The sequence below is a fragment of the Myripristis murdjan genome, chromosome 3, assembly GCF_902150065.1.
Source record: "Myripristis murdjan chromosome 3, fMyrMur1.1, whole genome shotgun sequence".
Classification (NCBI taxonomy): Eukaryota; Metazoa; Chordata; class Actinopteri; order Holocentriformes; family Holocentridae; genus Myripristis; species Myripristis murdjan.
The window spans coordinates 32,029,548-32,166,992 of NC_043982.1; the positions used below are offsets into that span (position 1 = coordinate 32,029,548).

At 42.9% G+C, this 137,445-nt stretch overlaps 2 protein-coding genes across 3 annotated transcripts; one reads left to right on the top strand and one right to left on the bottom strand.

Moving 5' to 3' along the window:
• Nucleotides 1-47,840: 47,840 nt before the first annotated feature.
• On the top strand, nucleotides 47,841-108,603 carry nav2a (neuron navigator 2a). Of its 2 annotated transcripts, XM_030080669.1 has the most exons (33): nucleotides 47,841-47,894; nucleotides 48,582-49,863; nucleotides 51,555-51,661; nucleotides 51,754-51,862; nucleotides 53,015-53,440; nucleotides 59,192-59,314; nucleotides 74,141-74,270; nucleotides 76,979-77,297; nucleotides 78,457-79,174; nucleotides 81,675-81,894; nucleotides 82,810-83,093; nucleotides 84,800-84,844; nucleotides 85,408-85,568; nucleotides 85,891-86,073; nucleotides 88,966-89,018; nucleotides 91,733-91,756; nucleotides 92,165-92,239; nucleotides 94,920-95,003; nucleotides 95,143-95,266; nucleotides 95,635-95,822; nucleotides 97,940-98,112; nucleotides 99,121-99,274; nucleotides 99,744-99,930; nucleotides 100,718-100,818; nucleotides 100,937-101,032; nucleotides 101,638-101,815; nucleotides 102,631-102,866; nucleotides 103,368-103,519; nucleotides 104,148-104,219; nucleotides 104,351-104,547; nucleotides 104,643-104,761; nucleotides 105,080-105,280; nucleotides 105,600-108,603. In XM_030080669.1, the coding sequence occupies exons 2-33, from the start codon at nucleotides 48,596-48,598 to the stop codon at nucleotides 105,723-105,725; spliced, it is 6,633 nt and encodes a 2,210-aa protein (XP_029936529.1). In that variant the 5' UTR covers nucleotides 47,841-47,894; nucleotides 48,582-48,595; the 3' UTR covers nucleotides 105,726-108,603. The 2 variants fall into 2 exon arrangements, with proteins under 2 accessions (XP_029936529.1, XP_029936538.1); XM_030080678.1 differs by lacking the exon at nucleotides 84,800-84,844.
• A 550-nt stretch (nucleotides 108,604-109,153) lies between these two features.
• dbx1a (developing brain homeobox 1a) lies at nucleotides 109,154-112,040 on the bottom strand. The gene is made up of 4 exons (XM_030080690.1): nucleotides 111,671-112,040; nucleotides 111,451-111,552; nucleotides 109,577-109,779; nucleotides 109,154-109,447 (listed from the first exon to the last, which is right to left on the bottom strand). The coding sequence occupies exons 1-4, from the start codon at nucleotides 112,035-112,037 to the stop codon at nucleotides 109,154-109,156; spliced, it is 966 nt and encodes a 321-aa protein (XP_029936550.1). The 5' UTR covers nucleotides 112,038-112,040.
• Nucleotides 112,041-137,445: the final 25,405 nt, after the last annotated feature.

Sequence of the window (137,445 nt, forward strand, 5' to 3'; positions counted from 1 at the left end):
CAGGATCCAGAGGAGAGAGGAGCTTAGCTGAGACTGATATTAAACCAGCAACATCTTAATTATTACCATGGGATGGTGGATGCATAGACAGAGCTCCATTGATCCAAGGTTTTTTTTATTATTATTATTTTTAAAGATGTGCAACGCCTTGAGATTATAATGATCCTAATTTGAATTTTTCAAATTAAATGTAATTTAATTCAAGGAATTTGCTTAAAGGCATACTCTCAATTACTCAATTACAAGCTTAATAGCATTTCATTTATCATAGTTAAAGGCTGTATTTTTATACTATAACTCAATTTATATTAGCATGTAAAGTTAGACAGAGAAACTAGAACTGTTCTGTCATGTTGCACTATCTGCAAACACTGAAAGACACGACCAGTTCCTGCTTATTGGAAAATTGCTTTGTCTTTTCTAAGGTATATTTTCTTCATCAGTTACAGATATCATGATGTATCAAAGCTGATTATCTTATATATAATACATTGCATATCGCAGAATCGCTTGTATCATGATTCCATCATTATCAGAGTCAGAATCAAAAATACTTTATTGACCCCTGAGGGGAAATTGGAAACATATATAGCAGCCCAGTAGATAATTTTATTTCATAGTACATTTAGTTTGGATCTCACCCCCAATGTGTAATGATGGTTTGTCAAAGTTATGAAGAAAAAAGTTACCTCCAGAAACTTTAAATGTTGTTTCAGAGCATTTTCCACCTTTAGTAGAATAACATTCTGGAGGAAAAACTGAACACTTTGAACTTGTTGGTCTGAAAAGGGTCAAAATTAAACATGCAGAATATCAGCTATCAGCAACTATAGGTACCAGTATCAACATTAATCTTCAAAAAACCCACATAAGTGAAGCCCTCAAACCCTAAAATAGACCCCCTGCCCTCCCACCCACCCCAACAAAAGTGTTGTGTGAAAGGCCATAGACTTTAATGGCTTCTGTGCCCAGCCTGTGTCTCCAGAAGACCCAGCCCAGCAGGTGAGAGTGAAAGGCAATGCACTGCCAACCCCCTACCCAACACACATACACACACACACACACACACACACACACACACACACACGCACACACAGTAGAGGACAGATTGAGTGAGGGCTCTGGGTGACCATATTGCTTTTTTGCTTTTACCATGACAAAGGACACAGAGAGAGAGGCCACACTTACACATATGTCTCCTCAGGAGGCACTGCAAGTTAAAGCCAGATTTAATGGACACTCTTGTGATTCATTGTTGGAGACACCATTGTTCAAACGAATAGTCAAGATTTTAACAGACTGCAGTAGTTTTGATGAAGAGTATGAGGAGCACAGGATAAAAGGGCATGTCTTGTTGGTTGAGTGAGTATACCTCTTTTAGTAAGCAAGTACTTTATTTATTTTAAATAAAACATTTCTTTCTGTCAACATCTTGTAACTCCAATTGTGGTGATTTTTGTGTTTTAACTACAGTTGAAGTATCATGTTTCTTCTACGGATGGAAGAAGTTCTCTAATTAGGATCCTTTCAGAACCTTTGGGATAATTTAAGAATTTGCGCTGTCCTCAAGTAGACAACAAGGCTGTTTTTTGTTCATCCCTGAATAGCTGACGTTTTGAAGATACAAGGTTTTCTCCCACAGGACCATATGTGTGTTAGCATCAGACAACAGGAAGCTTATGCTGCTGTTGATAAAGGCGACAACAGACCTCTGTATGTGTCCTCTCTCACAGGAAGAGATGTCCCACAGATTGATCAGGCTTGACTGTAATGGCCCGGCTGTGTCAGCTGTCATACCAGCAGACACTTCACACACCGCAGCAACATACTGTGAGATACTGCAATAGCACCAGGCCTGCGCTCTGTGGTGTTTATCTCAAAATGGAGAAAGCCAGACCATTTCACCATAAAAAGATAGGGCTGCTACTGTAGGGGAGGTTAGTGTTAGATCTGAGGGTATCCACATTAATATTTTGTTTTCAAACGCATTTCTTTTTCTACGTTTGCGCCTAGCATCCACACTGCTCTGGCATATTTGTACCACTAAAACGGAGACTTTTAGATATGCAGCTGACAGCGTATTAAGGTTGACTAGTGGTGTGGGCAGGCACGTACAGAGGCATTTTAATATGATGATGCAGACCAAGCATTGACAAGTCAAAACATTATAGCTAGGCCTACATAACCTTTGTGATTTCATCCTTCTTATGTGGGTACTCCTTTCTCATCGCAATGGATGATGCTCTCGTCTCCTCAATTGGCGCACGCGCTGAGTTACACCATCTGATGTTTAGAAACTGTGCAATTCCCCCACTTTTGCTTTTGCTGCATAGTTTATTGTCCCTGTAAGCTCTCACACTGGTGAATCCACATTAGCTTTGAGTTTTGCCGGTTAGCCACGAATATGCATCTAATAGACGGCTTGTATCTCCTGTGTTTCTCCATAAACTTGGTCTTAAGCTTAGTGCCAGGTTTGCATCCCCTGTATCTCCCAGCGTTACATACAAAGCCCTCCATAACTTGGCTACCTCCCATCTCTCTAACCTCCTTCACCGCCATACCCCTCCCTGCAGCCTCCGCTCAGCTGATGCATGCCTCCTGGCCCCTCCCCCCAGTGCCAAGCGCCGACCCGTGTTGACTGGGTCTTTGCCATCGCTGCCCCCGACTCTCTGGAATTCCCTGCTCAAACCCATCAGAGACTCCAACACGCTCTCCTCCTTCAAGGCATCCTTGAAAACCCACCTTTTCAAAATAGCTTTCAACATCTGACACTCTCCCTCCATGCCTCTGACTGCCTTTTTCAATTGTGTTTTTGAGTACTAAGAAAAGCGCAACACAAATAAAAATTTGTATTAATATTAGTAATATTATTATTATTATTACCTGATAATCTGCTTCCTGTTTACACCAGTGCACATATGCCTAGTGTATGTGAGTGTGATATGCATTTTCAGGCTTATTTGTGTGGACAGAGATTTTTTTTCCTGATTAAAACATTCCCGGGATTGTTTTATTTCTAAAATGCTGTTTCAAAAAGAAAAGATGTAAGTATGAATGCAGCCTGAGACCCAGGCTGACTCCAGGATCGGATGCTGTAGATGCTGCAATTTAAGCATGGTCCTAACTTAAATATTAAATAAACAGTGTGCTACAGTTGCTGTATTTTCTGTTGAGGTAGATGATATGATCATTTTTTATTTTATTTCCATTTTTCTATCCGTGGGAGCAGTTTTCCAGATGTAAGCTGGCTGCTTAAAACCTTACGAGAGAATTTTACTTCATGGAATAAATCGAGTATCACCGCTCAGTGTGTGTCGCTGACAACATCTCCCCCCCGGGGAACAGGATGACATTGATATGACTGCCACATTTGACTCTAAAAGAATAAAATGTTGAGAAATTAATACTGAATTCACATTTTCCTGACTTAACAGATGTTCAGAGAAGATCTGTTTGAATTTACAACAGCTCTCTATTTTTGCTCACTGACAGATCTTATTTCTCCAGCTTGAGGGGGTCATTTCATCAGGTAGCTCGAATCTTTGGAACCACAAAGTACATCTGAAGAGTTATATTTCAAGACTTTCTTTTTATCCTGTCCCTAAGTCGTGTGCCAATTTCCTGTAGTTTATATAAACAACAAGAAAAGCTTTCATGCTTTTTTAAGGATATGGATAATCGTGTTGCAGATCAATCTGGCTGTAATGACCTCATCAGTGTCTGACGAGGGTCGATCAGATTTCCACTTCCTGTGCGGTTGTCCCCTCGTCTTCCTGTGTGAGGTCATGGCTGAGGATATAACCATATTAATTAAGACCGGGCATCTGCCTCTCCTGAGCTAACGTCCATCCAGAGATCTCCCAGAGGTGCCCTCCCCCTTCCTTCTCTCTCCTTCTCTGCTTTCCTTGTGCTAGTTGTCACAGGGAGCCCGTTGGCCCAGACAAACGGGTCATTGTGAGCGGCGCCCCCTGGGGACCCGGCACAGCAGAGGCGGTTAGTCTAACACAATCAGCTCCATCTTCGTCTCTCCCGGCTGGAAGAGAGAGGTGTTGTGGAGAGGCAGGACCGGCCAGGAGGTAGAGGTCACTGGGGCTGAAGTCACCCTCCCCAGAGGACTGTGCCCAGGGTCACTCAGGGGTGGGAGGCTAGTTGCTGCAGCACCATGACCTCTGCAGAGCCAACAGGGAGCAGATGATGTCAGCTGTTCACTCAGACGGCATCCAGCTCCTGATGGGTTTTATGCCACAAACAAGGGTTCCCACACTTCTTGAAAATACTGGAAAGCCTGAGAACTTGAGAAAAATAAAATAAAGCCCTCGTAGATTTTCGAAATGATGGTTTTTTAAATAATAATAATGGCAAATTTTCAACTTTTCCATTATTTTGTTTTCCAGACTTTTCCATTTTCACCATTATTGCACAGGTAGGGATGAACTCTTTCACAGACCCAGTGCAAGAGATTTTCCAGTAGTTGTTGACAGTTTAGTTAGTTATTTATTGTTATTTATTATTTATTTCCAATTCTGTTGTTGCAAGTTGTTTGGTGTTGATCTGTTCCTGGTCTGGTGAGAGTTGTGTACGCTCCTCCCACCCATGCCATCCATTTCCTGTCACCTATTTCCCTATATATACATCTCTCTGTACATCTAATGGCTGCCTGCCAATGTTCAAAATAATACTTTATATAAACAAAATAATATGACATGCCAACAGTGAATATAAATGGCTTCCCATTAATGTAGCGCCTTAAATGTACTTCAGCTCTGTGCACTTGTCTTCATCCCAGCATCAAAATTTCACATCCTGAGGAAAAACCTGTAATGGATATGTGGTGTTTAGGTTGTTTTTTTTTTTATTATTTTTATTTCAGTACACTAAAGAGTATAAAGTATATCCTGACACACATTGTGCAAGGACAACAGGACCTTTCATGCAGTGCAAAAAGACGATACATCACATGCAGTACACGGTAGATTCATATTTCCGCACCACAGCCATGTCCATTAACATTAAAAGGTCTGGCACAAATGTTTGATCACTATATAAAAACAATATGCCAGCAACATCTGAGCATTCCATTCAAGATTCAAACTGACATAAAATCAATAGTTTGGATTAAATACTTTCAAAGTGTCTTTAAAATTGCAATCAATGCTGCTGAAAATAACATGGATAAAATCCTGCTGTTACACTGACGCTGTCACCCGTTCCACTCACATCCCCTGACCTGCCACTACAAATTCAAAATCCATTTAATAACAGTAGCTTTAGTATCTGGATGTATATAAGACAGTAAATCAGTTTATCTGTGCCGTTAGTTATTCAGCTCGGCTTGATTCAGAAAACACTAGAAAGTGAAAGCAGCTGGCATGTGCACTGGTATGCAGCAACCGAAAATTGCAGAGACAGCATTTTCCTAAATTAAGCTGTGGACAAAAGCCAAAAACAAGATTTCAGTGTTAAAAAAAAAAAAAAAAAAAAAAAAATGCATAAAAACACTGACTCTGCAGAAAGTGGCCATGGCATAATCAGAACGACAGCATTCAAGGTGCATGTTAATGAAATGAATACGCTAGTCAACAGAGGTTCCAAGCCTCTGCATCATCCATTCAGTTCATTCGGTTTGCATTTGTTGGGTGGAATTTTACCCCTGGCATTTATTATTTCCATGTAAAGTATGATTTCAGCCGTCGAAGTCTGGTTGATGCTAATGTTGTAAACCCCTGAGTTTGATCCGAGTCTCTTCAGTGCTAAGGGTGAACGGGCATGAATACAGCGATGAAATATTAGTTGGGTTTTCTGTCGGCGCTGTCTGAGTGTGAAAGGATGACAAAGTGGATTTTCCATCTCTCTATTGAGCATTGTTCACCCATAGCTCCGGGGAGTTTCTCAAGCTGTTATATTCCTCCAATTTCAACCTGGATGGAATCACAATGAATCTGACCTTGTGTGTGTGTGTGTGTGTGTGTGTGTGTGTTTTTTTTTTTTTGAGTGTTGTGCATGTTTTTGTTCGCTCAATTGACACTGGCAATTCCTAAGCCTCCCTGATAAGTTCTGAATGCTAAAATTGGGCTGTAAAGCTCTGCCATTCAAAAAGCATCTTGTAATAACAAAGGCATACTAATTCTCTCTCTCTCCTTCCCCCATTGCCTTTCTCTCATACACACGTACACACACACACTCGCAGATGCACAGAGCAGAGAAGTCAAATCTGTAACTATTCTAAATAATTGCATCTTAGCTGTGTTCCCTCTTTCCTGTATTTGAGGACAAGCTAAATTCCTTACCAGTGTCCACTGTGCATTTTCATTTCAACTCTCTTGTGTTATTGTCCATCGCTGCATATTCAGATGTTGTTTAATTAGCAAGGTCACAGCTGGTAGCCATAGCAACCAGGCCCAGGTGGCATCCTGTGATTCAGAGTGTTGTGTGTTCTGCTCCGGCGCACCATAATGTAAACTAAACTGTTTTACAACCACACATCACATTACAGTAATGACATTTTCTTTGCTCCTTGCAGGACAAATTGCATGCCAGACCTTATGCGAGTGCAACGCTATGGAAAGAGATTAGCGCAAGCCGAGATTGAATTGCATATATTTGAATTTGTAATGCTCACACAGAGCCGCTGAATTGAATTTCTTTCAAATAAATTCAAAAAATTAATTTACAAGGAACAATTTAAAATAAAATTTAACGGCTTGAAATTGAAGTTGATTATAACCGATTGTAAATTATTTCAAATTCAGTCACACGTCTGTCGAGCTTGGCAAAGCAAACGAGCAAAGGATGTAATCCAACGTCAGAATATTTACAGTACTGGCGTATTACTTTTCACTCACTGGTTTAAGTTTTTGTATTGTCTCTTTTGTCTCATTTCACTTTGACTGGGCACCATTTGGTTATAAAATTGCTGAAAATTTGTGTCAAGCAATCAGAAGAGAGCAGATGTTTACAGCAGTTTATGGTGGCTGGTGAAAACTGGCAGTGATATCAGTACGCTCTTATGTGTTGTCAGGTAAATTTTCGCTTACTTTCTTTCCCTAATGTTGTGCACGTGTGTCTCAGAGAGCTCATTCTGAATCTAGAAAGCTCCATCTGATTTGAGAAAAATGAATTTGAAATTATTCAGATCGAGTAACAATAATGTGACAAGTCATTATATACAGCTTCCAATTTAGTGGTCCTGTATGAGCATGGCAAATTGAAGTCTATACACGTCTATTCAAATACAGTTTGTACTGTCACTAATCTCTTTCCATACCATAGCATGTAGCAAAGAGAGAGAGGGAGAGAGAGGGAAAGGAAGAGACAATAAAAAGGCAAATAGAGTATTCAACTGTGGCCTGCCTTCCTCTCCACTGTGAACCCCCTCTCACATTGCTTTTGTGCATGTCTCTCTACCCCCAGCAGGTCCATATGTGCCTTACACCCCCACCCACACCTACTACCCTGCAGAACAGCCAGGCAGCAGGGCCACCCCACCCCTGCCCCACCCCCCATCATCCCTACTCTTCCTGCCCAGCCTCAAGAATCAGGAGGTGGGGATCCGCCAAAACAAAGGCCCCTCCACGATGGGGTTAGCCCCTTATTGTCCCCGACACACTGGGGTTTATCTCGGCCCTCACAGGACTGTGAAAGGAACCAGACTCAGCCCATTCACTGTGGCAGCACTTAATGAGGTTGTTGAAGGCATGCACTAAAACTGTTAAACACAGGCACTAAATGCTGACATATTCTCTGCTTGTATAGCTGGAATGCACAGTCATTAAATCAGTGCTAGTTAGAAGTCACTGGAGGCTCTCTTGGTGGAGTGATACAGCTCAAGAGTCAGTTCTGGTGACCTGTGCTGCCTCTGCTATTGAAATGACAAACATCAAGACTGTAAGACAAGACGCTTTTCAGGAATCTCCCTTTGCTAAGTTAAAGATTTCAAAGTGGTAATCTGTGAAATCCATGTTTATGTAAATCTGTGCTTGCAATTTTGGAATCTTTCAACAATCCTGAAAGTAACCTGTGCTTTATGGAGACTTTTTTTTTTTTTTAGCCGTAGTTACCTAAACCAATACCAAGTCACTAGGCCTAGCTGTTTTGCTGTTCTGCCCCCTTCTCCCTCTACATTATAAAACCAGCGCTTCCTCCAGCACACTTTACCTTTTTGCCTCTTCAGCTTCATTCAAAGTGTCTCTGAAGCTGCACATTCTGCAGATAACTGTTTCCAAATTTCACTGAAAAAGTTCATTGCACATTCGTAGCAGCCTACTTTGCAGCTGAAAGTCGGACAGTAGAGCTCTGCACAGGACAGATTTTTAAATCCCACTTACGCAAGATTCTATTGTGCACCCGACCGCCCCTCACAAAATATGTAGTATTTTGTCCCACTCCTGCCATAATTATTTTTTTTTTGCCTCACTCCCACCTGAAACCATCCCTCTAACGTGGACACTTGTGGTATGAAAAAAAAATAAGCAAAATAAAATAAAATGAACATTGTTCAATAGCTCAGTTAAACATCATTTTATTACTCTGTAGCTGTGGGCCAAGGGTGTCAGACATAATGAATCATGGCCAGGTTAACTGTGCAATGTAGATTATCTGGCTCGAGATTATGGAGATTATTAAATTATGAGAAATCAGTCTGATATGTCACATATTTATTATTAATGATGTTACAAACCATGGATATTTAGTCTTAGTTTAGATATCTACTCCCTGTTAAACGCCAACTGCCTTTCATTGGCCAGGAATGGCTACAGATTTTGACAAAAAACGTAAATCCCTATCAGAAGCCAGGTTACATCAAGCACTCAAACCAAAACTGTAAGCTGTTCCCATATTTATTTAGTTCCCATTTGTGTTGCTAAGCACTCATTGCTGTGGTGTTACTGCTCTGCACTTCCCAGAGATCATATATGTCAGTCAAACTGTGTGGTCAGTTAATGCTCTTTCCTTGGATTTTCTATTAAAGAAGGTTGAGTTTCTTTTTGTGTCGCTCTAGGCTTTGTCTGTTTAGCTATGGTGGCTGTCCCTGCTCATGCTAACAACCCTGGCCTTCTGTTTATTCCAAACAAACTAGGGACTGGACTGTAAAATGAATCACTTCCTGTGTGCCAGGAGGAAGATTTCGTGTTTCAGGGAAACACCTACCAGACACCAGGTGTTTAGAACAGCAAATGTAATAGATAGGTAACAGAGCTTGGCATAAGTTGAATCACTTTTGTTTTATATCCATCAGCGATAGACTAGCATAATGGACATTTATTTCTAAGAAATACTACTACTAGCTTACTATTTAAACTGTCTCCATGGCTCCAATGTTATTGTTGCACAAAACCTAAAGCATTTTCTAATGTGCAGACTCCTGGAAGTGATCAGGCATCCCCCCACTGTGGGAACTTTCTGTAAATCTTGGGTCTTGCCCAAAATTCAAATTTGGCTTGTAATTTGTGGTCGGCGTTGGGGTGTGTGTGCACAGGGGGTTGGAGTGTGCTCAAACGGAGGGTATCCTGTGCTGTGGACCCACACACATAGGCCATGTACCCACTGTACATACACACATAAATACACACATGTTGCTGCTGCAGTATGTTGTGGGTGATGGTTGATCAGAGACTGGACTGCTCCATCTGTGGTTTGGGAAAATAAAACATGGCTTTTTTTAACAGAAAGCAGAGGGGCCAGTTAAAGAAATAATAAATAGAAAAGTGATGGTTAGTGTTGAGTTCTGCGTGGTTTGGCCTCTGAGCTCTAAGCTCCCCACAATTTAGTCTCTCCACTTTTATCAAGCATGCACCGATCATCCCTTTTTTCCTTTTGGTGGTGGTGAGGTGGGGGGTCGGGGGGTGGTAAAAGGTTAAGAGGTCAGTCCTTTTCTCTTTCTATCTCCTCCCCATATGACGGACGGTTCATTGAAGAGCAATAGCACAATGTGTGTCTGTAGGAGGGGGAGAGATGGAGGGCAAAAAGGGGAGGGGGGTGCACTCATGAGTCCTCCTCCTCCTCTCAGTACGTTTGGCTTGGCTGGCCGTCAGAGCGGCAGCAGAGGCCACAGCAGAGCTCCTCTCGCCGCCTGCGTTTATTTTTCCCTCCTCCGGATCCCAGAGTGGGTGGAGAGAAGGTGGAGGCGCTGAGCTCTGCCCCCAGGCATTCGGAGACCTGCTGGGGCTAGAGCAAGCCTCGGCAGCAGCAGTAGTAGTCACTCTATCACTTTCTTCAGATCAAGTGGATCTCCATGTTGGTCTTATACGGGACATTTTTCTCCAACCTCCAACCTTCTCCTTGGATATTTTTGCTCCCTCTGCACCTGCTTTCCCCCCTGCGGATCTCTATCCTTCCCATGTTTCTTCAGCTTTTTGACCATTTCTGGTTCTGATGGCTTGTGTCTGCATCTGCCTGGCCAATAAGCAGCCCTCTTGGATGTGAGGCAGGTGTCTGCGAGGAAAGAAGGAAGCTGCAGGAAGCAAGATCAACATGAGCTTGATGCTGTGTCGCTGGGAGCAGAACAACTTCACCATGAAACTGGTAGGCTCAACACTTCCAGGTCATTGCAGAGGTCAACCTTTGGGGGTTGAAGGAATCTATTCCAATTCAGCACTCTGCAAAGGTTTAAAAAAAAATGCTGCATCACATTCTTTCATGCCTGTTTCTGAATCCCTCATGGATACAGTGTTTGTGTGTTGCTCTGTGCAGCTGCCTCTAAATCTTGGTCCTGTCTTTCTTGCGGCTTCGGGACATGCCTCGCTCTGATTTTTTTTTTTTTTCAGTGTGTGTTTATGTATTGGTGGAAACGCTTGTCTCATCAGCCTAAGCCTTAACTGTGGTGTCAGATTGCAGGCATACAATGGATTAGTGGTGGTAGTTTTAATATCAACCAGAGGAAAATGCTGAAGGTATGTATCCTGGCTTCCCCCTCACCTGATATTGGCTTTGCTTTGATGTCTGCATGGAAAGTTAAAATGGGCTTAGCAAGGACTTCACCGTGTGTGTGTGTGTGTGTGTGTGTGTGTGTGTGTGTGTGTGCGCACGCACGCGAGTGCATGTGTATGCATGTGTGCATCTTTGTTCCGCTGTCACCCGATCATAGGAATGGACAGACAGCATGGTTCTGCTTTGTTACCCACTGTTTGGTGTTATACAATGTAGATGGTAAATATTCAACAGGATCTGGGACACTGTGATAAAAAAGAGCAGCAGTCAGGTGCAGGGAGGTCATGTGGTGTGGGCAAATGAGAAAAAAGATCTTTATAATAGCTGATGTATATGATAAAAGGAGAAAGCAAAGGAAGAAGCGGCAGATTTAACAAAACTGGTTTTCTATAATAACTGCTTTATTGAGTTTACACATGACATAGGGTTAAACCAGGAGAATGGGACTCTCTTTCTCTCTCTGTCCCTCTCTCTCTCTTTCTCAGCCATGGTGCTTATCTCCATGTGCTGGTGAGCCCACAGAGGAAGGGGAGATGGAAGGAGAGGAGGTTATTACTAGAGTCTAGAGATGAGCCGATAAGAAGCCTAGTTTAATTACCCACCACTAAGGTTCACACAGCATGACTGACAGGAGACCACGGGGTCAGCGTGTCAGTGTGTGCGTGTGTATGCGTGTGTGTGTGAGTCAAAGGGATTACACGTGTGTACACTTGAACATGTGCACACATTTCATAAATTAAACTGACCTTCCTTTTTTATTATGAAGTGTAGTCAATGTCCATAATCCATTTCCTTCCAATATAGGCCAATTGATTATTTGATTGTGTTGGCCCTTGGTCAACATATGGGCCATGCAACATAAATTTCAATTCATGATTTATGCAATTCTTTTTAATCTCGCTCAAAGACAATTTAGAAAGTGGGTACAGAGTAGATGGAAAGGACAGCTTAGTCAAAGATGAAAAATAAAAACAACTGGCGTTACTTAATTTGTATTGTTTTCATGTCGTGCAAAATACTGCTCAGACATTTGTGTGTGTGTGTGTTTGTATGTAAGCCTTGAGGAGAGATAATGTGTTTAAGCCCTGTGCCAAAGGAGCAGCCCCACTCTTTTTAGCCATGCACACACACACACACACACACACACACACACACACACACACACACACATATATATAGCCTTGACTGTCAGACTGGTTCTCACTGCAGCCACAGGCAAGCAGTAAACACTATAGGGCTGCAGCTAACCATTTTTTGGTTTTCAGTTAATCTGTTGACAGCCTTATCAATTGAAAAACTTTTTTAGATATGCATTCTTTTCTTTTTAAAGATTATATTTTGGCATTTTACCTATCGGAGCTATAATTTCCAGGTAGTTTAGAGTGGAGACTGACAGGAAAGCCCGTGAGAGAGAGATATAGGGATGACATGCATCAAAGGACAAACCCAGGACGCCGCAGGTACATGGTATGTGCTTTAGTCAACTGTGGCAGCAGAATTCCACCAAAGGGACATTTCTAAATTATTTCACTACAATTGCTATAGTCATGAAAACCTTGCAGCTCTAGTTTTGGTGATTTTCATATTTTCCATTCAATTGAAGAACAGTAATGCATTGTTTGGCTACATACAGTCGTGATAATGGGCCAACAACCCTACTTGTCCCGCTGCTCTGCCTTCAGGTGCTTGATGCTGCATGGCTTCAGGATTTGTTGTGATCTTTGCACTTTGGTCAAGGTTTTGGAGTAGTCTCTCTTTGCAGTATTTACATATTTCGGATGCTCTGTGTCTCTGAATTTGTCAGGGTTCACATAAATACATGTGTTTTGGTTTAAAACAAAATGCTGTGTTGAACATAAATACAAGTCAACACATTTATGTAGCTGAGGTTGACCGGTTGCTACTCTGATGCATACTCTAATCATTAGAGTATGCAACATGCATTAGATTCTAATGCATGTCAATACACATACACACACACAAACAGGCCTACAGCAGTTTGTGTATAGATATTATGTTGACCTTACAGCCTTTATCATCTCATGAAACACTCAGCTGGCTTTCTGGTGGATGTCTCTGTTTCCCATACTCTAGACTCAGAATAGAGTGTAGTAGAAACCATGACAGGCCAAGTCATTTTGTCTACCATGTGCCTGGTATGGCTGCCATGCCTCACAAAGCCACATATCTTTCATGTAGAATACAGAGAGCAAGCAGAGACATGAGGGCTCATTTAGAGTTGGCCTGCACTGCTATTCTGCCTGGTTCAGCTTTCTGCGGGCTGAAGCCACTTGAGAGGACTGTATGTGTACAACAGAGAGGGGGGCACAAACTTAAACCATCCACTCTGCCTCCTGCTGGGGTTGGAGTGGCTGCACTGTCCTGACTTATAGGAGTGGTGGAGTGGCAGTGGTGGAGAAGAGAGAGCAAAGAGAAACCAAATGTCTGCTGGCTCTCACATATGGTTAATGTATGAGGAAAACGCTACTCATGCCTACAGGACTGTTCCTTTCTCTCACACTGTTATTCTATCTCTTCCTGCTTTTCATCACTGTGTCCCTCACCCTCCCACGATAAGAGGGGATAGACAATTACAGTGGTCAGTCTAACTCCAGTCCTCAAGGACCCCCTGTCCTGCAAGTTTTGGTTCCAGCTCTGCTCTCGGACACCTGATCCTGTTAAAAGGCTTAATGCTGATTGGTTGAGCAGTAGGGACAGATCTGCTGTACCTGCATCAGGCTGGCATTAAAGTATGTCACCACTAAATGGGTCAGGTGGACAAGAGTTAAATTGGAAGGCATGGATGGTACATACTGCTTAGTGCAGTATAACACCTGACAGGATAGGAAGTCAGACAATAAAGTCAGACAATTAAAAAAATAAATAAATAAAAAATAAAAAATAACCCCTCTTTTTAAGAAGTAGGTAGAGGACCCATTCCTGGTTTGTTATCTTGTTGCATGTAGAATTTGGTTCGGCAGCTGAATGTATAACAACCAGTGGTCATAGATTGCTGGTGTCTATTTTCATTTTTTACCACACCTGGTTTGCTTACATGATAATGAGCGTTGTATATGGACACTAAGCTGGGTGCAGAAAAATTGTTGATGTCTGACACAAGGATGGAGTTAATGTGTCCTATTTGAAAGCAGCATAACACAGCAGCACAGCAGCTGGCAGACCAGACAGCCTGCATCTCTGCTGCCCGTATCTCCGTGCAACACTTTGTTGTCATATCATACAGACCAGGGACATTGATTTCTCAGAAGCCATCTGTCTCTGTCTGGCAGTGTTCACTGAGTGTTGTGGATGAGACGATGACTCCCTAAACCCATCGCTGACTTTTTTCAGATAAAGGGATTTCCCGCTGTGGAGGATGAGGTCTGCCTTGTTCGTGTATGCTACACATTAGATGTGACAGGGAAAGGGCATGGAGAGGCTTTATTGTAAATCAGACTGTGTTAAGTGGACTACTACACCATCACCACCCCTCACCCCAACCCATCTACCACTACCCCTTCCCCTCCTTGGGTCCTTCTGTTAGACTGGTGAGGGAGTGTGTCCATCAATCCATCCATCATTTTTCCACAAGCCATCTGCTGATCCGCCCAGCTTGGGTCGTAGGCTAAGTGTTGCCACATGTCCCCCTATCTCTGCAGCAGCATGGAGAGCTGCTTAGTCCCTATAGATGATGCATGGCATGGTCAGATGGTAGGAGCAGTCACCAACAAGAATATGTGTTTTCTAATGCATTTCATAACTGGCCTGAAATAGAAACATAATCAAAGACATCACTGCATACAAATGGGTGTATGACTGCAGCTTAATATTGTTGGTTTATTTGATCTTCGCAACAGTGATGGCACATGAAAATTAAAGGGGTGATTGTAACCTAGTGAAAGTGGAAGAAACATTAACCAAAACTAAGAGGCATCAGCAACAACAACAGCGATGGCTGCAAGAGAGATAAAGACTGCGGAGGCAATCTGAGGATTTAGAAACTGTTTGATTGGCCATGAAAGGTACAGATGTCCTAAGAAGCTCAGCAAGCTGAGCCTTCAAACAGTTCATTAGATCTTAGCATGGAATTGGAAGCAAAGCCAGTGGACCAGAAATGGAAGTGGAGATGCTTTCCCATAAGGCAAAGCAACCAAACACTTGATATTTTAGACAAATCACAGACAGTCACACAGTTTGGACTGGTGTGAGAAGAATTAATCAAGTTGAGCCAGCAAGCTTGTTCACACTGCAGACGTTTTTTTTTTTTGTTTGTTTGTTTGTTTTTTCTTGGCAAATGATGACAATAGTGATTTCAGGCCTTGTCAGATGTATGCATGTGTGTTTTTGAGCAAGGCACTTAAACTCTAATGAGTTAAGATGTTCTGTTGGAAATGCTCAGCAGCTGGCAGCAGAAGGCTGTGGTGGAACCGGGCATCTTCAGGTGTGTAACTCTGCGAATGTGGCGCATAGCAGTACTGAAAAATAGTTTGAGCTCTCAGCAAAAAACTTAAATGGTGGAATAAAGCACAAGAAATAACCAGATGTTAGGCCTACGTCTCTGTGGTCTCGGTGAATGGAGCAATTTGGCTTGTTCCTAATCACTATCTAATAGGATGACTGCTTTTTTTAGTTTAAGACCAAATGGTGATCTCATTATCTGATTCCTTTTTTCTTTGCATGATAAACACAAATACTCTCCACCAAGGGAATAGGTTTATGCGGTGTCCTGTTTTCAAATGTTTGAGACCTCCCCTGAGAGAGTGTGTGCATGCTGTAATGTGCCATGCCTGGTGTTTAGATGGAAGTGAACATTTATAGGATCTGTCAGTCCAAGTTAGGAGCCCTGTTGGCTCTGCAAGAAAGACATCCATCACATTTAAGGCTGGTGCACACTGGAGGATTCTCTAATCCAACACGATTTAAAAAATGTGGGAGACCACAGACATAACGGCAGATTTAATGGATTTTTATATTTGAATCGTAAGAACAAACACAGCAACAAGACAGAGCACAGCAGGACCACACACTTTGAGTTTATACTAAACAATTTCAGAATATGCAGTGATTCCAGGGGCCTTGGGATCTTACAGACACTCATGTGACTTCACATTACTCATGTCTTCATATAATATAGCATCATATTTTCTGATACAGAAAATACAGAAAATTTGTTTATTTCTCCCTACCTCACATAATGTAGACCTAAATGAACAATTACATGCTAAACTTTTGCAGCTACTTTGCATTAGCATTAGAGTTTTAAGTCACATGTTACATCCAAAGCTAAATTGCTGCCAAACTCTTTTCCTTGTCTGACCTGTTGTGGTGCATCTTGCACGAGACAGCACTGGTCCTGTTGCCATAACTCCACAAGCTTGTCTTCCTTTTCTATTGTCCACCTCGTTTGGGAGGCTTCCTTGTTTATAGCTATGGTTAGCTTGCTCTCGTCAGCTATTTTGGGTTGACATCTCAGATTTCAGTCGCAGTTCCTTTCTCAAATCAGGACCCCCACGCCCCAGTTGTCAGGAGGGCCAAATTGGACCCAGAATTTGCCCGATTATCCTCTAGTGTGGGGCCAGCTTCACACTCACTGTCTATCTTGGCCACAGGGGGGCAATGAGGGGGCAACAAGGAGCCTTGAGCTTAGCTGCATGGGGATTTGGGGTAGGTGGAGGTCAGGGCCAGAAGTGTGTGGTTTTAAGACTGAAGGCTATGAAGGGGAAGTATCGTAGAAGCCAAGCCTTGATGGAGTGGAGGAATTTTGTGTTAGTTGTCGGATCAAACACACATTAATGTAAATCTAATGGTGGTACAAACACGGATTAGCACGTTGATCACCTTTGTTACAATCTTTGAAATGTGGCTATTCCAGACAGTACAGCGATTGTGTTGGGGGGTTTTACATTGCCTGTGTTTCTATAACAGTAGTGAGAGGAACTGAGTCAGAGTGGCTGACTCAGACAGTGTGAATGACACTCAAAGAGGTTAAAAGAGTGTCAGAGTTTTGAAGGCTTCAGTGTGAAACAAGCTGAGAGAGAGACAGAGAGGGAGAGGGAAGTGAGAGACGAGTAAATATTTAAAAGGAGCCCATACGCACAGACAACCCTGCAGCCAGCCGGACAGACAGAGCCAGGAGATGTGAGAAGGACAGGAGAGAGTCATCAAACAGCATGGCTATATTTACCCGCTCCACCTCACTTACATGACCGACAGAGACATCGTTTCTTGTCTGTCACTCTCGTGGAACTTTCTAGACCTCTAGTTCACCTTTTTCCTGCTATCGCTGACAGACCTGCATGGCGCTGTGTGGAGGCCTCAGGGTGCCGACCAGGGGCCACAGCCGCTCCTCTTGTCAACACTACAAAATGGTAAGCCACATTGGAATAACATTAAATGTTACCCAATGTTAAACTAGTTAACCATTCAGCTAGCACATAGCAGAACAGGAGCAAAGGTTTGTAGCCTATAAATTTAAGATGCTAGAAGTTCAAACACTTGAACTTAAGGTGCTTCTGTTTTGTGTAGAGCAGCATTTGTTTTCCAACTATATTTCGTGTAGAAATGCTATGATTGGCCCACCAAACCAAATGAGTTTAGATGGTAGGTTATGGATGGTTAAAGTTGGGCATGTGGTTAGAGATGGTTAATTTTAGGAATGGTGTGGTTAAGATAAGGTAAGGATCTAGGAGGCACTTCTAGGTCATTTTAACCGCTGGCCAATTAGGAGCCTGTTTGGTACGGAGCCATTTATTTTCTGTGATTTGATTGGCTCACAGTCATAGAAAATACATAATGGGCACGAGGGACAACATTTGAAAATAGGCCAAGGCCAACGACTGTATATAACTAAGGAATTCTGATGTTATATGAACTAACTTAATTATCTCAAAAAAACGACTGGACAGTGGTGAGTGACCCTTCCTGATTTTATTGGCATTGGTGCTACAGTAGGTGGGTGTTAATTTCAGACAATAAAAAGCTGGCATATAGAGAATATAGGGAGGATAACGAAGGAAACAGTCCACAGGGAAGATTAGTTGTTCTCAGTTAGCACAGACATTTGTTGTGAGGGACAGAGAGAAAACTTAGGAGTGTAGGGAAGGAGGGATTGGAGGGGGGAGTCAACCTGAAATAGAAAACATTTGGGGTCAGGCCAGATTGTGTGTTCTCACCCTTGGGAAGCCAGGAATATGTATATATAGGCCCATGAATAGAGACAGGTAGCGGGGCTTGTCATGTGAGCACAGCTAGTTGAGGAAATGAGTGCTTGCTAACCTTTGTACTGCTGCCAGGGCAAGTCGTAATATCTGGAATATCTGGATATAAAATCTGGATATCTCTTGAATGTAGGTCATGAAAGGTCATGAAAGGGCTCTTTTCCTTTGAAAAGGCAGGAAAAAGTGTTGTTATCAGAGCGTGTCTTTGGTGGACTCAGCACTTGGTTCAGTACCATTACCTACGTTATAGTGAGAGCCTTTTAGGTCCTGGTCAACTCTGAAAGCCTCTCGTGAGAGATAGTGCATCATGGCAGCTTTGTTCCTGCGGTTTTCTCTTTGTGGTTCTCGCTTACTTTGTTAGATTAGTTCATAATGGCGTGTTAAGCCCTGTGCTTTTTAGATTGCTTACTGAACCCTGGAAGTAATAAGGCTTAATAGTCCTGACGTTTTCAGCGTAACTGCTCTGTTGATGTATGTGAGAAACACAGTTCGATGGGTGGACCAGAGGTGTTTTGCAACCTCTGCATACCCTGGTGGGAGAAAAATGTGTGGCTTCAATTTTGGTGATTTTCATGTTTATATTTCCTTACACAGGAAGGACTGGGAGAACACCTCAAACCTGTTATGAATCCATTTTAAAACCAATTAGATAAACACAGAAAATGCATTGACATTTAGGTGAAAACATGGCTGTTCATCTTAGTTCCTGAAAGTGGACATTTTGGAGATACAAGGCTTTCACCAAACAGTGACGATGCTGTGAGTCTGTGGGAAGAAATCGTGACAGCGTTTGCTTAGTGAGCCTGTTTTTCACTTACTTGCCAGTGTCTGACAAACAACAGCAGAGATGAAAGAGCAAGGTAATGCAAAGTGGTTGCTCCTGCTGAGTGACTTTTCAATCCCTGTAGACACACACACACACCTACAGCTGCATACACTACAAAAGCACATCTGCTTGCGTCTCATGATGTGTCATGACATTTCCTAAAATTATGCCTCCGCATCTGCTGTGCCAACCAACCATGGCACAAAACATGCTGTTCATCTGTCCTCTGTAGAAAGCCCCCACTAGCACAAGGGCACGCACCCAGTGTGATGCCCTGGCTGTCCTCGCCCTCTCTGCATCCTAGACTGACCCAGTGCTGCAGGGATGGCCTGCATGCTTCATGCCCTTCTCTCGGCCTCATACACTGGACTAGTGACTCAGCAAGCCTGGGCGGTGTGGATGCCAGATGTGAAGCAGATTTGTGTGGAGGGGGCTCAAAGCATGGCAGAGAGAGAAAGACCCAGCTGTCAGGTTGTGTGAATCATCACTATTTTCAGCTTCCAGTATGATTGCCTCTGCATCCTTTTCAAGTGATGGACATGATTACTGTAAATGTGTGTGGGGGGTCAGGGGCCAGGGGGTTCTTGCATGTACTGTATGCTTGTGAATTCCCAAAACACTGCTGGGTTTGTGTCGGTCTTTGTGTTTGACCCAGTTTATATGAGATGTCACCGTGATGTTGATTCCCACAGGCTTAGCCCACTGTGTGTATTTTTGTGTGTTGGAGGGAGGGGTTGCGCTACTATAGAAGATGACGTAGTTGCTTGTTTTTCCACCTCAGTGGTCAATGTTAAAATCAGAAGGATAGAAGTCGGGCCTGGATGTTTTGCCTGAAGGTGACAAACAGCCAAAGCAGGGAGACAGGGGAGGTAAAGGGCTTGGCAGGCAGCATATGACAGCTTCAATAAGGCCACAAGACGGTGGATGAATCAGTGTCATATTGCATTCTCTTGAGATGTGAATGTCCCTCATGACAACTTACAGTTTCTAAAAAAGACCCCCACTCCCAGGAGGAGAGGGTCGGGATAAGTGGGAATTTCTGGGAATGGATTTCGAGAGGGATTTTCCATTCCAGAGAATTTATCCATTGAGTATGACACATCAGACTGATTGCTCAGTCGTACATCGTTGGTTTGTAGATATGAGTACAGTGGAGTGTAGCCATGTAGAAATATACCATGCCACAATATGTGGTGATATAAAAAAAGGCACAATATTGATCCTGGTCCTGAAAATGGTATCATAATATCGGGACTATAGTTAGAATCAGACCTGAATATCAGAGAATATTAACTGGGGAAACAAATATTTTGAGTCAGTGTGAGGCGTTGTCCACATTATCCATTCATTTCTTTTGGTTGCTTGCTTGCTCACGTTAAGGGTCTTGGCTTACCGAACCATATCTTATCATACACTGGGCAGAAGGCAGGGACCCTACATAGTTCTTGCTGTGTGGCAGCAGTGCTAACCACTGAGACACCTTGGTGTGCTCTGATCCATTTAATTCTTTCAATTTCTGATATTGTGACACGATCATTTTGTCAATTATACATTTAAATAAAAGTTCAATTTTTTTTTTTCATTTTGCTGAGCTTGTTTCCATAACCTTGGACAGATGGAGTAAGTTTTCCACCTCCTGCCAGTCAGATAAATAGATACTGAGGCAGATTACAAAAATGTGTGGTTACATCTATGATTGATCCTCTAGTCATGCCATTCATAAGTAGAGGATCTCTACACCAGGGATGGTGTTCCAGTAGAAATACTGAAGTACAAATTATGACATTTACAATTTAAATCTATTTATTAGACATCAAATTTGTGATCCTGTTCCCAGATCCAGCTTGGACCTGACTTTGTGTCCTGTAGGAAGATATGGGAGCCACAGACATGAAGTGTTTCTTGAATCCTCAGAAATTAAATGCAAACTGTCTTGACTTGCCCACTTCCGCCTCTCTCTCCGCTTGCACCCTGCCATTGCCCCTCACTTGCCCTCAGGCTGTGTGACCTCCTGCATCATCTTCCAGCCCCATGACTGACAGCTACCCATTTCACCTGGTTTTTAATTACACTCCAACCCCTCAATTTACCTGCCCGAAACTACTTCAAAGCGACTCATATACTCCAAACACAAACACATACTGTACTCGCAACAGCTCCAAAGCTTTATACTTCTTTTTTCTCCGTGGCCAGCTGGGTGTGTATATTGAAAGGTAATAGCCAAATCCTTTTTCCTTGAAGGCTGCTTTAGCACTGAGTATGATTCAGGAGCCTTTTCTATAACTGTGCATTTGTGTTTCGGTATTTAGTCTGTGTGATTTAAGTGCCGCTTCATGGCCCTTTGTGTTTAATGTGCGGTCATGTACCATCCTAAACCCTGTTTTAAAATGTACCTTTGTTCCTGATTGTGTGAGAACATGTATGTGAGTGTATATAGATAGATATATATATAGATATATAGATATAGATGTATGTATGTATGTTATGTGTGTGCGTGTGTGTGTGTGGGTGGGTGCTTTTGAGGTGTTCACACCTGTTGTAAACCATCAAGAGAGCTGTGATTCACATGATGAGTAGCATGGCAGAAAGGCCTCAGGTCTGTTTACACTGAAAGCACAAAGAAACAGGGGTCACGATCATGTCACCCCACATGTGTGCATCTGTGTTAGCGCTTCACGGTACTCTGTTTGACCGTAGCATTGCATTGTAGTCGGAAGTGTAATTCACGTAAATTACAGTCAAATCAGAGAGACTGTTTTTTCAGTTTCCACTCAGACGTTGTCTTTGTGGTCTTTTTCAGCGCTGCCACACACATTTCTTTGTATGTGTGAAAAAGCGAGCAAACGGTAGAGACAGAGAAGACTTTTTGAGCTTGGTTTGTGAGGTGATGGCAGTTGCACATGTTTCGGATTCCTCTGGGGAAGCTGCTCTAAAGTTACACTTGTCAGAAGCAGATTGTGTGTAGTTTCAAGACATGCCTAATGGTGCTGTAAAGTTAGACTCAGAGGGTATCAGTTTCTAAAAAAAAAAATCCTCTTTATTATGCATAATCTAAGTTCTCTTCATCTGCACAACTTTTGTGTGTTGAACTTTTCATCTTGCCAGAAATAGTTCACTTGTGATGATGTGGGTAGGTGAGAGAGAGAGAGCAAGAGAGAGTTTGGAGACTAATTATGAGGGAAGCTATTCAGATTATTCAGATGCTTGCTCTCCCCCCTCCTCTCCTCCCTCCTGGCAGTGAAGGGTCTTTTCTGTCCCCAGAGAGTGATGTCAGCGTGGCCCATTGAAAACAGCCGCCGTGCGCTCAGAGATGAATGCCCCGGCTGAGCACAATGGCCCCAATTTGAATACCACGCGGATATATGCCAGATCGGCGCCCCAACAAAAGAAAGAGGGCTACTCTTGTCCCATTCAACCATGTTGTTATTTTATTAGAGTCGTAAATTTGTTTCAACCATTTATACCTTTTGTAGTTTTCAAGTGTTTATGGAGTTAAAAACGCGTGGCCGACCTTGCGGGGTTCCCCCCGTTGGATTGGTTTTTATTTTTGTTGGCTTGTAACTGAACGCCGTGGTTTTGTGTGTGTGTCTGTGTGTGTGTTTGACCACAGATCTACACGGACTGGGCCAACCACTACCTTGCCAAGTCTGGACACAAGCGTCTGATCAAGGACCTGCAAACGGACGTCACAGACGGAGTACTGCTGGCTGAGATCATACAGGTTGTCGGTAAGGACATACTTAAAGAATTTCTTTCCAAAATCCACCTACTGAAGCCGACTTAGACCATATAATTGCTGTCATGAAAGTTGAACTCCTTACAGATCACTGATAGAGTCATGACTCATCTTTGCCTCATATCGCTCACTACCTGCAACAACCACCGGGTTTTGTTTTTATTTCATTTTACTTTATTTTTTTAATATTTGAAGGTGACATTTTGTGGAAGATAGATGTATATCACTTGAGAATTAAACCTATCAGCTCTGTTAGCTGACATTTTTATGTGAGGTGATGTGTTTCTGTTTTTGTGCTAAGAAGTTGGGATTCAAATAACATTCATGAATTCTCATTTTTTTGAGTATGCAGGTTCATTAAGGCTATAGTCACAATATTTTCAGATTGACCGCCATGCACTTTTTTGAGTTTATCCAGCAGGTTTTGAAAGGGCTTCAGGAGACTAAAGGGCTGTGAATTTTTTCAATCCATAAAAGATCATGTTATCCATCAGCTGATGTTAAAGCATGAAAATCATGAAATCATGAAAACTGAATATACGAGGTTTTCACACAACAGGTCACTGACATTTAATCCACCACAAGTTATGGATGTGGGTTGTTCCCCTGTGTTTTTTCCTGCATGCTGTCCATCATCACCAGTCTTGTCATCTTCTCTGTCTGCACGCAGCCTGTCATTTCAGCTCCAGACAGCACGCTGACACCGGCTGACCAGCGACTCAGCACGTCACTGACTCTCTCTGTTGGCAGATCTTCCCTTTGTCACTGACCCAGATATTAAACTTGACTCTGTAAGCAGCACAGAGAAGGGTCTTGTTGTTCCTAAGGATGTTGCACATGATTCTTTTCTGAGCATCAGATCGGGCTTGCAGGCATTGCAGGGAATTTATACACCACTTGGGGAATTTATGAGAATTATCTGCTTGGGGGTCCACTGAAATCCTTCTTCTCATACTGCTTGTGAGCTGTTTTCTAGCTGTGCTTTTGTTTTTATTATGATGTTGCCATCTCAACTTTGAATTATTCAATTTGCACCAGTTGGTGTGCCTTAAGCCCTGCTTTAAAATACCTTTTACAACGCCAAGCAATCTGATGGGTCAAAGCTGTTTTCCAACCTGGCTGGTAATCCCCGTAAAAAACACAGTTTGCCTCATTAGGTTTTGTTACGCCCACTGTTGTAGTAACCAGGGAGCTGGCTGAGACATCTCTCCTTTCCTTCTCCTTTTTTTAAATTTATGGACACTACTTGGGAGAAAACTTCTCAGACAGTGGCCGGTTCAGACCAAAATCTCAACAGTTCAGTATAGAGTTACTTATGCATTACCATCCAGTGGGTTAATAATACAGTACAGTAAGCTTTAGTTAGTTCCTGATGGTGTTAACATATTCAAAAAATAGTCTGTATATTTTTGCAAATGTACCTTGGGAGTCTTCCAAGGAGAACCTATTTTTTTTCTAGTGATCACTTCCCTCATCCATTTCTTTGGAGGTTTTTTTTTTTTTTTACCCTTTCACAACATAGAGCCTCCATCCACTGTGACAGCTGACCACTGCTGCTCTGCTATCACATGAAACAACATGAACAAACTGTCTGAGCCCTCCATTCACCTGTTTTGCCTTGCCTTCCTGTCTGCTGCCCTCTGTCCGCTGGGGAAACCTCACACCACACAATTGCTGGTGAAACCGGAGCAGCCAATTGGTGCAAGAACGGCAGATCAGGAACAGCCATACTGGGACAAAAGCCTCACCGGATATAGCTGCTAGGGGACTATGTGACCCACTAATACTCAAAGCAGGAATTTTTACCTTTTTTGCATGATGTTTGTGCTTATTGTAGCTGCCTGAGAGAAGAACATCCTTGTTTGTATCTCAACTATCATCCATTGTTGAGTTTTCCAGTGGGTGTTGAAAGGGTCTCGTTAACCCAAAGGGTGACAGGACTTTCTCAACCTGTAGAAGTGCATGGAAAATCCTTCAGCTGAACACATGAACACTACATAATAGTTGTGGCTAAAAAGATAAAAATTGTCCAATTGTGGAAAAAACAGATCTGGATTACGACCAAACACAAAAATTGTGAACATTGCCAGATGTTATCGGTCCATCAGTACGCTCTGAACCTTTTATTATATTGCTATACAGGGACATTGAGAAACAAATGAAAATATAACCTCATTCCTTCACCTCTTCCACTAACTAACCCACGTGTTCCATGAGGGACTGTGCATGTAGTGAAACATGTACAAGAAGTCAGTTTACAGTAGGCCTATATGTGCTATGGAAACATGTTTTACAAATGTGTGCATGCATAAAAAATCTCTTACCATTGGTCTGACATCTGATATACCACCGTGGTATTTGTGGTGCCGAGTGTCCATTTATTTTATTGCAGTTGTCCTGAGAATTGTGTGTGTATGGGAGAGTGTTACAGACAGCTGACTAAGAAATATAATGAGTATTTATGCATCGGACACAAAGCGGGTGTTTTCCCGCAGGGTAGGTGGTAGGTGAGCCCTGAGGTGGAGCTGCACTGTGGGTCCTACTGGGCCTGCTGATGCAGGAGGCTGTACTGTTGGCACAGTTGTCAGCTGTGAGATGACGGCCCTGTCTCAGCTGCTGTGGGCGGGGCCTCTGAGGGATGGGGGGGAATCCCTGAGAGAACACACACACACACACACACACACATACACAAACACACATCCCCTTCCAAAAGACACAGTGCAGCACTCCCGTCCTGACTCGGCCCACATTTGCTGAGACTAGATAGGGTTTCATGTCTTAGTAGGGAGGAGGGCGAGGTTGAGATTGGGAGGGAGGGGGGTGCTGAACACCTCTGCTCTCCTCACTCAGCCAGTGACTGTGTGGGACACAGGCAGACATCTCCACTGGAAACAAAACAGAGGATTACATTAAATGAAGTGAAACAGAAACACCGAGAAGAGACTTTTTTCACCTGTGCCCTCTGTTATCTCTCCATTCTCTTTCTTTTCTCTTTCCTCATCCCACTTTATTTCTTTCCTCAGCCAATGAGAAGATTGACGATATCAATGGCTGCCCGAAGAGTCGTTCTCAGATGGTAAGTGGCCTCCTAAGTTTGTTTTGGCAGCACATTGTGAAATCCACCTCCGTGTGTCTCTGTGTCTGTGTGAAGTGACACATCTCTTAGATGTCCCGTCTCATCAACACATGTGGCCCTTGCTCAGACACAACAGTGGGAGTAGTGCAGAAGTCACTGGTGAATTGTACTAGATGGGAATGGTTAGTCCATTTATTTTTACTTTTGTGGCATTGTGGTGTGCCTTTGCAAAACCTCTGGCTCAAACCGGCAGTTGGCGCTCACTTGAAAGCATCAGAGACTGGGGTTTTTGGGTTTGGAGAGGCACCAGTTTTGCCTCATCTTATTACACTTGCAAAGGAGACAGTATTCCTCCCATCTCCAGAGGGAAAGCAGGCAGGGAGTTTCAGTATCGATGACAATGAAAACAATGAGGACAGCTTACAGCATTTTACAGATCCATAAGCAGCCGTGTGATTTAAGAGGATGTTTCCTTTTGCAAAGACGCACAGCAGCTCTGTAGATGGAATCTCTTCCCTAACATTGCCCGTGTGATTTCAGTTTTTCTCGAGTGTTGTATCCACTGTGGGAAATGAGCCGACTGTCTTTAGGTGGTGGTGCCCTTCTCTGAATGTGAAGGGTCGTAAATTGGGCCAGTGTGCCAGCTGAGAGGGCTAATTTTGGCTGTGAGCCAGACTACTGAAGCCTCTCAAAGCACCAGAGAGGGAGAGAGAGAGAGAAGGAGAGAGAGAGGGAGAGAGAGAGAGAGAGAGAGAGAGAGAGAGAGAGAGACGTTGAACAGAGGAGGAGGCACAGCTGATCCCTGAACCCCGCTTCCTCAGTGCAAACACACACATACACACATACAGGTTTACTACATTTGTGAGGACCTTCCATTGACTAGACTAACTCTGTATCCCCAAACCCTAATCTTAACTCTTAGCCCTTAACCTTAAACCTAAACCTAATTTTTAAACCCATGACCAACTCTAAACCAGCCCGATGGAAAATTCCAACAAAAATTATACAATTTAGAAATTTTATTACAGAAATCCAAGTATACAGCTCTAGCTCTTCTTAGCTGTTTCACATAGTCAAGTGGCCCACCTCTTCCTGTGCCCCTCACTATCAATTAGACCTTTCCTATTATTGCTGATTATGCCCCCCAGTAGTCTGTAATTGAGTGGTATGGGTCGCTTGGTCTCAGCGGTCTCTGAGTCTCTCCGTGGCTTTCGTCTGCTATTATTAACATCCTGTGCTAGCCTCTCTCACCCTGCAGCCCCACTGTCATTGGCAAATCCAACATGGCTTTTCAAGACAAGAAGATTGCAGGATACTCAAGAGACAAATCAAGTGGTTCCTCTGATTGTGTGTGTGTGTGTGTGTGTGTGTGTGTGTGTTTGCGAGAGAGAGAGAGAAAGAGCAAGAGAGTCGGGCCTTAATATCCACAGATAGATCCCAGCCCATAGGGAAGCAAAAATATTTCTTTGCGATGTGAGCTCAAGCTGCATGTTAGTGTGTCAAAAGAGTGGTTGTCAAAATCGGCTTTTTATGCTGTATGGATAAGTGCAGATGATGCTTCAGCTGTGCGTGCATGTGTGTGTATGCGTGTGTGTGTGTGCGTGTGTGTTGTTTGTACACGGATTTGAGTATTTTTAGATTGCTTTGTACAATTTCACCAGGTTTGGCAGAAAAATCTGAAGCAATCAAGCAGTGCTGAGGGCAGGTGCAACCACAGCCATTATGCAAATGTCTGCTTTGTGTGTTGTAGTACCGTCAAAACACACACGCACACACACACACACACACACACACACACACTCATGAGAGTTAAGTTGGCTCGCAGCAGAGGAGCATAAGAGCCCTCTGTTAAAGCACTTGATTTCATTGCTGTGAAGCCCTAGCTTTCAAATTCCCAAAGCTTCAAAACCTGCTGCCAATTACCAACACTTAACTTAACCTGGGTCTCTGTGCGAATAAACATGGAAATAAGCTATCAGTGGAATACACCACAGCCCTGTCTATCGGTCATGCTCGCTAGCTGATTAGCATGCTGGCTATCCAGGGGAATGTGAGTGGCTGTTTTTACAACTGTCACATCCTCGTTAAATGGACCCCCATCATTGTGTGGGTCTTCCAGCACCCAGGAAACCAGCCAGGCTCTGTCTGTGTGGGTTTAGCCTGCGAGTCCTGCAGGGGAGGGTGTTGATTTGACACTGAGCTGTTAAAACCACACAGGATGCCACACACAGACACACACAGTGCCTCCTCAAAACACAGTGAGAAAATTCAGAGTAATGTAAATGGGTTTGTTTATGTTGAAGCTCGACACATATGCAATGTCCAAAGTTAACTGTGGATGACCTGCCAAGGGGCTTGTAAACATAAAAAAATGTACATTATTTATTTATTTATTTTGAAAGACTGTATTCCTCCCTACCGGTTTCAATGGCATTTTGTGTGTAGAACCAGATTCTGTGTCACTCCAATACAATCGATCAAGCTTATAATTTCTCATGAGCTACAAAAGATTCAAATTGCAACTCAGCATTTGTAAACATTTTGTCACTGTCACATACTGTATGAGAAAGCGGGAGAGAGAGAGGTTAAGTTTTTTTGTTCTGTGAATTTGTATCTTTAGGTTGTTTAACTGCAGTAAGTGCATTGTTTATTGGAAACAAGCTTTTGCCCCCTATTTTCTGGACTGGTTTGTCCTCTCAGAGCAATGTTGCTGTGCTGACTGACTGACTGACTGACAGGTAAAAACCAGCTCCAGCCAGCACATACAGGTGTCAAATGACACCGATGAAAGGTATACATCAGATTTCTAGGAATGTTAAATGAGGATGTAGCTCTTCCATACCTCATGTCAAACCATTGCTGATCCTGTGTATGTGTGTGTGTGTGTGTGTGTGTGTGTGTGTGTGTGGGCACACATGTGCACACATTGGTGTGTCTGTGTCTTTGTGTGTATGTGTTGAAGTCGGCTAACAGTAGAGCTTTTCTTTACTCTTGTACGTGTGTTTCACCTTAAGGTGCAGTGTAACTCAAAACCACCGCAAAGCCTTAAGCTTGTCAAAACACACCTTGTATTTAACCTGAGTGCATCCCGTCACATTCGAGACTCACTCTTTGAATCTTCATAGTGCATTATTCTACAGAGAAGACCCCACAATGCAAGATGGAAGGTAGATGGAGATAATTTTTAACACTGTGTGGATGGGGTAGATTTTCACAGGTAAACAGGACAAGGCCCATAAGGATGTTAAATTAATCATTGTACAGGCTGGTTAATGTTTGATCAAGCCTTACAGAGGAGTGGCACATGCATGTGTGTGTGTGTGTGTGTGTGTGTGTGAAGGGGGGGTGAGAGAGAGAGAGAGAGATACTCAACTGCGTCAGCTGGTCAAACCCCAAGTGATCACATGATGGCCTGAAAAATACCCAGCAATCACAGTCATTGTTGCTAAGCAACTGTGTATTTTTTTTTTTAACCAAAGAACAGATCTTTATTTAGAGAATAAACCTTTAATGGCCTTGAATGGATTTTTTTTTTCACATCAAGAGATCTGAGCTTTGCACAATACAGACAATACCTGCATACAGTCAGACATACGTAAGTTAAAAACATCCATTGCTGTGACTTATTCCATGGATTTCAGTTAGCCCATTCATGGCAGATATAATACATCACTAACAATAAGAAATTATACAAACAATAAATACAGAACCTTATTAGGCCAGTTCTGTTTCCATAATAGTTAAATGCAGAAAATGACATTGCATTGTGTCCTCTAAAGCGGCAAAGATAATTGCTCATCGGGTTGGGTAGTATGGCAAATATATCACATCATCATTTTGTTATCATCACAGTACTTTCTCATCTTGATATTTTGCAAGTTGCCAAACAGTACAACTACACTAATTTCCCTATTTAAAAAAATATATCTCCACAAGAAGACAAAACCTAAAAGAAAGAATAACACGTTAGACCCACCGTTTGGTCATGTGGGTCGTGTTCTACTCTTTTAAAAAACTGGACGTTGTGAATTTTGTTTTCAATCTTGTCACATTTCCAGTACAGCTGTGAATGACTGTGTTTGAAAAATATTTGCAGCAACCAGTAATATACATCAATAGCACAAATTTTCCTTAGACATTGGGGGGGACACATTTAGTGAGGGGTCAGGGGGTACTCTCCCTGGAAATTTTGAGCATCTTACATTTAATTTCCTGCATTCTGGTGGATTTTTATGCACCCATTTACCATTTTTATGCATCAGTTTACTAGGAAAATCTTATTTTTATAAATATCTATTATAAATTGTATAAATATCTATCTATCTTTTATAAATATTGGGGGGGACTTGTCCCCCCCGACCCCCCCTAAATGTGCGCCCTTGATATACATCATCTATTTTTAAGTCTTTTGAAACCCTAATTTTCTACAGTTTTTATGGGAATCATATCCTTGGCCAGCTAACATGTCACTGCATCAGCTTCCTCTTTCCAGCATTTATTTGTCTTGTCATACAGTTACAGGAGTGGCTTTTCTCAGAAGTCTTTGTGAGAGTTGTTTGTTTTGGCTGTGTTGCACTCACGTGAGGTCTCCTTCCATTTTCACTTTCGGCATGCTCTTTGGGGTGCTTTCTTTTGAGGTGGTCAACAAAAGACATGGGCCATGTCTTTGCAAACTTTGCAAATGTGTCATTTGCATGTTATTTGTCAATTCTGGAAAATCCACACTAGTTCCATATTACTAATAGAATTAGCATTTCACTGCTGAGCTCTCAACAGAGTTCAACAGTGAAATGCAAGCAGGTTTAATGACGATCTTTTTTCTTTTTAATTGTGGAGGCAGGTAATGTCAGCCTGAGGGTGATGATAATAATTATAAACTGTCCTTAGGTACAGTAGCACTCTATATCTAAAAGCATGGCACACAAAGCGTCTCACAGGAAGCCTTAAAAACAGTGCCATTTATATTTAGAGGTCGAAAATAGGACACATTCAAAAGAAAACAGGTAAAAAAAAAAAAAAACAGCTTAAAATGAAATGACAAGAACAAATATAATGAGAAACAAGGCAGGATTAAAAGTGGTCAAAAGCAAACATGATCATATCAAAGTAAGTCTATAAAAATATCTTTAAAGAATATAATTTAAAGGTGGCATATGTTGTATGGGGTGATTTTCTTTTTGATTTCTTAAGCTAGTGCAGCATGCCGTGTGTGGTTTTGTCAATATCCAGTGAAATCCAACACTTGTATGAGGTATTATAACCTCTGGATATAGCTTTTTTGAGTTGGTTGTCAGAATGCTGTATGAGCTGCTAGTTATTATCTGTGAAACTTATTGAGAGAGTGAAAATGTGTGTGGGCAGATGCTGACAGATTTAAACACACATACACACACACACAATCATGCTACATGACGGGATTCCACAAGACACAACAGACTTAGTCTAATAGTCAAATGACAGGGTGCTTCTGGCGATGGAAGTGGTGTGTTAAGAGCAGGGTTAGACCGATACATCAGCGTGGCAACATGTCAGGCAGATATTGACTTTTTAGTAATTAAGTGGAGGCTCCTCTATGACTGCAGAAAAAATCTAGAAAAAAAAAAACTGCCCTCATTCTTTATTTCCCTTGGACATTTGATGTGTTCATTGAATTTCTCCAGCAATGTGTTTTTGTGAAATAATTCATCATTTAAGGTCTAAAGTATAACATTGACTTGAGGAGGTGGGTCAGCCTGCGTTCTGCTAAACATAGAGGAATTTCATTAGGTCATTGTTACGCATGGCAATTTTCATACAATTAGCTGTATGTTGTAGAGTTTTTTTTGTTTTGTTTTGTTTTGTTTTTGACATTGCTGTATTACTAAACTAACATGGAACATTAGAAATGATGATGCAAACCCAGTTCATGATTTTCATTGGATGGAGCTCCAAAACAATCCATCTGCATGCATCTAAATTACATGAAAAGGTTTCACATGTATCTTTGGACAGTGCAGACGATCTGAATGCTGTTTCAGAGGCTTTTCATTGAACACTTGGGAATTTTTGTCATAAAACAGTCAGATTTAAATTATGTTGAATAATGACATAAAATAACACCTCGGGCAAATTCACTGTAAAAATATCGGTATCAGTAAAACCATATCAGTCTAACCCTACTTCAGACACACACACACACACCCTCGCTCACACGCACACGTACACTCTCTCTGTCACTCTCGCTCTCTCTCGCTCTTGCTCTCCCGCCCTCTCTGTGTGTCTGTCGTGCTCACACTCACACATGCGCCACAATAGCTGCGGTGTGATGGGAGGAAGTGTTTGTTCAGAGGGCTGTTGCCTGGCCGGCCCTCAGAGCCGAGCAGGAGGTGATGATGTCCTGGATGGAAGTGTGAGAGTAGACAGCTCAGCACAGCCACACTCCAGGACAAGATCACACATCCTGGCAGGTAGGAGAGCCACACTGCAACCACAGCACCATTGGTATTACACCATTTTTTTTAATGCTGGAACTATTATCCACATTTCGCTTCCTTGTTTATTTTTCTCTGCAATGTGTATCTGATGTTGTGGCCACTTAGAGTGATCAGAAGGATTTTTTTTGTGCTGATCTTCAAGGCTTGATGGAGTGGCCTCTTTGCATGCTTTGTTTTTTTTTCACCATTGTTTTATGTTTCTAAGCATTTTGTGAAGTTTTGTGAAATTTAATTATACTTGGATGTGTTGGGTCTTCACTACATTTGAAATTCCATGCATTACAGAAGACAATATTTTTGTTTGCTCTCTCCATAAGTGAAGGAAAGCTCTCAGTTTTGTGAACACTCACAGAAATCTGGCTTTGCTTTATTCTGCACATTATTGTGTCTCTTGTACCTTAGTACCAACTTTTGTTCTCAGAGCATTTGAAATGATACGGTATACGGTTTAACATTTACTAATTGGGGAAGTTTTTACACCTGGAGTTTTACTTATACATAAGTAAAATTTCAGCAAGTAACAGAACTTGAGTGAGAGTCAATGTAATAATGCACTGCAGGTTAAATGTGTGGTGGAGTGGTATCTGACTGCACTGAACATTTACATGAAAGTTGCGTCAGACTCCCGCTGACATCATGGGGATATGTTATTGACCCAAGGAGAATCTTAAAATGTGAATTTGGATTAGCAGTGTTTGGTTTCTGAATTTGATGAGATTAGAAGAACATTGTACAGCCTGTATGCACCACATCTGGGTGCAGACAAGATGAGCTGAGGACACAAGGCCACTACAAAACATGTTTATACTGTGAATAAACAGGTGATATATCTTTCCGGGCCTTTTTGATATTTGATGTTGTGTTTTTATTCTTTATGGGGATAACTGGCCCAAAATGCAGTATGTCACATTCAGATATTTCCTGCAGCTACAATGGAGTTTCACAGCAGAATGTTGTAGCAATCTTAACTGTATGCATGTCAGTCCTTCAGAATCAGAGAGCAAGGGCTTTTCTCGACCTGTCGTTTTTTTCCACCAGCTTTGAACAATGATTCAAGGAGAAATCCATCAAAGGAAATAGAGATACAAATTCCTGCACTGACAGTAGCCTCAGTGGACCAGAGTGCAATGCTGCCACAAGACATTTTGTGTTTTGAGCAAAGGGCAACTCTTACTTTTTATCAATTAGAAAAAATAGCAATACGAAAAAACTTGTGCTTTCAATATTATCCCTGTTTTCTTCTACATGAATAACCCACAGCTAAAGCCAGCAGGTCAATTATTATTATAATTATTGAAAAACACTGAACACCATAGATTAAGATAAATATCCAATAGTTTTGGAGAATACAAAGAAAATCTGGTGGTTGACCTTTGCCCAGATACTGTTCGATCTGTCGAGTTCAGATTTTAACTTAAGGTGTTGTCCAACGCAGAAGTTGTAGCTTGAACGCTATATTAATCTTTCTGTTTAAAAAATAACAAGATCTATGTTTTCATAGCAGGAGATTGTTGCTGAATGGTGGTCTGCTGAGTTCTGAGTTTTCTGGCACCCATGAGGTTTTGAATAGCTAGAGGGTGTGGTATTTTTACCCTCTGAGAGATGAGAGTGGGGGGCATCGCAGCAGGACGGGCCTGGCATTTATGTTGGGGTATTCCAATGAAGCAGACGGTATTTTCAGCAGGCCGTTGGTATTTAGGATTCATATTTAGAGACCTACTCAGGTGGATTTGGAGCAGGCAGGCGAGGGAGGGTTTAGATCACTCAGATGCCGTTTGGGCTTTGGGTATTAAAGAAAGACGGGCGATTCAGCAGGTTTAGCAGGATATTTCACCGTATTGCAAAGTATATTTTTAATGAGTCTTCGGCATTCAAAGAGATCTGCATGGTCTGAATTCCTCTTGTTCCCTTTTCCCCTTGTCCAGTCTTTCTGCTGGCTCACCTCAAAGGACAGCATATGTAAGCCTTTCTAACAGCTGGTCTGGGGTCAGGGGTCACACAAATGACAGCAGGGGAAGCACTGCTGTTGCAGCTCTTTCACTGACATGAGGCCCGCTGGCTGACACTAAGACAGGCTCAGATATGGAGCAATGGAGCAATAACTTAGTCATAGACGTAGCTAGTCGTAAACTGGTAGCCAATACAGTTATATGGCACTATATCAGGTTTTGCATGCACATTTTTACACTTCTATCACAACAAGATGTTTTCTTGAGCTATTCTACCAGACTATCAGTATTAAACTGGAATAGGATGCAGCTAGTAATAAACCAGCGTTTTGAGTGGCTGATCTTAAAATGTGTGTGTACTTGGCTGCTGGCAAACTGGTAAACTGGATGTAGTTTGTGTTGAAAATGGAGTAGATGTGGCCAGGAGTAAACTATTAGCTGGTTCAGTAGAACAGGATGCAGCTCCTGGTAAACTGGAGGTTTATGCCAGAACCCAACCACTGGTGGATGTGGCTAATAGTTAACCAGTAGAGGGTTTAGTGGGTATATAGCAGCATTCCCTCAGCCCTTAGCCATATGTTCCCTCAGGCCAGTGGTCCATATTTGTAATTGTATTTGTATTTGTCAATTTAATCATTTATTTAAAGTGAGAGATTAAACTAGGTTAAATGTCTTCTTAAAAAGGAAAAGGCATATTTTTACTTGTTTATATGGGTTAGTATGTTGTTATAACACCCTAATATCTTGTTAAAATGTCTTACTAGTTGTAACCCTAACCCCTAACTAGGGCCTGATTTAGATGAGAATTTGTTTACCAGGGCTCAACCTGGTTTGCAAAGTAGTAAACTTAGAGTGTATGTGATTGCGTGCAAACTGGTAGAGGATGTGCTGGCAAACCAGTAGTGAACTACAAGTGGCTAGTAGAAAAATATAGCTGTGCATTCATCTAGAATCATTAGACTGACTAATATTAAATGAAGTGGAAAGATATAGCCGAGATGAGTTTGTACTTCAGCTCCTCACCTCACAGCCAGACACTTCATAGCGGGAGTAACACAGAGGGAGTTGTAGGTCAAGCTATTTTAAGCCGGTGCGTATTAAGTATAATCATGTAATTAATCTTTAGATGGTGACTGGGACCCTCCCAGTCAGAGCCCACACCAAACCTCCTTTATAAAGGACACAGTTCATATAGATTTTAATTTAGTAACCACTTTGAGTATCGCTGCTCTAGATCTGTACCGCCTTGGCTGTGAGATTGTATTTGAGCAATTATTCTTTCAAAACAGGTTTGTACTGTAAATTGTTACATATTGGCTTCAGCTTGTGCAGATGATAAATTTATTTTACCTGCCTTGCTCATATTAAATGTCATGCTGAAGAAGATTGAGCACCTCTTTAACCTTTGCACATACTGTACCACAGTTTTAATTGTCCATTATAAAGGCTATTCTTTAGTTGATTGTCCCATTTAGAGTAATGCCTTATTACATTACACCACTCCTGTGCTGTATGAAACATGAGAGTGCAACTGCTGTGGCATATTGATATCTATTGTATGGTGCCTGGTCTGGCCTGTTTGCCTATTTGAAAGCAATTGGCAAACTTTGATCGCACCGTCATTCATGTGCAGTGACACTGCTTGATGACTTATTTTGTGTGGTTTACTTTGTGATTATGTCGGCCGCCAACAGAGTTGGTGTATAATATGTCACATGGTCTCTAAACAAAGCCTGTCTGCCTATCAAATCCTGTCTCTCCAGCTCAGCACAGACTGTTCAGGTTGCTAAGGCTGCTGTCATAGCAACTGGGTCAGCATGGATTGTTTCCTGTACTGTGCTTGTTTCTCTGGTGCTCTACTGACTAACGTCTGCTTGGTTTGAATCCTACTTTGGCTATGTCATCATCATTATCAGGCCACTATGTGAGCTTGGCAGATGAATACAGTCGATCCTCTGCAAATAAAGCCCACTCACCACTGGTCAGCTGATGACGGACTAGCCTGTGTTTGATCGTTTTTAATTTCTTTTGCACAGTTTTCTTAGCTGGCAGGGAATCAAAACATAAATAAATTCATTTTCAGCCACAATAACAACAATTTATCGCCCAATTGTACCCTACCAAACAGTGAACAAATATATCAAGAGAAATAGTGATTTGTATTCCCAAATCAGTGTTAAAATACCTGTTGTCTGAAATGTGACAGTAACCTGTCACACGAGTGACACTGTGTGACAGATAAATTGTGCTGAAAGTGTAGCAAATGTTGTTTTTTCCTCCTAGACAATGTATTGTTTTACTCAATACACTCTTGTCAATGGTGTGTAAAAGAAAGAAAGACACGAGTACACATTATACAAATATTCAAATGTGAATGGAAATGTGCAGGCCACAGGGTTTTACAGCTGTGTCTTTCTCTTTCTGCCCAGATTGAGAACATTGATGCCTGCCTCAGTTTCCTGGCAGCCAAAGGAGTCAACATCCAGGGCCTGTCTGCAGAAGGTAAGTTAGACTACAGCACACCTCCTGTCACTAGCTGAGACGCAGAAGCTAGACCAGGACCCAGACCAGACCAGACCAGGCCTAGTTATACTAATCAAATAATCTGAAAGCAGGAGGAAAAGATCCAACATGACAACCTGGTCCCTTCAGTCACTTCAGTCAGTGTTGTGGAGCAAGCTCTTTCATCAGGGTGCAATACACGCATGAAAGACAATGCACATTAACACACTCCAGCAAGCAGATTTGATTGGAGAACCAGGACTACCAGAGTCAGAGGAGCAGGGAAAGGCACTATCTCTCCATACTTAGAACTAGATGTACTAGAAACTTCATCATTTGACATAAAATGCTGTGTAGATGTGCTCTATTTTACCCAACCTAATCCTGAACAATGAGCATAGCAATAATAATAGTGATTATCATGTCAACATCAGGCAGCACAGTGACTTAATAGGTAGCATTGCCCTCTTACAGCAAGAAAGTTGCAGGTTCGGTTCCCTACCTGTATGTAGTTTGCATGTTTTACCATGTTTGCCTGGGTTTCCCAAAACATGCAACTCTCTAACATGCCTACAAGTATGGACATTAGTGTCAGTCTATGTTCTTCTTTCCCCCCACATGCTTTTTCCCTTTTAATGTTCCACATTGGATCCTTCTCCCTGACCCACAGAGATTCGGAATGGTAATCTGAAAGCCATCCTTGGGCTCTTCTTCAGCTTGTCCCGCTACAAACAGCAGCAGCAACAGCAGCAGCAGGCTCAAAGGCAGAGCTCGCAACCCCCACCTCCATCCACAGCCCAGCTCCAGAGCACACACCCTCCCCTGAGCCAGCAGAGCAGCGCCCCAGCCCAGCTCAGCCACTCTCCGCATGGGACTCCCACCCCCACAGCACAAGCCCAGAAAGCAGCACAGGTGGAGATGCAGTCCAGGTAAGGCTGAAGCTCTCAACACAGAGTCTCTAGAATTTTCTGGAATCAGAAATATTGGATCAGAGGATTGGTCAAAATATGCGTGGTACTCTTTATTTTCCTCTCCTTTGCTTTTACTGCAGTTCTGGCCCATCATTTGTCATCTTTGCTTTCCTGCTCCTACTATACCTCCTGGCATTATCTACAGTATCTAGTCATTTCTAACTGTTAACTTCTCTTTGTTTCTCTGTCTCTCTGTCCCTGTCTCACTCTCTCTCTCTACCTCGGTCTCTCTATTCTCTTTCCATATTTCTCTTCTTTTTGCTTCTCCTCCAGGGATGGGTCTCAGAGTAAACTGCTCAAGTTTTCCCTTGGTCAGAAAAAGTGTTCTAGGTCAGCTGTCTCTCTCTCTCTTTCTCTTTCCTTTGCAGTGTTGCTCCTTCTCTCCCCACCCCTTCCCCCAGCCCTCCCTTACCCTTCCCAGAGATGGGAAAGTAGAAATTGCCCCTAATCGAGGATACAGTTTCTTCGTAATGATCTAGCTTTGGATCTGAGTTTCATCTTGTGCTTTGTCTGTGATTAAGGGCAACCTCTACTATGAGCACTATCTAATATGCATGAGTGTTAGTGTTGAGCAGATATGAACCCGAGGCTCCAGGCTTCAATTTAGGAAAGACCTCTGTCTGGCTGCACGCCTCATTTGGCATGCCTGCTAAATGGCCTGTGAGAGACTTTTAGGTGTGTGTGTGTGTGTGTATATGTGTGTGTGTGTGTGTGTGTGTGTGTGTGTGTGTGTGTGTATAGTTCGTTTGATAAGCGCATCCTCCATGTAATGTGACATTAATAATTAACGCAGAAAGAGTCTGTGGCTGGAATGTAATTTCATGATATGACAATGTGTCGTTCAAAGCCTCCTCTGTTCAGAGCACCGCTGCAGTCCAGAGCTGCCGTCCGCCTTCACTGTGGTGCTCTCTGCTCTTTTTTGCTTTCACGTTTGATTCTTTTGGATTATGTGGTGTTACATTATGTGATAGTGCACCTTGAAATTGGATTTAGGATGTGGTTTTGCATGCTGCCCTTCCCACATTCTGTTTGCATTGCACCTGCCTCACGCCAGCTGCTCTCTAAAGCAATGCAACGGTTCCACCCTCTGGTCAGCATGTGTAACTACAGGGTAAAGAGGTCAAGTTGGCTGGCAGGAGGCCCCACTAACTCACCCTCCACCCTAACTACTAATGGCTTTTTCTAACAAGCTCTCTGTTAGAGACGAATTCTGCCTCTGACTTGTACAATGTGTGATTGCAGATTGTTTTATTTATTTTATTTTATTTTATTTCCCAACTCTGAGCCTTATAAAAGAGTATGCAATTGTGGACTGACAGTGAAACATAAGTTCAAATTATCTTTTTGAGAGGTAAGAGGTCTATACAGTAAAATGTCATTGTTTGCAATCATTGCAATTAATTTGTTGTTATGGTGGGATGAGAAAGCCAATGCAGAAGAGGTGAGCCTACCACAATTTCTGAGATCACGTTGTACTGAATGAAAAATGATAGAATTTGCCAAATTCACAGTCTCCAGTCGAAGTAACCTAACCGGTCCTGACACTCCTTAGCCTCTGAAATCGGACAAGATCAGGTGGAGACATGATGGTGTAGCGGTAATGTTACATTCATTCTTTAGACATATTAGTTTTGACAGAGTCTCAAGGTTAAAATTGTGAAATACATATTTAAACATCAAATATAAGGACATGTTTTATACAGATCCACCACAGATCTATAAGAGAAAGACTATTGAATATGGTGCTACCATAATTGAAAGTCAAATGATCTGAGACTACCCCTGAGCAAATGATACGGTAAAATCTGTTCCCCTTGCAATAGCTTGATAAATAATGGTCAGTCAAAGTGAATGGCATGCCGGAAATGAGTGTCTTGATGATGTATACTGGCGCTGAAAGAGAGAGCTGTAATCTGCTTATCAGCATCCGCCTCACAGTCCCAGGATGACGATGTCACCACTGGTGAATTAGCATTTCATTAGCTGTCTGTCTGCCGTGGCCTGGCTGGATTACAGCTGCGCTCAGAGACCTCACCAAAGGCTACAGATTAACTAACAATATGGAATCAAGGTGTTTGAAATGCATTAAGGCTTATCCGTGGCTAACATATCCTGTTTGAAACAGGCAGGGAAATAAAGCAACAGCACAACATGTAATCTAAGGCTGGTGATGACTGTTGACGCATTACTGTTCCCCTGTGACCTGCACTCTGTCAGCATGTTCAGAAACATCCATGTGACTGTGGCTGATCTGTGTCCATTAGATTACACTAGAGTAGGGGTGTACCTTCACCCTTTTTTATGCTATAAGTTATACCTTGATTTTTAGACCACAACATGGATTATGCAGCCTGTTTGACTTTGAAAAATTGAATAGTCTTTCTTTAATTTACATGAATAACAAGATTGCAACACAAAAAGTTTAATTGGGCTTTGCCAGTATCCTGTAAATGTGTAATTTAATAACAGAATTAATTTGTATGCGGCTTACGGAAAAGTCAGTTGTGAAGAATAATATTATTAATTAAAAGCAGTATTAAATGTTCAGCATGTCTTAAAAAAAATAGGCATGTGCAAGAACTGTGATGGGGAAAAAAAAAACAGAACTGGTGAACTAATGGGTGTAGAATCATGTTTTTTCTTTTTTCTTTTTCTTTTTCTTTTTTTTTTTTTTTTTTTTTTTTGGAACTAAATCATTACCATCCAAATCACATATTGGCAGACGCAAGATGAACAAAATCTAAGCATTTATCCTGAAAACATCTAACTACACTATTATATACCGGCTTCTGTATATATTTGGCTCCATGAAGTCCTTGTTAGGAAGTATCCTTGACGAGATACTAAACCCCCACTATCTTGATAACCTTGCATCCAGCTAGAGGGCTATTCTCACCTTGTGGAATAAATATAGTATCACAAGTCATTTAAAAAATATTGTATCATCAAGTTAATAGTTCATTGGATCCAGAGGCACTTCCACAGCCTGACCTTAAAGAGGACACTCACATCCTTCCGGTAGTGGGCTTCCTCCTACACACCTTTTGACCTTTGATCATCATACTGGACCAGTGTTACTTTATTTCTATTCCACGTGAAGAATGGAAAAAGAGGAGGTGCTCTAGGAAATACATGGCGCCAGATCATCCCAGTCTGTTTCATGGTCATGTCTGAGAAACATAAATCAATGTGAAGCCCAAAGAAATCAAAAGCCCGCAAGCACCTGGAAGGCCCACGTGCCTCTATCAGATTTTATTATTTACTGTACTTCTCAGTCCCTTTCACCAAGATATAAATTCCTCTATGATCTTGTTAGCCTGTGCCCTAGATGTGTGGTTGCCACGGCAGCATGAACCTGGAGGAACGTGACATCTCTCTGTAGTGTGCAGGATGAATGGTTTCTGCCAGCTGGGAAAAGTTCTCATCCATGTAAAATCAAATCAGCCCTAATTTGTGCCATTTACAAACTAAATGTTTTGGCCTGTTTACTTCCTCTCTCTGTCTTTCTCTGTCTGTCTCTGTCTGTCTCTCTCTCTCCCTCCCTCTCTCGCTCTCTCTCCATCAGACTTCCCGGCCCCACAGCGAGGGTGTCCACTGCCGGCGGTGACATCACTCCCAGAGGCTCGGTCAGTGCTGCTGGAAATAGACGCAGCCAGGGCTTCACTGACAAGACCAAAGCCAACTCACACCTACACAAAGGTGAGACACAATATGAGACACAAATACACACACTCTCTCTCACACACTCAGTGTGTGCATGTGTTTCTACATTAGCAAAAGAGAGGACAGCCTTTCAGCTACAGTGGAGTTTGATCACTGTAGGAGGTCTGGCCTTAAATAGCTCATTGGAGTCGTTTAGACTTTAAAGAGGTTAACGTACGTGTGTGCAGGATAGTTTTACGGTGAATTATGAATACACTGGATGCTTTTTTTATCACAGCTGAAAATGCAAGTTAGCTGTTTTGCTTTGGGACCAGGAGAAACTAATGAAAGCGGTATTTGAAAATAATTCACAGCTCCCAGCATTTTGAGCCGCCCTAAAAAGAATGCACTTCACAAAGGAAACAACAAAGAAAACATCAAGTCAACATGTCGTTAGCGGACATATTACCGTTAGCTTTCATCAGTGTTTAACAGGGTTGGGGTTCAAATTTTCAGTTCTGTCAATCCAAGTATCCATGTAAAGTGGAGCTCCCTTTCACATTCTGAAGATAGGGCCTTTTTAATTTTTAATTATAGATTTTGCTTTTCATGGCATCTGAACAACAAGAGAACAAATTATTTATTTATTCATTCATTTATTTATTTATTACCTTGTTTAACTCATGTGTTGCATTATTGTCAGATTGATGGTGATACCTGGGTGTTATTACTCTAAACAAATGAGACTTTGTTGGAGAAGATTGGTAACTTCAGTCTCACACCAGTGGTATTATAGATGCTAGTGTGTCTGCAAGCTAAAAACCACATTTCCCATAAAACCTGTTGCTTCATATCACAATGAGGAGCTTTGCGTTGTCAGTCAAAGATGTCTGCTCTGTCTGCGCCACAACTGGAAACTCTGAAAGCTTTACTGTAGCTCTGTCTGCTGTGGAAGAGCAGTGGCCTCTTCCTGAATTGTGCTGTAAATCAATTCAGGTGATTTTCCAATGTGATCTGGTGGCAGAAAATGTCAGCTGCAGCATAGATGACAGAATATTTGTGTATTTAACAGCAGCTGCCAAAGAATTAACTTTTTCCATTTTGTATTTTTACATCAAAATGTCATGACATCTACCTCCTTGAAAACAGTACATCTTTAATGCTGATGTCTCTCTGAACGAGTGAACAAAAATTTCAAACAGTAAAGACGTCACATTTTTCAACAGTCATGACCCTGCAATGAAATAAAAGAGACAGAAAGGAAGTGAAATGGCATAGTCACAGCCTGCTTCGGCCAGCATTTCTGCTAAAAATAAGGACGCCTCGGCGCCAAAACTTCTTTGGGTTGGACACATTTTGTCCTCTGCCAATAAAAGTCCACAACCTATAGCAAGAATCACTGAGACTCTGGTGCATCTATGCAGCAAGTGTGTGAGCACAAAGTTTACCAATTCAGATCCCATTTACTACCAGAGAATATACTGATTTGCTGTTGTATGTTTGCATTCATCAGAAACAATCTCTGCTACTGTGTTCACATTTGGTTCAACCTAGTCTGATCCAGCTGAACTCGTTCTACCTACTTAGTGCTTTGCAGCATTCTCAGTGAATGTGTTGAAATAGCGGTTGTCACCAGTCACTGGGCCAAGGCTTTCTATAGGCTGTGTTAGTGTCTAAACTCATTACCATGCATTAGAGAGAGAACTGTGGCCGGCCAGAGAGAGAGTGAGAGAGAGAGAGAGAGAGAGAGAGAGAGAGAGAGACTGTTGTCTTTATTAAACAGTGACAAATTAAGTTGGACCGAACACTAAGCTGAGGCATTTATTCTGGTTTGTTGCTTGGTTTGGCGTTAGTGAAGGGTTGTGCAGTATTTTCTGTGAATGTGTGTGTGCGGATGTGTGCTTGTGTTTACATGCATCTTCATGTGTGTGCAGCAGGGTCAGAAATTAACACTTCATATTACAACTTCAGAAGAAAAAAAAAGCTCTCTGAAAAACTTTTCTTAATCTGGTATGTTGGTAAGTGTGTGTGTTTATATAGGAAGAGTAGACAGTGTGATTGGCAGCAGGTAGTTTGAGAATCATTGGCCACCTCCCCTCCCTCTGGCCTGCTGTTGAGTTGCTGCCAAGTCCCGCCCTCCTGTCAGCCCACAGAGCTTCAGCACACTTCTCCTCCTGCACTCTCTGGATGGCTGTTCGCAACTCTCCTCTCCTCTCTTCCTCTCCTCCTCTCTGCCTCTGCCTCCTCTCCTCTTTCTCTCTCTCTTCCTCCTGGACATCCACAGCACCAATGAGGTTGGTCACCCTGCACTTCTTGATGACTTGTAGATCACTGCACAGCTTGGACTTTAGGTTGAGAAAAGCATCTTGAGTTTTGCGATAGGTTTTTTCAAACATAGCAGCAGGTTAATTTAACTTTACTTTTTTTTTTTTCGCTGTAGACTCTTCAGTGCTTTTCTGTACCAGAATGACAGAAACACAGTTTCATTGCCTTGTTGTGAAGAATATGATGTGTAAAAAAACACTTTTTAATGCAGTATTATGATGGTCAATAATCATAGTGAAATTTAAAACACACTACTCTGTGATGGGAGTAAGTATCCCATAATATTTTGGATGAAATTAATTGGGTGGAGGATTTGCTACTCACATGTAGGATTGTGATATTGGCATCTTTTTTCTGTCTTCTTCCAAATTTCCCGTATATCTTATCTTTTCTTAAAGGTGCGATGTGTAACATTTTTACATAATAATATATTATTACCAAATCACTTGTGATACTTTGAAATAGTTATTAAAAACAAATGAGGCCACAGTGAAGACAGCAGCCTCTGTGTAATACCAGTGAGATTTAGGGGTTTGGATGCCCGGCCGCCCAGGTGTTGTTCCTTAGATCGGAAATGCTCATGTGATATCACAGGACAATTTCCAGGTCCACGATGCATATTGGGACTTATTTCTATCACAGTGCATTGTTGCATGCATTTTGTTGTGAGAGGCTGTTGTTGCAGTCCGCTTTCTCTAAAAATTGGGATGGAAAGAAAGACACCTGCAGCGTCTATTGTGTGGCCAGATCTGGTCTGTGTCAATGGCGCTGACACCAGAATGGATTTATGTCACAGGGTCGTACAGTAAGGAAACAGACCTGAGGTTTCTCTCCTGCTCTATATTAACACAATGTGACACAGTCTGGGTGTTCACTGGGTGACACAGAGCAGAGAGAGAGAAACAAAGACTGAGCAGTGTGCACCTGTGGTTGTGTCTGTGTGTTCGCATGAGCTTCTGTTTGCCCCTGTGTGTGTGTGTGTGTGTGTGTGTGTGTTTAAGTGTGTGTGTGTGGTGTGTGTCTGTGTGTGAGAAAGAGGATGCATCGAGCAGGCAGTGCTTGTGTCCCACTGAATGAATAGCCAGCTGATGAGCTGTAGCAGCTCTGTTTGAGTGTATTCATGTGGAGGAACTTTAAAAAGTTTCACTCCACACAAAGGCACGCTGTCCCACTCACTTACTGGAGCACAATGACTGAGGACAGTGCGTGTGTGTGTGTGTCTGTGTGTCTCTGTGTGTGTGTGTGATGCAGGGCCAGCCTTTGGACAGTTTTAAACATGATGAGTAAGCAAATGCTGGCAGCCTGAAACTTTGTCTCAGACCATTAGAGTCTAAATCAAATGCACCTGAAGGCTTCTGTGCAATGAGAAAAGTAGACCAATCAGGGACAGTTGTGTTTGCTATTAGTCTGACACTGTTTTCCCTGAGCAGGGACTGTGGAAAATCAAAAACCTCCCCTCCAACTTGGGTTGTAAAGCACAAACAAGTTTTCAGTCTTTGTATATGTGAGTGCCTACTGTTTAAGTAGGGCATTTTCAGGTCAGCAATTTGTTCGCTGACTGACTGACTGACTGACTGACTGAGAGGGTTTAGCTTAATGTCTTGTGACCGGTCGGAACATGAGAGGGGTTGGAGGGCTTGTGATGTCTAAACAGTGTCAGCCGATGCTAGCCTCCCTAATGCATTTAGTGCTCATTGTTTTTGTGTGCGGGTACGTTTCACGGTCACGTCGGCTCCGCCGTGCGCTCGCTCCTGTTGCCACTGCAGCGACTGTGCAGGGGTTAAATCTGTACACATCAGGGGAAAACCATGGAGCGTTTGAAGTTGCTGAGCAGAACAAACAGCCCCCTCTCTCCCAAACTCGGCATGCACGCACACTCACACACGTACTCACACTGAAAAGTATTGACACTCCTTTGCAATTACATGGTTACGCTCCAGTGTAGACAGGCATTAACGCAACAGATATCCAGGAACACACAGAGACACACGAGTGTGACGATCCGTGAAAAGATCTTTGGTTCCGCTGCGGCGGATATCCCAAATGCCTTGATGTTATCAGGAGCCCATGAGAGGAGAGGCCAGCTGGACCGACCCTGAGACAGAGACAGAGAGACAGATAGAGAAATGAGAGAGAGAGTGAGACAGGTTTTTATGGAGGTCAGGAAGTGGGCTGGTGGTCTGTGGTGTTTATCCTGAGGGCCTCTCTGCTCTCCTGTCATTTTCTGCTCTTTATTATCATCTCTAATGACCGCAGTAATTGAGCAGTTGAGACGTAAGGACGAAAATGCCTTCAACATGTTTCTCTAAGTAGACAATGCCAGCAGCAGAGGGAATACGAGGCAATGAGCAGTTTCATTCCAGGTTTTGGCCTCAGGTGGAGGACTCAATGGCTGCACAGGGTCATTAGGTCAGTGACCCAGTCTGAGGGCATGTTAATACTGCTCTGTTTATTTTCCTCCTTAGAAAAATGCTGCCTCAACCACATTTTGTGCTGATAGTGAAAAGCTGGTTGAGCAACACACACTTGCTACAGTAGACACCACTATCAGCAAGATCAGCAGTGTTTGTTTTATGTCCAGCCCTCAAACACTTTGCAGAAACTCCCATAGCAAAAGCCAAGACGGTCGATCCTTAGACTTTATCAACACTGGCATTTTCGCCGCCATTTCTTTCTCCATTTTCATCCCGAAGACATTGTCTATGTGAAGCACTGCCTCCTCTTCAGCTTCTCTAAAACACTCCTTCAAAATGTTATTCAACTCAGGGAAGCACTTTGTTCTGCTTAAAAAGAATCCAGGTGCAGCAGTGTTTTTTTTTTTTTTTCCAAAATAGCTATCTTCTCCACCTTGTATTCACTCCTCTTTGCCTTCAATGTGAAAATGGTGGGTTCAGTTTAGACAGTAGTTCAGACTAAAGAATTATGGCCATACCATGACGATAGCAAGTTTCACAACCCTGAACCTTAGCTGGGATCCCGTTTGAATCTGCGTCCGTACTGATGCAGGGTTTGTGACGCAGAGGTTAACAAGTCCATCATCCCAGTGTTACCTCTGATCCTGCATGTTGAAGATTGACTGCTTTCTTTCACCCAGGCCAAGTTAACTGAAGTGCGATTGTCCTGGTCACTGGGTCCAACCATGACATGCACCGCCTGTCCCAGCGCCTGGGGCCTCCCCGTGCTCTGTCTTTCTTCCTCTGCTCCTTTCTGACCTGATATTGAGGCCGACTCCATTCACAGGCAGGACAGGCCGTACCGCTGGCGATATGACAGCTTCCCACAGCTTCCCATTTCACTCATCCCAACCTGGACTCCCAATCCCTTATTCTCTGTCTCTCTCTACCTCCTCCGTAATTACAGCAGGTTCCCTTCTCATTCAGGCGCTCCAATAGGAAGCCCGCTATTAGCAACCTGACCCACTTTCCCGATCGCTAACTGCTAGCACGGCTAATTGGGCCCTAATCACTTCCTAATGGGTGCATTGTTTCAGGCTGCGCTCGCTAAATACTAAACAGGGGGAGAAAGGAGAGGCAGCTAAGGGGTTCCTATTTCAAATTAGGGCATGAAAGGCGGTGTAAAAATGAAATAAAGTGGTGAGCCAGATGAGAAAGGGGTAAACAAATGGGTTGAGTGTTTAATATTCTTAGTAAGTGCTGACTTAATGAGACCTAACCACATGAATATGAAATTACAATCGTTAGCGGGATGAAAGGGAAAGCGTGCTCAGTCACATGGACACTGTGTGAGTTATATGACCATGGTTCTGTTTCTGCTGTTCATAAAAAAAAATAAAAAAAAAGTGTAGAAACTGATTTTATGTAATGTACTGAAACCATAAACTCCATTAGGTCTACACTGACTGCTGCAGTTGTATAAAAAGGCGCAAGACAGCAGCTCTCCTTGTTGTAGAAGTGACTTGGATTATATATGTGCAAACTGTGTGAGTGTGTGTGTGTGTGTGTGTGTGTGTGTGTGTGTACATAGTAAGAGGGATATGTTGTAACGGAACTGTTATGATTCATTCCACCCAGTGCTCCCTGCACAGGCCCTCTCTCTCACTGGCCGTTGGTGTTTGAATATTCAAATGTTACTGGTGTGAACACTCAGCTCCTAGTAGCAGTGCTCACAGAATCCGGCATACACACGTTAGAACGTCTGCAGAACTCAGCATACTATAGTGCTGTGGTGAGGACAGTGCCTTGCTCTTGACCACCAGGATTTTCAGCCTTTCTTTTGCTCTGCCTTTTCTTGGTAAGTTGCTTGTAGAAATACTGCTGTCATGTCACTCGTTGCCAAATATAGCGCTCAGTGGTTATCCAAATGATTTCTCCTTTGGTGATAAATCTTTGAGATGTATCTGTAACGGTGTTATACAGGAACATGTTTACACTGCAGGCGATGGGGATGCAGGGGATTTCTGCTCTGTCAAAGTTTTTTTTTTTCTTCATGAATGCATCTAATTTAAAAGAGACTGAGGGCATATAATCAGATGTAACCAGACATTGTGTCTTTTCAAAGTGGAGGACGCTGACCAAAGCCAGTCCATATAAGTCCAAGCCTTATAAGTGTGGCAGTGTTGCTTCTTGACTAGGCCTGCTTGGCAAGACTTTAAAGCACTCGAAACTACTCCTCATTGTTTTTATAAACAGTTTGTGATGGTCTCCTCTCATTGTTAGTACTAAAGGGTTTCTAACAGTTTTAGTGGCTAGCCCAAAGGAAAGTAATGGCACGTTTGGCTATATCAACACAAGGCAGCTCTAAGCCCTTATAAGGCTACTCTGTGTGGGGTCAACGAAGACTCTCTCTAAGCATCTGGTTTCTCTTCTTTCCCCTGCTCTCCCTCGGCTTGACTTTTCTACCTCTCAGCCCATCTTTACTGTCCTGTATTATGATTTTGTAAAATGCTCCTACCTAACTCCCATGTCCTTTCTCTTGCAGAATCCTCAGAGGGCATGACCTCACAGCCTTTGGTGATGACTGAGCATGCTCCGTCGTCCTCGGTAACCGTCAGCACCTCCACCAGCATCCCCTCTGCTACCTCTGCCCTGATTCCTTCCTCATCCTCGTCCTCCCCATCCTCCTCTTCTTCAGCCATTCCCCAGCCCAATTCGAATAGCAAGCCCTGGAGGAGCAAGTCGATGAGCTCCAAGCACACCTCCTCCTCTGCCTCCTCTACCAGCGCACCCCCTCCTGCCGTGCTGTCAGTCAAGCAGGAGAAGGAGAGCTCCTGTAAGGCTGCTCCAGCGACTGAAGCTCCTCCAAAGGTTGTTACTCAGAAGTCAATGCTGGAGAAGCTCAAACTCTTCAACAGTAAAGGAGGCTCCAAGTCTTCCACCCCCGCCAATGGAGCAGAGGGCCAGACAGACTGCACTGCCCCAGCCAAGCAGCTCGGAGCAGGGCCAGTGGAGAGAGCTGAGGCTGGCTCCAATACTGACCCCCTGGAGGAAGTGGAGGGCAATGTCAGGCCTGGATTGAATGGAACTAGTAATGGGACGGCCCACGGAGGGGCTCCCACAACATGTACTACTGTTGCCACTACAACCAGCAGCCCCAAAATTGCCCTGAGGGGCATTGCCCAGCGCACCTTCAGTAGAGCTCTGACAGCCAAGAAGAGCTCTGTCAAAGGCCCGGAGAAAGAAAAAGACAAAGAGAGGGGGAAGGAGAAGGATAAAGAGAAGGAGAGAGGGAAGGAGGTGGGGAAACGCATCTCCGTCCCTGACAGGACAGAACTCAGGGGGGAGGAGCCTAAGGAGGAAATAGCCACTGTTGCTGCAGAAACTGACAGTTCTAATAAAAGGACCTCTAAAATTGCCAGCTTCATTCCCAAGGGAGGCAAAGTGGCCAAAAAGGAGAGTTCCACCCCTGCACACAGCGGAATACCAAAGCCAGGAGGCAAGGCCCCAGGAGTTGGGGGGAAAGCCTCCACAGCGGGAACGAAGGAGGCAGGAGAGAGACCCCGGAGCATGCGGTTAGGAGGGGGCCTCGCCATGCACCGCAGCCCCCTGGACAAAGACAGAGACAGGGACAGCAGACACTCCAGCTCTACCTCGAGCCTGGCCTCCACGGAGGGCAAGGCCACGCAGGCCCACAGCACCGCCCCTGTGGCCGGAGGTGGTGCTACGCAGAGCACAGCCAGCAACACGGTCAGCGTGCAGCTACCTCAGACTCAACAGCACCACAGCCACCCCAACACAGCCACCGTCGCACCTTTCATGTACAGGTGAGATCATTTAAACAAGGGTCTAGAATTTTCTGGTTTTAATTCACCTCCAGTCCAGACCATAATATGGTTTTGAAAAGCCATTCTAGAGCCATATAATAATTGTCCATACACCAGATAAATTGTCACTGAAAAGTCAAAACATCTGGAAAATTTACTTTATAGCATGGATTTGGTCAGCTGATGAAAATTTGTCATACTGACAATTTGTGGCTGTAATCATCCTAAAAGTCATGAACATGGCACATTTTTTAGTGCCAAGAAGTCTTAATGATAACATTTAGATTTGCCAAGTGTTGATGAGAGAGTTGTTTGTCTATTCATAGAACTCATATTGCCCTATCATGGCTTTTCAAAATATCTTCAAATGTTAAATTGACTATGATGGGTGTGGATGCAAACACTGGCATTATACTGATTGTCAGCACCAACGATTTTGCCTTGTATTATCTTGTAACTGTGTCTTCAGGACTGTACAAATCAAATGTGTGTGTTTGTCAGCTTTTGACATGTTTATTCCCTAAGAGCAGTTGAAAGCACTAAATCATCCATCACCTTGTCAGGTGTCAGCCATCTGTAAACTGTTAACCAGGAATGTCCCTTGTCAAGTCACATCTGTGTATGTCCATACGTGTGTATGGAGTGTATTGTCTGCATGTGTGCTGTGTGCACGTTGTGAGCCTCTGACCTCTGTGTCCTGGTCCCAGTGTGATAAGGCTAGAGGTCCCTTTAACTCTCAATGAATTCTTTCTAACAACTGCTCATTAGCTTTCTGCCACTTCCTCTGGTCTTGCCCTGGGATTGGCCTTTCTCAGACCCCCTGGCTCCCCTCTAAAGATTCTGACCTGTAGCTAGCCCCACCCCCAAAAACACCCCCATCATCAGCACTTAGGTACTTCCTCCTCTGCCATATACCTGTCAGATGCCATTACAATTGGGATTATACCACCTATGCTTGTCTGACAGAGAATTATTAACTTGAATTTACAAAATAAACACATAAAAATAACAAGTTGGGTCCAAAATCAGGTTGGGGTGATGAACTAAATAAGATACCTTCCAAGAATAATTTTTATCTTTCAAAATAATAACCTTGTTTTCAATGCTGTTTGTGTATAGAATCAAAGAAAGAACAGATTTATGGTTTAAATTTAAAAACTGCTCATTCGCAGATTTTTTTTTTTTTTTTTTTTTTTTGGTGTCTTGGTGTTCATCTGTTCTCATTTTGGTGTCCTAACACCAGCTGGTTCACCACAGTGGAGTAACATGGGGTTTGACTAACTTAGTTAAGTAATCATCCAGCCTGCAGGAAAAACAGAGGCTTAGATGCCTCGGCTTTGCCAGCCAGTCGGGACGTTGTTTGATGTTTGGCTTGGTTGTGATTGGCTCACGGTTAGAACGAGAGTTCAGTGGTCAGCAGGAACAAAGTTCAAGAACAGGCAACAACCAAAGGCTGTATGCAACCAGGGCGATCAGATGTTGTCTCATAAAGTTAGTGATGATTCATACGCTAAAGATTAATTTTACCAGAATTTGGGTCTAGTTATGGATGTGTATTTAATAATTAATCAGGTTTATCCTCCTCACTGAGAATTTGCTGTAGTCTGGGTTCCTACAAAGAACACAACTGTAAAGTAATTTGCAATCAGTGAATTTCCCCCCTCTGATCCTTACATGTTTTGTTTACCCAGATCCCAAACAGACAGCGAGGGAACCGTGAACACAGAGACAGGGTCGGGAGGAAGGGGTGGAGACGTTCCCCTCAAGACCAGCCAGACCTCCACTGAGGACCTTTCAGGTAAGGTGATCTAGCTGGGAGGTTCTGTATTTGTCAGGCATGTCTGATTATGCTGGTCATTTGTTCTTGACTTATATTTCTCCCCCGTTCAGGAGAAGACCCCGAGACGAGGCGTTTGCGTACCGTTAAAAACATAGCAGACCTACGGCAGAACCTGGAGGAGACCATGTCCAGTTTGCGGGGAACTCAGGTCACACACAGGTACAAAAAAATACAATAATAATTCTTGCAGTTTTTACCATGTTGTACTGTTTAGTGTAACCGCTTTGACCACACCATCTGCTCCACTGGGAGGCGATTTGTGTTGTAACTTGGAACTTACCGCATTACTTTTTTGATTCTTTCAATCCATCAGTAGTTGCTTTTTAAAATTCAAATGCAGTTACCTTTGTTTTTCTTTCATACAGTTTGGGGTTTTTTTGTGTGTGTGTGTGCGTGTTTTTAATAATGTAGAAAAATAGTGAATATCTTCCATTTCATGAAGAGAACATTCTGCTAAATAAAAAAAAATATATGCCATTGCTTTGGATGTGAGAAAATGTGTTTCAGTAGATAAATAAAATTATCATTGAAGCAACTTAAAATGCCCACCATGCCTGAACAGTAAACAGGCCACATCGGGCTAACTGCTGGTGATTTGAGTCAGAGACTTGAGTGCCATGCTCGGTCAGCAGTCTGTGTCTATCTAGGTTTGCAGGTATTACCTCCCTCTCACTTGTTGTTTCATCCTTTGGAGGGAGCTTATACTTTGATCGCAGGACATGTCTTTCATGTCGTCTTTGGTTCAGGCTCAGCTCTGATCTCTCTCCCTCCCACAGGATTATGACCTTTCTCTTGCACATCACCTCACTGCTGTTCCAGCTGTGTAGATTTAGTTTTGATTCTGTCACAGGATTCACATAACCTGTTTCCCTGTTTTAGACAGCCTGTCTGTCTATCAGCAGGACAGCTCAAAAACTTATGAATGGATTTCCTTGAAATTTGGTGGACAGATCGGACTTGGGCCAAGTAAACGTTGAACAGATCTTTGTGGTGATTTAGATCAGAGATTTTGACATCAACTAATTTCAATTATAATTTTATAGTCGTAACTATGGGTTGTAATAGATGTAGAGACTTGATTCCAAGTCTGGTCAGGGTATCTTTGCAACATAGAGAAATTAATTTAGCTCCGTGTGAGTGATAGGATTGATATCTTTGGATGTAACATCTGTTGGAGAATTATTTAGTATTGGTGGAGCCTCTAGTTGGCCCACTTTATTCTCAAAGCACTTGCACAGAATTTACAGAATCAAGATAGAGAATCTCAAAGTAGCTAACTTCTCACGCTCGCTGTCTCGTCTTCACCCATAGCACCTTGGAAACCACCTTTGATGGCACCGTCACCACTGAGGTCAGCAGCGGTGGGGGTGGTGGAGGAGGTGGCGGTGGAAATAGCGGAGGCGGGCGGAGCATCCTCAGCCTCACTTCCACCCGTCCCTCCCTGTCATCATGGCGACTGGGCCAGTCCAGCCCTCGTCTGCAGGCGGGCGATGCCCCCTCCATGGGAAACGGCTATGGCGGCCGGGTGGTGGGAGGCCAGGGAGGGCGCTACCTCTACCCCGGTCCCCTCAGGCGACAGCTAGCTGGCAGGGGTGGAGCCCTCTGCAGCGTGGAGCTTGGGGATCGAGCCAGTGACGACATTGACCTGGAAGGGATTGCCATGGAAGTCACAGGATACATGAGCGATGGAGATGTGCTGAGCAAGAATGTGACTCGCACTGATGATGTCACCAGCGGGTGAGTGGATTGCAGGGGAAAATATTGTTTTCTTCATTCACTAAACAGAGCTCACAATCAGCACCAGACAATCCCCAAATGCAGATGAAATTTCTCTGTGGTCAGTAAATTACAAAAGAGTTGCTCGCCACATGGGCTGGTTATTTTTTATGTTGATAATTTGTTGCTTCGTTCATTCATTCATTTATTCTTTATTTGGAGGAGACAATCCACAATTCTAAATAGAAAATTTGCACCAGAGTTATATAATGTTGCCAGCAGAGGGCAGCAGTGTACCTTGCCCACAGTACCCTTTAATCATCGAGACTCAGATGATATGCCATAGTTTAGTTTCAGTGGCATAAGCAAAGTTAATTCTGTACAGATCAGGTCCTGCTGCAATCCCATCTCTATGACTGTAGACCTGACCGCTGAACCTGATAACCTGTTTATTTGCTTGCTCAAACTCAGTGTCCATGTTGTAACAGGCTCCCTGCATACCTTGGCTGTCACACACTGCAATTTAAACCTCTGCTGTCATCGTATTATCAGATGAAATTGTCAAGGGCGCCAACTTGCTTTTAGATGGCATAGAAAAGGCAGAGACAGTGGAGATCAGGGCTTTATAATAGTGCTGCTTCAGGGACTATTTTGGAAATAGCTTGCAAATGAATGTAAATGTAACAAGGATTCATCAAGGATTCATGAAGTTCAGCCAAGGCAACTGATATATTCAGCAAACAGAAAAATTAAAAGACCACATCGCTTAAAATTGTGAGCTGGAATTAATTCAGTCAACCCCCATGGACCTGCACTGACTCACCAGCCTCAAGGCTGTTGTGGAAGTTGAGGCAGCTAAGTGCTCTTGAAGTACTTGATATGTTTGAATCCCTGCCTGGGGAGACAAAGGACGACCCACAGTCACACCTGGACAGGTGAGTGATGTGAACTGGGGAGCAGATCTTTCCCCCCACTGTGAGAACTTGATAGGCCTGCAGGGAACACAGGTAAAAAAAAAAAAAAAAAAAGTTGTACAGAAAATTTCCTGTAGATCAGATGCTGCAGAGCCGTCATGGATGATATGACACAGATAAGAGTGAGGAGGAAAGGTTATTTTAAACCCTGAACTTTGATGGCGACAGCACTGTATTCAATGTCTGCTACAGGATGCTGTACAACTGGATGTCAGTATGTGACCCATATGTACTCAGTATGTTTTTGCTGCTCTGGCCCAAAGGACAGCTTGGTGATGGACAGCCTGCTGGAAAATGAGCTTTTATTCTAATGGTTGCTGTGGAAAAAGTGTGACTACATTAGTCTTTGGAGAGTGGAAATTGGAGGGTTAGAGAGTAAGTGTGTGTGTATCTGTGTGTGTGCTGCAGAGAGAGAGAGGGAAATAGAGAAAGTGTGTCCGTGTGTGCATGCATGTGGGCGTGCATGGTGGGTGGAGTCGCCCTGTGGGTTAACCATTCAAGGCAGACACAGACAGATCACCTCCCCCTCCCTACTACCTCAGGCTGTTTAGTGGTTAGCTACCATGACTAGCCCATTACCATCCACTAACTGGTTCTTCCACACAGAAGCAGGATGTGCAACCAGCAAGGATGGGCCGGTATTTGGATTACAGCTGTAAACTTTCGCGGCCGCATCTTAGATGTCAGTCACTCCCAGAATAATGTACAATAACACAGCTGTAACATTGAGTTTGACATTTCGAAGTGGTCCAAATTTAGAATGAGATGAAAGACTCAAATGCTTATATTGGCTGTGCTGATTTATTATTAAAGCATTCTCTGCAATCCTACAACACAGACAACATGACTGATGATGCCCCATTTAGTGTTCTCTGGAGCGGTTTTCTCCAATCTCTCACCCCCTCTCTCTATTTCCTTTCGGCTTCTCTGGCCCATGGAGACAGCAGCCACCCCTCCCCTTCCCCACCTTCAGCTTTGGGGTATGTTGCATCCCACCCCACCACCCCCACCGCTTTCCTTACCCTCCTCCCAGCCCTCCACCTTGTGCTGCAGGCAGGCAGGCAGGCAGGCAGACCCAACCTCCATCCAGGGGAAAGCATGTGAAGCTGAGGAGAGAAGGCTGCATACCAACACGGAGCACCCACAGAGCAACACTCACTCACTCTCTCTCACACACACATACACACATATGCATACGCTTTCTGTTTCACGCTCACAACAACGCGGCAACACACATACCGTATGCTACACGTGGACAATTCACACATGCTGTTCAGTAGCTCCTCACTTCTGGATGCACTATGATCAAAAACGCAGTCACTTCATGGTAATATTCCACACGCCTCACCTACACACTCAGGCCAGATAACGGACACAGACAGAGGCCAGACAGTTGGAGGCAGAAACACTGTGTTGGAGATTTTATCGGCAGGAGTCTACGCTCAACTGGATCTGTTTATTTTGCTTTGGAGTAACCGTGTTGCCATGTTTCAGGCTGAGAGGTACGTGTAACTGGTTTAACTGACAACAAATCAGTGTCTTTAGAAGCAACCGTTTTTGTTGTTTTTTGAGGTTTTGAGAATTTCCTTTCAGCAGCAGAGTACATGCACTCGTAGTTACCAAAGTCCTTTTATATTTCTGCCACTTCATTTTCTGTAAAAGTTTTACCTCTGTCAGTTGTGAGGTTGTATGAACCTTCGATCCTACCTGCCTCCAGGGTTTCAGCCCATAAACTGTCTTGTTTGGACATGTTGTCTCCTGCAGCTGAGGGTTATTGGTTAACAGGCAACTGAAACAAGAGGACACGGGAGGCTCTGTCACTCATTAGTGTGCAGCAGTGTGTGTGTGTGTGTGTGCGCAAATCCCAGGTCATCTTCAAGGTGAAATTGTTCAGGATGATGGATGCCTCCCAAAGGACAGCTACCTCTCCTCTGTGGAAATCTGACGTTAGAATAGGATGCAGACATTGTTCAGCTGGGATTGTTATTTATTCCCTCCCTTCTTTGTGCGTCCCGCCCTGGGATATCTACACTGAAATCCTCACACTGAAGCTTGTCAGCTGGCTGCAGCCAATATAGGAAACACTTTCCTGTTAGATCTACTGACTGTCACGGATCTGAATGAGTGTTTCTAACTGCGCAATGTTGAAGTCTGATTATGTTTTCAAACACATCTATCTATTTGTTAGCAGAATATCTCAAAAAGTTACAGGAGATATGGCTATCTGGTGGACACATAGGCCTCAGTGTAAGCATCAGTTCATTGGATTTTCATGGTGATTTGACTCTTGGTTTTGACCATTATACAATTATCATGTTTTAGCCATAACTATGTTGTATGTATGCTGTGTTCATGTGCAAGTGGGAAAACACAAAATCCAGGATTTTCCAAGTTAGTTGTCAACCATCGTATTCATATGCTATTTTACTGAAAGATCAAACGTTTGAAGGCCAACAAGAAACTAGTCTTTCATATGTATCGGGTCCTCAGTTACAGATATCTACAATCAAATTATGGCTAGCTGCAATTCCTGTTTGAAATATGTGTAATGTAATTCTGCCTAGTCATAATTCCTATTCAAGACAGGTTTGATTCCCCACAATTCATGATCCATGTCCTTTTTAGATATCTTTATTAAAGTTTTGACATGTCAGAATAATGATGTACAGATATTTTGAATTACAGTTTTAAATACTCAAAATAAGATTGCAGATATCTGTAAGTACATCAGAGGCTATGGTTAGCGTTTCACAATACATCCTACTACTTCCTCGTTTTCAGTGACATCGTTGCAAATATCTGCAATTCAGTTTTGACTAGTCAAATCTGAATACCCTGCATCTGTAACTGACATGTTGACTTGTAAAACTGTAACTGAAGAAATGCTGAATTACAATTCTGACTAGTTACAATGTCATTATGACTAGTCAAAATGCATTTGCAGATATCTATAACCTTAATTCCCAACCTGGCAAGTAATAAATGTGAAAACCTTTTGGCCTTGTGGCACGTATTTGTGGTGCACTGGGTGCCTTTTAGTTCAGGCTACGACTGCTCTTTCTGTCCTGTGGGTCAGACATTGATTCTTTTTGACTGCAGGTTACACAAAGGACCTCTGTCCATAGGCTACACTCCCACCTTGACAACACTATACTGTGTGCACATGTGTATATGTGTGTGCGTGGGTGTGTATTTGTGTGCTAGGTTCTCTCTTGCTGAGATCCAAAGAGAGATAACACACCCACACAGTATTTTAGTTGGTAATACTCTTACTGGACTTATTTTTTCTATTCACTTAACCGCTATAACAAAATCATCACAGTCCCATGCTTGTACCCACAGAAAGCACTTTGGCCTGCCTTGTTTCTGAATAGACCAACTTATAGTTTAAATCAGCAAATATTGCGTTAAATTCTGAATAGGTTAAATGGGTCAATATTTTCTTAAATTAGGGAACTCCTCGAAGGGTAAATATTTGCTGAATTAGTTAGTGTTGTTTTAGCTTGAAAGGGAATGTTTGGGTAAGCGTTCAGGGCCTCGAAACTTTACCAGCTTCAAACTGTAACTGTTCCTAACGGCTGGCCTGTGACTTCAGCAGCCAATAAATCAAGTCTCTTCAAATGTAATTTTCTGTTATGAAATGAAGTGAATGCCCTACTTAGCCAGTTCTTTGGAATATTTTTAGCACCACTCACTATTCAGTTATTCATAACCCAACGTTCAGTCAATCATAATATCCCAGCCTGGAGTTGACAGTAATGCACTCTGTGCTTAAGTTCAGGTCCATTTGTTTATATAGGCCTTCATAACAAGCATGTCTCAAGAGACTTAATAAAGAATCAGCATAGCCAGATCGAACTGATCAACAGCCCGTCATAAAACACAAACACCACGAAACAAAGCAAAGCACAAGACATACAATTTCAAGTTGTAGCAGGACACAGTAAGTCGAGGTGTCCTACATCGTGTTGCCTACCCAGCAGGGATGGGCATTCCAGGCAAAAATGGTATTTGATACCGAAGTGACAACACAAACTCCCTTGTTACTGCCAGGCATTAGTAAAAGCAACATTTTTAAAGAAAAGATGGTAGTTGCATAAACAAATTGATTTTTTTTACAATTTTGTGACTGTTCAAAAATTTGAAAATTATGACCCATCCCTACGAACCAGCACCACCAGCCTTACACGCTCCGAGCGTACAGGGGAGAACTTCACTGTTCGACAAACAGTGAAGTGCACAGCACCCACGTCCAGCTGCTAGATGAAAACCCTGCACCAGCATCTAAGAAAGAGAGCACAGATCCAGCAGTGTTACGCACACCCACACACTCAGTGCAGGCGTATTCATATTCAGCCACATACACATTCAAACAGACAGTAGACAGATGTTGTTTTGGTGAAAATTGGCAATATCAGAATAGATGCATCATCTGTCCATTGAGCTGCCACTTTGTCTATAAGCTGCTGTGGTTCACCACTGGCCACAGGGGAAAAAACATTACTGTAAGGAGATGGTATGGTGTGTGTGTGTGCACTCATTTCCATCCATTTAGCCTTGATTGATGAACGCCTTGTCTAAACTGGAATACTATATGGATGTGGGCTCCTCTTGCTCTAAATAAAAGTCACTGTGAGAGCCTGAGGGGCCGTGTGGACTCTGTCCAAAGTGTCAGAGCTTTCACACTGCACAACACACCATTTACAAACATAGGCTTTTAGCTCTTTAATTGCATAGTGTGAAAGATCTACTTCATGGCATGTGTGTGTAATACAGTTGCTGACTTTGTGTTTTGCAGCTACATGACTGATGGAGGGCTGGGTCTGTACACGCGACGCCTCAACCGTCTTCCTGACAGCATGGCTGCCGTCCGGGAGACACTCCATCGAAACACTTCCTCAGGACAAGGAGATGCTGACAGGTGTGTCTTAAATGTTTGTCTTTTACACTGGTACGTACATGTGATCATTTTTTGATCTTGGATTTATTGTACTTTCTGGTTAGCTTTCCTTCAACCTGAATTGTCTTTTTGCACTTCAGTTAGTGATTAATGGTTTCTCAAAATGCCTTTCAAGAACTCCCACAGAACTGGGTCTGACATGCTGCATTAAAGTGGGCATATGGATAAATTTAACCAGCTACCAGTCTAGTTTGTGAACACTGGGGCATGTCTGTGATCACAGTCACACCCCCTATTCAAAACACAAAATGTCTTGTGGCTGCATTGCATTCTGGTCTATTGAGGCTACTGTGGGTGGAGAAATTGGTCTGTCTGTCTGCCTCTTCTATGATGGATTTCTTTCTGCGTGTTGTTGGACAGCTCTTGCGCTGCGATTCCTAGAGAGCGGCCACCCAGACATGACTTTGATGTTTCAGAAATATCTTAGTGTGTTGTCAGCTATGCATAGGAACAAGGAAAATTCACCTACAGCTACGTTTAGCAGTGCTAAATTGTGATCTGACGTGACTATGTTTTGAAAATTCAGATTACTTACGTGGAAACTGGGTGTGAACATTAGAAATAAGAGCAGTGCATTCAGGGAAGCTTGTGGTGTTATCAAGACATGCAGGCTGCAGGGTACAGCAGAGCATGCATGATTATTTAGACAAGATAGAGAGAATGTATGGGCATGTATGGGATTTTCATGAGCGGCTAGTGTCATTGTGAGCGATGTGGTGAGCCGCAGTCTTTGTCCTGTCAGAGAGACGGAGAGGGATTTGTTCTCTGGCTAATTGACAGAGGGAAATGGATGAGGACTGGATGGAGGCAGCTGGAACAATAAACGAATGAGGGATAAACTTGGAGACAGGAGGCGGGCCCGAGAGACAAAGGCACAGGCAGGGAGATGAGTCCGTACAACACTTATCAGCCTTCCATTGAATGTGGGGAAATTAATATTGTAATTCAAAATCATGAATTGAAAAATGGAACATTTAATTTTGCAGTCTTCTAAAATCGACTTTCCTTTGGATAAACACAGGACTGAACTGTTAGATTGATTTGAGACTTGTTTTTTTTTAGATTTTTCATTTCTTGTTGTTCTTCTTCTTCACCTTCTTCACCTTCTTCATCTTGTTCTTATATAATGAATAAAACAAACTAAAAAAGAAATATAAAAGAAAAAGATAAAAATCAAACTCAAATCAAATCAAATCAACTTTTATTGTCATTTTACCAAACGTACACCAGTAAAACGGGTAAAAAGAGATGGCGTTTGCAAGGCACCTCCTACCAAACTATAAATAAATGCTGCAAAAAGCATCAGAAAGCCGTTTCATACAAGTGTGTTTGGAGTAGTGATTTAAAATGGAGCGCCAGTTCATCACACCTGATCTCCTCAGGCATGGCTTTCCAAAATCTGGGGGCTCTTGGAGCAAATGCACAGTCAATCTGTCAGTCTGCTGAAACGACAAACACTGGATTAGTGTCCAAGACCAACAATTCAAAGGGAAGGGCGCAGCGGTTGAGATTTTGGAAAACTGAACTAGCAGATCAAACCGAACCAGAACTGAACTATCAAACTCAGAGATGGACTGGCTTGTTTGGAATGCTGCGAGCAACGATCTCTGTCCATCCTCAGGTGTGGCTAATTTCCTGTCGTCCAGACTTCTGACCTCTGTCCTCTCGCAGCAGTTTACCCTGCAAACACACTCACAGGCACACACACACACCCTTCTTTACTTCAAACCCTTCTAGCCCTTAGGTGGGGCTTAACACATCCTGTCCCTCTCTTCTTTCTCATTTTAACACCCCCTCACCCTCCCCTTCATTTCCCCTTTCTGATTCCTTCCTCTCTCTGTGTCTTTACCTTCCCATGCAGGACTCGCTGTCCTCTCACCTCCCTTTCTCCTCTTGTTCACTGTGTTGATTAGAGAGCAGAGCCACTGGAAAGCAATTAAATGATAAAAGCCGGGGAATTTTTCCTCTTCTGTTTGATTTTGCGCTTTCATGTTTTTCGAAGCGGTTTAATTGCGCGAGGTAGGTTAGACGCGATGTTTTTTCCAGAAATTTGTGTGTCGTCACTTTGCCCTTTCATGATCCTCTGATGGGCTCATTATCATTTTCTAAAGATTAGAGAGAAGGGAACAGGGAGGGGAGAGTTAAAAAAAGAAGAGGGGATGAGGAGAACCTAGCAACCCCCACGCCACACACACACACACACACACACACACACACACACACACACCTCCCCCAACGTCCCGACCCCAGGAATGTCTGATAAATGTGCTTACTGGTTTTAGTTTGGGATTAATTAGGAGAGTTGGGGAAGCAATGAATAAAATCATTTGCATAATAAACCAAAGCCAGCAGTGCTTAAGGATAAAGAGGTGACTGGTCTGTGTTGTTTTAGATGAGGCTAATTTAATACATGAGAGGGAGGTCAATGGTGCAGTTTGGGCAGGTGGAGGAAGAGGGGCGGGTTGGACAGCCAAGCACCTTGCTCTGTGTGTGTTTTCAACGTTTGCTGTTTGCGACTGTCACAGTTAAAGGCTTCTGGTCTTTGCCAGAGGCGTTTGAGCTCAGTGCTTACTCACTTGGCAAGGAACCCTGCTGATAGCGCCTATAAACCAGATCGAGTTTTAATGTCTTCGTGTCCTCTTTCTAGTGATGCAGCTATGCCTGTCTGAGCTGGCAGGGTGTGTGGGGGTGGGGAGAGGTGTTGGGTGTCACTCTGGTGTTGGGACAAAACCCTGTGACCCATGGACCAGAGGCTCAGGAACTTCAAAGGGTCGTAGTTCACAGGGAGGACTGAATCTTCCTAAAACCGATGAGACTTTAAAAGCCCCAGGATTAGAACAAATCTGGACTACCGAGAAAAGGTCTTGTCAGAGGAGTGAAACATATGTGGTTTATACAGTGAAAAGCAACACACTCTAAAGGATGTTTTATCTCGTCTGTTGCATGACAGATGTGACACCTGAAACTGATCAGTGCCGCTGTCACAGACCGATCATGAGACTGGCCTAAAGCCTTGATGTAGTGCAAAACTAGTTTTACCGACTGACTCATTTTGACTGTCAAATGTATGTAAACAAGCAGGTGGAGACTGGTGCTACCTTTACCAAGAAATCACACTGAGTCATGAGACAACGCAGCCCACTAGGCTGAGTAAATAGAGACAGTGGACAACTCATGTAGCCCAGAGTGTCTGTGTGTGAATGTGTGTGTGTGTTTAGGTGTATATTTATGCCTTTTGGTCATTTATCTTTGCACACAGAGAAAGAGGAAGCAATCTATAACGCTCTGTCCTCTGATTTGAATTCCCTTTGTTGAGCCAGACAAAGAAAAGCTCTTTGTGGTATGGACACGCTGTGGCTGTCAGAGTGTGATGTGTGTGTGTGTGTGTGTGTGTGTACGTACGAGAGACAGAGACAGAGTACTCTCGCTGTTTGCTGAGGGTTTAAAGATATAATTTCTCTATCTCATAACAGAATATATGACAGAGAGGAGAGATGAGAGCACTACTCGGCCCACTCAGCTTGAGATTTATAACTGATCCTGTTACACAGACAGCCTCAGTGGGGTTAAGTGTGTGTTAAGTGGCCCTGTTTTTGTGTTTTTGTGAAGGAGCAGATCGAGTACAGTGACTTATGCTCCAGTGGAGTGGTAATTATATTGGGTGTGAACAAATTTTTTTCCCCACTTTTGGGAAAAATGGGATTCCATTTGGTAATTTTTGGCATGGCATCATTTATGCCAAGATGTGTAAGGAGCACAGTGGAAATCTGGGGGGGGGGGGATACAAAAACGCCAGGTTGTTAGACTGCAACTCCATGTGAGGTTTCCTCTCTAACTGGCCTCTCAAAAGTAGAACCTGAGGCGTGCCGTTCTTAATTGCAAAAGAGGAAAGCCCATTACTGCAATGAACAAAATGGTGCGGTAGAGCAAAAGCTGTAATTGTTTTAGTTAATTTGAATTTTATTGTGACAAGAAACAATGTGTGTGTGTGTGTGTTTTCCCTATAAAAAAAATCCAATTTCCACAGTTCTCTCTGGAGAATAGAAATGCCATGCAAACAGGATTATTATGCGGGGATGTCAGTTCATACAATGAATGATGGAAATGGCATAAACAGATTATTGCTTTTCTCACAGCACTGGCAGTAGACAGTAGTCTCATTATTGTGCACATAAATGCAGTCATTCATGACTAACTGAATGCAACATTGTTAATTAGGCGACTGGTAAAATAATGGAAAACAGTGTATTAACTGCAACGTAATTTGGAACTGAAATCGCACCACAAGACAAGTCAGGAGCAGAGAAGAGCACAGCCAACAGGTACAAGATTAGAGAAACCTCCTATACCGCGAGGTTGAAGCCAAGAAACACCCGGCATTACAGAATAATGTCTGTGGCACCACCAAGCCTCTGCCCGGCAGCACACGGGCACAGAGGGAAGAGCTGCGGAGACAACACAGAGCCACACTGAGCCTTTGGGCGTCACACAGGCTGAGCAGCTCCCTGAGGGTGCAGGCTGGTGCACCCAGGGGTCCCTCAGACACAGGTTGGCTGATCCAGAGCAAACCTAGTCAAGAGGGAAATATTCAGGTGCACCTCCTTCCTGTGAGTGAGGCAACAGGCAGACCATGCAGTATCTCCCTGTCTGTCCTTAGCTCCAGATAACATGCACTGCAGAAGACCTAGCAGAGGCCAATGATCAAGATAATCTGTCGCAGTAAACATGAAGTCTTCCTCCAGTTTAGCCAACGTTTAGATGTTGGATTGACTGTACAGCATATCTGCAAGTCCATAGCCGTTCCAAGCATGTCAAAATGTAGCTTACCTTTTGTGAAGGCTTCAAATATGTCTGCATAGTCTTATCTGTGTGCCTGTGTGTTTGTTTGAGTGTGTGTGTGTGTGTGTGTTTGTGTGTGTGAGTGTGTGTGTGTTGTGCACGATATCGGAGGCGCCTCTGATGATTTGCAATATTCTCTTCCTCCTTCCCTCCATCTCTCTCGCTCCCAGGTGGGGTTGTAATCCCACCTGCAACTGAAAAAAAGTTGTTTGGAACACCCTATCAAAACCCTGGATCACACACACACACACACACACACACACAGGCTCTAATCAGTTAGCTCTCCTGTCTGGACTTGAACAGGTTCCCTGTTGGCCTCAGGTAGGGGAAGAGAGGTTCACCCTCCCTCATCAACTTTTCTCCTCAGGTACAGCCAACATCTGGCACTATACCTGTCTCTCTCTCTCTCTCTCTCTTTCTCTCTGCCCACTCCCATCCCCCACCGCCCCTTTTTGGCTCCAGGCATCCAACATAATAATTATCACTCTATTGGTCTCCTCCCTCTCCCTTCTCTTTTTTCATGTGATTTCATGAACCGGCGATTCTGTTCCCTCTAGAACCAGAACTCCTATTTGTATGATAATGGAAAAACACATAAGAATGTGGGTTAATCTCCACTCACGGCCTCCAACTCACCCCCACAGCCACCCCCCATTTGCACCCATCCCTGGTCCTGTCCTGCTTGGAGACAGCCCTGTAAGCGATGACATTGTATGAGGGTCATGCGACCCTTGCTCTGAAATGCCGGGAGAGTTTGGTCAGTGATGGCAGAGGGGAAGAAGGTTACTCAGTGTTGGGTTACCGGGGATGGTGGCACCAGGCCAGATGACAAGGGCTAAGGGGAAATGAGAGTCACTATTGCCATGCAGCACAGGGGAGGCCCACCTATATTTGGCTTAACCATCTCACATCTCACAGTTTTTCACTTAGCAGAGCTTTTAAGAGTTTTGGACCAAAATTCCCAAATGAATGTGCTGTGAACAAGCAGGGGCTCTCTAACACTCGTGCCCTGCTGACTTGCTGCATGTCGGAAAATGCAAGTAGTGGGAGAATGGGATTTGCACATTTTGGCCTGAGGGTGGAGAAAAAGTCATGAGAGAATGGGGTCACCAAACTTGACAGGGCTCATCCTGTGGATGGCATAAATGTGTTTGCTAAATTTTATGGCAGTCTGCCCAATAGAGTTTGAGCTATCAAATGTGACATTTTGGCCTAAGCAGCAACTTAAATCAGTAATAACATAAATATTGATAATAGACAACCACTTTTTTGACAACCACTCTAAAATATCTTAAGCAGCAGCTCGGTAAGTTAGCTGTTAGCAAACAAGTTATATAAACCAGCTTAACATTATTTTGTCTTACATTATGAATAGGACTTTTTGTAAAACATCATTATTACCATTAGACAGCAAAACCACTTAGATGACCTATAGTGCACTGGGTTTTTTCAAGCATATTCTGTACCTCTTCTGCTTTGTTTGTCCTTATGAATATGGCTGCTGAACCACTTCTGGTAGCTTCAACCATAGTGGGTGCTCGGTAGCGGTATGCAAATATTCAACTGAACATGTCGGATGTTTCTGTCTGCTCATGAAAACATTATGATTATGCTGATTTTGATTAAATTTGCATGGATGTCACATTTTGTATTCTGCATTTTAGTGCTCAAATTTTTACAATGAATTGGCCTGAGTATTATTAAAATTCAAAGATTCAAACTTTGAAAGCTCATAAATGGTATAGGATTTTGATAAAACTTGGAGTAATGATGCATCTTGTCACTGATTGAACTTGAACTGATCAAGGCATGCATCATGCCTGCATCATTCAGGACTCTTTCCTTTTTAATTTGGCCATATAGAGCTACTTATGTTTTGATCTAAACACAGAGAGCATTGCACATGTTATTTTTTAATACGGTCTGTTGGTCACAGCACAAGGCTACAGTAGCTTATAGGTTTTGCTACAGTAAAACATTTGCTTTGGGCTGAGCTGAGAAACATAACAGCCACTCCCATCCTTTGTCTGCTCTTTACTTATCTCCTGCCACCACACACACACACACACGCACACACACACGCACACACACACACACACACACTGTAGAATATGCAATCAACTGTGTGCATGCTTATACACAGACATAGACACACACATACACACATACAGCTCTTGAATCTCCTAGAATACTAAATGCAGTGGATCGCTCCCAGCCATATTTATGCAAGAGCAGCGTTGTGCTGCGTCCCAGCGGTGTGTGTTTGTAATGAAGCCAGGCCAGTGAGGCGTTCAGGGCATGCCGGAGCAGTCTTAGGCAGGCTGATTTGCAGTCCTCTGCGAGACATGGCTGCTCGGTATAGGTTTTGAGCTCACATATGTTTCATAATCATCGCTATTCCGAACTCCCACGTACCCCAGTTGCTGCTCAGTGCCCTTACACCTTATAACACATACACAATCACATGCAAACAGAGAGAGAAAACAGAGAGAGAAATTTTCTCACCCAGATGTGTGTAGGAGGAGATGGCACTGCTGCATGTCAGGGCAAAAGTTTTAATTGAGATAGAGATGGAAAGGGAAACTTCTGGTAGACGAGAAAGGGAGAGAGGATACGGGTAAGATGAGGAGAAATTAACACATTTGTTTGGGAGGAGATCAGAGAGAGAAAGAGACGAGCTCCTAAGATAGCTGATGCTCTGGTAACCATGGATACTGCTGTATCACCAGTATTTGTCCCCCCTAGGGGTTTTAACAAGCACACCTGCCTCGCCCCAGGACACACACACACACACAAATACACGCACACACAGACAAAACATTAAACACCAAAGAGGGTGGGGTTCTCACATAGGTAAATAGAGGGGCTTTATTATCACCCTGTCACACACACTCACTCTCAGTTCCAAACTTTGCAGATACGGGACCCGTAATTGTTATATGAAAGTCTTTGTGTTTGGTAAGCATGCAGTTTCTTTTAAATGGATTATTTTCGGTGCGTTTTTTTTTTCCCTGTTTTTTTGAAGTAGTGAGGAAGAAAGATTGGGAGATAGAGGGGCGTGAAATGCAACAAAGGTCTGCCGGCAGATTCGAACCCTGGATGTCATGTGCCGTAGCCGACGGAGCCAGCTGAGCCCAGAAATCTGCACTTTTTGATGAAAAACAAGGAGGGCAGAGACTCAGTTCCATGTCTTTGACCCAGTCTGGAATATAAAGCAAGCAGCCAGGAGGAAATAGTGGGGGATAAAGTAGTTTGACAGCGAGCGCTGAGGAGCAGAGCATGTCGGACTCAAGTTAATTTGCATTCATCTAAAGTGGATGGTTTGTGTGATTCTGAACCCTGCTTCCCAACAGCAGCATGGCACAAGGTAAGTCTTAAGCATCTGTTTCTTCTAAGGCACACTTTTTTGGTGAAGTTAGGCGGCAGCAGAAAGTCCGAGAGTGGGCAGGTTTGTGCAGAGCTTACAAGTGACAGAGTAGAGTTGATTATCCACACTGGCCATGTGATCTCAAGGAAAGCCTTAGTAACAGCCAGGGTTTCCGTGTCACACACACACGAATACACACAATTGACTGCACACCCCCATTTAATTAGGCAGCCCCATATGTGAGTGTCACTGTTGTGGATGATTTAGTATTGAAATATCTACGTTGCCAAGAGTCAGTCTAAGTGTTGTACAATTAATTGCTATAATCACATTTTGTGAGTTTGTTTCCATGAGAAATAATCATTTATTACATCAAAATTGGATGTGCTTGTTATATTTTCAATTTCCCTGAAAGAACCACAGTGGTATATGAAGCACTAATTTGAACCTTTGAAAGTGCAATATGTAGCATGTGACCAAAACAGAAGTTCAGAAGGAGAAGCAGCAGTGAAACGTTACATCGAGCTCTGTGGAAAAACAGCAGTGACCAAAGAGAAAAAGAATTGACCAGCCCCACATTTGAAAGGAAAATCCTGAAAACTGAACCACAAACAAGTCCAGATTCTGTGCAAAGTTTTCCTTCATGTGGTAGCTGCCCAGCGAAGTGTAAAGAGCAGTTATTTAAAAAAATAGTAGTATTTTTTCAGAATGATCACTTCTGTCATCCCGTCTTTGTCTAATTAAGATCAAATTTTGGGAAATTGGGAAATTACACTGTCCTCATTCACCCCATGCATCCTCCTCAAGGACTTCTGGCCAGACCCCACTTTGTGTCACCTGTTGACAGCAGGTCAGTTTTTATACAATGTGTGCACAAGTAGTGTGTCTGCATAAATGTGTGAAATTCCACATATTTGTGGCAATGCCCTTTCAAATTTTGCTGTGTGTTTGTGACATGGTCGCACACGGCACTGCGGAGCTTTGTGCGTGTGTGCTCAGTGATGCATGCCAGACATGTGTGAAGAGTTTGGTGTGTTTTTACCGTGGATCCGGGTCAGTCAGTCGACTCCAAGGGAGCGTGCTGTTTACATATCAAACAAAGATGGAGAGAGAGAGGGAGAGAGAGAGAGAGAGAGAGAGAGAGAGAGAGATCGGTGAAAAAGAAGCCTATGTGAAAGAGAAGCAGCCAGGGGATCTAACTGCTTTGACCTATTCTCTGAGTGCAGATAGCGAATGTTTTCCCAAGGCAAAAGACAATGGGACCAGACAAGGGAGGGAGGGAAAGAGGAAAGAGGGAGCTAGGGAGACAGAATGAGAGAGAGAGAGAGAGAGAAAGAGAAAGAGAGGGAGGGAAGAAGAAAGAGAGAAATTCCTGAGCCTGTTGCCCAGTCCAGTCCTATCATTTCTCGTCAGCACAGGGACAGCTGTGTCATTTTCGTACCATATGGTTCCTGGGCTCTGGCCTGGAATGTGCCTGGTCCCGTCCTGACTGCCCCTTCACCTCCCAATTCCCCCTTGGTTCTGTCCACTGTTAATTCACATAGCATTTGTAGATTTATTCTGTTGACAAAAATAGCCTTTCAATTCAAGCTTTAGTTGTGGGGTACTGATTAAATTTAGTTATTCACTGAAGATACTAAAATACAAAGAATAAGTCAGTAATTCTTACTGCATCAGTGTGATTCAGCAGAATAGTGCAAAGACTTTGCTGTTTGTTGCTGTTTTTGTTGTATTTTTTTGCCAGTGCTACAATGAAATAAAATGATTTCATATAGCTTTTCCCAGAGCTTTCTCATATTTATTGATTTACACAAATACGCTATCAACAGAAATAGACAATAACACTATACTGCTGCTATCCAGCACCCCCTGTCATAATTACAGTACTTCCTTTGTTGACACTCAACTGCATCCCAACCTCTGTAATTCAGTGTATTCCTGCTTGAAATGGGATGTTGGAATGGGACACAGCAGAGGTTCAAAAGTTCAGAAATGCTTTTCTGGTTATCTTCGGCTTGTTCAAAGTGGAAAAAAAAAATTTAGCTGCTGAGAGACAACCATGGTGTTTTAGGGAAAGGAGACAGGGTTTTCATCATCATAGCTTGTTGCCGCTCTGTCACTTTCAAAGTTGTGAAGTAGCACGTTTTATATGATGAGGGTTGAGGGTGTTAGAATTATTGGTTGGATTTTTTTGATGTATTCACACTTAGCCACTAATAATATACCATTTGGAAGGAAGTATAAGCAATTGGAGTTTGATATAAATAGACAAGAAAATACACATTTGAGGATTGTTGAATTATTGTTAATGAGCAAACAATGTCGAAAAAAAAAACACTTCTTTGTGACTGCAAACCAGAGCTTTTTAATTTAACCGGGTTTCACAGCACTGATGGTGGTGATATGAAATCGTGATGTGCCAGCTGGTTGTGTCCTTTGCTCTTTTATTAAGTCAAGTCAAATCAAGTTGATTTTTATAGCTGTGCATTACAAAGCATGCCTTTAGGGACTTTGCAGAAGACAGGTCTGCCTAAATCTACCTAATCACCAATCCATCAGAAAACAAAGTCATGCAACATTAACAGAATAACACAATGAAACAAAACAAAGCACAAAGATACATAATTGCATGTTGCTTGGGCATAAAAAGCTTACCTTGCCTACCAAGCCTGTCTGTGTGCATGCAGATCTCATTGGTCTGCTTCTCCATGATGTCATCTGTGATCCCACCGACCCGCAGGGGTGTAAAGTAGATAGAGATTGTGTGTGAAAGTCCTGTGCCCTGCCTCCTCTGTCTGTCTGGACAGAGAGAGAATTTGGGTTACATGATCCAGCAGTCTGGGGAACCGAAGTCCCCCTCAAACACAGGAAATCCCCACATTTCTGCCTCAGAGCACTGTTGCGGGCGTGTGTCTGTGTATGTATTTCTGTGGGACAGAGCCTGTGTACATGTGCCAGATCCTGATGGGGTTTTCAGGGGTTTACAGTATTGCAGGGCCAACCGGCCACAGTCCCAAGGGATGCACACGAGAAAAGTTAAACAAACACAAGCATGGCCTTTTTCTCAGGACACTCTTGGACACTCCCATTGGCTAAGCCCTGTGGGATCCCACTCTTTCATTGGTCCATCCCCCGTCACCCACCCTCCCTCGCTGCGATCAACAGCACGGTCCGGAGGTTTGGCCTCTGAACCCTGACCTCCTCTGGGAAAACAGAAAGATTTCTAAAGGGACTCAGCGAGCGGCGAGGTTCCTCTGTGGAATGCCTTGATTCGGGTCAGTTCACAGAGGCCACTTTCTTTTTCTCTCACTGTCCTGTGAGGGTTTTTTTACAGGACTTTCAGCCTCTTTGACAAGCGAACAAGTAAAGTCTTTTGTCATCCCAAATCGAGGTGTATGACAAGCTCGCTGACACGCTTTAGCCACACATCCCAACCGATCTAAAAGAAAGCTTCACTTTGTAGCCTGCACGTAATGAGTTATCAGCTGCTGGGCTCGCTGGCCTGTGTTTGGCACCACTTCCTCCCGGGGGCAGTGTGTGGTTAATGTCAGTGACTCCTGTGATTGGCTGTAAAGGGCTCAGTGGTTGTTAACAGGCGGGTTGCTTTGCCAGCGGGAGACTGAGGGCTGGGCCACGCTGCCTGGCCTGATCTCTAATTTGCACTGGCTTGTCAGTTAGTCAGGGTGGATCTGTCTGGGAAATTGCAGCCATGCACACACACACACAGACACACACACACATGCACACACACACACATACATACATATAGACCAAGGCTGGGAAACACACAGTTAGGAATACTGGGTTGGGGATTGTCCTCCAGTTTAGAAGAGTTTGCCTGAGTCCTGTGATCATGTGGTTTTGACTTGTGTTGCTGGTTCAGTGGAGAACGTCTGATTCCTGTTAGGCTAAAGTGGCTTATTTAGGACTTAGGGTGTGTGTGTGTGTGTGTGTGTGTGTGTTCATGTGTGTGTGTGTGTGTGTGCGTGAATGCGTGCACACACACGCCCGTTATTAGTGTTGTGGCTACAGCAGTGAAGTGGTTAACTCTCCCAAGAGAGGCTCATGTTACCAGCAGCAGGGCAGGTCCTCCCCTCTTTGCCCCATTCTCTCTCTCATTCCAGAGAGAGAGACACACAGAGCCAGAAGGATGAAGCATCAATGCAGCAAGCAACAAAACAGCTCCAACTAGAAGCACAGCCCGAGCGAGAGATAGACAGCAAGTGGGAGAGCTGAGTGGGAGGAGAGAAAGAGAGAGAGGGAGAGAGAGAGAGAGTGAAAGAGAGAGAGGGAGAGAGAGAGAGAGAGAGAGAGAGAGAGAGAGAGAGAGAGAGAGAGGAGAAGAGATAGTTGGCTTGGTGATTTCACTCAGCAGCATGGAGTCATGAAGCTCTCTGTCCAGCTTGGCATTCTCCCGCAGCACTCTGGTTCCCACGGCAACCCAGGCACCCTGACCAGGTAGTGTGCGTGTGTGTGTGTTTGCATGTGTGCATGCATGTGTGTGGGTCATGGAGACATTTTCCTTCTACTAACAAAGACTTTGATTCAAATTTTGTTTTAGAGGCTTTTAGGTCTTTGTGTGTTGCTGTATGCTGTGTGTGTGTGTGTGTGTGTGTGTGTGTTTTTGCAGGACTTTCCCCTGCGGCTGTGTGGACATGTTGGGACGTTTGTGGTCAGTTTAAATCTCTCAGCACCTCTCTTCTTCTGTCTGCACCACGGCTGCTTTCAACTTGACTGGAGAAAGACATTCAGCACGGCTGCTTAGTGATTGTTAGTGGTGGATTTCCACTCTGCTCCTGTTTGAACTGGGATTTATCGCTGCCAGCAATGAAGTTGAAAGGGGGATTTTACTCATCAGTCTTCCGTCTGTTTGTCCATTTTTCTGCTTGTTGGCAACATATCTCAAAATGTGAAAATAACGTATTTGGCTAAAATTTGGTGGACAGATAGATCCATGCTGGCCCAGCGATAAGATGATGAGATTTCTGTTCTGATGTAGATCCGGGATTTCTGCCATTAGACGATTAATGTTGCTACACAGCGTTGCATTCACGTGCTATATTACCATTAAATCAAACCCACGATGATAAGTGGTAAACAAACCGTTACAGAGGTTACAGCTTTGCAAGTCTGAGAGCTGTCCAGTGATGAGAGAGGTTTGTGCTCTGCAGATTGACTTAAGATGCTTCGTTGGACTGAAGTGCAGGAGTGTTGATGCATGTGCAGTGTTTGTTACAGGAAAGGAAGGGAAACAGAGGAGAGGATGTGGGATGCTGCAGCCCCTTCTTGTCTAGATGTTGTCTAACGAGAGGATCTGGACAGTATTTTATGTTTCATTAGTCTTAACAGAAATGTCCCTTGACAATTGCAAAGTACAGACGACTTGACAATACCACCTCAATATTTGTGTGTGTGTGTGTGTGTGTGTGTGTGTGTATACTCTGGTGCAGCCAGTCTTGCACTGACCATTAGCATTACACTCCCTGTGGCCCTTTCACAGTGATGTTTGCCAACTGGCCCTGCTTCCTCTCTCCCACGTTGCCTCCCAATGGATTACTCTGCTGTGACACACACACACACACACACACACACACACACACATACACCAACACACACACACATAATACACATAATACACACCATGTTTACAAATAGATAAATATATCCCACATTAACTCCCAAGCTGTTTGCTCAGTTCAGATGGGTCTATTTGAACAGTGGTGGTGTGTGTATTTTGTGGTGGGGGTGGGTGTGTGTGTGTGTGTGTGTTTCGGGGGGCTGTGTTAGAAGTCCCCACCACCACTGCCATGATGTCACCGATCCAACAAGCCTTTGTTCGTGTGATGGACAACCCCATTCAGTGTGTGTGTGTGTGTGTGTGTGTGTGTGTGCGCCCGATGTTGTCTGCTGTGTGGCTACCCAAGCCAAAATCACTGGGCACTCCCATAATGGAAGGATGGGATCCATTGTCTTTTCTTTCTTTTTTTGTTTTCATTTGCAATTTTATTTCTGTACGACGGAAATACCATTTCAAACATTTTGTTTTTTCTCATGATTTTACCCAAAGAAGCGAAAATGTAAGCAAGCACAGGAGATCAAACTTTATGGTTGTAGCGACACAAAACCTTTGAAAAACCTGTTTTATCCTGCAAGTGAGTGCTAACTCTGAGTACCACAGAGGGGGAGATATGCCTGGCACAGATACATTTTTTATTTTTATTATTACTTCATTTTGTAAAACTAATATAAGCAACTTTTCCTCCTTGAAATTCCTCCGCTGACTGATGCGCTGCTATGTTTTATTCATTATACAGCAGGCCTCACTCATCACTGCAGCATCTTCAGACCGCTGAATGTCATTAAAGTTCAGCGTATCTGTTATTTCAAAGGAGCGTGACATTCACTACTGAAGATTAGGCATCTGCATTAAACATGGAGCCGAGTCTCCATCTAACGGACCCAGCCGACCCCGACTGCACTTCTCTGCCCTTGTGAATGTAATGAACAGAGTGTGTTTATTAAAGCCGGCCTTTCCTTGTCCTCTGCTGCATGTCTGTGTGTGTGTGTGTGTGTGTGTCTAGCTGGGACGACAGCAGCTCAGTGAGCAGCGGTATCAGCGACAACATTGACACCGATGATATCAACACCAGCTCCTCCATCTCCTCCTATGCCAACACACCCGCCGCACAGCGCAAGGCCCTCAACGGACAGGTAAGGCCACACACTAGCGCTCGCACCCGCTCACATTAACCCTTTGGCGCATAGCGGTCACTACAGTGGACAGCTGTTTAAAAGTCATTTTCTCCTAAATGCAGTGGTTTCTATGGTGGAATTGCATATCAGCTGTTAGAATGCTCTCTGCTGCTCCCCCCCCATTGAGGTTTATGCAGAGACTGTCAGTTCTTGTTGCTGAAAACATATTAATACTAGTATCATGACATGGTAATACCAGTCCTGCATCCTTAAAGAAGTATGGAGACTCACAAAAATGTTCATGCCCTAAGAAGAGTAAAAACACATAAGAAAAAAAATCTTGGCTCAGGCTTTCATAATTCATGCATCAAAGGGTTAAAAGAGAATACAGGTGTTTTTTTTTTTGTTTGTTTTGTTTTTTTTTAAACTTGGGTCAATGTACCAGGTTCCTTTTTGGTGTCTGCACACTGTTGGCGCTGTTGGAGATATCAGGGCTTGTTTCCTTCTTCTTGGCTATCCTCATGTCAGTTGAGAGTTTTCATTATGTTACACTCCTTCTGCCAATGAGCAGCCAAACACAAGGAGAAATGTAAGCCTCCAGGAAATAATCCCTCAAAAACATGTCATTTTACAATCTTTATTTTCACGTCCATGTCTTTTTATTTGGACTGTCTTTGTCAGCAGTTCTTGACAGCATGTAACTTGTTGAGTAGGTTTAGTTTACTGTACTTAGTTTACTTTGAATTTTATAAACAATGAGAAACAAGTATATTTTTTAAAAAAACAGAACACATTATAAAATGATTTAATTAAATATAATTTAGAATAAACTGTCTATTACTCTAAATAACTTAAGACTTCTCCTTTAATACACCCTGCTCACCTGTCTCCCTACTTCACCTCATGTCCCTTTGCTCAATCAGTAAATGGTCCCTGTTCCCGAGGTTTTGGAGAAAAACATGAGACTGGGTTATTCCTCTGGGGGGCAGAGCTTACTAACTCACAAGAGAAATGTTGATGTTGAAACTGGCCTCAAGTCATTAAACACAGATTTAGAAAGCCACCTCAGTTCAGGGAAGTGTTAGGTAAGATGGTATTATTCTCAGCTTACTTTGGATGGAGCTTTTGGGAAAGGGGTAGTGGCTGCTATGAAAACTTGGCCGTCACACACACAAATGCTGGATCACGTGTAGCACACTATATTGGTGCTGATGGCTCGGCAGCTACCAAGAGATGTGTTCATTATTGGTGCAGGGGTCGAGGTGCTGCAGGAAAAACAAAGGAGTGTACAATGGAGGCATTCTTTCAGGAAAGCAGCCCAGACTCGGTGCTAGATTAATAAAGCCTGGCTCATCTCTCCTCTGGCAGTAACAAGGGGAAAGGCCTGATCACATGGGACGCATTTTGGAGGCTGGGCAACACAAGTCATGCTGCAGTGAAGCTTTATTGAAAGCTTTTTTTTTTGTTTTGTTTTGTTTTTTTTTGTTTAGCAACCACAGAAAACTGACAATCACCTGTTAGTCACTCAAGTGATTCTTAGTCATTGTACTAGTGCAAGGTTTAATGTAATTATACAATTACAAAACAGTAAACAGCCTATTCATGATGGAAACAGCTCGAGGCTGCTGTTTTGTGTTTAGATCATGATGTTATTATGACATGATGTTATGACATCTACATTATAGTGCACTGTGTTCCCAAATAGCATGCACAAGTCGTCCTTGCGACTCCACGATGTGAAACTGATGCATCGATGAGATCGTGTTTTTGTCGCTCCAGTGTAGCATTCTCAATGTCAGACCTATGTATATTTTAATTTCTGATGTATTCCCTATGTCATCCCGTACATCATACCTGTGTAGTAAAACTGTGTTAGAATGCCTACATCGACCATAACATAGACAAGTTTTTTTTTCTCCAATGTTCTGCAGATTTGTGATCTTAGATTAACAGCCTACATCGGGTTAAAGTATAAACACATTGTGCTAATTCTATTTTAATAATTGGTATGGGAATTTTGAATGAAATTGCTTTGAGTCAGTTTGTTCATCATATAATATGTTGTAGATTTTATTACCCTAACCAGGTGTTATGCCGTAAGTTGTTTTTCAGTCTGGGATGACTCATTTTCAATCAATTCTGTTGAGCTTTGCAAAATATTGTGATACAAATTGTATGTGATATGTTTTTTGTATGATGAGCAGCCAGCCCTACTTGTTTGTGAAGCTCTCAGTTATGAAAAACAGCAGCTGCTAGTTTGTCCTACATGTTTACTGTCCAGAGTAACTGCAGTCTTGTTGCCTTTCTGCTGATCCAATTAGACAATAGAGGAAAACAACAACAGTGGGGCCTTTCTCTAAATTTTTTAATTAGGGGCGTTAAAGGCGCTATTCCAAAATTGTGAGCCACCCAGCAACACAAAAGCAGCACACACAAAGTTCTCGCTCATTGGAAACAACAAGAAGAGGATGCTTTCTGTTGCTAAAATGCATCCTGTATGATCAGGTCTAATGGCAGCCATAAAGCCTCTTGACAACCGCTCAGGTGATTGTTGTCTGGATGCTGGTTAGATGACGCAAAGTGATGCTTGTGGTCATAAAATGAAGTGCCTTTTAAAAGCACTTGGCAACGTGTCATAAAACACACTTTCTTCAGCTGTAATAAAGCTGACCCACTGTGTGTGTGTGTGTGTGTGTGTGTGTGTGTACACGTGTGCACGTGAGCAGCCTGTGACGGATGCTGAGAAGCACTCGGCCTCCACAGCGGTGCACCAGGCCTGGTCAGGAGACGAGGTGAAGAGGTCAGACGGGGGGTCGGACAGCGGGGTCAAGATGGAGCCGGGCTCCAAGTGGAGCCGCCGGAACCCCTCTGATATCTCAGACGAGTCCGACAAGGGGGGCTCAGGCAGGAAGACCCCCTCCGTGTCCCACACAGGCTCCTGGAGGAGGGGCATGAGCACTCAGGTGGGGGTGACCTCGCCCCGAACCAAAAGCACTGCAAGCACAGGCTCCACAGGCTCTGTTACCCTCAAGACCCACAGTACAGGTAACAAAGACTGCATCAATCACTCCAAAATTATCACTAACACATGCACAATAAGTATCCAACATGCCTAATAATAACACTTGCAGGAAAAGACAACACTGTGAAAAATGCCCTTTGTAACAAGTTATTTATCTGTTATCTGTAACAAAAATAGAGTGGCAGGTGAAACGGCTGTGAAATGTACACGGTGTAGTTAGTTGTGCTATTCAAAATGTTGGCAGTCTTTGGCTCCAGACAGGAATTGTTGCCGACAGGCTGTACAAAATAATGGAGAAGGTATTCGTTCCAAGAATGTTTTTCTTCTGGCTGCAATCTTTTGGGAATACCGTCTGAATATTTATCTGATCATGGCATTGTTGGGTCACATTAAGAAACCGGGGGACAGTCTTAAAGGTGCAGTACTGTGCCCTCTGTATGCTTGTGCCACAGCGTGAACTGTGTAACCCTCCTACTGAAAAAGAAAAAATCCACCATTAGTTTAGCGCTTGAAGAGTAATGATGTGTGCAGTTTGCAACTGTTAGTGACTTAACACTTTTATCTATATTTTTAATATTTTGCATCACTGACCAAGCAGGGCTGGTCAAAAATAATGAATGCCCCAAATTAAGTCTCTCCATCCATCACTGACATCTCATTGTTGAAATGCACATGCTTGAAAATCCAGTCGATGTTAAAGGGCTTGATCTATATTTTGCTAGTTAAGTTAACTTGACACAGAAGATAAATTATAATTCTGTCTAGTTTATTGTTTGACATCTGTGTTTGATTGAGGCCAGCTTGTTTGCTAATCATCGGGCACTGAAGGTGGCAATCCAATTTAACACTTGTTAAACAATCTCACCTCAGTCCAAAATTGAAAAGCTCCCACAAAACTCTGGAATCAGACTAACACATGTTTTAGGCTCCATCTTGAAGTCAGGTGTCCCCTGACCTATGGTTGATCTTGGGAATTTTGTGCTAGTGTGCACACACAAAAACACATGCAAGAAACAAGAAATAGCAAGCACAAATGGTTCAGTTGCTGTGACTCATGCTTCAGTGGTGGTCCAGCTAAACTGCGCTTGCCTAGTCTTGTTCTACATTGCTGGCTCATTTGTATAATGTTATTGTCATATGAAAACCTGGTCACACTGCTTCCCTGTGCTATCTGTCGTGTAGGTAAAACAGATGATGTCAAAGTGTCAGAAAAAGGCCGCCTCTCTCCTCGTTCCAACGGTCTTCACCGCTCGCCCTCCGATGCAGGACGCAGCAGCGGCGATGAGGCCAAGAAGCAAGTGAATCCCAACAGCCGCACCACACACGCTCTCACACACACAGTCTCGGACCCCCACTCCCAAACACACACACTCGCTTCACGCACACCAACCAGCACCTTCGGCTTCAAGAAACAGGGCTCTGGGATGGTAACCATGGTTACCGCCAGTGGAGCCACCATCACTAGTGGCTCAGCAACCCTGGGGAAAATGCCCAAATCTGGGGCGCGCTCGCTAGCAGGAGGCCTGAAGGCAGGTGGGCACGATGGGGGGTCAGCACTTGGTCACCATGATGATGGCTTCCTCCCTGTGAGCGCCCGTTCCACGCTGCAGTACCGCAGCCTGCCGAGACCCAGCCGCTCTGGAGCAGCTGCCCGAAATGGAAACCGCTCGTCCACCAGCAGCATCGAGGCCGCTGTGCTCTCTGTCACCTCTCACGGTAAAAACTCTGTCAACATCGCCAAGTCCAATGGCTCAGGAGTCCTGCTGGCCAATCAGACGGACCGGGAGAAGGGCGTGTCTGAAATGGACAACCTCAGGAGCGGAGCTGTGATGCAGAGTGGCGGGGCAGCCACTGTTCCTCTAACAGGAAGACAGCAGGTTTCCTCACCCACGTTACGCAGGTGAACACACACACACTCACTCACACACACACACACACACACGCTCACTCACACAGAGGACACATTTATGTAGTCAGTAATCACGTAGACAAACTGACTGCTAATTGATGAGTAATTTTGAGTGAAGTGCACCTGTATGGGCTTGCATTCACACATACACAAAGACTTTTTATGAAATCGTAATCATGCTGACACATTGAATAATGAAGAACAGTGAGTAAGATCCACACGTGAAGACTTGTTCTCGTGCGCACACACACACACACAAACACACACACTCACAGACACATGCATGCTCACAGGGTTAAATCGGGGCATTGTGAAAGGCAGGCCTTGAGCTAGGCTGATGTAGTGCCAAGCATCTGCCTGCTCTGCCTTTATGGTGCAGAGGTTGTGGTGAGGGGTAATGGGAGCTGAGTCTTACCTCACCACTCTGCCCTCATTAATCTGAGGGAGTGATAACTCTTCAAAGAGCCTGTGTGCTGCCATTATCGCCCCACCGCGGCTCCAGTCATCACAGCCTGCCATTTCAGTCTAACCCTGGATTTACAGTTACCCAGGAGAGAGTTGTGTGTGTGTGTGTGTGTGTGTGTGTTGGCTTCAATTCAGATCTGCATGCTGACTCTACCTTTCCTGACTATTACAGGCTGTCTTGTTTCATGGACTTTAAAGGATAATACCAATACTTTTTTTTTTCATGTTTGTGTCTAGCCTACATTTCCCTCTCCTTCCTCTTCTGCCTCTCTGGTGTTTGCACACAGTTAGCACAGCTGGTAAAAGTATGAAAAACTATGTTCACAGACTTTAAAAATGCACTAGCTAAGTAATCAGGGATTAAAGCAAAAAAAAAAAAAAAAAAAAAAAAAATCTTTTGACTGAAATTTTTTTTCTACACCAAACCACCATGTCACACATTTAAGAGCCTTTTTTTCTGCCTATCGGTCACTTCCCAAAGGTTTTCATGTAAAAAGGAGTAGACTGTGTACATGCCCTTAGCCCGGGGGCATGTACACAGTCTACTGTTCTCTAATAAAGTGTTCATGCTGAAAGGTTTTAACCTTAGATACTCAAGACCAAAAGCATTTTGAAGGAAGAGTGCGATTTTGAACAGCTTTTCTGTTAGTTGGCTTACATATAATTTCAGTGTTTTCAATCTATTCAGTAAAACACTTTTTTGTAAGGCTTGACTCAGATATAATGTAGTCATACAAATATTCAACCATCTCCATAACTTTTCAGTGCAAATTATTTATTAAATGCAAGTTACAGCAGCACCAACAATTACAATTGATAATGAAAATTGTTTTTTTTTTGTGGCAAACAACACGCATGCACACCGGCAGTTTCATTTTCTTCCACCACGATCCGACAGGCTTTCTGTTCTCCCCGATTTCGCTTAGCCAAGCCCATCTGCATTTTTTTTTTTAAACACTTTTGTCAATATGGGAAACGTCGGAGCCCTCATCCATGCCGACATGCTAAATAAGCCGAACCTGGAAAAATTACAACGCCGACGAAGAAGCCGCTCTTAGAGTATCCATCAGCTGGCCTCATTTAGTTATATATTTCCACAGATAACTTTAGACCAACATCACTTTGACCCGTGTTGACTTTCGCCAGTGTCCGATGATCTCGCAAAACTTTGACAAGCGTCTTCGAGCCCCGGCTCACTGCGCATTGGCTACCACGACCCGCCCCGCTCTGCCTCTGATTGGCTAAAACCTCGACTCTGGCTAGCTTTATTTGTTGAAAGCAGCGTCAGTTTAATATCCATCTAGTGATTAGATTGGATAGCCCTAACGGCACCACAAAAAAAAAAAAAAAAAAAAAAAAAACACGTGTAGTTTTGTTTTGCTTTTTTCCCTCTCATTTTTTCCGGAGACGGAGAACTTCAATGCCTGGTAATGCATTACAGTAAACATTATAACCTTCATTTGTTTTTGGTTCTTTTATTGGCAGCTTCTGCTTTATCATTTCTGCATTTTGCCTGAATTGATTGTTTTCAAGTCCGTGCATGCATTCTTTGATTTGATGCCAAAGTGTGTATCACAGTAGAAACAGAAGATGCCGTCAGTTACCTGGCACCCACAAGAGGAAAAAAAGATTGTCACCTTACAAACTTTATTGTCAAACTTCCATGTGTTTATATTTAAGATGCATGTAAGGTGTTACACTTGAGAGCAGTCAGTTTCAAGTAAGGTTTGACAGAGTAAAGTTGGATTTAAAAATGAGTAAATATGGAAAGAAATATAACTACATATGGTATGTGTTAGAATAGGCTGCAGTTCTAAAGGACTCAAGTATTCTCCTTTGATGCCACATGATAAAGACAGCATGCACATCTTTCTCTTCATAGAAATCCAGATCCAAATCCACCCTTCCTCTTAACATTCAACACTCTAATCTTCTGTATGTGAAGTGACAATGTGTTTTGCTTTTAAGGTTGGGGATTACAAACTCCCTCTCTCACTGTTTCCTTTCCCTTCTTGGTTTTATAAAGGTTGTTTGGTGGGAAGCCCAGTAAGCAGGCCCCAGTCACCACAGCCGAAAACATGAAAAACTCTACAGTTATCTCCAACCCTCATGCTACCATGAACCAAGTGGCCACTGTGTTGGAGTCCCCTGGAGGAGGGATGGGAGGAGCGGACAGCGAGACCAGCAGCCCCCTGTTTGGGGGCAGAGCTCTGGGCTCAGGAACTGGAACACTGGGCAGTGAACAGGTGAGAAGAAGCAGGAGAGTTTAGGGAAATGAAGGTCTAAAGGAATACATCAAGTTTCTAGGAGATTGATCCATTGGACAGCTTATCTGTTAACTTATTTAACTGGTTAAAAAAAAAAAAAAAAAAAAAAACTCCTGGTAGTTAAAAACCATATGTTATTTGGCATCATATTTTATTCAAATGTTACTTACCTATTACACAAAATTACTGCACAGCATTTATGATTACTTACCATATAACATTATAGCTGCCATAATTTCTGATTTCCTCAGTTTTGACATAAAAAAAAAAAACACCTGCTGTCACTCAACATTGTGCATATGCTCAAGTGTTAGAAAGTAGCACTGTACCAACAATCGTCCAGTTGATTTTGATTGTAATGTTTTCAACAGGACATCGTCTTATAAGCAGTATAGGTACTTCTCCATGAATAGCTATCCATGCAGTAGAAAAGAAGACTATGAGTATGCTCAGTCAAGCACGTTGTGACATGATTCATAATGTTTTACTGGAACAACCTATGAATCATACATATAGGGGTGACACATAGAGCTTTGTTTTCCAAATCAATAGTGTGCTGTATAACTAGATGAAAATAAAAGTGTTCATAAGGTATAATCTACTTTAATTTATGTTAATTTATTAAGTTATGGGTTTGAGTTCAACAAAAAGTCAATATTTGCATTCTGAGCTCTTTTACCGGTTTGGTAATGATGGGTTGATAAAGCAGAAAAACACAACGCTGAAGTCATTTTTCTTTACTGTAGACCATCATACAATTATAGAAAATCCAGTTAAAAGAAACATCCGCTGTACTGTTGTTTATAAAGTATTTATTATTTTTTTTTCTTTTACAAAAACATAAATTCATGCTTCACCATCCCTAAACATAACCATATCACTGTCCCACCACAGGCATCCAGTCCCGGCTCAGTCTACTCCTCCACCGGCCCCTCCAACAGCCTGACCTGGGGGACCACCTTCAGCAGCTCATCTGCCCAGAGCAGGGAGAGCACCCTTGGCGGTCATGGCGGGACGGGCAGCCTCGGCTACCCTTCTGTAAGCAGCATGCACACCAGCAGTGAGTCCATTGACATGAGCCTGGGCAGTGCCGGGGGAGGAGGCCACGGGACCCACAGGGAGGACACCCTCTCCGCCCTGGGCCGCACCGGCAGCATCAAGACCGGCATGTCCGAGAGGTGAGGAGAGGGGCGATAAGGTCAAAGAATTAGACTGAGGTGGGACTGGGAGGGTCACATCATTAACACTAATTTATAGCATTGAGACCCATTTTTTATTGACTTAATTTTTGAAGATATTTTTATTTGGCGTGTGACAAATTATGAGATATCAGCTCAGACAGAGCAGTGGTGCTGTGTACTCCCGAAATGTCAATTTTTTTCAAGTCAAAATGAAATAATAAAAAAAAAAAATTAGCCATGTTAGTTAATTCTCTATATCGCAGTCTACTTCCTGTTACTCCTGTTTTTGTCAAAATGTCATTACTTTTACTTCTCGGAAAACATATGGCGTATTTTTAGTGATTAGTTGATGAATGTAAGCCAATAATACCGTCACAGACTTTGGAGCATTCATCTTTCCATTCAACCCAACATGTAAAACCTGCAACTTCACAGCGTTCAAAGAAACACAACTAGCTTCATGGTGTGATGGTGAATTTTTGCATTCTGTGTTATTTGATGGGGTGAGATGATAGTTCCTCCTTTCCATTCTAAAATCCCATATAGCATCCTTGGGCAGTTATGTAGTAAATGGGGTCATTATAAGGGATTCCATCCTGATAGTGTAACGTGACAGGAATGTCTCAGGTAATTCTATAGCATCTGAAGTCAAAGCTTCGTTTGAGGCGAGTCACATGACATCATCCCCGCTGCTGGGTTGAGTATCTTGACCTGTTAGTCTTAATTTCTGAAGGGGTTCCCTCCTCTCTTTTCTCTAAATCTCTCTTTCTTTGTGTCTGTTGTGCGTTTTCCCTCCTCCCCTCATCAGTCCACTCTCCTCCCCCTCCGCTAGCCCTAAATTCAGCCGAAACACGTTACCTCGGAAACAGGACAGGTAAATGTGCCTGTGTGCGTGTTCGCGATGTTCAGCTTCTGGGTAGCGTTTCTGTGACCACACTTGAGCTATGGCGGTCCTGCTAATTGCCACAAACTACCACACAGAGCTACAAAGAACCGCAACGAATCTTGAAGTATGACAAAGTACCACAAACTATAACCACAAAGCACGCCATAAAGAACCACAAATCATACCACGCTGCTTTAGCATACCACAAAGAACTAAAAGGAGCCAGCAAGCTTACCACAAAATGACAAAGTATTTTGGAAACTATAACACAAAGAACCACAAAGAAAACACAAAACCACAAACCACCAAAAATAAGAAAAAAAAGACAAAATATCACAAGGACTCACAAAATATCACAAGCATATATCACAAACCACTACCAGTATTTTTTTTTTTTTTTTTTTTGGTGCTACTTTGCATTACTTTTTGTGGTACTTTGTGGTTCTGAGTGGTAGTGTGTGGCCATAAGTAGGACCTCGGCTATGGTGTATGTGTGAGTGTGAATGTTAATTTGTGAGTGAATATGTGTGTTTGTGTTGATGTCAGAGGCTTCGGTGTTTTTTGTTCTTCAGTGAGGCATGGCAGTGGTCTGTTTAGTTTGACATCACAGTTTATGCACTGCCACCCTGTGGTTACTTTTATGTTCACAGCTTCAGCATCAGCATAGGGCAGTCATCATTGCTTATTTAAGTTATGATGAGTTAGTAATGATAAAACTATCTTGTGCGAGCCTAGAGAATTGCAACCCCATGTTTCCTTCCCAGCTCAATTCCTTCCCTTTCCTCCTCTGAAGTGTTTCTCTCTGCTGCTCCCACAGCGGGCCACACTGTGGTAGAAACACTCTGCCCAAGAAGGGACTCAGGTACCGCTGTCCTGTTCACCGCACTGTAGCAGCGCTGCGCTTTGCACACTTGTTCACCAAATTGTCTCCTCTGTTTCTTTCTCAAGTTCATTCACTCTTCAAAGCTTGTGGTCACGCTTTAATGATGCTTCTGGTGTTTGTTTGTTTTATTTTGTTTCGTTTTGTCTCGGCACTTGGCACGTGTTGTTTTGTGCTGCGGTGAAAAGGCATGCCACTTTGTCATTGTACACAGCTGTCACGGTGTCATGCAGTTCACTGGCTTGATTTGGGGTACACTTTTTTTGGCTTCTTTTCTGCTTTTTGCTTGGTTTGTTCGTTGCTCTCAACTGAAAATCAATGTTGACACTGTGTAATTCCTCATTTCAGCCTCTGATTAATCAAGTGTTAAGTTGAAACGGCTACTTTAATTAAGAAAAAGATTATACATTATTGATTGCACACACAGCGAGGACACAATCCAAAGCAGATGTCCCGTGACACCACAGAATCCACGCCGCACACTTGTCTTACACCTCACGTGACCGCCCTGCCTCTTTAAACATCGGATCTCTGTCTTTCTGTAGGTATGCCCCGTCTGCCCAGCTGCGAGGCCATGAGGAGGCACGTGATTGGCTGCGGTCCCACTCTACCAGCGGGCTGCAGGACTCAGCCAGTAACTCCCCATTTTCCCCTGGCTCCAGCCTCACATCACCCTCTGGCACTCGCTTCAACTTCGGACAGCTCGGTATGCCCCGTGTGCCACCAAACTCTATGGTGTTGCTGTCATGTGAAAACTTAATAACTTGATAACACTTTTTTTGATATTCATGATTCAACTTCAAATAAATAATATTCAACTACAACTATTTCAGACCACACTGGATAAACTCAGAAATGTATTGTAGTATGTCTCTGTATTAGCTATAAATGGAAATAACAACTTTTATTGGCTTTTACTGTCATCACTGGTTTCAGGGATCATACCTCTGTCCGTAGCCATTGTCAACTGTGACAATTACTTTTCAGTTAACTTGGCAATTAATTTTCCTGCATTTGTGTATTCACAGCATCCAGCCCCACCTCTGGCACTCAGATTAATCTAGCTGGTCTGCGCAACAACAGTCTGACCAATCAGGATGTCTCCTTCGACCCATGCAGCGACACTCGTCTGAGAAACTCCTGCATGTCACTGGATGAGAAGACTCGCACCATGAGCCGCTCCGGATCCTTCAGAGACGGCTTTGAGGAGGGTAAGAGGAGATTGGAGCAAAGTGAGGCTGGCATGGATGAGAGAGAATAAATAATATTCTCTCAGTCTGGGTGATTGATAAACCCTATTGAGCTGATTCTAGCCACGTAGCCCACAGACATTTGCTGAAATCTGTAATTAGCCATAATCCTGTTCCAAGACTTGAATGCCTCCATCTCTCTATGACTTTATGCTTCCCCTGCCTCCTTCCCCATCCCCGTGCCAGAAGAAGCATTATTCCATTTGTTTAGAGTACATTAGAAGGGATTACAACCGCTACTCCAAGAAAAGCCCTCAATCCCCTTAGAAGTCCATAATCTGCTTTGGTTCGGCTTTGTTTTTACATAAGCTTGTTTATTGGGAAAAGTACCCAGGCATGCTTTTCCCACCAGCAGGCAGACTCCCTGCTCCAGCTAGGTCACTCCACTGGAGTCTGCTCAATCCTCAAGGCCATGGAAACACAGTGCTTTTATTTAGAGGAGCAAACTCAGTCGGGGAGGGACGAGGGGGGAGAGAGTTTCTATTCTGCGGCATTGTGTGTAAAAGAGAAGATGTCTCTCTTAAGGGAAAACTCAAACCTAAAACATTTTAACACGTTGGTGGTGACCTTGGGGACCTTGTATAAAATCAGGTTTTGGTGTCAGTCCCTCAGAGTTCCACCGTAGAGGAGGTAGAGAAAACAGTTTCTCTTCCCACAGTAGTCTCAATAGATCTGAATACACTGTAGCCACAATGCATGTTATGTTTTGAGGGAGAGACACTCACCTTTTCTCAGCTTTGCTTTTGTGTCTTCTACCTACACATACTGTATAATACCTGTATAACCCATTCAACAAGTTCATGCCCCTTCTCTTGGGTTGTCAAAAGGTATTCTGTGAAATAGATAAGGCAGGCTGAGGGAGAGTTTGTTCACCTAAAAAGGAAATTACAACACTTTGTCACAAAGCACCTCCTGGAATGCACTGAACATCACAGATTGATGAGATTTAACATGGTAAGAATATCCAAGGGTGGATTTGTCCTTTAAGCTCTCCTTTCTGCCGTCTTGTTAGTGGGATAGAGGGGGAGATGGATACATGGAGAGGAGGGGACAACCAGAGAGACAGAGAGAGTTGTAGAGTGAACCCAGTGACACTGAAACCAGATTTGTAAACGCCCTCCAGGGATCAGTTGTGTGAGTTCATTAAGCACTCAGTCGATGTACAAATGCACACACAGCATGCACCTAATGTGCACCCACACATACAAACAAAGACACACACTATTATTATAGGCCCCCCAGTCGCACAATTCTATCTGTCTCACTCCTCTCCCCAGCTCTCCAAGTGCCTCTTCCCTTTAGGCTTCAAAACAGGAGATAATTACAGGGATCGTTAGTGAGAGGCTTTAGAATAAGGAAACATGATGATATGCAGGAAACTTACAAGATTTCTCTCTCTCCCTCCCCCTCTTTGTGTGCGTGTGTGTGCGCGCAATGGCAGGTTTGGATTATGGTGTGTGTATCTGTGAGGACACGGACTTGTGTGTACATATATTTCCAAGGTGTAAAGTTACTCAACTGTGGTTAGATTGACAGGACAAAAGGTATATATACCCAACACTTTGTTGGACCTGTCCTGTGTTTGAAAGCGCCACCATTACACAATGTTACGTGACCTAGAATAGGAGCAATTTTTTGCCCCCACACCCACTTTCATGTAAGCTAACCCTCTTCTTATGCCTCTATAGAAAGATCATGCTTCTCCCATAGAGTTTGGACCAGTATCATTTTGTGACAAATGGTCTTAAATACTTATATTTTTTTAGGTTTGTGCCAATCGTGTAGGTTCCTCTCCCCTTTCCATTTGTCATGCCGGTGTCTGCACAGTCACCATAGTTGGAGATATCAGGGCCCTCTGAAGAAGCCTTTTGTTTCTCCATGCACAGTATGAACAACTTCCACAGCAAGTTAATCCATCAGAGTAAACATGAACTCTTCATGTGGCTTTGCCAGTTGTTCTCGCTTTATCTTAATTTCACTGTTACTGTGTTGAATATCAGTGATGCATTACATTACTCTCTGCCTCCTGTCAATCAGCTGATACTCATTTGAAAAAAATGGTTTCCTCCAGCAAAAAGTTCCTTGTTTTACAAACACTATTGTCACAGCTATATCATGTTATTCAGTATATCTTTGTTGGCTGGGACCACAGGTTATGTTGAGTAATGTTTGTTACCATGAAGTTTATATTAAGATACATCAAAGACTGAGTAAATATATAGAAAAGAAACAAAAAAGTAAGTACATATGGCATTCATTGCAAACTGAAAAATATAAACTAGATTTAGACAGAAGGGAACGGACTGCACCCCAGCCCAGCTCACCCACACATATGCTGTCTAGACAAAATTAAGATGAAAGTCAGTTTCCAATAAAGATTTGTCTACCCCCTGCAACATGAATGAATGAATCTACAAGGATAAGGCCTACTTCCCGGTGATGTGAATGACATCACGCTCCTAATCCTTTCTGATCTGCTCTCATGCAGGAAACAGTGCTGGCGTTGTGGCCTGGCCTTTGATGTTTGATTAGCGGCTGAGTCATTAGTAGAGTAATGTGAAGGCTGTTATTAGTTGCGCCACACTCGAATTGTAATGCGTAGGAGTATTATCTTTATAACCACAGAGCTGCCGTCATTATTTTCACTATGTGAACCAGGAGGTTGTTAGTCGAGTCAGGGCAAGCAGGACTGGCTGGATAATGGTAGGGTGAGCAGTGTTGGAGCATGGTGGGTGGTGTGTTTGGGAGGGGTCTGGGCTGGGAGATGGTGGGGGGTCTGTTTATATTCTTGGTAATGCTGTGTATATAGATGTACTTTCTAATCCCTACCTTACCTGTGGTTTTCTCTTTCAGTTCATGGATCATCCCTGTCTCTGGTGTCTAGTACTTCTTCCATTTATTCAACGGTGAGTGCACAGCAAAATCGACAGTGAGGATTTAGCTGGAGGTGTAAAAGTCAACCGAATGCCAGTGTTTCTATCAATACACACCATCAGAGTTAATTTATCACTGTTTGATTTTGAACAGAGTCAACTCAGCTCTGAGTGGACTTTCCAGTAAATACAAGTCATCTCCAAAAAATTTTCACTGAAAAAAACAACACTCCATTTTAGAGATACTTTGCACAGCAACAAGTATTTTTCAGTTCAAATTGCTCAATTATTCAAAAAAACCAGAACAACCAGTCGCTCCATTTGTCTATGAAATATGGTGTTAGGCAAGCACACTATTTACCCCCTAATCCATTGTGATTTTTGACACGAACTCCCCTCTGAGAAAACTCTGTGGCTGTAATCACACAGGCAGGGTCAGCCCACACACACATTGTAGCCAATCGGAGCATAGTGTTTTACAGCATAGCTCCTCCTCCCACTGTTGGACAGGTTTATTCACCTGGGCAGGTGTAGGAGAGAAAGCAGGGGAAGCTCTCAGACACCGGATCCCTGCATAACACAGACTGATTATTCTAGCCAAAGAGTAGCAAGTTTGAAAACGGAGGAGGGAAGAGAGTGGAGCATGAAAATGATGGCGACTTTATCTCTGGCGGGCACCATCACATCCTGGCAACACACGGTAGGGATGAGGCGGAGGGCAGAAGGGTGGAGACGTAGTTAATTCTTCTGTTGATGCTGTGTTAAAGACAGCTCTAAGAACAATGCACAGTTATTCAGAATGTATAACTTCTAAAGAGATTTTCTTGAAAGGTATACACTTTATATTTGTGTTTTATTGTGAGAAGAATATGAAACAAAAGGAGACAATTCTTCATCTCTCTGAGGTTCAAGTCACCACAGATGTCTCTCACCCTGCATTTGCAAGTTATTGAATGTCTTGGTAACACAAATGTTCAACCTTTGTCCTTCCATCTGAATGCAGTCAAAGCTGGAGAAAACTGTCCTTTTCAAGTTTACAATTGTAATCTTTAACCCTCCTAACATGGCGGGGAAAAGAGTGTTTTCCCAGAGGTAGAAAATCACTGAAATACATGCAGCTTTTACACACATTTGTAGCTTGCCAGGTTAGCCATCACAACTAACATTTCCTTAATGTTTCATCCTTAATTTCCTTAATGTTTCATTCTCTCTTTCAGTGAAATAGCATGTGAATGCAGTGCTGTTTAGCAGACCTCACCAGCACGTGAACACATGCATAGTCAGGCTGCCATGATGACATTGATAGCTGATGGCTGTTTCCCCAGTGAAAGTGCCGGTTCACTGTTTTAAGAAGAAGCACTCTTGACTTACGCCAGAATGAAAGACAGATTACTGTGTTTTGTCTCAGGTTTCCATGACAGACACACAGCTCTGTTTTTGTACCTAAGATCAGCTGGTTTTGTCTGCTTGATTGACAGCTCTGTTAGGGCATGTAGACCATGTGTGGACAGGTGGCACTTCAATCCCCTCACATTTTTTTAGAGTGGAACAAAACGCACATGTGCTGGTGCATGGACGAAACACATACACACAGACACATTTGTGGTTGCAGCTCATTCAGTCAAAGCTTTTTTTCTATGGTTGGCAGGTGGAACCAGGGGAAAAAGCATTAACTGCAGCCATACTTCTTTTGTTGCTCTGTCACAATGTGGCCACTACTGTTTATGGGCCTTGAGTATGAGTATGAGCCTTGTTGCAAGTATTGGATATTAAAATTAAAATAAAATAAAATAAAAATAAAATTTAAGAATAGCACCCAAATTAATCAATGTGCCTGTCCTTTGTCTGTGGATCAACCCTTTACAGCCCTTCCCCTGATGAAAACTCTGTGATGTAGATTTGCCTCTAAAATGAAGAATTTCACCAGATTTTCTCAGGAGTAAAGCACGAGGCCTCTGTGAAGTATAAACATCGTGTCTCAACCTAGAACATGCCAATTCTGAGCCGTTGAATTTCACCAAATAGGACCCTGAAAGTCATGAAAGCCCTTGAATTTGATGTGCAGCTGACTAGTGTATTAGTATGCGTTGCTTGTGTCATCAGGACCTACCTAGTAACCGTTCATTGAGGAATAAACAGTGTGTCGGAGCAGCTAAGGGAAGAGACGTTTTAGTCCGTTTGAGCTACTCCCTTACATGTTTACATGTAAATGTGGGTGTTGCGTGTTCCACTGTTTTTGGTAAGCAGCATGAAGGTGTGTTATGTGTGCTCACGGTTTTTTAACTAGCCTCTGCTTGCATGCATATGTTTGCGTGCCAGTAGTCTCTATACATTTGCCTCTTTGTCCTTTTTAACCATTGTTCTGGGCGCAGCATATGGAGACAATAGGGCTGTGCACGCGCACACACACACACACACACACATACACACACACACACACACACACACACACACACACACACACACACACACAGAGCTCACTCAAATGCCTCCAGGAGCATATCTCTACTTTCCAGACATATTACACCAGGCAATCTACAGCAGAGCTTCTAATAAGCACGTCTCAATGGAGCAAATAAATCATACGGAGGTAGCAATGAAGAAAACAAGGCAGCCCAGAGCCAGGATATGTGCAGTCCAACCTCGGGCAGCTTGACAGCCCCTTTTTTTTTTTTGCCATGAAAGCACATCTGAATTCAGTCAGTACACCATCTAATGATTTTCTCTCCTTGTGTTATTTTCCTCAGAATGAAGAGAAGTCTCAATCGGAGGTAAGTGTCTGCCCACCCACCACACCGCTACTCTGTGTTTTCTTGGGTCTTTAATTTTCTACTACTGTATGTGCAGTGCTTTGACTTGTTGGAACATGGGGGTGTATTCACTATTGTATCCAGTTACACATGTCCCTGTGTTGTGACTGAGCCGGGAAAAAGCCCTGGCTATGTGTTGAACACCTGTGTACACCTATGTGCCTTTTTATGTGTCCATGGCGTTCCTCTGTTAATCTTCCATCAGGGCTCCAATAATGGAGCCTCCCTCATACATTGCCACACTATGTTTTCATTGTGTGTGTGTGTCTGTGTGCGTGTGTGTGGCGCCACGCCGCTTCCATAGTGTAGGCATGTACTGTATGTTTTTGTCTCGGTGGTTTTTGATCTCATCTGGTGTGTTCCTTTTAGATCCGCAAGCTGCGTCGGGAGCTGGACGCCTCTCAGGAAAAGGTTTCCGCCCTGACGACACAGTTGAGTGCCAATGTAAGTCAACATATACGTACGCACGAACGAACGCACACATGCACGTATGCACACACACACACACACACACACACACACACACACACACAGACACAGACACACACACTCTTTCTCTCAAACACAACTGAAGAAATCCATGAGAACATGCATGCAGTCTCTCTCAAGTGTTAATCGCTTTAACTTCAGTAACTCAAGTGGCTTCTACACTTTGGTCAACAAGACTGTGGCGCTTTATCCCATGATGATTTAGGATTTTATTTATATGTCATTCTAGTATTGATGAAAATTTGAAGAAAATGAAAAACAGCATCAGATGTGTTTCTACCTTCAGCATTAATGAAACGAGTCATTGACTTTTCTAAAGGTTCGGTGGAGAGTTCAAAAAACTTTGTAGATTTTAGTTTACTCAAGTCAGATTTTGGGGGTCAGTAAATTGCTGAATTTCAATATTATGTAAAAAAAAAAATGCAGTGATTTAAGATAAAAGTCTGTTTCTGTCAAAGGACTGAGACTCTAACTTAAATGTAAAAAGAGCTGTGAAAATGCACAGTTCAACGATAGATGTTGTTTATTTTCATATAGCCGCCACAGGGCACCTTACTCTCAGAAGTAAATGTAATTTCACTCATGACAGCACCACAGCAAGACCTGCATCTCTAGACATGATCTTTTATGCCACACTGCCTTATATATTGCACAAGTCTTGCAATGCTCCAGTTGTTATCTGCTGAATGAGTCTGTGCATGGTGGTAGTTTGACTATGGATTAGAAGAGATATGGGAGGGGGGGCGAAGGTGTTAGATTACAGCAAGAGTCAAGTCTCAGCACACTCCGTAGAGACTGGCCAAGATGTGGACTAAAGATTTACAACTGACAATGCCTGGATACAGGGTGTGAGGTGTGTGTGTGTGTGTGTGTAGTGAGAATACATGTATAGGATAAAGTGGAGGGGATGGTGGAGGGATATGGGCGACAGGGAGGAAGGGGAGGCTTTGTTCAAATATTTGATTACATGCCCCAGACAGATGAATGCTTGTATGAATTATGGGAGCACACCTTCAAGCCCCAAGGCTGAGAATCTAAGAACACCTTTCGCTCCAAAGCTTCTCACGTGAAGAGAGCAACGCCACGACTTGAATCGTGCGTCAGTCGACACGTTACTCAGCACCATCCAGCCAGCCCCACAGGCATGTTCAGAAGAGTTATATTTGTTAAGACTAAACCCTCCCATGTTCTCATCACCGCCGTCTGATGGCTAGAAAACCTTGTGAACTTTTCAGGATCTATGAAAAACAGCCTTGTGGTTGGCTCAACTACCATGCATTTTCAGCTCTTCCAGTGGGTTTTTAAAAAGTTTTCATAAGCTCAAAGGCTGCAGAGCTTTCTCAACCTATAGCGGACCATGTAATCCTTCAGTGTAGGTTAAAACATGGAAATTGGAGATGCAAGGGGTTCACCCAACATCAACCTCATGTTGTCATCTTGACCGTCTTTGTCCTTATTAGGAATGACCGAGGGAGTCTGTCTGGCTTTGGCTCCGTATAGTCCTTTTAGTAAACATGATGTAATGGTTTGACCTCATTATTTGGTTTCCAGTGTGGGAACTGGTGCAAAGCTGAGCTTCGGGGATAATCATTTATCATAGACCGTGATTTTGTATGATTATTTGGGTCTGGTTATATTTGGGTTTTGGTATGAAGTTTACCTGACTGATGTCATGTTTGGGTTTGGCCCCAAGGTCAAAGCGGCTGTGTTGACAGCTTTCATGTTTTCTGAAGGAGAAGCAAGCTCATTCCTCCAGTCCACTTGACTATCTTTAGAATCCGTATCTCAACTCAAGGTCTCAACTGTGCTTACTGATTGTCCCTCCCTCCCACATGTTCTCAAATCAACTCTCTTAAACCCCCACCCAGTCGGTCAGTCAGTCAGTTTTATCAGCCAGTCAGCTCTTTACCACCGGCTGGCTCCTCAACTATGGCATCCAGCAGACCTCAGCCTGCAGTGGGCAACATAGGGACCTGGTTCCCCTTAAACCAGTATCCATCAAGGAGAAACAACCAGCAGGGAAAACTCCTGGAATTGGATCAAGCCTCGGTTCCTCTCAGTATGGATACATCTGTGCAAGAGGTTTAAGAGAAAACTCGTTCAGTTGTCAGTATGAGACTATTGTATTGAGTTGGGACATTTTTTGACATGGTTGTTTTATCTCTGCCAGCAAAGTTGGTTGAAGGTTACATTTTCATCCCACACAGACATCCCTGTGTGTGTTTGTTATCAAATTGTCTCAAAAAGTTAGAAATGGGCTTAGCTGAAATTTGGTGGACAGATAGCCACTAAGCCTAAGCATCAGCTAAAACTTTGGTGATGAATCAAATCTACCTTTAGATTTTTAGCTGCTGTATAACCATTATGCTGCATTCATGTGCTGGTGAGAAAGTCTGATACCCAGGGCTTCCAAGTTGGCTGCTGTCATTTGTCATTATGTCAGTTGATCAACAAATATAATTTGTTATGGATGCTGCATTGGTGTGGGGCTGCACTCAACTTGAGTGCCTTCATGTAATGCTCGGAATAAAATGTTGTTTTCTCTCATCACTCTATCGTGTGCTGTCATGTGATGGCTACATCTAGGCCAAGCTCGAGGTAGAATATTGCTGTAACCTATGTCTTCTTCCTGCAGGCTCACTTGGTGGCAGCATTTGAACAGAGTCTTGGCAACATGACCATCAGACTGAAGAGTCTCACCATGACTGCAGAGCAGAAGGTGGTGTTGACATTTCTACTTTTGTAGTGGACGCTGTATAATGCGATCTACAGAAATATAATGCAGAATACACATTTAGCATCATTGCAGAAGATACAGTATTTTGCTAAAATCATGCTCTTGTAATTTTGTGTTGCAGGACTCTGAGCTGAACGAGCTGAGGAAGACCATAGAGCTGCTGAAGAAGCAGAACGCTGTGGCTCAGGCTGCCATCAACGGAGTTATCAACACTCCTGAACTCACACCCAAAGGCGACAGGACAGGTACAGAGACACAGAAACACTATAGTTTTGACCAGAACACCAGCCAGTGCAGATATTTTTAGACTGAAGTCACCGATATTCATTTTTTTGTGGATATTCCATATTTTTACTCGTATTTGGGGTTTGCTGTAGAATTTTAGTCTTGTCAAGTGGAAAAGCCAAATTCTCTGCTGAGACTCAGACCAATGTAACTTTTTCGAGTTAGCAGCCCACCCTGTGATAATCCACCACACCAATACAAAATGATGAAATCTGATCCACAAGGCCAACCTCGCTAAACTATATAGTCCTAATAACAATCAAAGAACAGTTTTCCATTATAATGTTGTAATTCTCAGTCCTTGTTTTCCACCTGTGCCTCCTCTCAGGTGGTAACAATGGCAGTCCACAACAGCAGCAGCAGCAGCAGCAGCAGCAACACCAGCCAGATCTGCGAATCAGGAGGCAGCACTCCTCTGACAGCGTTAGCAGCATAGCCAGTGCAACCAGCCACTCCAGTGTGGGTTCCAACATGGACAATGACCCAAAGAACAAGAAGAAGAACAAGAAGAACTGGGTACGTTGTTAGGAATTTAAACTACTAATAACATCGGGCCAGCCAGAGGTCTTGGTGGTTAGTTGTCTTTGTCTCTTCTGTGTTTTTTTTTTTCTGTGTACTGTTCATGTGCATTTATATGTGTGTGATGTTTTCACATGTCTGGGTCTCTCTTCAGGCATCTTTCACGGGTGAAAAGGTGAATACACTCAGGTTTTTGTTAGATTCAGTCCAGTTATTAGTTGTTTGTAGTTTCTGTATGGTTAGTATTGTTTCTACCAGTGGTTGTATAACAATAATTCTTACGTGTTGCATTCTCCCACAAATTTTAAGATATGAACTTCTGGCATTGTTTCCTTTTTGTTGCTGAAAGACTGTTTTGTGCACTGGAGGACAAGTCAAAGAGGATGATGTATGCAACTGTTTCCATTATATTGTCCCACAGACTAGAATGACCTTGTGCTAGCTGCTTGTAGTCCTCAGTATCTCATCGTGATATGGCTGATTTTTAAGTGTAGCAGTACGATGCTGTGTCATACAGGATGCAGGCCCATGTGGTTTAGTAAATCTAGAGTTCCTGCGTTAGATGGCGGTGTAAACCTCCTCCCTCCCCCACATATTGTAGCACATCCATGCGGGTGGCCATAGATGTGATTGTGTGGAGCATTTAGGTTTTGTTTGAGTCATGCCAGAGTTTATAATGGATCATAAGAGACCTGCTGTTTGATAGTGGTTCTTAGATAGCATGAGTTGCGGGTGTCAGGAAGTCAAGTAGCATCAGCTATAGTACTGCAGGTGCTTCCATTAAATGCTTTGCCCCTCCCTAATACATTAACACGCTCACAGACACTCAAACCCATATGAACATGTGCTGTTTTGTCTCTTCCTGTCTTCCTCTGCTTCGCTTCATGTGGCAGGTCTATGAGGTAAGATTGCTATGCTGTGCAAAATCAAAGAAAAAAGCAGCCTAAAACCACAGCCTAACCCCTGCATTTTTAGGTTACTAACCTCTGTCCCTTTCCTTCTCTCTTCCTGTCCTTTGCTGCCTCTTTAGTGCCCCTCCTTTCCTCACCAGCACTGCCCTTCCCTGATACCTCTCTTATGGGACTTTGAGTCAGCTCTTACAGGAAAAATCCACTTTGAAACACTTAAACACTCTTAAAAACATATAATGGCGTTGTAGCCTGCATTCCCAGTCAGTTTTGTTGTGTTTTGTTTTTATTTCCATGGATAACTGGCTAAATGTAGACAAAGTGCAATGGAGTTTAATTGTAGAAAATGTTTCAGTGATCTAAAACATCAGGTTTTGGTGTCAGTCCCTCACAATAAAAGAGCAAGGGCTTTTTTCTAGGGCCACTATTTTGCATTAACCTTCAGCAATCATACAGGAAGAAATCCATCATAGAGGAGGCAGAGACACCAGTATCCCCACTGATAATTGCCTCGATAAACCAGAATGCAATGCTGCAGCATTCATTGGTAAAAATCCCCTCTTTAACAGCTTTTTTTTATTTTTGGACAACTTTTCAGTCAGCACTCACTTTTTCTCGACTGGACAAACTCACTACACTAATGCTGTGTTCCTTTTCATATATATATATAAATATACCAATAGACATTCCAGGAAACATATGAAATCACTAACCAAATGGGAGTAGATGAGGCTGTGGCAAAGATGGTACAACAAAAAACAACAAATTAAAATATCAAAATAACTGCTGGATTTCACTGAAACACACTGACTGATATTATCAAACAGTGTAAGAGGATCTTATGGTGGATTTTTCCTCTAAACACAAACTGTTGCATAATTGATTTGAGGAAACCATTTTGTGTCATTGTGAAAGCATGTAATACGGCAAAGGTACAACAGCTACGGCACTCAAGTTTTCTCTGACAAACGTGCATCGTGAAGCTAATACTTACAATTTGACGTTTGTGTTAAGAGCTCGTACTCAAGTCATAAGACAACCTATCCTCACTTCCTTTTTTCTGTTCTTACTCACTCTCTTACTCACTTACTTTTTCACAGCTGTTTTCCTCCACTTTACCCGGCACTCTCCTCCCTCCCGGCCTTGTTTTTGGGAATTCGCCCTCACAAACTCACTGCTTCCTCCCTGTGTGTTTTGTCCCTACAGTTACGGAGCTCCTTCAAGCAGGCGTTTAGCAAGAAGAAGTCACCAAAATCAGCCTCATCCCACTCGGACATCGAAGAGATGACCGACTCCTCTCTGCCGTCCTCGCCCAAACTGCCCCACAACGGCACCACAGCCGCCAGCCACATGCTCAGGAACACACACTCCAACACACTGTACGTATCAGGTGTAAACTTAACACAAAGATGTGTGATTGCATGATTATTAAAGTGATTGGCAACCCAGTTTAGACAATAAGAATTTTCATTTGGTTCCACTTGTGTATGCTGTCTCTATCATCTACCAAGACTGTACGATTTTCATATTCAATACTTGTGGTATATTGAAACTTGTTTTTTTTGTTTTGTTTTGTTTTGTTTTTTTTTCTACTGTGATACAATTCAGAGGAGCTGCATTGGTGTTATCCTTGCCTGTAGGCTGTGAATTGATTGACATGTTAATTTAAATTTAATTGGCACATAGTATCTGAAAATAAGGTCACATCCTGATAGGATCAGCCTAACTTTTTACGTACATAGTGATTTTTAATCCTATGTGATGAGACAGCATACAAATGACTTTAGGTTCTTAATTTAATGATGTTATTCACAACCCAGGATGCTTAAATTTCAAGAGTGACTGTCAAATAGCAAAGAATGTAGCTGAGGATTATGCATTAGTTTCGGTAACACCTTGAGTTAAATTACTGACTACACATTCAATGAGATAACTCCGGTGTTGTGGTATTAAATTTTGATGGTCTGGCTATAGTCTGAAAAGAAATATAAGTTTTACAGTTATTATTTGGTAATGTAGCTCTATGACACTAAAGACAGAGAAAATCAAGTGAGCATTTTAGCATTAAGGGTTTTTTGTGTTCTTTCACAACCTTTGGTTTTGTTCTGCAAAAAGATGTGTTGTGTATGTTGAAAACACATTTAGATGGGGGAAAAAAAGAATTCCCAGCAGCTGTATTATTGTAACATATTGGACTTTAAGGGGTTAGTCTTTTACACCTAACACAAAGTTGGGAACAGTTCAGTCAGTGCAGATGGGAAGTCCACCTATCCTTGCTTATTTTTCAGTATTTTTTTAATCTAACCTGTGTTGTCTTGTTTGTGTGTGTGTGTGTGTGTGTGTGTGTGTGTGTGTGTGTGTGTGTGTGTGTGTGTGTGTGTGTCCAGGCTGTCGGAGTGTTTGGACAGCGAGGCGGAGACGGTGATGCAGTTACGCAGCGAGCTCAGGGAGAAAGAGATGAAGCTGACAGATATCCGACTGGAGGCACTCAGCTCTGCTCATCAGCTGGACCAGCTCCGAGAGGCCATGAACCGCATGCAGGTCTCTCACTCACTCACTCACACACACACACACACACACACACACACTCAGGTCCTTAGTTGTTTTAATGTCATAAACTGAAGACAGTACAGTTCAGTCAAATCTCTGCTCCTGTTTACGCTTATCAGTTTAATCCACTAATTAATGCACTGCATTGATTTGTTACGTATTCCAATATGAACCTGGAAAAATGTATTTTGGCACTATGATCTGCCATTTCAGTAAATTATACTGATTGGTCTGATGCAGAGGGTAGCACAATTAAAGCTTAAATTTCAAACCTGAGGAGGCTGTAACTGGTACACCACTGGTCCAGTTTTAATGAAACATGGACTGATGATGCATGCCGTTTGCCAAACGTTTGTGTATTATGCTGAGATCTAATTGATCTCATCCTTGCTGGAACATTTCACATTTGTTCATCTTCAGCTGACCTTTGTCTTTCCTATGTGTGCGTGTGCCCCTGCAGCTGGAAATCGAGAAGTTGAAGGCAGAGAATGACCGCCTGAAGCTGGAGAGCCAGGGCAGCAGGACCGGCTCCCAGGCCTCCATCTCATCCTGCCCTCCCCAGCACACACACACCCAGACCGCGGGTCCCGGGCCGGGCCTCCCCCAGCACAGCCTCAACCTCACCACCAGTGAGTCCACAAGCCTTGGTAAGACACAGCCGACATTAACATGTTTACATCTCTGGTAAATCTATGTGAGTATATAAATGAGATTTTTACCAGTCCCTACACTCTTGCAAGGCACCTGGAAAACCTGGAGCCCTGGAGTTGCCGTGGAAATATTTCAGATTTTTTCAGAAACTTTTTTTTAATTGGATCAGTTGTTCAGTGCAAGGATTGGGTTTTTTCTGCCACTACGACGGATTTCTGTTGTTTGGATTCCACAGAGGCAGCAGACTGTATGAGATCAGTGTAGAGCCACCAAAAACAGAGAGGGGATCTTCTCCTCAGATTAACTAGAGACATTGTTTGTCTTTGAGATGTTCAAAAACACACAGGCATCATATGACTGATCTCCAAATATCTTCCCATCCATCCTGTTTAATTACAGACAACTATAACTACCGGTTGCTGACTCCTTTCCAGCAGGCGACTTTTTTCATGATATTTCTACATAAAAGCAGAGGTTAATGTGCCCCAACAGAAGTTTGTCAAAAGATTTTTTTCCCTTAAACCTCTGTCTTGGGCAGGTTTGGTCAATCTTGATACCTTTTGAAAGAAGGAACTGTGCAAATATCACACTAATTATTTAAATTCCATGTGGTAATTGCAGCCAACACAACAAGACCTGGGTCGTGCACAGCAGCTGTCACAACAAATATTTAACATTTGAATCTATTCACTGGCAGCTCTTGGTCATGGAAATAGTCATGAAAAACGTAATTCATCAATGTGTCCAAGAGGTCTGTCTGACGGTCCCCTTTCTGTCTGTCAGATATGTTGCTGGATGACACTGGTGGAGAAGGAGGGATGAGGAAGGAAGGACGACATGTCAAGATTGTAGTCAGCCTGGACGAGGACAGCAAGTGGGGAGAGGTGAGACCTTTGCAGAAAGCAAATTTTGCAGTTATCTTTGATTAAAATTGGTGCCATACTACTAGGACTTCTTTCATGCACTTCAGGCTACTGAACCCCGATGCTTTTCCCTTTACAGGAGGGCCGGTCTCGTGACTTCCTGATTGGTTGCATTGGTGTGAGTGGTAAAACCAAGTGGGACGTCCTGGACGGGGTGGTGCAACGCCTTTTCAAGGTAAACACCTACAGTAATGTTCATATTCATATTGTTCATATTTCTATTTTTTATATATTCCTTGTTTATAGTGTATATATTGCTTGCTGCTATTTATCATCTGTTTATACTGTACATTTGCACATTGCCCACATCTATGCACATTGTATACATCTATGCACACGGTTTTTTGCACATTGGGTACTTATATCTCTAGTGTCATCTTTTATTCTGTATTTTTTTATTTATTTAATCTGGTAATCTGTGGATACTGTTGAAAACTGTGAATTTCCTTTGGGATGAATAAAGTATCTATCTATCTATCTATCTAATGGTTATACGATTCAGATAACTGGACAGTGTAAGCAATGTCTGACCTTTTGTGATGCAAGTATGTGAGATTAAAGGTCCCATATTTCCCACTTTTTGAAAACTTTACAACAGTTCCTTGGGGTCTTTAAAAAGGTTTGTGACGCATAAAGCAAACAAAAAAACAGTGGCCCCACACACACACCAAGACATAATTGAGGTGATAATTGCTGACTGTGGTGCCTGTTAATTGATTCCTGCACGTTTCATCAATATTAAACTTTGGTGACTAAATATCAAGCCTGTGTGTGCCACAGGAGTACATCACCCACGTGGACCCGGTGAGCCAGCTGGGCCTGACCTCGGACAGCGTGGAGGGCTATAACATCGGAGACATCCACCGCCTTAGCAGCTCCAGCACCGCCCACACACCCGAGCTGCTGCCCTGCGGCTATCTGGTGGGAGACAGCAACACCATCAACATCCGACTCAAAGGTACTTCAGTAAAGTGTCAGGCTGCAGGTCAACAGCCGTGTTTTCAGAGTTCAGACACCCAGTCAATGTGGGTTCTGGCAGGGTGAAGCCAAGTGGCTAGCAATGCGACCAGAAATTCTTTTACCCTATTGTGTTATCACATCTTTATAGCTGCTGATAGAGGAGACTAGTATGATACAGCTGGTAAAATCGTTAAACCCTCAAAGACAAACAGCTATTTGTGATGTAACTTGCATTTTTGAGCCCATTTTGTTGTTTGAAGATACATTTTTCTCATTCCTGTGGACTTAGCAAACGTAGACACCATGGCGCCAGGCTGACATTTTTGCAGGACTGCAACAGAGTTTGATCACAGAAAATGTTTCATTTAGCTAAAATAATGCGACAAGACATGCCTTGTTTTGACTAAAGGGTGTGTCTCTCATTTTATCTAGCCAGAAAATATTCTCAAGTTTTTCAGTGCTATTGCTATGACTATCACCATCGCTCTTCGCATGCACATAATGAATACAGCAAGGCCACACTCCTTCTGCAGAGGCTGTGAAAAAAACATTCTGTATCTAGGAAATCACTAACTAAGGAAATTCATAAGGCAGGGTGAGGGAAGATGGGTGTGGAAAGAAGATAAATTACAGCACTTCATCACAAAGTAGCAACATTCAGCAAATGCACAAAATAAGCGTTAAGATTTGGTTCAGCAGTTTTCTAAAGTTACATGATTTAGATGAGAATCCACAAGGGAGGATTGAATGTGTTTCAATCCATCATGCTGCTTGCATGATGTACTCACCCAATGTGTGTGTGTGTGTGTCCAGGTGTGAGCACTGAGAGTGTGGACTCGCTGGTGTTTGACACCCTGATCCCGAAGCCCATGCTACAGCGCTACGTCTCCCTGCTGAAGGAGCACAGGCGGGTCATCCTGTCCGGCCCCAGCGGGACAGGAAAGACATACCTGGCCAATCAGCTCTCTCGACACCTTCTGCTGCAAGAGGGACGACCCCTGACCCAACACGCCATCGTCACTTTTAATGTGGACCACAAGTCTAGCAAGGTAAATTCACACTTACTTATCTGTATTTGAACATATGTGTTAGGGGCCAAAAATGAAGAGCTTACAAAGCCTGGTAAACTTTGAATTTGTTGCATAAATCAGGGAGAGCCACCCTGCACACTGGCCACTAACTTTTAGAAATGATAACATTTACTATGAGTTCTCGTAATATCTTATATCTCAAATCTTTGCTCTTTGCCTGTTCTCAAACATCGAAACATTGAATTCTGCTGCACTTTGTGATGATTTACCAGCTTCATCCATTTTAGAAATGAGTTTGTCAAAAAAAAAAAAAAAAGTTGGATTTTATGCATCAAGACAATTAAGAATAGTCCAATAAGCTGCTAGTAATAGAGAGGATCCTAAATTGACCTTCAGATAGTTTCTGGCACTCCAGGTTTTACCCTATGTGGCACCGCCCTCTCATCTGGGTCTCCAAGACGATTACAACAAATCCCAGTGAATTACTTTCAAATCTGTTCTTTTTCTTTTTCTTTGCAGGAGTTGCGTCAGTACCTGTCAGCCCTGGCGGAGCAGTGCAGCGGTGAACTGGGTGCAGAGAGCCCTCTAGTGGTCATCCTGGACAACCTGCACCATGTCAGCTCCTTGGGCGAGATCTTCAACGGCCTCTTCAACTGCAAATACCAGCACTGGTCAGTGCAACCACACCCATACATACAAACACACAACGATTTACCCATGCTGCCTGCACTGACAAGCTCTATAAAATGAATAGCTGATCTCTGATTGGCTGAGACACTCTCCAAGTCATTGTAAAATATCTTACGACCTCATACCTGATACAGTTAATTTCACTTTTAATGTGCTAACCTTCAATCAGTATTGACTGGTGGAAGATAAGAAATAGATCATTGTTATTTGAAATCACTATGAAATGACATCTCAATGCCATGCAAGTAAGTAATTTGTTGGCATTCATTATTAAATAGGTATACATTTTGATATTGAAGATCAGTTAAAAGCTGGGGGGAAAAAAATATTTTTCTTTTCATTATGATGCTGACTATCATCAAAAGAAAGTAAAACATTAATTCTTTTTTCATTTCTTCATATGCTATTTCTTAAAGAATGGCTAAGGGTTTTTTTCTCTGCTTTGCATCATGCCTAACAGCACCTCTGAGTTTTCCTAAAGTCACTGTAAAGAGCCATGTCCAGAGGCATATTGCTTGAATATTGAATGACTTGACAAGCTGATGTTACCGGATGCCTTTTAATCCTGATAAGACTGAAAAATAATTATTGGTTTTTGTCTCCTTTTAGCCCATACATCATTGGCACCATGAGCCAAGCCACATCCTCCGCCCCCAACCTCCAGCTTCACCACAACTTCAGGTGAGCTGCCGTGTCATTAACCTCATCCAGTTCAGTGTTTAATATGTTGAAAAACTGCATTGTCTAGTTCTCTGTATTCTTATAAAGAATGTTTGTCTGAGCGTTACTACAGCTGGATATTTTCTAATCAGGTGGGTGCTGTGTGCCAATCACATGGAGCCTGTGAAAGGCTTCCTGGGTCGCTACCTGAGAAGGAAGTTGATAGAGATGGAGATTGGCAGCCGAATGCGCAACATGGAGCTGGTGAAGATCATCGACTGGATCCCCCGGGTTTGGCACCACCTCAACCGCTTCCTGGAGGCACACAGCTCCTCCGACGTCACCATCGGTAAGAGGATGAAACTCATCTGCAGACAGATCAGTTATTCAAACCCACTGTAGTCAAGACTGACCAATCTTACCAATATTCTGTCCAACCTCCAGGGCCACGACTCTTCCTGTCCTGTCCCATGGATGTGGAGGGCTCCAGGGTTTGGTTCACCGACCTGTGGAACTACTCCATCATCCCCTATATGCTGGAGGCTGTCAGAGAGGGGCTGCAGGTAACCTGGAGACACACACACACTCCAATTGAGGACAAATCAGGCCAGAAAAGAGTGGATTCAAGTATGGTGGTGATTTAGGCTTGATTCCAAATCCTAAGGGTGAAGAAATCAGTTCATCATGACATTAAAGTGCAAGTCTAGTCTTGTCAAGTTTATTTATATAGCGCTTTATTTATATAGCCCTCCATCATAGCATGTTTCAAAGTACAGGAATGATATATTTGGCTGTAAAAATGATGTTAGACAGATGATCAAGTGCTGTTCTCTCCAAACACCTTGTAGAATTGTAGTTTTACACGGTCTGTGTCTTTGTAGCTGTATGGCCGCAGGGCTGCATGGGAAGACCCTGCACACTGGGTGATTGACACCTACCCTTGGTCAGCCACACCCACTCCAGCTGATTGGCCTCCGCTGCTCCAGCTCCGCCCAGAGGACGTAGGGTTTGATGGCTACTCCGCCCCTAGAGAGGGAGTCAGGAAGGAGCCTCCACAGAGCGACAGCGACGCAGACCCACTGGTGAGCAAAAACACACAGAAGCCTCAGCAGACACTTTCCTGTTTGAGGCAGGATTACAGAGACTCATGGAAGTCAATACAAAGTAAAGGCACAAGTAACTTCTCTGTGTCAGAAAAGGATAAAAATGGCCGAATGTTAAATATATTTCTTAACTGGCTTATTACCTTTATAAGACCAAACAACTTTTTGGACTAAAGTGTAACACCAGAATCATAAATCACTCCACATTTCAGGATAACACGGCTGCTTGGGTTTTACAGTTAATTCGATTCGGAAGTTATCCTCCAATTGACTGTTTTACTTGTGTTTCTGCCACCAGATGAACATGCTGATGAGGCTGAAGGAGGCGGCGACGTCCTCAAGCCCCCAGAGCTACGACAGCGATTCCAACAGCAACAGCCACCAGGACGACATCCTGGACTCATCACTGGAGTCGACCTTGTGATGCGATCAAAAAGCAACACTGGGAGCTGTTTTCAGGCGGAACTTTTTGTGAGAACTGTTCTTACTGTAAGAATTTTCTATTGAGAATATGGTTTTATGCCACAAATTCCAGCCACCTTAATTTGGGTGCAGGTAACCCAAATATATAAAAAATGAAAAATTGCATTTCAAAAAATGGGCAACAAAAGTTTCTACTGCACTGCTCTATTTTTTTCACCGCTGTGGCCCGTGGCTCCTCTGTCAAGAGCCTGTCATGATCATCGACTTCAGACAGAAAGAATACAAACAGAGCTCGTCACTGTGGATAAGATGTGACCATAACCACGATCACCAACCATCATTCAACTAGACACCAGCCAGGAGTCTTCCATCCTCCACAGAGCCAAACTGTCCACTTCCAGCCCAGCGAGCCAGGCACATCAGGGTCCCTCCCAGCTACACTGTACCATACTGAGCTGCAGATGGCGCTGCAGGCCCTCTCTTTTGGAGCCTTACTGAGCCTGAGCTACCAGCTGCTGAGAGAACACAAGGGAAAGCCGTTGGTTAATGAATGGATAGCCAGTCGCCTTCCTCAACAACTAGCGCTGCTGAGGATGCCTGTCTCCTTGCCCCACTGCTAGAAATTCTGATGGATTTTTATAGTATTATCAGAGAAACAATTTTCATATGACTTATTCCCCCACCTCTACACCCCGTTCATGTTCAGTTGTCTTAAGGTGATATCAAAACCAGGTGTCTGAGATGGCAAACTTATATAATCAATGGAGATGTATGCCTCTACAAACTTTTTAGTAAGCCCCACCAAATTGTAAACATTGCTTTGTCATTGAAAAGTAGTTCCTATCCAAATATATTTAAGAAATGTTGAATTAAATCATGCGTTCAATAAAGCCCCGCTGGACCCCTGCCTGTATCTGTCATGTGTAGGTGAAAATATAAACAAGGATACAGGCAAAGACACCGCACCAGCATGGCCGTATCAGTGGAGCATCATCTGAACATTGGAATCAAATGTTTAAAAGGTACCACTTCAAATTTAGGCATCATCACCTTGGACACATTGAGCCAAAGCTCTGACCACAATCTGAAACATACACTTTCTTTTTAATAAAAGTGTAAGTCCCACCCTGGACAGCGTTTCTCACTGATCGCTCGCATCGTCATTGGCTCTGTCCCGCCTCATTTCAAGCCTCTCAGCTGGAGCAGAGGTTTTCTTCCTGAAAATAGCTCCTTTGAAATATATTAAATTAAGGTGCTACTTATGCATGTTTTACTCTTCAACATGTAAATGCACAAATCAGTCAGACCCAATGATAGCTTGTTTTTCATCCGGTTCGAGGCCCATTTAGAAACTGATTTAGAGTTAACATGACAAGAGTTATTCTTTAAACATTTAGAAAGTGTTCAATTATTAGTACAAGTCTGTTCATTTTGTCTGTGTAGAGAGGTATACATTCTCTGTAGCTTCACAAAAAACACACCTCCCACTTAACTCCTTCGTTCTCGTGTTCACCTCTTAACCCTCTGAGGTCATCATGCACATTGGCCCAAGCTGTTGTAGCACAAATCTCTTTTGGTGCTGGACTGAAATAAAAATAAATAATGCCTTACTCTTTTATAATAGACTATGTGCATTAGCTACTTCTTTATTTGTCTAAATGGCTGTAAACTTACAGGGCTCCAAGTTGACACTCTCCCTGAGCCCTCCACTCTTGAGGAGCAGTGTTGACCTTTTGTCATATCAAACACCAATGCCGTGGAATCAAAGAGAAGTGAATGGGAAGCAGGATTTGCGGTTTATTAAGACTGTATGCATGTTTGACCCGATGCTGAGATGTTGGTGTAAATATTTGGATAACCAGCAAGAAAAAAGAAGTTATAGATCTGTCTGGTGCTTGAAATCAATACGCTTTGTGTATTGATTATGAGGGGAAAGTTAAATAAATTGTGTTAATTTTATACCTCATCAACCTTAACTGCGACCCTGTGCTTTTGCCAAGCTTGTCGTCCTTTTTCATTCTGTGATTTGTGATGAACAAAAGTGTCATAACAAACATGTTGAATTAATTATGTGACAACTAGTGTATATGCTGCTTTGTTTATAGTGAGATAATTTACGGGAGATAATGGTATAAAGGTACTTGTGGGTGAAAAACAATGTAGAATGGTTTGGCATCTTTTCTGTGGCTTGAATAGTATATTGTGCTTTTTTTTTTTTTTTTTTGGTCATTGTTTTGTTTTCTCCCAGCGGTGGACTTTTGAGCCGGGTTCAACATCGCTTCCACTGCATTTCAGTGTTTTGTCACCAATCCTATGCAACATTTTGATCTCAAATGGAAGCCAAACCTGAAGGTGCACCCCACCCCCCACCTCCCCCATGAGTGTTTTTTAGCACTGCCAAGAGATGTACAGCATGGAAACAGATTTGTGAAAACTTTTCTGACTTGTGCCCCATGTTCTTTGTCCATATGTGTCTGTGCATTTTAAAGAGGCTCTCCTGCTCTGGTCAATGTAAGCACAAAGAGACAGAGATTCTCCGTCTCGTTTGTTCGTCTTGTGTAATGCCTGCTTTGAGAGGTGTGGATGTTGAAACATATGGCCAGTCTGTCGTATTAAGATACTCACAAACTCAATGAATGTTTAGCCTTCTTTGCTTTGTACATTTTTAATATGTAACATAAATTTGTAAATAGTTGATTACCTTGCAGCATTTTGATGACTTTTTCTAGCTGATTTGTAACAGTACTTGAAAAGGAGTATTTTGTGTACAGTCTCTTTACATCAGAGCAGAATGATGTGGTTTATCATCTCTGGTCTGTCCAGGGCTTGGAGAATTAAATCTGATATCACTGTACTAGTCTTAAGTTATTGTGATTCAATAAAATTAATGATTATTTATGGTTGAATTTGGTCTTATTTTTCTTTTTCAATTTAAAAGACACACTTAACAGGCAATGAATTGTTTACAATTTTATTTGGTATTTGTACAAAAAGTGTGAAATAAACATATGTACAGCACATAATACAACATACTTATTAAACAAATTCATATAAATTATTGACGAAATAGCTACATTTTTCAATAAACAACTCTATTAAAAGTCAAGGTAAAAGTAACTCAATATTCTTGGCATAAAATGTCCATACAAAATTGTACAAAATACTGTACAAATGAAAAGAGCTGTGCAAAACAGCAAATTGTTTCTCAGAAGCAGATCCTGTTCTGTAAACCTGTGCTGATACTGTAGACTCTCAAGTCCATGTTCTATGAGGAAACAAACGGAGCAAAATGTGTTTTAACAATGAATTTTGGGGTCTAATTCCAGGGAAGCAGCTTCTTACAAACCTGGTCACATACAGTTATTTTCCTTTACAGCCAGTCTCATAAAAAACACGGGTTATATCTCTATATATTTGCTTTTCAATAAATTAAGATACTGTTATTTCTTCCTCCTCCGACTCTGAGAAGTCCGAGTGTTTACTGGAGAGAGAGGGAGAGGAGATGTTGGAGTCTGCAGCCCTCATTCTCTCTCTGCCAAACGCGTCCTCTTCCTCTTCTTCCTCCTCATCCTCTGCCGAAGACTTCTTGCCCACGTCGCTGAGGTCTGGGTGCGGGTTGGTTTTGGTGGGAAGCGTCTGTTCACGGCAACCACCGGACGACAGCAGCTCCCGTTCCTTGGAGTTCCTCCACTTCATCCGCCGGTTCTGAAACCAGATTTTCACCTGGAGACAGAAAAAAGCCGCGAGGTCAGGTGGAGCCGAACGCTTAACCACATCATTACGCACACAATTACGCACCACACCTCAAGCCTTTGCAACGGGTTGTGAGGACTCGTTAAAGGATTCGTTTACCTGTGAGTCTTTCAGGCCCAGTTTGGAAGCCAGCTTCTTCCTGTCGGGCTTGCTGATGTATTTCTGTTTCTGGAACATTTTCTCCAACGCCTTGCGCTGCACATCGGAGAACACCGCCCTCCTGAGCATCCCTCTGCGGGGTTTCCCTCTCGCGGCCATGGGCCACGAAAAAGTGCCCGGGATGGGAACAACCGATGAAGATGCTGCGACAGAAAACAGAGGCAAAGCAGAATGTTAGCTTTGTTTTCTTTGTCTGCAACTTACAATAATCTGCTTGCAGTCACTGGAGGATCTCATTAAATGAATCACACAGATAGGCTAGTTTGGTCCAAAATGACGGCAGACAAGCACTGAGTGAGGAAAAACCATAATAGCCTACTTTATTAACCTTCACTAAACTCACTATATATCCACTACTAGAGCTACAAGTCCCTGCAGGAATATTGCAGATTTCTCCTTAGGGCCAAACTTTTCAACCTGTTATTATTGGATGTTTTCCCCCCTTTGCAACCGTGCAATACGTCTCCGTTTTGAGTGAAATGGCACGAGGTGACTAATTAGCACATTGGCCGGTCCCCAACCGCATTGGTATGGTAAAGAGGTAGCATATCCTTTAAGGAACCCCGTGAGGGCGGATAGAGGAGTTAATAAACCGTGAACGGTAATTGTGTAGTAATGAACTAACGCAGAAAAGACTCTGGACAGGCGGCGAAGGCCATATATTATCGCAACAAAAGGAGATTTACACTTTCAAACTAAACACCACTGCATACCAGAATACTGATGACGGAGGGGGAATGGGGAGGGGGGGCATGGCGCATTTTTTTTCCTGCCCTCAAATCATTTTCATTAAATGAACACGAAAAGCTATTCAGGACGCTCGAGTTGTTTTGTTGAGGCATTCAGCTGAGCCCATGAAAAGACTCCAGCTCCATTATGATTTGTCTGAATGAAAGCACGGACTAGCGACTTTATAGACTTTTCTAAGAGATTATTCTTTATCTCACCTCGTTGATTGGCCCGGTTGGAGAATAGAGGAACGTTTAGGGCATAGAGAGTGAGTATTGGAGGTCATTGGTAACCTATCCTATGGGCCAAGGCCAGTACACAGGCCTGCGGGCAAATTCCGAGGACTGGAAAAGATATTTTTGGTGCACTTCAGCTAAAAAAAAATCACTTTGCATTAAACCTTACCGCACCAGAAACTTTCCCCCTCATGTTGCTGTTGACTGGACTTGTCCTTACAGCTGTAGCTGCCCTGTGGCCGCGCCGCAGAATAAGGAACAACACCGCGCTATGTGGTCTTGTGAGAATATTGAAAACTCTCAATAGCGCCTAATAGGGAAATTAGTGCATGACTGGTTCACGCCTTTGGCCCGCCTGGTAAAAGTCACTCTCCGGGGTGTGTGGGTGGTTCGCCCGGTGGGAGCTGACCAAATTGGTCATGGTGCTGAAAGCTTTGTTACCCGCCGCTGCGGCCCGGTGGCCCCCCGGCGCTGTGGGAAAACGCGGGGCTGTGGAAATGCCAAAACGCCCCCCAATGGGAAGAAGGGGGGACTAACTCGCCACCCCGCCTCAAATTTAGACCGTGACGATTTGGGATAATTGGTTAATTAGGGGGTGGGTGGGTGGGACCGGGCAGGGGCCACAGTCAGCGGTGCCCATTAATAAGACAGTGATTTCTTCTTTTCTGGCTGTATGTCCTGAGTTGGCTTCTATATCATTTAAAATGTGAGGGGGGAGTTGAGTCTATTTTAAATGTAAATGCAATGTTAAGTTCAAAAATAGAATTCCAAAGACTAAAGAGATGCATGCTTCATTTAAAACAGAAGATTTAAGTCTAAGAAATGCTGTGCGTAAAAGTTGGGTCTTACCTGGTAAATAGGGCGCCCTGAATATGGGGTGAAAGGTTCCGTCAAAATATGGAATGGGGAAGGTCTTGGAGTGCAGGCTGTGGACTGTGGGCGGGGAGGATGCTATGGAGAAAAGCCAGACATATTAAAAATGATCTCTGAGAAATTAATCTAAAGATAAATAAAATCAAATCCTTGGCGGAAGCATCACTGCAGCATGTAGATGCAGGCTATTACTCACCGGTCTTTGGTGATGGTGCCAGTATGGCGCTCACTCCAAACTTGAGAAAAGTTGGATCTTTGCCGCTAGGCACCGATGTTTTCGGTGAGCACGATTCGCGCGTCACTGCAGTCGTGGCCATTGCGCGCTCCGTAGGCGCGCCGCTGAAGGACACAGTGGTGGTGGTTGTGGGCAGGGATGCGCTGGCTGACTGGGCAGTCCGGTTCATAAAGGCTGTAGGCCGGCTTATCCGAAGCAGATCCTCCACTAGGAAGCTGGAGTGGGTCGGGAAGGCGGATGGCAGCGTCTGGTGGAGCGGCAGAGCGGCGGCGGGCCGGTACAGCCCCGGGTAGATGGCAGGAGGCGCGAGGACGCTTGGGATCATCATGGTCCCGGCTCAACAGCGGATGAAATATGAAATACTCCGTTTCAGCTGGGAGAGAATCTCTTGTCTGAATGGCTGCTAACCCCTCTGGTTTCCTCACTCTAAGGAGAAGGCATTTTATAGCAGCCTGCCCCCCTCCCAGCCCTCTTTTCAGGGCTGACAGCCTCAACAATGGGGCTCAACAAAGTTCTCCACATGGGTCGCTTTCATGCCGCATCCCCGGCTTGCTGATTGGCCGGAGAACGCAATTTATGATTGCATTAGACTTCATAAGCAAGCAACACACAATGTCCCGTCCACAAAAGAGGCGCAGTCATCAATTTTGCATGTTGGCCACTTTCCTTTCAAGAGCCGGCGAAGTTGTTTTGTTTGGCAAAAGCAAGCAGGCTAATTACAAAGCAATCTTTGCGGATCCAAACATTACAGGGGAACTTTTAATGGGGACTTTACTCTAAGAAACGGCGGTTCTCCATTCATTCAGGGTCCTTCTGGTGTTAAGAATGACATAAAAACTATCCGCCTATTGCAAGGTTGAAAAAATGCAACTTTTCAAAGAGTTGGCACAAATAACCCTACATATAAAACCAGGGCACAGTGTTACACAGGGTGCATTAAACTAATTGTAAATAATAGAATGAATGACTTGCTTAATAACTCAATAATATGTATTTCTACCAGGCCTACTTTAGCATTAGTTGTGTGTGATATGGACGCTGCACAGCATCTCAAATGTAAATGAGTTTTAGGGTTTCATAGGATTCTCAACACTCAATCTGGTCCTCGTCATGGAATAATGTCTTAAACGGATTTCTGCTATCAAAACGCTTTAACAGATGTGTTAAATTTCACTTTTTTTGCAGTCTTCATTCAGTGCGCCAGCCCCGCTGCACATTGCGCACAGGAGAAGTGTGCGGCCCTAGCCATGTGCCCATGATCCTGTTAACCATGAACTAACTGTCACCCTCAGCTGCGGAGGAGGCGCCCCTCTCCTTTCTCTCTTTCCCTCTCTCGCCTCCAAAAAAGCCCACTGGAATAAAAAAAGCTTTATTTCTAAAGACGGTTTTGTTCTGCTATTTTAACCGGTTGAATAAAAGTGCATCTGTGATTTGATTTAAAACGCATTCATATGAGCGGACACTGAGACCCATATAAAACTCTTATTAAAGCGACTTGGAGCCTGATAGTCGTGTTCTGTCAGCTTTGCCCCTAAAAACCTGTTAAAGCAGGGCAATCAGGCGAAAATACATTGCAGACGCAAAGGAAGAAAATGCCTGGTTGCGGCCTGTTCGAAAGCTAATTAAAATAAGAAATAAAATAAAATAAAACAAAGCTTAATTTTGTTAGTTTTAATTTGCCATTAAATTTCTTCGAAAAAGAGGAATAGAGAAGTATTTTGTTCGGCCTGCAATGACAATAAGTTATGATTTATTTCAGCATTGTTTTAGAGGCCTCACATCTACTTAGGCTACCTGACTTCTATATATGAATACAATAACACGTTGTGTATAGCATTGTTATATAACACATGGGTTTTAGTATTTTGATTTAGAAGTCTAAATTCTAACCTATGGGTCGATTTTTATCTATTTAAAATATTTACTTACATGTGGATTTTTTTTTATCAGACAATTGGCCTCCTCAACAAAAATTCACAGTAATATTTTTATAACATTATTGTAAGGATTTAAAGTGTGCCAGTGTTCAGTAGATTTTTAGTGACCACTAACACTCCCAAATTACAGGGTAGGCCAGGTCTATAGTTTTACGGTGATATTTATATCAACCATACTAAAATATATTATGTGGTAACGGTTGTTTTCCTAGCCGAGGGTTTCACATCATGTGTTTGAAAAAATACAAACGAGAAGAACGCCAAGTTACCCTGGAAAGTGAATAGGGTCCATGGAACGAAAATAATCGTTTTCAATTTCTAATTTTAAACCAAAGCAAGGTAAAGTGGCCTCATAAACCACAGGCCTGTCTGCTTCATCCAGTCAGTGACATTTCTGTCTGAAACAGCCGGCAGTGATCTAACTTTATTTGGGATCAGCTCAAATAATGATGAGTGGTTCAGCATTAATCTAATATAAACTGGCCACAATCCGATAATTAAAAGGGAACGCCTCCGTGAAATGATCCTTTGAACGGAGTCAACGCGTATCAGAGGTGCGTCTGCTTTATGAGCGTCCCGTAGCAGGCTCCGTCCTGGAGGAGAGGTGCGCATTAACACACTGAGGACCTCAGCTCCCTCAAACGCCTAACGAGACCTTCAAAGCTTTTTATGAGCCTATATTCCTCCCGAAATCCTCCTTTTGTGAGCGATAAGCAGATGGTTAGCAGGAAGCATAGCCTGGTCTGGATGACCGAGACTAATTTCTACTAGCTTTGCAAGCTTGCCACGTCTCCCCTCTTTTACCAACCGGAGTAAAAACAGCTGGCTACGGCTGAATTAAAGCCATTAAAAGCACATCTCTGAAATATTAGGACCCCCCCTCCTCTCTCTCCCTCCCTCCTTCCCTCCCCTCAGTTAGCTTCCACTAACTCCGACTAAAGTCCCATCACATGGCTCAGTAGCCTACAGGTAATATTCCTATGATATTCCTACAGAGAGTTGGGGTGTGTCTGTGATATCTAAATGTGAGAAATGAGAGTTTAAATAACCTTACTGAAGTCTAGGTTATCTCCTATGTAATAACCATAAGAGTTCATCTAAAGGCTTGTATAAGGTGCAAGACAATGTTCTTGACCACCGAAGGCTTTGCTATTGGTTTTGCACACCCTAAATGTTTTTGGAAATATTTTAAGGCTTCAGTAAATCGGGGCTAGTGTGTCTGTGGCACTACATAATTACCTTATCATGGCCTATATTTTGTTTTTGTTAGGCCATTCAATATCACTCATTGGTATCACTCCATTATTCCTGTAATATTCCTCATAGGGACCTTGCTGTGCTTTTTGTGCACTATCCCCACATTTATTCTGGGATTGCTACTGTTTTCCTCAGTCGGCGGGGCCGCGACAATTTACCAAATAGATGAACTTAACCATTGTCTTGCGCCTCTTTCTGCTTCGTTAAGTGAAAGGGGCTGAGTAAATATGTTACCCATGCATGAGGGGCTCTCTATGGGCCGTCCCATTGTGCTGCGGGTCCGACAGGTGGTTAACTGTTTATTATTCCCTCATTATTTATCGGTGACGTGGGCGCAACGAGGAAGGGAACTCCCCATCTTTTCACTGAACCAAGGATGAACAGATTGTGCTGACTGGTTGCAGCCTCATATGACACCGGTCCATCCATCTCAGCCTGGATCTTTTCAGCGTTATCCAAAACAATCCAGTTTTGGTTAATGATACTTTTCATTTTAATTAGCAGACCCATCTTGCTTATGCAATCATATGTGGATGCAATGTAGGCTACATTGCATTTTTCATTTAGAATGAGGATGAGTAGAATTAGTTTTAGGACTGACAACAAGTATTAGAACCTGATAAGCCATACCGAATAGAAATATAGTGATAGAATAAATCTGAAGATACTATACAAATATCAGAGCAGAACTAAGTCCGTGTCCGAGTAAGCACTATGGACTAAATGATAATAAATGGCATGATGTGGGCCAAGACACACTAAATCCCTATTGGACAATTATAGGACTATACAAGCCCAAGCCATTAAGGATATGATGGATAGACGCCACAGGACATAAAAAAAAATAAACAAATAAATAAAAATAAAATAAATCCATGAATAAATAACCAAACGAATAAAACGTATACAAATATAATAACAATAATAATAAAATATGATTAGGCTACGATATACACTTTTACTCACATTTGTACCACAGATAGGCTACATTATAAGTCTCATTAGGAATAATAGCCTATATATTATGGGGTCTGTAGTGATAACCCTACCAGAGATAACAAACAAACTTTAAGTTCATAATTATTTCTCGGTTGAGCAGGGCTACCACACACACACTTTAAGTCCTTATAGCGATATTACAGGAAAAGGCCATTAATTTTTCGTTGCGCCTTATTTTTCAAACTTTCAACAAAGGGTCTAACCCGCATAAAAGGCCCTAAGTTACCCAGGTAATATCCATGACTTCATAATGCTTCAACCGCTCCTAACACCTGCCAGTTGAAGTTAACAAAATAACTATTTCAGCTGACTCAGTTTCTCATTCAGCCTTCACCTCAGCCACTTCACTCTTTCTTTTTTTGGCCGTGGATTCACCTCGGCTCACCGGTGGCGGTGAAGGTCCCTGCAGCATCTGGCGCGGGCGGTGCAAAGCCCTGCTGAACACTGAGCGAATTAGCAATGCCACAAGATTCAGAAGAGTAGTGACAAGCATTAAATCGATATTAACTTTGTATTAAACATGGGCCCCTCCCTTTTCCCCAAATGGACTAGAGCCATATCATTGGACAAAGCGCTCTGTATGAACTCTGGCTGCACCTGTTCCCTCTCACTAGGCCATGGGAGTTCAACTTCTAAGTTTCACCCCAGGCTTTTTTTCCTGATTCATTCCACACTGAATTCTTTTAGTTAGGCTTTTGTTATTATTATAATTTTTAATCTAATATTTGCCTCTACATTACAACCTCAATAAATCAAACCAGTTAATAGCATGCATTTATATTTATATTTATATTTACATTTACATTTTCATTAATCAGCCAAATTAGAAAACGCAGTCTGTGGGATTACATTCATCTGCAGTTTCATCAATGGAGAAATGCTGTTTCTGGTGCACTCTGGGACGTTTCCCTCCTTTGCTGTTCATTTATTAGCAGTTGTCAGTATGGATGTTGAGTGGTGTTCTAATCCTCTTAGAGCGCATGTTGGTACAGTTTGCATATCATTTTCTCATCTTAGAAAAAGGACACAACCCGCTCTATTCACAGGGATTCCCTGTCTTCTTTCACTGCAGCCACAGCCAACAGCATTAGCATAATCTGACAACCAATACCATTGTCCGTGACCTTGTATGCAAAGTTAATTGCTCATTAATACCAGACAAAACAGAGGGGTGCAGAGGAAGCATAGTAGTCCTCTAAGTCCTAGTTTTAGAAGGGGCAGGCAGGCAGGTGGAGCATCCTTGAGTGCCTTAATAATTTTTTTTTTTTACCTGAAATGATTAGAATTTGAACAATGATTTCTTAAATTTTAAATGCAGTTGATGTTCAAAAAACTTGAATCAGGTCTGGTGATAGTAGGCTTTTAAACAACCTCTTTGGAGCTTATATATTATATTGCACAGTGATCTGGATTTGATATGGGTTTCCACATGCATGGTGTGCAGACAAACACACACACGCACACATGCAAGGTCACCCACAAAGAGACTTGCACACACTCCCTCAAAAGTATACAATTTGTCACAGTGGCTCAGCGTTAATCAATTGCAAATGTATCTCTCTGCAAGTTTAATCTCATCTCTACATTAGTTTCACGGATGCAGGGCGATTTGCAAGGGGACCCTCCACCCCCCGAGCACCTGGCAGTCTTTTAGGGCAGCGTCTTGTAAACACCCGCTGCTTCAACGGGTGCCCTGTCTGAGGACCCAAGCGTCACTGCGCAGCATGTAAAAGAAGGCCAGGCTGTGTGGTTGTCAACACTGGTTTAGATTAGGGGTCCTGTTGGGACATTAGCAATGACTCTCCTGGTCAAGCCGACCTGCAGCACTTGTTTGATATAGATATAGCTGCTAATATCTGATTATTATGGAATGAACAGCCACTAGACAGAGTTCAGAAGGCCACCACATGCAGCTGCCTAATACTGTCTTTGTGCTCTGCACTACTGCACATCTATCATGGACAACCTTGGGAAAACCTGAAATGCAATAAAGCTTCATTTCTCAACTTTTCTTAGTTATCTACACTGGAAATGGTAATGAAATAAGGTACTATTGCTTGTTTCAGCCATGAACAATAATGCAGCAGCCCCTGAAGAATATCTGTTTAAACTTTTTCTTCTCTTTCTTGACACTTTTCAAAGATAAACCCAGTACAAACTTTTGCGTAGCCCACAACTTGTTAGTTCAGGACAGTGGCATGGAGGCTTGTTGTTTACTGGGACTGGGGAAAGGAGTGTGTGCGTATATATGAGTGTGTGTGGGAGGGGTAGCTGTGAGGGGCAGTTGGAGAAGAAGGTATGAATGGGGAAAGAAGGGGCTTGGGTGGAGGAGGGGATGCTTGACGGACTTCACTGCCTGTTGGCCCTGCAGCATTGATGCCGTGTTGGCCATATAATCGGATTGCCAGTGGGTGAAAGTGAGCCTGGGTGCTTATGTCAGTTTGCGTCTCGTCAAGCTGAATAATACGCATGGCCAAGGAGTGAAGCGGACGCTTGCCATTGAGGGCTCTCAGTACTTGTGGCTAAGCGTTTCTAAAAGAGAGAAAAAGCCTCATTGGATTCATATATAATTCTCACTCAAGCGTTTTGATACATTTGCATAACAGGAGGAAACCAGTGATCTTTTCAGTGCTGCTGCTGCTCTTGTTAAGTGTGTGTGTGTGTGTATGTGTGTGTTTGCATGCACTAGCGCGTGTGTTTGTGTGTATGTGTGTGTGTGTGCGTGTGTGTGTGCGTGCGTCTGTATGTGTGTGTTTGAAAGGTCCCTGGCTGATCCCTGAAGAAACAAGCATGGACACGGTTCTTGCACTTGGCCTGTCATGATTAATCGAAGATCAACAACAAAACGACGGAACATTTAGCTTTTTTCCACTTATCTTTTTTCACATTGGTCAAAAACAAAGAGCTGGGAGCAAAAGTTGGATGCTTATCTGTCATAAATGACCTTGACAAAGAAAACACTTAGAATCCAGATTGTGTAGATTCTGCTTGAAAGGCTTCATACTATAACGACAATGTTTTGAGATGCTACATCACAAATTAGTGCTCATTTGCCAAGGCATCCTACTTTCTTCTTAAACTCAACCTGCAGTGCAAGTTGCTGCAACGTGCTTAAACACACAACAGGTACATTTTATGACGACTTACATTTGGCCTTTAATACAAACATAGACTGATATTTAGCCCTAATGGCCTAAAGCGTCCATGTTACAGTAATGTTGTTGACATATTATGTTTGCACTTGGCTTTACTCTACACTGGTGGAGTGCAAAGACAATCTTTGACAAGCAAATCATATAATGCCTCTGGTTTATGTGAGTTCAGTAAATCATTTAAATGTCAGTAGAAAAAATATGAAAGCTGCCACATAGTTGCAAACATTTGAGCTTCATTGCAGGTGACAGTTTGCTTGTGTTGGAGGGCAACCAGGAACAGCTGACAGGGCCACTGAGTTCTTCTCAACCCGGATGTGGACCATCAGCCGGTCCATTTACCCCGTTGAAACGCTGTGAGGCATAATGACCATCGGGACGGTCAGGGTCTTTGGTCACACAGACAGCAGTAATGTGGTCTGACTGACTTTCTGCACAGCAGACCCCCCAGGTCTGATTCCTGGCGCGGTCAAAGTCCTGTGTCTGAAAGTCACATACAGCCATTTAAACCCATTGGCCTGTGCTGGTTCCCATTCCCAGCGTGGCCTGTAATTGATCCCATCATTGCATTATGGGGGTTCTAATAGGCTCTAGGTGAGGTGACCTCTGCTCTGCCAGGTCTTTATTTCCCCTCACCACTTGTCAGTTCTCCAAACCATCACCCATCCATCCCACCCTCCATCTCCCACCATCCATTTCCCCTTTCTTTTTTACTCCACTTCTCTGGTCAGGTTTAGCGCCCATGTTGAATCCAGAAGCTTTTCAACTCAATGAGGGAGAAGTGATACAGTTTAAGCAGATCAGAGAAGCCATACAACACAGCAGCACTTTCATGTGTTCTCTCCCAGTCACCAGCCGACCAAACCCCAACACACCAGGATGTGGGGTTAAGCCAGTCAGCCAGACCCTGATTGAAAAAGAAGAGGAAGATGAGTGAGACTCCTTTCTAATAATACACAAAAACTCATTGAACACTGTATTAATCAGTGTTAAATTAAGTCTTGGTCTCATTCATGCTTCAATCTTACATTCTTCAGTCCTTGCCTTCCCTGGTCCTTCAAAGCTGCATTGGGGTTTATCTCTGAGGCACTTTGTATATTGTCTTTAGTTGGAGAGTCTTCCTAGAGACCTGTTGTACTTGTTAAAAAGTAGAATGGAGGGGGCAGGGGGAAGGGTCACCTATTGGCGTGTGACCTCTGCTCTGCAGGGTCAAATGATAAGACACTTAAGGTCAAGGGGAGCACAAAGGAGTGAGAGAGAGAGTCCACTCCAAAGACAGACAACTGCAGAACAGGAATTTGAAACTTTCACTTGGCTCCAAAATCCTTAAGATAGAGCCCAAACAAGAGACATCACCCTTCCATTTGGTAACGTATGAGCTGGCTCGAGGACAGAGGGAGTGCTGTCTGGTCTTACACCTTGTCTTGTATAAGAGGACATGAAGGAATTACTGCAAAAGCTCCAAAATGTGATCACTGTTTGCCCTACATTATATTCAAGTCACTATACACAGACACATATTTTGTTTCAGTGAGCCCGAGTGGTGGTACTTGCCAGTTTCCTCAGGACAGAGTGTGATTCCAGCTATTATCCATGGCCACGGCTCTCCCTGAACTCTTTCCCATCGTCTTGCCTTTGTGTCTGTGGTTTTATGGACTTTACAGTCTTTCTTCTGAGTTTGATACAGTGAGGAGAGCAGAGACTAATTGATCAAGGGAGAAGCAAATCTTGGTGTCACAGTCTGAGAGTCCAACCCTATTATGTTTACGACCTGTGTCCAACCAGCACAGCACAGGCCAGGCACAGCAGTCTCTGACAATCTCTTAGATCCCACCAGATGTATGGGAAATTATAGCTAGTTCCCATTTGTTGTTTGGATGGTGTTGTTGCCAAAAGAGAAAGATGCATAGTTTTTCTTGAAGTAAATCCACATCAATCATCCATGCAATCCGAGAAACCCAATTTTCTGCACATTTGGTTAAAAACAAATAAATTATTTTAAAATTATGTTATATGGAATGTGTATGGTTTGTTAGATAGGACTGGCAAACAGGCAGGCACGGTCTAATGAAAGATTCACAGAATAATGACACATATGTTCCAATTTTACACCATTCATTGAACTGGGACATTATTTCAAGGATTAGAGATGACGGGCCAGATAGGTTGTCTCCTGAGTCCAGGGATCATGGCTGTATTCACATGCAAAGAGACACGCCACACACACACACACACACACACACACACACACATACACTTTGAAGTCAATGTACATGCTCCTCTTTCAAAAGAAAATACATTTTTAATGACCGCTTAGCACAAAATGTTGATCACAATCAACCATTGTCATCCAAGAGCTGCAACTTGAAGACGATAACAGCATCAACCGTGTACAAAAATCAAATTAATAAAGCCACAATCAATTCATGCGCTATTGCAACATCTGACAAAAAGAGAATGAAGAATGCATGAGAGAGAGAGAGAGGGAGACAGTTGGCAAGGCTTGCCAGTTGAGAAAGCTCTATTCAGTTCCACTGAGACCCTTCAAACTCATAGAGGAGATGACAAAGACCACCAGTTAATTAGCAAGAAGTAGCATCTTAAGGAGGACTGTGAAGAAAACCGCCATTCATTCTCCAGTCACCTCTCCCTTATGAGAAAGCCAGGGGGTGAATGAGAAGAGCACAGAGTGGGCTAAGCTCAGACAGAGAGCCCGGCTGTCTGCATGAGGCTGCATTGCTTGATTTAATTTGGACAGTCATTCCTTTAATTTGCAAGGTCATTGTATCTAACGGGGAGTTTCTATTGAGGCTGGCAAACAAGTGAAGGCCTTGGAGTGCAAGTCAACGATGTCCCTTCTGTCTGCTGGATGAGACGCAGCCGCAGAAGAGGAAAGAGGATGAGAGGAGAAGAATGAAGAGGAGAAGGGGGATTTGAGGAGAGGATGAAGTTTTAATTAAGGCACTTCTCCATTTCTTAGCAGCCTAATTTAGCCATAGTTCCTCACAAGTGTATGAGATGATTGAAACAGAGGTGAGGGAGAGGGCTGGAGGGGCTTAAAGTATCTTTTTAGGGTAGACTATATTAGATCTATTGTTCAAATAGGGTTTGAAGTGCCTGAATGTGTCATTAAAAAGAGAACAACAGTTGAAAAAAAAAAAAAAAAAAAAAGCATTTGCACTAATCAGCAGTCCTACATTCTCCAACAGAAAACAGACTTGAACAAAATCTTTTCCTTCTACTGGAAAAGTTCACTATTTGACCAATCAGAGTTTAATGTAAAAAAAAAAAAAAAAAATTAAAACCATTTTGCGTCTTTGAAGATTTTTGGTGGCAAAACTATAGAAAAAAATCAGATGAATAATCATTTACCATCAGACTAGGAGCAGAAGGACAGCAGCTTGCAGATAAATTTCTAATGGAGGGAACCTGGCTGGTTTAAATGCTGTTTTTGTTTCACTTGTTTAAATGGAGGCTTGATCAGAGTAAAGAACTCCCTGAGGTCCACACACTGAGGTGCAGACAAAAAGGTGCAGGCCTGCTCTGTGCTCAGGTCCCTGTGGAATATGCAAAGCCTGGCACCTCGACACTAAAACAGAATTTGAATGGCTTAAACCAGGCAGCACCATAAGGAGGCAACATTCAGTATCTCTGGCTTTACATATAAAGGTTAGAAAATGTAAATGTATAGCAGTGACTGGGATGTGAGGGGTTTACTTATGGAAATGCAAGTTTGTATAGTGGCAGTGTTATTGTTGGGAAAGAGGAAGGCTAATTAACAATCAAGCAAACAAAATAACTGAATGACTGTAAAAGGAAAGGGAAAAAAGAAAAAGAGTTGAATTCATTGCCTGACTGACACTGAGCCAGATGCAGGAAGCGATATAGCAACAAATTTCCTCTTAATTTTGTTCATATCCACTATTTGTTATTATTTTGTTGGTACCCACTGATTTATGGAATTCCCCAGTGTTTTATTATTTTTGCTTTCTCTCATGTAAGAGAAAATTTCATGAGTGGTTGAGCACTCCTACCAAGATAAGAAAAAAAAATCTCAGTGTCACAGTCCACAAAAGTTGTCCAACACATGGGAAGAAAAATGCATTAAGTGAATGTCAATACATAGTCACATAATAGATTGTTGAAATAAACATATTTGAATGCAGATATTTTAGAGTTTGTTGAAATAAAAGCAAAAAATCCTATAGATTAAAATAGTTGTATGCATAAATTAATTATTTATACAGACACATTGTGTCTTTGTCGGTGTCGGGGCTTCAGAAACTGTCTTGTTCTCCAGTCGTAACCATTGGGGACTGCATTTTAATACTGAAATATTCATTTCATTTCATCGACTGTGCTTCTGTCATCCGAGACAACATTCACAGCATCATTTTTTTTTTTTTGTTTGTTGTTGGCTTTTTGACTATCTTGCAACACCAATACTGATGGTTTGGAGAAGCAGTACTTCAGTGCTTCAGTCTGGTTAATTTCAGTTCAAACCTTCATTATCCCAAGTTGGGAAATTTGACTTGGATGAGCACTCACAAACAACACAATCACAATCAACTCTGGCCTTGTTCAGACTGCAGGCAAATCCAATTTGTTTCTCAAATCCGATCTTGAAGACAAACTGTTATTTGGAAGTGATTAGCTCAGATTTGTGTCCAGACATCACCAGCCTCTCTGCAGTGGTTGCTGTGGTAACGGAGTAGGCGTCAGTAACTCCGTACACTGGAGACACAGCCTTCCAACGTGGAAACATGAAAAATGCACAGAAGCCTCCCCCCACTGTCTCAGCAGGAAGTTTGTTTCAGTGCCTGTCCACAGACTGTTGTTTTCTGTGTTGCCACTCTCTGCCACTCTGCTAGCAGCAGCGTGGATTCTGCTCAGCCGCCCTGATGCACTTCCATCGCTCTGGATTTCATGTTGCTGTTGTGTGTCACTTTGTGACAGACAGTTTGAAATCCAATTTGTAGAAATCATTTTGGAATCACATGTCCAGCCGCCTCCAAATGTGTTTTGGATCCAATTTGCAAAAATCACATTTTATGTTTTCCTGTTCAGACTTTCCAAAATCAATCTGGATACAATCCGGTTATGCCAAAAAACAGATTTGAGAGGACAGTCTGAACAAGGCCTCTGATTTCAGCTGCTGAAGTTCTTTTTCTTCCTTCAGCCTTGTTTGGTGGCATCGCCAATTCTTGGACATTCCCCCACTCTTGAGTATTTCTGATCTTATACAGTGTTTAAGAGCATAAACCTCATGCTCAAAATGAATTCTCAAACACATGGCACCGGTTTACGAACAGGTGAGATTCATCATTCAGCACATCTGGGTAAGAGCAGATTCGGGTAGTTCAATAAATTCGGTGCATCTGGAGTTGACTTCTCTTATTTTTCCTCTTAAAAGAAAAATAAGAGAAAATATAAGAGAAATTTTAGAGTGTTGCTGCATCTGGCCCACTGTGCTGTGTGGAAACTCACTGCCCAGATCTTTGAGGGCCCATTGACTCTCTGTTCATCTTCACTGCACAGCTCTACATTGCTGAGAGATGGGAATTGGGCTTCATTCAAAACACCCATTTATTTTATCCAGTATCCCTCCATCTTACCCCTAAAACCATAAAACATCATCTCTTTTCTTCTCTTGTCTTTTCTCCTGGAAATGTCTAACTCTTTGACTGTCGATCATCAGTAGCCTATACCTCACCTGCCGTGCCAACGTGTCACATTTATTCTTCCTGAATCCAGGAAACTGCTGACAGGAGCTACAGCAGTGCTAACTAGGGCCTTTAGAGACACAGGCTAATGGTTAGCCTACTAGGATAACATTGCCGTTTCAGCATCTGTCTCTTTCAGATGTCAACAGGAAGGAAGGGGAGGAAAAGACAGATTGTCAACACTTCTGTTTCCTCCAGTTTCGTTGTTTTCTCTCTTCAGTCTGGCGAGCAGTCAAACTTTGGGAACTCCTACAGAGTGTTTCCAGCCCCAGTTTCATTTCAACTCATAAAGGTCCACCGCATAAAAAAAATATACCTAATACAGAAATTAGTTATTTTTTTTGGAAAACAGGCCTGTAATATGGATGGAGATTAGCATCTCTAATCATAAATACATAGTAAAATCAATTGCAATAAGCTTGAAAAATGCTATTTTCCACAATAATTTATGCCATTTTATGCTGTTTACTGGTGAATATTTTAACTAATCTTCATCTATCTATGTAGAATGCACAGATATGAATAAACCTTAATGCCATTAACATACATTATGTTATGAATAATCAAATTAAGCATCATCATACCCACAGTAGTCCATTTGGAAATCTTAACTGTCTATTTTGTGAGTGGTGGATGTTTGTAAGCATAAAACGATGGAAACTGTGAAGATTTAAAAAAAAAAAGAAAGAAAGAAAGAAAAAACTTTTTGTAGGGGAGGTGGGGTGGGGTGGGTGCTCAAATCCCCGGAAAATTCAAAGTGAGAGAGTTGGAGGGGGTGGTTCAGCCAGAGGAGGGGTGGAGCGGGGAGTTGAGGGAGGGGGGGGTTGATGTATGGAAGCGTAAGAGTAAGAGTTTATTCACTGGCGTCTGAGGGGAGCCTTTCAGAGCCAGTGAGTGAGTGTCTATAGCGGGGCAATCAACCATAGGACTAGGAGGCTTTATCTCTAAAATACAACCCCCCTCCGCCCCCCCAACCACCACTGCCACACCCCCACCTCGCCCCACTCTACCCTTCAAACACACACACACACACACACACACACACACACACACACACACACACTCTCATACCCTCTCTGGTACCTGTGAGAGCCTCTCATGTGCAGCTAAGGGTGCCATTGAGGGAGACAGGAGTTAGAATGGCCCATGAGGGACAAACAATCCTGAGGAGTCTATCATTCTGTGTGGTGTTGTCTTAGGCCCTGAATAGAGCCAGCGTGACCCCCCTCACACCCCCCCACAACCCCAACCCATCAACCCCTCCCTCCTCTGCTGCCCCCCCTTTCAATCACCAACCATCCTGCCATTAAGTGACTCTTCGTCAGTCAACTTTACTTTCACAAACAAGCAACTCTTTCTCTCTCTTTCTCCCTCTCTCTCTCTCTCTCTCTCTCTCTCTCTCTCTGTTCTCCATATAGAAAACCATGACGTTCTCCTTCATGGCCATATTATGTATTTTGTTATGACTTGCGGAGTGGGAAATGTTTCTAAATGATGATGATGATGAGGACCAATTTAAACGCGCTGTATGCAAAACTGAGGTTTGATTGAGGTATGAATCTTTTAGATTCATCTCACAAAGAAATGTGAATTAAGTACATAATTTGTCTGTGAGTGAGTAGTGACGAGAATCCTGTAGACTCAACCTTCAAATACAGTGCCTATTCTACATATATTATTTTTTATTTTTTTATTTAACCCACAAGGCTTTTTTCATTTGAAAATATATTTCAGGTAAATCAAAATGTATTTGAATAATTGTAAATACTGCCAATAAATTTGCCAAAAGTTAAAATAATAATTTTGTCATTACGTGCCACGCATGTAGCCCAAATATAAAACACACAGATGCAGAAGTCTGTTAGCCAAGCTAAATCGCCAAGGCAGAGTCAGGAAAATGTAAAGCTAAGCACAAATATGAAGAGGAGCACAGGACATCTTACCTGAATGGGAGGAATTGTATTTAGCTGCAGAATTACATGGGAAACTTTTTTGCTAGACATACCAGACTTCACTGGTACATTTTAAAGCTTCAAGCCTGGAGCGCCATTTCACTTCAGTCCATGCTAACACAACCACGGAGTTTCCCAAAGGCACTGGACGTCCCAAGCAAAAGATAAACATGTTGAAACATCAGTCAGAGAGGCAAGCTAAGTTTTTTCAAAACTTTATGGAGCACTAAGAGGTACTGACATCATGTCAGGTGGCATGGAACATGGCTCATGCTAAAAAGCCACACATACCGCTTTTCCACCAGGGCTGGTTCGGAGCCGGTGGCTGACTTAGCACCAGTTTTTTGGTTTTCCACCGCCCAAACAGGGACCAAACTGGTGCCAAACTGGTTCCAAACTGGTGCTAGGCAAGCACCGACTCCAAGCAGGGGCTAAACAGGAGCCAGAGAAAGAACCGATGACGCGGCCCACCGTGTCAATGGTGGGCGGGGTTACAAAACAAAACAGGAACTGCGAACGCTATAAACATAAACAATAATCCCCAAGAAGCCGTGGATTATACTGATTTTACAACGGCATGGAACGCGGCTCAGCAAATTACATTTAAGGATGAGAAGCACCGTTTTATAACTAAACATAGCTGTCATTCGTTCCGATCACGAATCCGACAGGTAGCCGGCAATAATTGTGTTTTTCGCCTCTGTATTGAAATGTAGGCTTGTAAAGACACAAGGAGTATTTGCATCGCTAATAAATCCAGATCCTGCTCCACCCGGGGCCAGAAACTGTATCGGGAAAGCAGCATTATATGCTTGACTGAGACGCGGCTCACAAACATCATCCCCGACTCACTGATCAGTTTCACCGGCTTCAGGACAGGACGGGCGGACAGAGACAGAGACGCTGAAGCCACTGGATTGTATGAGTGTGCAGTTTTATGTGTGTTGAAGTGATGAAGCTGCCGTGACAATGTAATTTCCTGCAAAGGATTAATAAAGTATCATTCATTCATTCATTCATTCATGATGGTTATTGTAATTCTGAGCGAGCGTCTCGCGCACCCACGTCATGGCGTTTTCCGATGACGTCATGACGTGGCTCTGGCTTGGCTCCACTTGGCTCTTGGCTGGTGGAAAAGCAAACCGGTTCTTCGTTGGCACCAGTTAAGCACCGGCTCTAGCACCAGCTCCGAACTAGCACCAGGTTCTTTCTGGTGGAAAAGGGGCAACAGTGCAGCAAAATTTGTGAAGACGTGCTGCAGAGATGTTGTTAATTTTGGTGGTTAATTTTAATTTATTCATAGTCTTTTGACTAAAATGCATAATCCTTTTAGTCACATTTTAGTCATCTGAATTATTGTTAGTTTTAGTTTGACAAAATTTAGAAGAAATACAAGAAAAGTTTAGTCAAATGCATTTTTGTGATTTTTAAAATGAAATCAACACAGTAACTTTTCATCAAGCACACACAGATGATTTTAGATGACCTTCAGTCTAAACTACATGCATTCAATGATACAGTGTGATACAGTGTGTTCAATGATACAGAGTAGGGTAATAGCACCCTGCAGCACCGTGGCATTAACAACGGGTTGTTTTGCCTTCAAGTGTCTCTTGAAGTTGGCCAGTGAGCTTGATTGTTGTTTGAATCATAGTGAACTCTGTGTACCTGTGTGGCACACTGAACTTCAACCAATGATAGGGCGGCACACTTCAACTTCAACTAATTTTGAGAGACACACAAGAGGGGGGGGGTTTGAATGTCTGACAATCCACTAATAACATTTCTGTCCTGTCTCATCTCGTTAAGGAAAACTAAACATTCGTGTTGTAATTATCGTTATCTATGATCTATTTTTAGCTCGTCTTGTCTTGTCTTAGTGATGGAAAAAAGGTAATTGACGAACATTTTTTGTCATCATCTTCATTGTTGAACACTGTGTTATTGCTCATTTGAGGCGATCTGTGTCAGACCTGCAGATGTCACGGCACACCACTGAACAGACAATATCGCCTAGTAACAACTCAGATAAAAACAGTTTGATTGCTTCCAACTGTTCCAGCATTGCTTTGGATGAGTATTGTGACATTTAATTTAATATCTGTGTGATAAAAATACAAAATTAAGGAAGAGCTGCTTGACATTGTGCCATTAAAAGACAGGACCTGTGGCCACAGTTGTGCCCACGGGTCCTCAATATCCCAATGTCAAACAGGCAGCACTCAAGTTAATGTCAATATATGGATCAACTTGCATTTGTGAATCAGTTTTCAGACCTGAGAAGGATTGTGGAAAACAAAGACAGCCAGGTGTCCCACTGGGTAAACCAAGGTCAGAAAACACCTATGAAAACTGTTTGCTATGTGATTAGGCCTGTCACTGTTGTTGTTGTTCAGCTCTTTGCAGTGGTGCAGGGTTTTTTTTTTTTTTTTTTTTTTTTTTTGGCTCTTCATGTTGGACTGGTTGGCCACTCTTGGTCTAATACACGTTTTTGAGTCTAAAGCCATTCTACATAGTGCACCTTTAATGGCATTATTAGAATGACTTGACTGTTAATATGGTGAAATCATGATTATTCCCTTGTTACTATTGCATTTTCCCCCAAATGTCCTGACCTACATATATCATTATGGCCAAGTTGCAGACAATCAACCACTGTCTTGAATTTTAGAAAAAAAAAAAAAAAAATTCCAAATGCCCCTCCATCAGTTGTTTGATTGTCAAATTCACTCAAGGGAATAGGAGTTATTATATATTAGTTTAACCCCTTTCAGTTTATGACTTGTTGGCCTCCTCTTGTGCTGGAAACATGCTGGAAATTTCCTGATTTCCAAGTTTTGAAATTTGAATTTCAAGTCTGAAAAAGATTTGTCAATATGTGGTAATCTAACACAGGAAGCATGACTTTTAATTATTTTTCAAATAATCATATACTTTGGTTTGAGTTTCAGCATCATGTGACCCGCTATAAATTAAAACATCTGCGTGGCAAAACAAATAAACTTGAAAAGTTAAGTTGCACTTACAGTTGCTACCATTCTGTGCTTACTAGTTAGCTGATGATGCAAAAGTAATATAACATTAGCTGTTACGTTAAATTAAATATCAAAGTTGTGTTCTTTGGTTGTTGCAACCACTGAGATCTTCCAAATGGCAATTTCAGACTTCTGACTTTGAATGGAATGCAGCATTTAGACCCTTGAAATCCTTTGGCCTGTCTAATGTTAAATGTACTTATTTGGTTCACAGACTCAGAGCACCGAGGTCCTGACATCCGATGTATAAACCCCTCTAGCGAGCTCCTACTGGCTGCTGTGTGGGAAAAGCAAGACGACCATGACTCATCCAGACATATGGTCCTCTGATTCCCCTTGCCATGCCTGATCTGTCTGCAGCATCTGTTGCCATGTCAAGGCTCAGAGCCTGCCACACAGACACTGTGACCAACAGCTGTGTGTGTGCGTGCGTGTGTGTGTGTGTGTGTGTGTGTTAGTGTAAATGGCAGAGAAGGCCAGGAGGGCATATAAGGGTGGGTGCTGGGGGTACAGGGAGGGCACGGGGCTGGTGGTCGATGGGGTAAGGTGGGGGGTACGAGGGCACCAGAAGGGCGGAAAGAGAAAGGCAGAGAATACAGTCATTACCCTCCCAGGGCTATTCCTCTCTGGCCCATTAGCTACTGGCGGCCGTGACCAATTGGGTTTTGTCGCTCCTAGCAGGGTCATCCAGTGGTGGTCTGGGCCTTTTCTATAATGGACGCTCACTCAGCCGTCCTCACACAAAACCTTTAAGAGGGAAAGAAATTCTCTCCCTCACTCTCTCCTCTCTCTCCCTCAATATAAAAAGACCCAGTCAGGCAAGAGAGAGAAAGAGTGAAAAGTGATCATGAAAAGAGATTTGTTGCAATGTGAGGCGCGTAGGGAAGTGATCGTTTAGCCACACGTGGGGTGAAGGGACTCCATGGCGGTGGGTCTTGTTAACCCTCTTGACTCTCATGCCAGAAACCAAATCAAATTGTTCCATGCCTCAAAGTCTGAGGATGTGGTTCCTTGTGGGAAAAGTGCAAAGCTTCACAACTGGCTGTGTGTGTAATTTCAAAGTGGAAAGGAGGAATTTGAATGGGCCATGGCAGATTATCCTACATGTATGAACACTGATCCTTGAACGCGGATGGTTAAAACGGGGCCATTGAAACACGAAGAATGTTTCCGTTCATTTGATTTTGAATCCATGCATTAGCTCGACACAAACAGGTGTGAGAGAGGTGACAAAGCATGGATGGTAATCTTGTGAATAAGTCAAATGAATTTCATTTGAGTTACATCGGATACCTTTAATGAAATAAAACTCTCCATTCTCCATGCAAGTGCACTCTCAGATATCTAACCGGAGGTCTATTAGCGTTTAATTGCTTTTGCTGCCTTGGACCTGGATTTTCATGTTTTCACTTACTTGGAAGGACTTCATGTTCTTCTATGGGTTGAAAAAAAATTATCTGAAAATGCATTGAGCCAGAATGTGGCTATTTTCCTGAGTTCCTGACAAGTAAAAAATTTCGAAGATACCAGGTTTTCACCTGACAGCAGGAATATGCAAACTTAAGCTATAAATAAGTGCATCCATCTAAATGCTTATACTATCCAATATGTGTTGTGTTTCCCTGTATGTCTGTCTGTGTGTGGGTGTGTTTTTTGTCCAGTCCAAAGCATAATAAAAGGCCAGTTAGCCACCTAGCGGGCTACTAATTCTCCATGTCAAATACAATGGCTACAATTATATGGTAATCAGTGTTGGTGGCTCATACCTTTCTGCTGCTTTCTGTGAGTGTGTGTCTGGCCAAGCTGCTCCTCAGGGAGACGGTTAGTCACGGCTTATTATTGACCCATTAGACACCCGTCACACTGCCAGAAAGAAACCAGTCAGTTCACAGACTGTGTTGCATTCACTTAACAACAATAACAGGAGTGATTCTGAAAATGAAGTTGATCATTTTTCCACCTATGGGTATAATGGACAAACTGCCGTCTGACAAACAGTAATTCAGATTGTTTGTCTTCCTGTCATATTGTTGTAAATGTAAAGTAATATTGGCCAGATTTCCTTTTGCTGCTTATTGCTCAATAAAAAGTACTCCATTGTTGACAATTTGCACCTACTATAATCAGTGCAAACAAAATGACAACAGTCATAATAATGTGTGAGCCTGGGTAAATGTTATTTGAAGTTCATTGGAAAATGTGCTCAGAGAGATGTTCCCTGTTGTCACTTCTTCCCTGCGTTGTATAATCGACAAATGTGTTGTTTTGATATAATCCCCCAGATCTGTCAACTCTAAAGCTTGCCCTCTGCCCCCCAACACCCCCGCCCCCCTAACAACACACCCACACAGACCCCTCTGCCACCTCCTCTCCCCACCCCTGCAAAGCAAAGCTCTCTTTGTTAACCTAATGTGCTTTTACCAGTTGCTTTCTGCCAGGGAGACATCTGCTGTGTGCAACCAGTCAATATTGTGAGGACAGTTCAAAGCGGCCAGTTCATTATCTGTGTCAGCTTAACAACCCGAAGGTAGCGGTCTGAGGGACACAGGGGGGACAATGTGTCGGGACACAATGGACTCCTCATTAACCAGTGATTTATCATGATGGGATGCCCAGTTCAACCTTTGCTGCCCCCACACCTCTCGAAAAGGATGCTATTGTTTGGCAAAGAAGAGAGGACTGTGAAAGTGGGGTTGAAAGCAAAATGATATAGTTAAAAAGTCAAATGAAAAGTAGAAGTGAAAGAAAATCATCTATAACTGAAGTGTGTCCTTTTTGACAGTGTGTGTGAGAACAGGGGTTAGTGAGGACCAACGTGCGCAAACTTTTGAGTATTTTTTTTAAATAGTGAAACTAATAAAAAAGGAGTTGGAAGCTTTCCATGCACAGCTCTCTTACACGCTCAGAGTGCGACCCTTTCACTTATTGTCACTTTTGCTGAATTGATTTCATTGTGACTGCCCCCTCAGTTTTTAAGAGTTTTACTATTAAATGCTTGAATGTGGTGGAGTTTTGGATTGTTGAAAACCTCACATTCTTCCTCTTGTACTCATTTGTGAGAAAACCAGCAGCTCATATTGTCAGTTTCGCACATTACACACTATCTGATTCATACATTGATTCAAACCGTAAAAATTAGGCTTGCGACAGACACACCCTCCCTTTCCTGAGTCAGGCTTTATGAAAGTCAAATATCTCAGTCATGATGATATCGTACATGTCAAAGAGCCCCTAAAGATGCTCCATGCATGCATATGCAGGGAGATCATAGTCCACCTTCACCCATTCTGCCCTCAGAGAGACGGAGGCTCCACTTGCACATAAAGGCTGTATAATGAGCGTTTAATGTATGGCTTCTCAAAATGCAAGAGTAAAAGGAATATTCAACGTGGCCCATGTGGTGGTTTTGTAAAGCTGCTGCACCGAGGAACACACCCCTTTTCACTTTCTCCTTTTCCATCCTTTCCATGCACCCCCCCACACTCCCCCTTTTCTGAATCCATTTGCTTAAATCAATCTCACAGGAGGCGGTCGTGGATAATGTACCAGCCAGGGTTTGTAAACCGTTTTGTTAACAATGCATTTTGAAAGAAAGGAAAAAAAGGAGGAGAGAGATAAAACGAGACAGAGAGAGTGAGAGAAGGAAAGAGAGAGAGAGAGAAATGGGCAGAAGGGCACTGAAAGAAGAACAGTTGGGTGGGTGTGGTGCACGGAGCTGTTTAGGACAGGGCCTGCTGACTGGTGACACCCCTGTCCCATCTCCTCCTCCAACCCCCTCCCACAGCCAAAGACTGCATCCGCCCAATTCGGTCTAGTTCTCGCTTTAGTCACACCACCTGCCTTCACCATTCTTCACCATACACCCACCCGTCCTCTGACAGGGGCAGCAGACGGAATAACTTACCCCCAACACCCCCTAAGGCACACACACACACACACACACACACACACACACACATACACACATACATAACTGACAGGCTGGTGTTTCTTTTATGTGATTATAGCGATCAATAACAACCCATCATAGGGAATCATGTTCAGTTTGTCAACTGCATGCCAACATTCTGCTCAGTGGTGACAGGGCAAGAACGTTCTTCAGCGAATAAGACCAAGAGAATGTAGTTTTGCCTATTTTATTTTGTTTTTGACCAATTTTATCTTGAAGGCAAACCTCTGCCAATGCAAAATATCTGTCCAGCAAATTTCAGCCAAGTGAGTTTAAAATTTTTTAAATGAATTTTTTCCAAACAGACAGATACACCATCAAGCAGGGCTGGAAGTAAACCTCTTCCAACTTTGTGGGTGGAGGAAACCAGGCAAATTGACTCACAGTGCAACAATGTTTCACGCACACACACATACACTCTCTCTCTCTCTCTCTCTCTCTCTCTCTCTCTCTCTCTCTCTCTCTCTCTCTCTCTCTCTATCTCTCTGTCTTTCTCTCTCTCCCTCTCCCCCCTTCTCTCTGGGCTTGGAGCTGCCCAGTGCAACTTGAAAACTAGAATCATCTACCATTTGGTACTAAGCAACATCACTGGGCTGGTAACAGATTAATGTCTTCCTCAAGGAAACTTGGATGGTGGTTAATGAGGGAGGGGAGGACACTTCTCATTCATTTGTCACAAATGTTTTCCTTCCAGTTTGAGGAACCACACTAGCAAATGTCTGGTCTCAAGCCTGTTTCATGTTTTGCTATGCTTTAAATAGAAAAACTATAAATAAAAACAATAAATTTTATTTACTGTATCGTTTATTTTTTACAGGGACAGCACACAATTACAATTGCAACAGAATTAGCTCACAGCTAATTTGTCAAAAATCAGTACTATGCCAGTGTTTTTATCAGGCTTCACCCATCAGAGCTACTCTAGCTTTATGAGTGGACACCGCTCTCTGATCACTACTCCATGTCACTGAAAAAAAATTTACACACTGGAAAATTTGCTGCATATGTGACACAATAATCATCTTTTTTGTGGTGTGATATCCATCGGTTTAAAGTTTAAAAAAAAAAAAAAAAAAGATTTCTTGGCTTGATTTTTCTGTTTATTCAGGCTATAAGCAAGGGGTCAGCCTTACAAGTTAACTGTGACACATCCTTTCTGCAGGAACCTGTTTATAGATGTTCTCTGAGACAGACTACTTTGCCTATCAAAGCCTCTTTTAGCCTGGGGAAGCCTGTGTTACTTTGACACAATATTCCCAGAGGGTCCTCTCAGATCTCCACCAAAGCACCCATTACTGGGTCATAAGCTTCACATCCAGGCTACGCTGGACAGGAATCCCCAATAGAGTGCCACCAATCTGGGTTGATTTGCAACATAAGCCCCCCTGTGATTGCCCATTAGCCCCAGTCCCCACTGACAGTGGCTAGCAGGGTAGCATGTGTAGCTTTCACCTACTGCCATTGAACATTTGCCACTATTTCTTTCCTTAATTGGCAGTGAGAGGTATTAGGCAAGGTCATGGCTATAGGGAATTGATGGTGACATCTGATCTGATGTCCACTTAAAATGAAGACAATGTTGAGTCCTACTGTGTTGACAGAGGAGTATTCCAGTGGGATGTGGCTCAGGACCTGCTGTGACTGAGATGATTGATAGGCTGTTATACTACCAGTCAACTGCATGAAGCCCGACACTGGGGGCATCATCACACTCACTGTTTGTTTTCTTTGGTCTGAGACATGATTTAAAACTTTTTTGTGTTTGGATAATTTAAGATTGCAGTGCTCAATTGCAAGCACAGGTCTTGTGAACAAAGATCACAAATGCTCATAAGTAATCTGTTTGTTGGACAGGATTTTGATAACTTGTGGTTCAGTTTGACATCATTTTGTTATGCTCGGTTTCTCCAGCATGAGGAACTGCTGGCTATCAGATGTCAACAATCGTCTCCTTATACCCATTGTTTACCCCTCCGTTTTTTAAGGGTAGTTACCTGTTGTTTATTAGATTACATTTGCAAGCAAAAGCTTTTGTTTTATTGATTATGCTCTGAGCCACATTGGAAGCTTTGGAAGTTTTTCCCCATTTGTTCATTGTTAAATATACAGTACAGGCCAAAAGTTTGGACACACCTTCTCATTCAATGCGTTTTCTTTATTTTCATGACTATTTACATTGTAGATTCTTACTGAAGGCATCAAAACTATGAATGAACACATGTGGAGTTATGTACTTAACAAAAAAGGTGAAATAACTGAAAACATGTTTTATATTCTAGTTTCTTCAAAATAGCCACACTTTGCTCTGATTACTGCTTTGCACACTCTTGGCATTCTCTCGATGAGCTTCAAGAGGTAGTCACCTGAAATGGTTTTCACTTCACAGGTGTGCCTTATCAGGGTTAATAAGTGGAATTTCTTGCTTTATCAATGGGGTTGGGACCATCAGTTGTGTTGTACAGAAGTCAGGTTACTACACAGCCGACAGCCCTATTGGACAACTGTTAAAATTCATATTATGGCAAGAACCAATCAGCTAACTAAAGAAAAACGAGTGGCCATCATTTCTTAAGAAATGAAGGTCAGTCAGTCCGGAAAATTGCAAAAACTTTAAATGTGTCCCCAAGTGGAGTCGCAAAAAACCATCAAGCGCTACAACGAAACTGGCAAACATGAGGACCGACCCAGGAAAGGAAGACCAAGAGTCACTCTGCTTCTGAGGACAAGATTCATCCGAGTCACCAGCCTCAGAAATCGCAAGTTAACAGCAGCTCAGATCAGAGACCAGATAAAATGCCACACAGAGTTCTAGCAGCAGACCCATCTCTAGAACAACTGTTAAGAGGAGACTGCGCCAATCAGGCCTTCATGGTCAAATAGCTGCTAGGAAACCACTGCTAAGGAGAGGCAACAAGCAGAAGAGATTTGTTTGGGCCAAGAAACACAAGGAATGGACATTAGACCAGTGGAAATCTGTGCTTTGGTCTGATGAGTCCAAATTTGAGATCTTTGGTTCCAACTGCTGTGTCTTTGTGAGACGCAGAAAAGGTGAATGGATGGATTCCACATGCCTGGTTCCCACTGTGAAGCATGGAGGAGGAGGTGTGATGGTGTGGGGGTGTTTTGCTGGTGACACTGTTGGGGAGTTATTCAAAATTGAAGGCACACTGAACCAGCATGGCTACCACAGCAGCGACATGCCATCCCATCCGGTTTGCGTTTAGTTGGACGATCATTTATTTTTCAACAGGACAATGAGCCCAAACACACCTCCAGGCTGTGTAAGGGCTATTTGACCAAGAAGGAGAGTGATGGAGTGCTGCGGCAGATGACCTGGCCTCCACAGTCACCGGACCTGAACCCAATCGAGATGGTTTGGGTGAGCTGGACCGCAGAGTGAAGGCAAAGGGACCAACAAGTGCTAAACACCTCTGGGAACTCCTTCAAGACTGTTGGAAAACCATTTCAGGTGACTACCTCTTGAAGCTCATCGAGGGAATGCCAAGAGTGTGCAAAGCAGTAATCAGAGCAAAGGGTGGCTGTTTTGAAGAAACTAGAGTATAAAACATGTTTTCAGTTATTCACCTTTTTTTGTTAAGTACATAACTCCACATGTGTTCATTCATAGTTTTGATTCCTTCAGTTAGAATCTACAATGTAAATAGTCATGAAAATAAAGATAACGCATTGAATGAGAAGGTGTGTCCAAACCTTTGGCCTGTACTCTATAAC

Bases quoted from the DNA above. Each gene is read 5' to 3' on its own strand.
- dbx1a (XM_030080690.1), bottom strand. From the start codon at position 112,037: ATGATGATCCCAAGCGTCCTCGCGCCTCCTGCCATCTACCCGGGGCTG. The intron at 111,553-111,670 runs GTGAGTAATAGC...TTTTCTCCATAG, and splicing joins GGCACCATCACCAAAGACCG to CATCCTCCCCGCCCACAGTC. The intron at 109,448-109,576 runs GTAAACGAATCC...TTCTGTCTCCAG, and splicing joins TGGGCCTGAAAGACTCACAG to GTGAAAATCTGGTTTCAGAA.
- nav2a (XM_030080669.1), top strand. From the start codon at position 48,596: ATGACCTCACAGCCTTTGGTGATGACTGAGCATGCTCCGTCGTCCTCG. The intron at 49,864-51,554 runs GTGAGATCATTT...TTGTTTACCCAG, and splicing joins GTCGCACCTTTCATGTACAG to ATCCCAAACAGACAGCGAGG. The intron at 92,240-94,919 runs GTAAGTCAACAT...TTCTTCCTGCAG, and splicing joins CGACACAGTTGAGTGCCAAT to GCTCACTTGGTGGCAGCATT.